The 144,179-nt window shown below is 38.8% G+C and overlaps 2 protein-coding genes across 3 annotated transcripts; both read left to right on the top strand.

Annotated features, from left to right (window-relative positions):
* The first annotated feature begins 26,005 nt into the window (after positions 1–26,005).
* On the top strand, positions 26,006–70,061 carry LOC116574970 (translation initiation factor IF-2-like). Its single transcript, XM_032316008.1, has 8 exons — positions 26,006–26,086; positions 26,713–27,285; positions 27,461–27,564; positions 35,682–35,705; positions 36,854–37,023; positions 56,414–56,475; positions 56,702–56,726; positions 69,927–70,061. Exons 1-8 carry the CDS (start codon positions 26,006–26,008, stop codon positions 69,935–69,937), a joined length of 1,050 nt encoding a protein of 349 aa, XP_032171899.1. The 3' UTR covers positions 69,938–70,061.
* Positions 70,062–90,359: 20,298 nt separating this feature from the next.
* Positions 90,360–119,066, top strand: RAD21 (RAD21 cohesin complex component). 2 transcript variants are annotated; one of them, XM_032316049.1, is made up of 14 exons: positions 90,360–90,578; positions 97,828–98,002; positions 102,903–103,032; positions 105,055–105,154; positions 106,681–106,787; positions 107,843–108,049; positions 108,460–108,585; positions 108,921–109,043; positions 110,642–110,865; positions 111,868–112,027; positions 112,449–112,597; positions 114,773–114,922; positions 116,622–116,705; positions 117,345–119,066. In XM_032316049.1, exons 2-14 carry the CDS (start codon positions 97,859–97,861, stop codon positions 117,534–117,536), a joined length of 1,896 nt encoding a protein of 631 aa, XP_032171940.1. In that variant the 5' UTR covers positions 90,360–90,578; positions 97,828–97,858; the 3' UTR covers positions 117,537–119,066. The 2 variants fall into 2 exon arrangements, with proteins under 2 accessions (XP_032171940.1, XP_032171941.1); XM_032316050.1 differs by lacking the exon at positions 90,360–90,578 and adding an exon at positions 90,801–90,997.
* The last annotated feature ends 25,113 nt before the right edge of the window (positions 119,067–144,179 follow it).

The following is a 144,179-nucleotide window of genomic DNA, read 5'->3' as shown; positions in this document are numbered from 1 at the left end:
ACCCCCACATCAAACTGTGGGTCATGGACACAGTCCTCATATGCCCAGTGCCCTAACCCTATGCCAACTAGACGGTGAATAAATAGTCCTTAAATAAACAAATGAGTGGATGGATAAGTAGGTGACTAAACCATGAGAAAAACTAAGAAGAAACTATTTATTGCATATTCCTCTGTTCGCAATCTTCCCTCACTCTGCAACTACTAGATGATACATTCAGACTTCTGGAACTATGCGGGGGATGGGATATTTCCTCTTGATGATGACTGACAAATCTCATCACCTCCCTCATAGCACAACAAAGTAGAAAGTTCCTGGCTCTCCAGAGTGTAAAACGCATCTCAGTTGGCTTTAGAAGTGAATCCTTTCCTTTATTTTTTAAGATCTTGGTCATCACATATTCCAAAGAATTTGAATTTTACAGAGTTACATATAAAAACTGTGTTCTTTAACAATCCTGTACACACATATACACACACACACACACACACGCACACGCACACACACCATCTCTTAAATCTATTTAGAAGTCAGGGGGGTGCCTGGGTGGCTCAGTGGGTTAAGCTACTGCCTTCGGCTCAAGTCATGATCTCAAGGTTCTGGGATTGAGTCCCACATCAGGCTCTCTGCTCAGCAGGGAGCCTGCTTCCCTCTCTCTCTCTTTCTCTCTCTGCCTGCCTCTCCATCTACTTGTGATCTCTCTCTGTCAAATAAATAAATAAAATCTTTAAAAAAAAAATCTATTTAGAAGTCAGAAAAACCAGAGAGCTTGGGGCACCTGGGTGGACTCAGTGGGTTAAGCCTCTGCCTTCAGCTCAGGTCATGATATCAGGGTCCTGGGATCCAGCCCCACATCGGGCTCTCTGCTCAGCAGGGAGCCTGCTTCCTCCTCTCTCTCTCTCTGCCTGCCTCTCTGCCTACTTGTGATCTCTCTCTCTGTCAAATAAATAAAATCTTTTAAAAAAGAAAAGAAAAGAAAAGAAAAAGAAAAACCAGAGAGCATTTCTTACATTTCAGATAGGCAGAGAAAAAAAATTGGGTAATTTCCAGAGTAGGTGGGGCTATTGGGAAATTAGCACTTCCATACATTGTTGGAGGGAATATTTTTTTTAAAAAGATTCTATTTACTTATTTGTCAGAGAGACAGAGAGAGCACTGGTAGGCAGAGAGGCAGGCAGAGGAAGAGGGAGAAGCAGGCTCCCCGCCGAGCAAGGAGCTCAATGTGGGACTCGATCCCAGGATGCTGAGATCATGACCCAAGCCGAAGGCAGCCGCTCAACTGACTGAACCACCCAGGCATCCCTACATTTTGATGATCCATTTTTATTTCTATTTTGGAAAGATTAAATTGTTTATTTGAGAGAGAGAGGGGGAGAGTGTAGGTGGGGGGAGGAACAGAGGGCGAGAACCTTCAGGCAGACTCCTGGATGAGCCTAGAGCCCAAACTCACAACCCAAGAGATCATGACCTGAGGCAAAACCAAGAGCAGAACACTTAACCGACTGAGCCACCCAGGTGCCCACCCAGATTTAAAGGACAATTTGCCAATACTATCAAAATTTTCAAGGCACATATCCTGTAATTTAAGAATTTTACATACACGAGTTTATTCTCCATAAATACTTATACAATTATATGTACAAGAAAATTTATTGCAGCATTATTTAGCATGGCAAATAAAACTCCCATAAACAACGTAATTGTCTGTTATTAGGAGAAAGATTATATAAATTATGGTTTATCCCTGCAGCTGCTAAAAATAATGAGAATGATCTTTATGTACTGGTGCAGAGAGATACATCAAGTGGAAAATAGTGTTATGAAATAGTACATACACTATAATCCCCTTTGAGTTTAAAAAAAAAAAAAAAGATAGTGTGTGTCTTTTATTTGTGTGTGTGTGCTTTTATGTGTTTAGGGAAATTCTAGAAAGATGTACAAGAAAAAATGACAATGGCGATCTTGGGAAATAAGATGGGCCATTTTTGTCTTCAAATTTTACCTTTTTATATCTGAAATTTTTTAAAAGATTTTATTTATTTATTTGAGAGAGAGAGAAAAGCACAGGTGGGGGGAGGAGCAGAGAGAGAGGGAGAAGAGAGTCCCTGCTGAGCAAGGAGCCCTGCGTTGCTGGTGGCTGGATGGCTGGGTCTCAGCACTCTGGGATCATGACCGGACCCAAAGGCAGACACTTAACAGACTGAGCCACCTAGGTGCCTACATTTGAAGTTTTTTAATGGGCGTGCATTACTTTTATAAATTAAGAACAAATGAGTTAAGAAAAACTTCTAAAACATGGGTTAATTGTATAATTTTGGGGTGGAGAAGGCTTTTCTAAGCAACCCATAAGCCCAGAAACCATAAATGAAAAGAAAACAGATTTGACCATGTAAATCTATTATAAAATTTTAAAACCAAGAGAAAAAAAAACATTAAAAGGTACTGTTTAGGGCTGGGTGAAGGGTTTTTATAGAGTTAATACCAAGAATATATTTCATAAAGCAAACAAAAAAAAAGATAAATTGAAGAGACTGATAAATGATAAAAAATGATAAATTATATCAAGACTAAAAACATCCTTTGTGAAAGACCCAATCAAGATTAGGTGTAAATTTGTATGAAAAGATCTAAAAACAAACAAACAAACAACACTTGCCACCTGCCAGGCTTCCCCACATTTTTATCTTTGGTTTGCAGCACTACTGATCATCTCATTTAGATCAGGAGCCCGCTAAGAAGATGCTTTGTAAAGCATCAGGCACAGTGCGTGCTCAAAACAAATGTTAGTACTTCGTGGCTGACACCCTTCTATTCATTTCTTTTACTTTTTTGTTAAATTATGCAAATGTTCAGAACTCTCTCCCACCCTCCCAAACAAATCCTTAATGATAATACAGATTTTAAGTACCTATTCCCCATTCGTCAGACAACAGGCACGTTTATTGTTAATAGCAGCGAACACTGACAACATAGAGAATGAAGCCACTGTGCCACCTTTACATATGTCACCAGTGTACCAAAAGACTTGGACTTCCATGTTGAGAGCTAGAGTATAGGTTCCACTGACATTAAAAAATGACCAAAATACAGTGGCTTAAATGAGAAGGTTATGTTTCTCATTCAGGACAGTGGAGAAGGAGATAGCCCAAAGCTGGGTAGCTCTGCCATTCTCAACTTACAGACTCCAAGGTTCTTCGAATAGAAGCCATTTCCTATCAAGCAGAAAGGAAGACAGAGAAGATTCATAGCAAGCAGCTTATCTTTCAGGATTGGCAGATTAAAAATAATACAACCAGGGTGCCTGGGTGGCTCAGTGGGTTAAGCCGCTGCCTTCGGCTCAGGTCATGATCTCAGAGTCCTGGGATCGAGTCCCACATCAGGCTCTCTGCTCAGCGGAGAGCCTGCTTCCCTTCCTCTCTCTCTGCCTGCCTCTCTGCCTACTTGTGATCTCTGTCAAATAAATAAATAAAATCTTTAAAAAAAAATAATAATAATACAACCAGCAGAGCTGAAAAAAACTAAGCTGAGTTAATTTCTTGCCAGGTCAAAGAGAGCCCAGGACTCAACAGAAAGGGTAGATCAAATATAAAAGGAGGACCTTTGCCTCTATGAGGCAAGATTTGGAAGGAATTATTTGATTGTTTAAGAAAAGGATCATTAGTGGGTGGCTCAGTGGGTTAAAGCCTCTGCCTTCAGCTCAGGCTGTAATCCCAGGGTCCTGGGATCGAGCCCCGCACTGGGCTCTCTGCTCAGCAGGGAGCTTGCTTCCCCCCCCCCCCCCCCCGCCTGCCTCTCTGCCTACTTGTGGTCTTTGTCAGATAAATGAATAAAATCTTTAAAAAAAAAAAAAAAGAGAAGAAAAGGATCATTAGTCTCCTTCAGGAGGGGTCATTTCTGATTTATGTCGCAAAAACATAGGGAGAATTCTCCGAAGTCCCAAATGGCACTGCGGGCCCATTGGCATGCACATCAGTCCACAGGTCCGACTGAACCCCAGGGGGGTTTATCACTAAGAGGAAGGCAGGGAGACTGGCTGCTGAGAAACAGTTATGGATGCCTTCCACATTCTGCTTTGCTGGCCACCAAAGTAGCTATGATCATCCTTCTTCCAAGTCACAGCATACCCTTTCTTTCTCCTAAGGAAACAAATCTAGATTCTCTCCAGTTACTGTAGCCAGCCCAATCCCCAGAATCTCTAGGTGATGTATAGGCATCTGCCTCGGGTCTGAGGTTGACTTCTGATGGTCCAGTGACTTGAACGCTAGTAGACAGGGGAGTTCGCACCTCCCCACTTGCCAGACCCAGTGGACAGTGTCAGAGCAGGAACGGTATGTTCCCAGTGGAAACTCCCATTTAGAAAAGGAAAGAATGGGGAGCACTGTGGAGTTGCTGTTGTCACTGTTGTTCTGCCCCTAGCACCGGTACCACATGGCTAAGCAGGAACTGTGAGGACCTCCTGCTCTGGCAGGGGAGGGGGTCGCTGGACTGTGCTCTCTGGAAATGGGTCCCCAGTCCACTGCTGTCCGTGACCCTAGCTTTACTCTCGGAAAGCGTCCTCCTTACCCATTACCTTCTGTGGTCCCGTCTGAAGATGCTGGAGAGGAGGCTCACCACGGTGATTCATCTCCCGCTTTTGCAGTTTGAGAGCCCAAATGACAATTTAGAGATCAGAAAATGCACAGGCCTTCGTAAGCCACTCTTGTGATTTTTCGGGTAACACAACTGCTTCCAAACCTCAGAAAGCTACCTGCCTCCCCCCGCCACTCCCAGTAAGTTCCATGCAAGGCTGTGCTGGGTCTGGCTCACACCAGCTTGCAAGGACATACTGTGCATATCTCTTCTTAACTCCACATCATCAGTGACATTGTAGGGATAACTTAAAATAGACCATGGAGGGGCGCCTGGGTGGCTCAGTGGGTTAAGTTTCTACCTTCAGCTCAGGTCATGATCTCAGGGTCCTGGGATCAAGCCCCGCATCGGGCTCTCTGCTCAGCAGAAAGCCTGCTTCCCCTCCCCTCTCTCTAACTGCCTCTCTGCCTACTTGTGATCTCTCTCACTCTGTCAAATAAATAAATAAAATCTTAAAAAAAAAAAAAAAGATCATGGCAGGAGTATTCACCCCATGAAAATCAGCAGACACTAAAAACCAAGGCTTTTCTAAACATAGAACCGGTTATTAAATATTTACCAGTTGGTTCCATGTAGAAGTCATCGCACCCAAATTTCTTCTGAAGAACCTTCCTAAGCCTGCCCCTGCCTGTTCTCTATAACTAGCTCAGCCCATCTTCCTCCCCTTTATTTCAACAACTCCCTGAAGGCTGGATTCCGGAGACCATAACTATCTCCCACTAGCTGAACGTTCTAAGGGGACACCCTGGAGAAAGGCTGTAAGTGAATCTTATCTCCTGCTCTTTTGGGCACAGATAAAGATGACTTTTCTAACCTTGCAGGCCCCGTATTTTGAGGCCTTCCGTCCGGATGACAGATGGAAGGCAGAGAGAGTTTGCAGTAGCCCAGCTCCTTTTCTTCTCTTCCGCACTAACAAATTGGCCAGTTCTTACCTGGGTTATTTTCTTTCTTTCAGAATCTTGCGAAAAGTAGCAAGAAGCAGTCCATACACAGAGTCAACCGTTTTCAAATCACGTCCCTAAATTGCAGGGGGCACTTTTACCAAACATATTCCCAAGGCATTAGAAAAGGGTCAAGAATCTTCCAGCCTTAGTTTGTTTCTCGGTCACTTTCTACCCGACCACCAAGATGGGTCACATATTTTAGGTTTTTGTTAGGGCAGCAGCATAGTTTCAGATACTCATTTCCCTAGTAAACAGGGTACAGCTAAAGCCTTACAGCAAAGATACCAAAATATACAATGTCTTAAATAAATATGGTTCGTTTTTCTTACAATATACTATCCCAGAGCTAAGCAGTCAAATGTTGGTAACCTACTTCTTCTATCCAAATTGTTTCATTCCTTGCCATTTCCTATCCATTAAGTAGGTTTAAATAAAACAGATTGTTTTTAAGACAGTGACTGAGAGGCTCCAGAAAGCCCTCACACCCACACTCATTTGTCCAAACTTAGTTATATAGCCATGCTGAATTATAATTACAGCAGGAGAATGCCACTAGTGGGCATCTGTGTGACCAGCTCAAAATCAGGGGGCTTATTACTAGTAAGAAAAACAGTTGGGATGGAAAAGCCTGTGAACAATGAGTGGTCCCTGTACAGGCCAAAATAGAAAACAAGGTATTGTTTACCCTATGCCAGCATCCTAATACCAGCTGTGGGGAGCACCTCTTCTCGGACCACATGGGTGACATCCAGGGGCCGTCCTATGATTTTTGTGGTCTCTAGCAAATATTGAAAAGTCTGCTGGTCAGTTGGGTCCTCCAAATAGTCTCAGTTCGCTAATTCCTATGTCTAGTGAAGCATAATAATGAAAACTCAAATATCTCAAATATCTATTAAAAGTTGAAGTGTCTTCTCCAGGGAGCTCAGGACTGCTGAAAGTGGGAAGTCTACACTGAGAAAAGAGTGCATGGTTGACTTCGTTTTCCTGGTAGTCCTGACCATCTTAACCAACTCTGAAACAGGAGCCCCTTAACCTTCCATGGCTGGGCTCATACCTGTTGATTCACTTCCCTGGCTCAGGTCAACAAGAGTTCACAGACTCCCCTTCACTTATTCGGTGGCAGGCCTGCAGAAATCAGGTCCTGGACCTCTAATTCAAGCCTGGTGCCTGGAGAGCCTTTGCGGCAAATTCATAAACTGTTCCCCCAGACACCTGAATCACATGCCACCAGGAGTAGGAAGAATGTTGCATAATATTTCTGATGAGTAGAAGATGAGGTATAAATGCATCATTAGGCATGTTTTGTGGGAAGGAGGAGAAATTAAAAACTTTTAGAAAAGGAATTGTGTAGGTGGTTCTTTTCTCATTCAACAGAGCTTTTGCTGTATCTGAAATGAGCAGTTAGGGGATTTGAGCTAGTTTTTCACTAGGCTGCAAGCCTTAAGGTAGGAAAGATTGTTTTAGTTTAAACATTTGTTTACATGAATATCTCAGCTTACAGATACATTTCCTTACCTAGTAAATTTCAGAGGTGCTATTTATTCAAAGGAAATCAAGGCTAAAATTTCCAGCAGAATCTGGGACACAGACGAAGTAAACCACACACAGTTTGCACTATAGAACTGCCATCGTTATGGTAGTGAGGCCATGTGCATATTACTATTGCATATACAAGTGCATCATACTATTTGGGAAATTGCCCATTTGATGATTCCTCAGAATGGAGTACAAAAATAGTGCAAGGATGCAACGCTCATTGTCTAAGGAAACAAGCCCATGGGGGAAAGAGAGACTAATGTTCATTACCAGAAACCAATATCTTTCTGAATTTCATGCTTTGAAAACATAGAAAAATACTCCAAAAAGACAAATTGCTTTGCCTGAAAGCTGTTGAAAATGGAAATATCATCCAAGGTCTCAAAACAAGGAAATGAAGTCAGTGGCTTGTGCTATAATGTGAGCCATTCTATCCTCCTCCTGCCTTACCTGCCAGCCCCTCTCCAAAGACTGATGATTGTAGGACAAGAGAAGGAGGTGATATGGAACCATGGAGAGAAGGTCAGTTGACGGAGAGAGTGGGGCGTTTAGATTCCATTCCCCCACCACAGCTCCTTTAATTTGATTTGTGTTTTCTACAGGGAACACCTCTACAAATTTACCATCCCCTCAATGTAACCAGGGACAGTAATAACAGCTAACAGAGCACTTATTATGTGTGTCAACTTTTGTTCTAAGTAAATATATATACACACACATGACCTCATTTCATTTCTTACTAATCCTGTGAGAAATGGTAGATAACATTATCCCAATTTTCCAACTGAGCAAACAATCACAGAAAGGTTAACTAACTTGTGTAAGTTCTTATAGCAAATAACACTGGAGGTAAGATAGGAACCCGGGCTTAGAGTCTATGCTTTTACCGACCATCCAGTGCAGCCTCTCTGACTATAGCAATAGTTATTACGGTAGATTATATTATTGTTCCCAACTATTCATTCCCTCACTCTACAAGAGAATTAAATGTACTCATTCATTGCCATGAGATTTCATGCCTTTGGGGGAGAAGTATACCTGCTTTCCCATTCCCCATTAATGGCAGTGTTGGTCACATGACTTTGGTCAATGGAATATCAGTCTGTCAAGTTCCCACAGAAGCTTAAAGAACCATCAGGTATTTCCTACAAACCTCAGTCCTCAACCTCTCTCTCTCTCTCTCTCTCAAGCTTTCTTCCCTCTCTCCCTCTTTCTCTCTCTCTCTGCTATAAATAAAACAGGTCCTACATAGATGTCACTCCATCTAAAGTTCAGCTGTTGACATGTAACAGGGACTAGAAAAAATGTTTGTTATCTTAATCCACTGAGATCTGGGGTTTACTTGTGACTGCGCCACAGCTGGTTAATACGGTAAGCATCTCCTTAGTGCTGATAGGAGCTGAAACAAATTCTCTGATCTTAAAGTATAACACATCGTTCTACAGAATTCACAAAGGTCGCTAGTGTGTAACTGGGTAAATCAAGAATCTTCACATTTTTTTAAGGAACATATCACGACTCTCATTCTGTAAAGGGAAAAACATCTCAGCTTAAGTGGCTTGACCAAAAATCAAAGCATTGGTATTGCAAAGCCATCTCCAACCCCCATCTATCTGTGTGATTTCAAAGCACAAGTCTTTCTTGATAGCACATCACATCCTCTTCCAGGAGACAGAAGACCACAGAAAACCTGTATTACCTAGGGAGAGTTTGTGACACTGGAGTTTGAAAACTCAGAATCCCCAGCCTGAGCTGGAAGGACCCCTAAATTGTGAATGCGTCACAGACTATGTTCTCCTTACCAACCTAGACAACTACAAATATAAGTTATGCTGTTTAGAAAGAACTATCGCTTCCAACTTTACCTGGTTATGCTTTATAAACCTATATGTCACCATGAGAAAACCACTGTATGTTTTATCAGTATTAATCATTTTCTTTTATGGGCTCTCACTTATTTGGGTCTATGTTCTTTCTCCCTCTGAATACTGAAAGACAAAGTATTACCCTTTGAAGATTATAAAACCCAATTGAACTCGATGGTTCAAAGTTATACAAGTGAAATGTTGCTTGACCAACATAGAAATCGGAAAGTATCACACTCTTGTTAACTATCAATGTCCCAAGTGGACAGTCTCCATGGCAACATGGAGAAAAAAATGTATGATTGGCCAACTTGCTTCATGGAGTATAGAGTAGTGCAAATTAAATTAATTTCCCAGACAATTTAAAAATAAAATGGAAAAGATACTTGGTTTTTCTTCCATTTTTTATGCTAACTTTTCATTACCTCTTCTCTTCTCTCCTGTCTCCTTTTTCAATATAAGCTAAATGGAGCCACCAAGGTTTTAGTGGGTTTGGTTGTGTTTTTAAATCAGACTACCATTTAAGACTGAGGAATCTTGAAAATGTATTCACTCTGCATTTTTAAAAGTCCATTCCTTGGCTCTGGGGATTTTTATTTGAGTCACGATAATGTCAGTTGTGTATATAAGGCACATCTTTACTTTTCTCTTATGACAACGGCAAGATACAACTAGTTATTACTTGTGAAGGTTTAAAAGTAGGAACTAAACTGTTAGAAACATTCAAGGAATGAAAATAGATTGCTGCAGATTATCCTGCATCTCCCTTTGGTGAATGGGTCAGACACTCATTTCATTCAAGTCTTTGGTCCTTGTATTTCGGCGCATTTGTTAGAGATGGGGAGCCAGCAACAGTGTCTTCTGGAACTCAGTTTCATTGCCTGCATGGCACTGACCGGACTTTGCTGCCAGTGTTTCATACCCGAGCAGCAATTTTCTTCCATAATCGGGCAAGTACTTTACAAGAATCTGATGTCACCCGGGAGTATTGATATTTTATCAAATAGGCTACCCAAGGGCAAATTTGTCAGAATCTGTATCTCCTGATATTTCATTGATCCTGGAGAACTTAAAATGTGACAGATTGAGAGGCTGCCTGTGACTACAAAAGCTGGAGAAGGAGGAAGAGGACATCATTAAAAGGACTCACAGATAGGACAGACTCATGGCATTGCCTTTAAGGTGAAGCCTATTCCAGGGTGATGGCCTTACCCGCTGCTGTGCCCCCAGCGCTGGATGAACTTGGGGGCGGGAGGGCTGGAAGCTCCAACTGCCACCTCAAGGAGGCCTAAGGAGGCAAACATAATCAAGGGGGAGTGGAGAGATGTCAACGGATAGCAAGGTGGAGTCCAGGAAAAAATTCATATATATTTAAGTAGCTATTGAACTGGAGCAAGCCAGAGGCCAGACCGATCCACAGTGGTCTTATCTGTAAAATAAAGGTGTTTAAGTCCAGACCTCAGACCTTTCTTCTCTGGCATGCACTCTCCCCATGGGCTCTGGGGGATTTGAATCAAGCCCTCAACGGCACCTTTAGTTCACTTCACCTTAATAAGAATTAAAAACATTCTTCAGGAAGAACCTCTCATAAGGAGACTTCATAATAGTAAAAAGAGCTGCTTAGTGACAAGAACTATTCAGGGATTTTTCTGCTCAAAGTTCACATTAAAAGAATAAAATGTTATTTAAGCCAAAATTGACTTCAGCCAGTGGGTGTTTTTTCTTTATTGAGGTAGCAGACACTGCTCGGGGCGGAGGGGGGCGGAGAGAAAGAGCCTGGGAAGGAAGGGAAGGAAAAGCTCCACAAACAGCTATTTTTAGAAGAAGCTGCTGCTTAGAGTTAAAAAGAGTTCGTGAATGGGGCGCATGGGTGGCTCAGTGGGTTAAAGCCTCTGCCTTAGGCTCAAGTCATGATCTCAGGGTCGTGGGATCGAGCCCCGCATCGGGTTCTCTGCTCAGCGGGGAGCCTGCTTCCTCCTCTCTCTCTGCCTGCCTCTGCCTACTTGTGATCTCTGTCTGTCAAATAAATAAGTAAAATCTTAAAAAAAAAAAAAAAAAAAAGAGTTAGCGAAAGGTAAGCCCCTCAAAATCCAGGAAGCTGTGGAACTCACAGTGACGGGGAATACAAACTCATTCAAATCCCAAAGAACAGAATGACTTCAGTTGACCTCTAGGTAGCGGGCAGCCAGGTGTAATACATCTTTTAAATAATCTGATGTATATCTTGGCTTGGAGGAGCGTATTTAAAAATTTTTAATATTCATTATTAGGTTTATTTTTTTTTCTTATTTGATTAGAAGATTACTGGCATGTTAGTGAGATCTCAGAGTTTGGAATAAGCTATTTTTTGGTTTGCATTTTAGTTTTACCAATCACGTATACTTCAGAGACCCTGTTTCTTCATTTCTAATATGAACATGAAAGAACTACCTACTTCACACGGCTGTTGTAAGGATCTACAATAAGAAATATAAAATGCATAACACATCGTAGGTACTAAAAAACGTCACATTTGGGGAATTCGTTCCGTGTTTGCTGGGTTAAAATACGTTAAGTCGGGGCGCTTAGGCTTGGGTCGTGCCTGCTTCTCCCTCTCCCACTCCCCCTGCTTGTGTTCCCTCTCTTGCTGTCTCTCTCTCCCTTTCAAATAAATAAAATCTTTTTTAAAAAGTTTGTAAAGTAGGTGAAGCACCTTACCCAACAAGGTGCCTGTGTAGGTTAGGGAAAGATGTTGTGTAGCATCAGGCAATTTTGAAATTGATGAAGTAGAACATAGAGCTATTGTTATCTTATTTCGGCCTCTGCGCCTGCTGTGAGCTTCCGCTGACACGTGGCCCATTACACACAATCCTGGGTCGATTCAAGTCTAGGAAAGGAGATTTTCCTCGGAGTCTGGCATCCAGGAACCCAGATGCTCTGGGGAGAGGTGCTATATATTTTGCTGAGTGGATGAGCTTCCTGAAAGCACTGTGTGAGCCAAATATGTAATAGGAGGTCTGTGTCCCCCTTCAGAGGAGTTTTTAAAACACTGTCTAGAGCCACAGAAATCGTTCCACTTTGTTTTTCGCTTGGTTGTGTCTCGGAAGCCATTATGAAAGTCTGCGAGAACAGCAGCAAACATCATCTTCTCAGCCATGCTTTTGCTTCTGCTTTGAATTAACAGCAATCTTGGGTTTCAGTTCATTAGAATGTTCTGAATAGAGATAAATTAATTAATGGATTTAACAACCGGAATCAGCGTGCCCATACTTCAAAAGGATTGCACTTTCTTTATGCCTCCCATATCTCATTAGGAAAAACAGGTCAAATGGAGACAAACTAATTCAACTCAATTTGTCGCCTTTCAGCTGCAGGTCTTCTAAGATTGTAAAAGCTTACACCTTATACCGATAGAATTTCATGTAAATTTATTGAACTATCAAATTCCTCACAAACTACACTGTAATGAATGCCTGAGTACATAATATGTTTAATTTATACAAAGGCTGCTTTCGGAAGGCCTTGAACAGTTTCACCAAGATTATTAGTCCTCAATACAATCTTTTGAAGTTGGGAGAGATAATAAATTACCAAGACAGAGGGTAGCCTTGAAAGAAATATTTTTCTCATTAAAAGTGAGTTAGGAAAATGGTGCCACTGCTATGGCAAGCAGTCTACAGTTCCATAATAAGCTAAATATAAAATTACCATGAGACTCAGCAAATCCATTCCCATATGCATACCCCAAGGACCTGAACACGGGTGTTGACACAAGAACTCACCACAGATGTTCATAGCAGAACCATTCTAATAGCCAAAAAGGAGACCCAAGTGTCCATCAACCTATGAATGGATACACAAAATGTGGTATATCCATACAATGGAATATTACTCAGCCATAAAAGGAACAAATATAGCACATGTTCATATATGCTATAATATGCAGGAAGTCATTATGAAACTTTGAAGTCATTATGCTAAGTGAAAGAAGCCACATATTATGTCATTCCACTGATGTGAAATACCCAGAACTGGCAAATCCACAGATACAGAAAACAGAATAATTGTTGTCAGGGCCTGTGGGGTAGGAGAAATGAGGTATGGCCTCTTAGTAGGTACAGGTTTCATTTTGAGGAGATGAAAATATCCTGTAACTGGATAGGATAACTGCACAACATTGTGAATGTACGAAACATCATTAATGGTCAATTTTATGTGTATTCTACCACGATTTTTTTAAAAAAAATGAAAATGAACCAATGACTGACTGAACTTCATAAACTCAAACCGCTCCCAGGCTATTGATCCTCATAAAATGTCATGAATTTCATGCCCTGACTAGAGCAGGGATCCCTAGGAACAGTTTTGTGATGGTTTGGAGAAAATAAGAGCTGTGATGGGTAAGACCTATGTTAATGTCTTGACATCAATGTAGAAATAAGAGGTTTACAGTGAAAGTAGGGAAAAGGGAGATTACTTAAAAGAGTTAAGATAACAATTTTTTTAAATACGGAGAAGGCATGGCTTTTACTGGTGTCACCAAAAATCGGCCTCAGCAAAAAATTGGTCCTTATTTTTAGTTACTGCTCTGTAAGGCCTACTGTTCAACTATTCTGAAGCCAAAAGTCATCATTTCCAGCAGCTTTCATTGGACCTAATTGCCTTATGGTTAACGAGCCAATAAAATGAGTTAACTTATTCAGTACCTAGACAGCTATATTGCAAACAATTTGTTTTCAGTGGTACACCAGGAATAGACTAGATTATCTTTTTGTTTTTATTGTTGTTAGTTGGTAGAAAGCTTGCAGCTCAATATTCAGCCCATTACTTACAAATAATGAAGACTTAGTATTTCAAGTACTGACCTTATCCTGGTGTCAACTGTTGGCCCTGTTTTATTTTTCTTCATCTCACTTTTTCATTTGAATCTCATTCTCCACCTTTACATCGGGTCTATTTCTGTAGGTTGACATTAAGTCTTTTTAAAACAAGTTATTTCTTATGCATAAATAGATGACACTCAACTATGTCTTAAATGAATAAGGGATTGAATAAACAACTATACTTTGTCATTTTTTACTTCCTTCCTTCCTCTCTTTCTCTCTCTCCCTTTCTTTCCCTCTACCCCTCCCTCATTCTTTCCTTTCTCCTTTCCTTTACTTTTTACTAAGGACATTGATGAAATCTTAGGGATATTCATTATTCAAGATAGGAAAGCCATAAAGAGCAAAAACATAAAACAACAAAATGCAAACATTCTTATCTTCCACATTCTTTAAGACAAAAATCAAAAAGCAGATTTTCTTAACTTTAAAATTTCATTAAAGAGGGGCGCCTGGGTAACTCATTGAGTTAGGCCTCTGCCTTCAGCTCAGGACATGATCCCAGGGTCCTGGGATCGAGCCCCGCATCGGGCTCTCTGCTCAGCAGGGAACCTGCTTCCTCCTCTTTCTCTGCCTGCTCTCTGCCTACTTGTGGTCTCCGTCTGTCAAATAAATAAATAAATAAAATCTTTAAAAAATAAAAAATAAAAATTCATTAAAGATGTGGAAACCTGCATTTCCCTCCATTCCTCAAATACGATTGCTTCAGTTTCTGTAGAACTCTTCCAGATTCTACCCACTGAGTTTCCTAAACAAGTGGGCAGAAATTATGAGCACGCATGTTCAAAGTATTTGGCCAATTATCTTCATGAACTTGTAGAGTTATAAAAACAACAACAACAACAGCAACTGATGTGTGACGAAATGCAACCACTCACTGCCCTTTACTGCTATGTCTGTTTACTTCTACAAAAAGAAGTCATTTTCCCCCATACTAAAATTGGGGAGAGTGAAGGGGTTCGAAGGAATGGTATAAGAGATTATCTTTTGAGGTCATTCACTCTATCTAAAATCAATAAAAGAAAGAAAGAAGTGCACTCACATTATTTAGAATGTGAAAGAACTGAAGTCGTTTCCTTTGAGGCAGTATCCAGCCGGGTCTGGATAGGGGTACCATTAGGGCACTGACAGTGCTCTTTTGCATAAGACTTTATTATTTTTTATGTATTACTTATGTCATGATTTTCAGCAGCTACTACTATCATAAAAGTTAAATTTTAGGGTATCTTTAATGGCTACCCTTGTTCCTAAAGATAAAGTCTGAAACCCTAAGAAGAGTGTGAAAGGCCTGTCATCACATAGTGCCCTCTTCTTACTGCTTCTGCCATGCGGATTAACAGCTTCCTCCTTCTTTCCAAGTTCCAATTACACTGAGCTTTTTTCACCTCACCTTAGTAGATGATGACTTGGCTCACTGCTGAGACTTTCCATGGGCAGTTGTTTCTACCTAAAACTGCTCCTTCTCGCCCTCTCCCAGCCTTCTTTTGGCTGTGCTTCTGGAAACTTTCCCATCTCACCACATCTGGATTAAATGTGCCTCCTAGCTGTTTACTCCCTTAGCACTCTGAATTTTCCCCTACCACAGCATGTATCATCTTGTATTATAATATTCTACTGACTTATCTGCCCCTTCATCTAGAGTGTAAGTACCCTGAGAAGGAGAAGCCCATCTTTCGTGTTCATTGTCCTATGTTCAGCACCCAGCGAGATGTTCATTTCAAAGTGGATACATGAGACCTACCTAAAATAGTGCTTAACAGCCGGTAGGCCCAATAAAGTTAAAGACAGGAAGAAAAGAAGAGAGGGAGGGAGAGGGAGAGAAAGAGAGAGAGAAACAAGGACGTTTGGACCATTAGATTCATGCTGTTCATTGAACTTAAGGCAAAATTATAAGGAACAGAGAATTTTTTTTTATTTCTTTTCAGCATAACAGAGTTCATTGTTTTTGCACCACACCCAGTGCTCCATGCAATCCATGCCGTCCTTAATACCCACCACTTGGCACCCCCAACCTCCCACCCCCCCCTTCTTCAAAACCTCAGATTGTTTTTCAGAGTCCACAGTCTCTCATGGTTCACCTCCCCTTCCAATTTACCCCAACTCCCTTCTCCTCTCCATCTCCCTATGTCTTCTATGTTATTTGTTATGCTCCACAAATAAGTGAAAACATATGATAATTGACTCTCTCTGCTTAACTTATTTCACTCAGCATAATCTCCTCCAGTCCCGTCCATGTTGCTACAAAAGTTGGGTATTCATCCTTTCTGATGGAGGCATAATACTCCATAGTGTATATGGACCACATCTTCCTTATCTATTCGTCCACTGAAGGGCATCTTGGTTCTTTCCACAGTTTGGTGACCATGGCCATTGCTGCTATAAACATTGGGGTACAGATAGCCCTTCCTTTCACTACATCTGTATCTTTGGGGTAAATATCTAGCAGCGCAATTAAGGCACAGAGAATTTAAGTTTAGTATCTTTTTTTTTTTTTTCTATTCCCTTCCCTTCTTCAACTGTTCACAATAGACACTCTAAAACTCAGTTTTTTCATATCACCACCTAAGCTAAGTCACATTTAGGAATCACAGACAACATTATATATTGAAAAGTGATTTTAAAAACATTAGCTTTAGATGATAATTAAACCAAAGAATCTTAAAGATCATTTTGATCTCAATTCCTCACTTTACAAATGAGTAAACTGAAGCCCAGAGACATCAGTAAGTCATAAGACATCACAGAGCAAGTTCAGCTCTGAGATGACCCACAGCAGAATCTCCTGATTTTTCAAATTGCACTTTTTCCAGGAGGTAACATGACCCACTTAGGGAGGGTGACATCATGGTAAACAGTGGGAGGGTGATACTTCCAAAATCAGCCAGACAAGCTTTCTTGCTGCCCTCTTGAATTTCAACAGCTTCAAACTACACCAACCTCAGAAGGTTCTTGTGGGTTTAACACCCAGATTATAAACTGCAAAGCACTTGGTTAGGTGGAAGGGCTTGGGGTAAATCAGAAACCATAAAGTCGGCACAAAAGCTGGTAGATTCCAAAGGACATTGGTCATGGTCCCAACAACCTGACAATCCCATCTCGAAACCCAGAGAAGTTCCATTGCATGACAATTCCTAGGAATCCTGTAGAAGTTTAGAGACACTAGCATCCTCAGTACCAACTGAGAAGCAACTTATGGAGAAACTCGGTTCCAGGCTGTTTTTTGCTTGCTTGCTAAACTTCCAAGATAAGTGTTGATGAACAGTTGGCTATGTTTTGCTGCCAGTTCACTCCCGAGACACTTTAAGAAATTATTTCGTCCCTACTTCTTTCAATTGCTGAAAACTAAAATGACTTCTCTGACAGAATTAGATAGGTAGTAGGTTCCTTAGGCATTGGGATATCCTTAATAGAGTTTTAAAAAATTTTTCAAGTTTATATGAGCAAAAATCGATTTGAATCGGGCAGAATCCAATCTAGCAGACAGAAAGGAGCTCCGAGGAGCTATAGGAAATGAAAGACTTTTATAGGCAGAAGGGAGTGTGAACAAGGAAATTACACTGGGCAGAAAAAGTGGGTTGATTATTGCAAACTTACTTTCCTTTCAGGGTTGGTAAGGGTCTATCAGGCTGATTACCTAATAGTGCTGATCAGGCGATTTCTGACTGACTGGTTTAAGATTGCATTTCTGGGAACACCGAAACTATAAGTCTCTGTAAGTCTCCATGATGTGGTGCTTAGCATAGTTTGGGGCTTGTCGTCTTGTTTTTAACAAGTGTGAGAATGAGAAGATTTTTTTCAACAGTCAGAAACTTTATTGTGGAATTCCAGAATCTCTTCCACGGGGTTCCACAAGGGGGTTCCTCTCAGATAAGTCTTCCCCAATATGCCTTAATTGGTCTCCTATTGCCCAAGATGGGCCTTCACTAAAGGCATGCGTGAGACACTTAAGCAGCTAGTTGGTGTCTTTGGAGTCCTTTGCTCATAGTTTCCGGTGATATCAGACTTGCAATCAAACAGTGCATCATGCTGAACCTTTATCCCAAGAGATTGTTAAGTGTGTCCGTTAGGATGCTCCAGAAGCAAGAAACTGAATCCCCAAATAAAAGAGGCTTAAGGGGCACCTGGGTGGCTCAGTGGGTTAAGCCTCTGCCTTCAGCTCAGGTCATGATCTTGGGGTCCTGGGATGGAGCCCTCCTCCTCGCTCTCTGCCTGCTTCTCTGCCTACTTGTGTTTTCTCTATCAAATAAATAAATAAAATTAAAAGAAAAATTTTTAAAAAGTGGCTTAAAAAATGGATCTTTTTCAAAAAGATTTATCTGAGAGAGAGAGAGAGCATGGGTGTGCATGAGTGGGGGGAGGGGCAGAGGGAGAGGAAGAAGCAGACTCCCTACTGAGCAGGGAGCCCAACACTGGGCTCTATCCCAGGACCCTGAGATCATGACCTGAGCCGAAAGCAGATGCCTTACCGACAGAGCCACCCAGGGGCCCCTAAACAATTGTATCTTGTTATTGTCACTGCGTCACAGGTAAAAAGCCCTAGGGAGGCAGTCTGAGGGTTGGCTCAGCCATTCAACGATGCCATCAGAGACACTGCTGCTTTTCATCTTCCTATCTTCCCATCTTCAAAGTGTCCGTATCCTCTCCCTCGTTGTTCACAAGGTGGCTGCAGCAGGTGCCGCTTCACCACCTCAAGTTGACAAGGTTCCTAAGCAAGAAAGGAAGAAGTAAGGAGCAAGAGAGCTTCCCTCCCATTTCTCCTTTTGTAAGGAAAGCACATGTTTCTCAGAAACCCCCCAGCAAGCTTCCCCTTATGTCTTTTTGGACAAAACTGGATTCTGTAGCCAGAGGGCCTATGAAAAGTGAAACTGTCATTCTCAGTCTCTGTTTTGGAATTGGGCTTTTCCAATAGGCAAGGACGAGCAAAATGTTTGTTGGGTAGGCTATTGGAACAGACACTACTTGAGAGCATTGAAGCCCTTCATGTCTATTAGTCCATCAGATCTTCACATGGGTAGGTGTGATCATTACCATTTTACAGAGAAGCAAAATCCACTTGGAGACAGGAACAGAGCAAAGCAGTGCAGAAGCCCAGATTCGATCTCCATCGCCTGACTCCAGAGGCTGCACTCCTAACTCCACGTTACACTGCTCTGGGCCTGTAGTGTCTGCCACAGCAGGTAATCTGCCAGGCTGCTTCTAGAATCTAACACATGAAAGGACTGAACAGTGCTTGCCTCCCTCTGAAGTGCAAATGTGACATTTCCCCTGGCTGCTGTCACGTATGGGTGAGAAGAGCAGAGAGGCTTCCCAGAGCGACAAGAATTGCTTCCTGTCATCATCAAGGCTGCAACAGCTGGGGCTGTGATCAGGGCAAGGGCTGGGGCCAGGAGAGTCCACTTCATGGCCGGGGCCACTGATGGAGTCCGTGACCCACTGGGCTTCCACAGGTAGCAGACAGTCTGGGCGAGTCAGGGTGAGTGATTGAAGAGTCCAGTTCCAACAGGCAGGGTTAGAATAGAACGGTTTCTAAGTTACAGGGATGTTACACAGGCCACTTCCACTCTCGCTTTTCAATGAGAAGAGTGAGTGAGTCCCGAAGAGGGCAGCGTAATTTGTCCAAGGTCCCCCAGCTAGTTTATGCTGGTGACGAAGTCCTCAAGGACACATTCTCTGGTGTCTCTTGCAAAAAGCATCCCTCCCACTTTATATGTGCTTCTGTTATCATTTCTGTTACACTGCTGCATTTATCCATGTGTGCCTGGGTCTCCCGCATCACTCTGGAAGGGTCTGGGTAGTGAGCCCACAGCCAACCCTGGGCCCTAATCTTGCCTGAGCCGCCTGCCAGCTGAGTGACCTAAAGTCGTATAACTTCTCAATACTCATTCTCCTTCCTCTCCAAAATGGCAGAAACAGTAATTCCGACTCACAGCGCTGTTGAGACAATTAAGTTTTAAGCTGCACGTAGCACTGTAGGCCGGGCAGATCTGGGGTTTGGAAAGGCGCGGTTATTATTAATTTTGTATCTCCGTGGTGCTCACGCCCAAGTTTGGCAAATCAGTGTATCAATCAGGAGAGGAGACGAAGAGTCGGTGTCCTCACAGAGGGCAGGCAGCGCAGCATACGAGAGACACAAAGGTGCGGTGAAGAGAGGGGCAGGCACAGGCAAGGTCTGAGTCCCCGAGGGTGGGAAGGTCACGTACAACAGGGTCGATGAAAGAAACTCACAGGAAACAGAAGAGCCTTCACTCACTCAGTCTCCCCAACCGGTCCCAGCACTCTTCCGTTTGGGCTCCTCGCGGTTTAAAGCAGACAGGTTCTCTTTCCACCGTCTTTTTCCAGATAGAGCTCAAGAATTCGGTTTAGCTCACAGAGCTGGTGCCAAAGCCAAGACTCACTCCCCAAGCCAAATGACTCCGAAGACGTGTTCTGTCTCCTACAGATCACACCGAGGATAACACGCAGCTCCTGGCCCGACGCTGGGCGCAGGAGTGGGGGCTCCTAACACTGCTGGTTTCGTTAGCATCCTTACACCGCAGGGCACCGCCTGCCCCGGCCGCGCGGGGAGGACGGTGGCCCTGATCCTCCTAAGGAAGCCGGGCCATGTCCTAACCCTCAGCCTTCCCCAGAGCCGGCCATCAGGAAGCAGCGAGAAGGACACGGCCCTCTGGGAGGCCGTCGGGATCCAGGCTGCTGCGAGGGTGTGCAGCCCTCTGGGTTACAGTGGCCCGCATGGGTACCCGGGAGACAAGAACAGGAGGCCGGACGCAGAGGTGGCTATTAGGTCCGTTACTAAACCAAATGAGACTGAGACAAAGTGAAAGTTATTTAAAGCTTTATTTTATGATAAGTATTAGAAATCAGATTGATCAGATTGAACGAGACTGAAACAAAGTTAAAGTTATGCAAAGCTCTATTCTATGCCAAGCATTAGAAGTCAGACTGACCGGTCAGGGCCACCTCCGAAGAGAGCGACCCCTCCCCGTCTTACAGACTACCTTTTATAAAGCAAAAGTCTGGCCACACATAGGTGGCCAATGAGATTGTAGTCATGTTAGGTCACACGCAGGTGGCCAATTGAATTACAATTTACCCTATAGTAGCTGTTTGACCTAACCTATTAGTCTGGTCAGAACTGGTGCTCAAGTTTGTCACCCAGACGGCAGGGTTTACATTCTTTCGTGGTTAGGGGAAAAGTATGTGTGTTTCTTACTGATTGGATGTCTCCACCTGGCCTCGTCCTTACATTCTGGGTTCTGTTATCAAGATCCGCCGACCTGGCCTTGTATTCTGGGCTCTGTTATTAGGAACTAGCTGACCATATTTCACTGGTTTCCCAGACTTGCTTCTAAGTAAGTTTCTCTGTTGGGAAGGGGGCAGGGTCAGTGTAAGTTTTACTGCACAAACAACAAAATGGCTTTTAACCAAGATGGAGTCGCTCTGGCTAAATAGGTCCTTACACGGGCAGGGAGGCAAAGGCTCGTCACTGACCTCTAATCCCCCATAATCCTCCTCGGTAATCACGTTGCCGAGAGGCAGGTGCAGTGGCGGCGGCGGCGATGGTGGTGGTGGCGGCGGCAGTAGCGGCATCGTTGAACGCATCAAGAGAGAAAGCAGCTGGCACTGAGGGCCTTGTGCCAGCCGGAGGCCAGGAGGGACTCCGGCAGTGATTATGTAGTGGTAAATAAAGATAGCTGATGGCTGCCCGGGGGCCCCAGACCCTGCCTGGAAAGGGACCAGGGGAGATGGGGTTCTTGTGATGACAGTAGTGTAGACTCAGCCATCATGGGTTCTCTCCGATCTGTCCCCAGACTGAGCGCTCCGGAAACACCTGTTCCGGCAGACATCCTCTGGCAAGCCAAACAAAACGTGGACTCGTCCAGGCCACCTGTAAAGGCATTTAATGCCTAACAACCTGTGCGAGGCTCGTAATTGTCATAATTAATTTGGCACCTCTTTGCCGTTAGGCGCTAACCAAGTATCATCCTCTATCGAGAGAAAGCCCAGTTCCTGCTAACATGGTTTTTCCCTCCATAATGAAGGCTGTGAGAAATTGTATCATTGGAAAGCAAAACAAAACCTTAATAAGGTATTTTCCTCGCTAAGCTGTTTAAGTTGCTCTTCTTTGGGGCCCTCTCTACCCACTGTCGATAGGAACGTCTTACTTTCTTTGGCTTATCCTGTTACTGCTTTCCTGTTGCATAATTGAGGTTATTATTTTCTCATTTTCCCCTCCACTGGCAACAGTTTGGTCCCTTCTTTGTCGTATTTCCTTAGGATGCCACACTGTTGTTCTAGCTTATTTAAACCCTCTGGAAAGCCAGGAAATGTAGCCATTTTAGGCACATCCCCACATCCCCCAGAAAAGTGTCCCTGCTGTTCTTCCATGTGCTACAGCAGGACCAGAATTTAGTAGGCGAACAACATATAACCGAGTGCCACTGTAACAGGCAAATAGTAAAACAATCTGGCTTCTGCTACTTGTAAAAAAAGAAAAAAAAAAAAAAGGAAGGCATGTCTTATGAGAACAGAATACACTTTATGTGAGGAAACAGGGCAAAAACATTGAATAACAGGGGCACCTGGGTGGCTCAGTGGGCTAAACCTCTGCCTTCAGCTCAGGTCATGATCTCACGGTCCTGGGATCGAGCCCCACATGGGGCTCTTTGCTCAGCGGAGCCTGTTTCCCTCTCTCTCTCTCTGCCTTTCTCTTTGCCTACTTGTGATCTCTGTCTGTCAAATAAATAAATAAAATTTAAAAAAATTGAATAACAGTAGTGTCCCGTGTATCAGGCTCTCATCGAATCTCAGTATTAACAGCGAAGATCAAGGCCAGTCCCACTGGTTAGGGCTTCCCCATAGTAGAGGCTTTTGAAACAAAGAGTTTCTTGTTCAGTTTCTGCATCTGTCACTCCCCAAAGATACAGGGATCCACAGCTTATCGCTAGAAGATAGGGAAGAAAAGTAACCACCGAAAACTTTACAATAAACTGATCAGCACTTTTATAGCTGAAAAAGGGAAAAACAGGGATCCATTTACAGAAGTTCTCCTTTAAGTTTCTTTTGAGTTCTGATAGAGCACATCATCACTACAATCGAATTATTCATATGAAAACTAATCAGTGTTGGCTTCTCTGTAGTCAAGGAACAGAGCTTATAAAATGATTTATCTTGAGTATTTTATAAACACAGAACCACAATTTATCAATATTAACTTTAAAAATGTACTTGAGAATGACTGCCCCAACATTTTTTTTTTAGCGAGAATATTTTTCAAATTTTCAAAGAACAGGTCACAAAGAATTCCACCAACTCTTCAGAATTTCTATAACTGTGAGGGAGAGACATATAGAAAATCTATTTTACAAATATAATTCAAGAAATCAGTCTGATATTTATAAGCCAAGAGCTCATATGCAGAATTTCTCAAGAAATCCAGAGGTCAGAGAGAATGCCAACCACGGCTTAATTGACAGTGTCCTGTAGGCTGAACATAGTAATACCTCAGTTTTACAGAGGAAAGAAAGTACCAAAAGCCTTGTATAATTCACTTTTAGTGGAAAAAAAGTAAGGATACATTAATTTTTTATTTTTACAGATAACGACCTTTATGAATATCACTTAGGTATGCAATTATTTTCTTATTAATTTTATTTTGTGCATTACAGAGGCAGTACTTTTAGGGTAAAGATAGATATTCTAATTCAACATGAATCACCTTAACTCCTAAAAACTGAACAAAGGAATTGTGTTAGGAATCTTTGGGGTACAAGGCATAAAAATTCAACTGAACTGCCTTAGGCAGAAAGAGATTTCTTCAGGAGGATATGAGAATATTTTCATGTATCCAGATGACAGCAAGCATTGGGATTTTATGCAGCTCAACCTCAAGACAAGGAAGATGATCTCTTCCCATGACTTTTGTGCACTCTGGGGCAGTTTCCACCTCCTCCACTGCAGCTGGCACTTTCTCACATGTTGGCCACCTGCAGCTTCCAAGCCCCTCATTGCAAGGCTTCTACCAATCTCAAGCCTTCTACCAACAGGGAATACTCATCCACTCCCTTAGTTCTACTTCAGAAATTTGTAGAACAAGCTGATCAGTCTGTCTTGATCTGCGAGATTCTATCTAAGGGAGGCAGGGCATACCTATTGGAAGACTCTTCCCTAAGGGTATGGTTAGAGTCTAGGTAGAAGTAATTCCTAAATAAAAACTGGGCCGGGGGGAAGGGGGGTGGAGAGGCGGAGACACTGAAAGCTAACTGGACAGACAAACCAAGAATAATCAAATAAAAACATGCACAGATTCTAAAAGTTCTGGTAATGCCAGGAAATTGAAGTAGCACAAGATAGAAGGCTAAAAACCAGACTTAGGCCTTCTTCATTGCATTTTTTTCACTTGAATTTCCCAGCCAAAACTATGACTATATAACTTTAAAACTTGATAATACACCATTTTCTCTCTCCCTTCTCTTAAATGCTTTCTGTCACTTCCCAGCAGCATCTAAGTTGTTGGCCTACAAACTGCCCCTAAAATCTTAGAGCATCCATAATGTTACAATCAGAATTGTTTTTGGAGTTGTCTGTGTTGTTTTTAGGGTCCAGATCTTCAAGTGTGCACTTCCTTATTCCAGATTCCCAACGTTATGTTCAGAGCTTTGAGATTTGGATGCAATTTCCAGTTCATACTCCTTTTTCAGTCGTTGCATTTTCTTGTTTAAATCCAGCAACGTTTTGGCCAGCTGGTGGTTTTGGAAACGCATTTCCAGCTAAAAATTAGAAAAAGAATAAGGATTTTTATTAGCCTGAGATAACAGATCAGATGAAACAGCTCTCTGCACAGGAAAAATAAGGACTTTGTGGGAAAGGAAAATAAGATATCAAAAAAGATGTATTTGTCATCTGATTCTCCATTTCTGACTGTTTGGCCTGGCCATAAAACTGACTTTCTATGAGACAAGGTAAAATCCAGATATACAAATCGTTTTTGAAATGGCCTTGAAACGAAAACAAAAATAGCTGACGCACAAAGCTGTCCATATGAGAAATTCCTGTGCATGGAAGGCTGTTTTCAAGCAATGGCATGTGATCTGCAATGAAATCATTTATCTTTATGAGCTTTCTGAGCTACAGGAGAACTAACTGCCCAGGGCCACCTGAGCTTTCAAGATCTGGGCCCATTTACTTGATTACTTGTCATTTCAAGTTTTTAGGATTTTAAATGGTCTCCCTGTCGAGCAAAAACACTTAATGACACCTTAGAGGCACATGTACAGTTATATGTACTTATATAATCTAACAATTTCACTCTAGAGTGAAATCTGTTATACAGCAAGGCTGATTTATACCCTCCTTTGGTGGGGGTTTATGAAGGTCTTCATGTATTAAAAAATAAATCTCTAGGGCAGTTTACCTAAAAGACTTCCCAACAAAGCTTAATGCAACATAATCTTTGTTATGCAGTTGAGAATAATTAAGTATTTGCAAATTTCTGTAATTAGGTCTTATTTAATACATGAGGACCCTGTTCTCTGCCTAAAACCCTTCATCACCTCATCAACAGAAACCACGCCAGGATGAACCAGGGTGTTCTGTGAGTGAAAAAGCAAATACTGGTCCTCCCTTCCCCCACTTTACAAAGTAAAGTCATTGGATAAAATTTTCTTTCCGTTCTCCTCTGCCACATTTGTCTTCATTCTTCAGCACCTGGAACCACCTTTCTGAGAGTAAGAATTTGCAAAGAATAAAGCAAATGAACATAGAGCAAATGAAGAGTAACAACACAACCACCAGCCCAGAAAGCCCCTGGCCCAGGCCTCCAGGGAGCTTCAGTCCTCCAGTGTGGCAAAGGTTCTCTATGTCCTGCCCTGCTCTTCCAGCTTCCTTTCCTGGCACTGTCTCCATGCCACCCTTACTGCCAGCTGCCCAATTGTTCTTTATGCACGTCTTACATACAATTTTTTATTCACATTTTACATACAATTTTAAGTATATGCAACTCCTGAAATTCACTCACCGACCCTAGAAATGATTGCATCCTATTAAGACCAATCCTCACAACAAATAACAGCATAAATGACATAAATAGCAACGTCTCTAAATTAACTGAACCTGTTCATCATTGTCCCTTACACGACGACGACCCTAACGCACAATACATGGACATACATGTATGGTTGTGGGCGGATTCCTACCGAAGTCTGGTTACAGCCTTTTATCAGACACTGCTTCTTCTAGCAGTCATGGTATTAAGGTAAAGAAAGCCTCCACACTCTTCTGCCTCTTCCTCATGACCAGTCATACACCATGGTGAAAATGTTGACCAAGATGTTGACCATGGCCTATAGCCCAGGAACAGAGCATCAGTGTATGTGTGAAATTCCCTGACTCCTTTCTGGAAAAAAAATTTTGATTTTTTTTTTTTTGTACAGTCTTTAGGTAATTTTAATTATCCTCATAATAAAAGCCATTGAATAGTATCTATGCTGTAGGTCCTTTATATAGTATTATTTCATGCAATCCTTGCAGCAATCCTATGAGGTTATTATCTGTATTTTACAGATGAGTAAACTGAATCCCGGAGTTACTCATTACCATTCCTAAAGTCATAGGGCCAGTAGGAATTAGAAGAGCGTGTGTGTCTTAACAAGGGAATTTGAACCTTTATCTGTTGGGAATTTTATTCTCCACCTGCTCCCCACCCCCACAGGCAACTTTCTATATGGTAGAAAAATACAGAACACGTCGGGGAGGGGTTGGTTACGGGGGTCTTGGGTGTGTCACGAGCAGACTCCGCCCCGGGCAGGTGTCAGCACCCCGGGTCCCGCGAGCCCCCTCCCCTCCCCACCCCACCCCTCCCAGATGGCGCTGGGGATGTAGGCGCGTCAGCACCGTGTGGGGACACGAGCCGGCGAGCGGCCCCGGAGACCGACGGCCGGGGCTCTGCTCACTCTCCTCTCTTCCTTCCCGGGAAAAGCTCCCCGAGGCCTCGAAAGCCCTCGAATGGCCCACGCGGCACTGGAGCCCCAGGGCGGGAGGGAGGCGACGCTGTGCCCGGGGTCCGCCGCCGGCGCGCGCGCTCACCAGCTCGGCGCGCAGCCCGGCCAGGGCGGTCCCGACGTGCTCGGTGCCCGGAGGGTCCCGCGGCGCCTCGGCCTCCGCCTCCGGCCCCGCCTCCGCTCGAGGGCGCCCGGAGCTCCCGCGCGGCACGGTCCGCGGCCAGGCGCGCGCCTGCCGTCGCCTGAGGTCTTCCAGCCGCGGGCCGGCGGCGTGGGCCTCCTCCTGGCGGTTCACGCTCTTGCTGCCCCCGGGGGAGCCGCGCGCGGGACGGGGGGCGGGGGGCCACGGCCCGTCACTGCCTGGGACCCCCGGGGGTCCGGGGGCCGTTGCCCGTCCGCGGCGGTGGGAGTCCTCGGGGCCCATCTCGGAGACGCCGGCTCCCATTCCAGGCACGTACGCTGGCCGTTGCCTTCCAAGAGCGAGAGTTAGAGCGGGGGAGGGAGGGCGGGGACGGGGGGAGCCGACAGGACCGGTGGGACCCCTGCCAAGTGGGACGCCGCTGGGGCCAGCCTCTCGCAAGGCGCTCCACTCCGCCCAGCCTCATGTGGGGCCTTCTTCCCATCCTTAGCAACAACCGAAGGAGCGGGCCCCCTTGACTCCGAGGAAAGATTTGCCCCGGATCACTTTTCTTGCTCCTTGGAGTGCTCCAAAGGAAGACTTGTGTCTATCCAGGTAGGTGGAAGTTGAGGTACACTTGGAAAGTTTGAGACCAAAGGTAGAATATTTTGTTGCAAAGGCTGCCCCGGTTGCCCTGATTATTTAATACTCTCTTCCTTTAAGATCTTTTTTTTTTCTGGCTTTCTTCTGGGTTAGGCACTGTGCCAGGCGTTGGGGATTTAAAGTCTAATTAGGCTCCTTACCTCTCTACAGGTGTTGCTCACAGTCAAGTGGGAGAAGCTTGTCTCTCTAAGCTAGAGAGAATCGTCTTTCCCCGTGCCCAGCGGTGCAGAAAGCATTCTGATAGTCAGAAACTCTGTGCTGCTTTTTATATTTGACTCCTTTCTGCCACTTTCGCGTTTACGAAGGGGTTAAAAATTCTCTTTTTTGTCTTGTAAAAGTGTGTTGTCTTATAATTCCCAATTCGGTGTAATCATCTGCCACTATTTCTTATATATCCTCTTTCTGTAAGTATAATCAGCTGCAGCTTCTTGATCTAACGGAGAATTTCTAAAAGGAATAAACAAATAAAACTTTTGTGTTTTCATGAATACAGTTCCCTACCCCTCCAAAAGGTGGCATAGATGTATCCACAATACTCCTATCTTAGTTACTCCTTTGTTTAGTAAAGAACTACGAGTCCCCTGCAACATTCTAGGTCCATGATAGGCATTGAAGGCAATAAGGACTAATTTTTATCAGAGCCTACTATGTGCCAGGTACTTCTCTTTCTTTACTTTTTTTAAAGATTGATTTATTAGAAGAGAGAGCAAGAGTGGGGGGGGGGGGGGCAAAGAGAGAAGTAGACTCCCCACTGAGCACAAAGCCTGTTGTGGGGCTCATTCTACAACCCTGAGATGACCTGAGCTGAAGTCAAGAGTAGTCCTTAACTCCTTGAGCCACCCAGGCACCCTGGCACTTTTCTTGTGATACTCATTTGATATTCACAACATTCTGTGAGGTAAGTACTATTCATTTCTGCATTTTACAGATGAGGCCAACTTAGGCAGAGGTTAAGCCATATGGCAAAGATCACAACACTGGTTAAGTGATCTAGTAAAGAGTTGCACCTAGGAAGTCTGGTTTGTGCAATAAACCACAGGAACACACCTAGGTATACACTACCTCTTCAAGAATCGAAAGTAGTTGCTCAATTTACATGTTGTGTGAGTGTTCAAACTCCCTATGCTCATAAAATTCAGCTCTACTAAAATGGCATAAGACTTGACTAGATAAGAAGGAATTCAGATTACCAGGCCTCTGTAGCTAACTTGCCTAATTCAACACTTTATATAATAGTTTACAACCTGAGCACAATCAAATGTGTATCATTATATACATTGTTTCATAAAGATTCTCTAGAAACACTTGAAGATTGGTTCTACTGGTGAAAATTATAAAAATCCATAAAATCTACAAGGAACCAACAGAGTATATAAATCTGGGAGCTTTTTTTGTTTGTTTGTTTGGGGTTTTTTGGTGATAGGGATTTCAAAATAAGCACGAGTCAATGTGCAGTATAAATGTTTAAAATGAGTCTTCTGCCATGATTTTTCACTTCTAGATTATTTATTTCAACAAGAACTTCTGTTAAGTTTGATTTAATTCAACAGTGAATGGGACCTATTCAGTGTCAAGCATTATACCATGTGAGGACAATAAAAAGGGTGAATAAGAAACAGTTTTTGCCCTCCAGAAGCTTAGTAAATTTATTCATTCATTCATTCAGCAATATTTATTTAATGTCTTCTTATATACCAAGTATGCTCAGGCTACAAAGGTAAACCAGAAAGACAAAATGGTGTTTTAAAATAGGCTGGTGTTACCAAAAATTAGTAATTTTCTTCCATAGATTGATTTTTTTCAGCTATAGTGCATCTTGAATTTTACATTTTTTTTTATAGAAATAAATTGAAGCATTGGTAAATTAGAGTGACTATAACATGTAGAGACATTTGAGTTAGGAAATGTACTTATCCATTGCTTTATAACAAAGTATCCCAAAATTTCTTGGCTTAAAACAACAATAAATGTTTATTATCTCTCACATTTTCTGTGAGCAAGAGTTTGAGAACAGCTAAGGTTATGACCTAGAACTTTCATAACATGGTAGTCAAATGTCACCAAAACTATGGTCCTCCGAAGCTGGATGTGATTGGAGCTGGAGGATCTACCTAGGTGTATCACTCACATTGTGGGCACTGGTGTTGGTGGTGGGCAGGAGACCTCAGTTCCTCTCCTTGGGAACTCTTTACCAGAACAGCTTGAGTGTCTACATGGTATAATGCCCACCCTCCCTTAGAACAGACAGAGCGGCAGATCAAGAGAAATCCAGATGAAGTCTCTTTATATGTATTCTAAACCACATTTTTATGACCTACTCTTAGACGTCACACAGCTTCACTTCTACCATATTCTGTTTATTAGAATCAAGTCTTAGTCTGGACTACATTCAAATGGAGGGGAATTAGGGTCCACCTTTTGAAGTATAGAATCTCAAAAACTTTGCAGATATATTTTACTTCCATGGGAATACTATGATATGTTACTTATGTGCAAACAATGATTCAAACAACTGCTAATTTCCTATTAGAAAAACTGAAAGCCAGGAGATACTAGGACAATATTTTTTAGATTCAGAAAGGAAAAATTTAACAGATATTTGTATATCTGGTAAAAATATCTTTCAAAGGCAAAATAAACATGCATTGATATAGCAGAAATTAAGAAAGTTTGTTATCAGCCTACTGGCATAACTAGAAATATTGAGGGAAACACCATAGGCTGAGGTAAAACAACAAGAGAGGAAAACTTAGATGTTTAGAAAGGAATGAGGGTTATAAGAAATTGTAAATGTCAGATATGTATATATTATATATTATATATATGCATATATATATATATATATATGATTCTCATTCCTCTTTAAAAAAAAAATGACTTTTAAGTAATCTCTATACCAACGTGGGGCTCAAACTCCTAACCCTGAGATCAAGAGTCACATGTTCCACCAATTGAGCCGGGCAGTTATGGAAACAGTCAAAGTGTCCATTGATTGATGAATGGATAAAGAAGATGCGGTCTATATACACAATGGAGTATTACACAGCCATAAAAAGGAATGAAATCTTGGACACCTGGGTGGCTTGGTCAGTTAAGCATCTGCCTTTGGCTCTGGTTATGATCTCATAGTCCTAGGCTTGGGTCTCTCAATGGGCTCCCTGCTTGGTGGGGAGCCTGCTTCTCCCTCTCCCACTCACCCTGATTGTGCTCGCTCGCTCTCTGTCTCGCTCTCTGTCTAATAAATAAAATCTTTAAAAAAAATGAAATCTTGCCATTTGCAATTACATGGAGGGAGCTAGAGAGTATTATACTAAATGAAATAAATCAGTCACAGAAAGTCAAATACCATATGATTTCACTCATATGTGGAAGTTAAGAAAACAAAACAAATGAGCAAAGGGAAAATGATAGAGGGGCAAACCAAGAAACAGACTTAACTGTAGAGAACAAACTCATGGTTATGAGGAGTCTTGGGAATAAATGGAGTTATATGTTTTATGTAAAGCGATTTGGTCTTCACCCTAAGTGCACTGTAAAACATTAAAGGCATATATTTTAAGGCCTAGCACAGTTACTGAAAAATAGTGCAAAGAGATAAAGCTAAAAAAAAACTATAGAATTAGTGTTTATGTAGAAAAATCTGAAAAAAAAAATCAAAAAACCTCCTAGAACTAAGAAGCAGTTACATCAAGGCTGCAGAATGCAAGGTGAATATATACAAAAGTTAATCACTTTCCTATATACCAGTCATGAACAACTGTAATTTGAAATGTAAAGCACACATTGCCAGTTACCTTAGTACAAAAAAGAGAGAGAGAGAGAGAGAGAGAGAGAGTATATTTAGGTATAAAGCTATAGGTGCAAGATCTATATAGGGAAAACTAGAAAACTGCTGAAAAAATCAAAACTTAGCTAAATAAATGGAGAGATATTCCATGTTCATAGATAGGAATACTCAGTATTATCAAGATAACAGTTCTTCCCAATTTGGTCTATAGAGTCAGTGCAATCCCAAACAGCAAGTTAGTTTGTGGATATAAACAAACTGATTCTAAAGTTTATACAGAAATTCAAAATACCCAGAAAAGCCAACATAATATTAAGGAGAAGAGCATAATTTGAAGACTGACACTCCATCTATAAAACTTAAATATAAAGCTACAGTAATCAAGAGGGTGCGGTATTGGCAAAAGAATGGATATATAGGTCAGCATGACAAAATAGCCCAAAAATATACCCACGTAAATATAGGCAACTGGTCTTTGACAGAAGAGCAAAGGCAACATAATGGAGAAAAAAAACAGCGTTTTCAATAAATAGTGCGGGAACTGAACATCCATATGCCAAAAGAATGAATCTAGACAGATTTACACCCTTTTTTCACAAAAATCAACTCAAATGGATCATAAGCCTAAATGTAAAGTGCAAAATTATAACAGTTTTAGAAGATAAGACAAAAGAAATTTTAGATGATTTTGGATATGGTGATGACTTTAAAAAAAAAAATACCAAAGATGCAATCCATAAAAGAAATAATAACCCAAACTTTATGTCAAAGTTAAAAAATGTCCGCTTTATAAAACATACTGTCAAGAAAGTGGAAAGACAAACCACAAGCTGGGAATAAATACTTAGAAAAAAATATACCTGATAAAACACTTATCCAAAATATACAAATTACTCTTAAAACACAACAATAAAATAAACAACCTGTTAAGAAGTGGGTGAAAGATCTGGACACCTCACCAAAGGTACACAGAAAACAAGCATATGGAAAGATATTCATCATAAGTCATTTTGGAATTGCAAACTAGAACAATAATGAAATGTCACCACACAACAATGAAAATGGCCAAAATCTAAAACACTGACAAAACCAAATGCTGGCAAGGATATGGAACAATGGGACTCTCCTATATTGATGCTAGGAATGCAAAATGGTGTAGCCATCTTGAAAGATAGTTGGTAGTTTCTTACAAAACTAAGTGCACTCTTAGCCAATGATCCAGCAATCATGCTCCTTGGTATTTATATATCCACACAGAAAACTGAATACAAATGTCTATAGCAGCATTCTTCGTAATTGCCAAAATTTGGAAACAACCATAACATCCTTCAGTAGGTGGGTGGATACACTGTGGCACATCCAAGCAATGGAATATTATTCAGCTGAAAAGATATGAGTTATGAAGCCATGAAAAGACATAAAGGAACCTTAAATGCATACTGCTACCTGAAAGAAGCCAGTCTAAAATGGGTGTATACTGTTATAATTCCAATTATATGACTTCCTGGAAAAGGAAAAATTGTGTAGACAGTGAAAAGATCAGCAGTTGCCAGGAGTTAGCGGGGAGGGATGAATAGGCAGAGCACAGGATGTTTAGGGCAGTGAAACTATTCTGTATGATACTTCAGTGGTAGATGCATGTCATTATACGTTTGTCAAAACTCAAAGAATATATAACACCGAGGGTGAACCCTAATGTAAACCATGGACTTTGGATGGTAATGATATCAATATAGGTTCATCAGTTGTAACAAATGTATCACTCTGGTGTAAGATGTTAAAGGTGGGGTGTTTATGTAGGTGGGGAGAGACAGGGGTCCTGGAAACTCCCTGTACTTACAGCTTAATTTTTCAGTGAGCCTAAAACTGCTCTAAAAATGAAGTATATTTTTAAAAAGCCAGTAGGAAACTAAAATGTTCTTCTAAAAACATTAATCCAAAATGAGACAAGAAAGGGGGTACAGAGGATCAAAACACCAAGGAGACAAACATAAAATAACTAGTAGAATGGTAGATCTAAATTAGATCATATCAAAATAACATTAAATAGGGTCGCTTGGGTGGCTCAGTGGGTTAAGCCTTGGGCTCAGGTCATGATCTTGGGGTCTTGGGATTGAGTCCCACATCAGGCTCTCTGCTCAGCAGGGAGCCTGCTTCCCCATTTCCCTCTTCCTGCTGCTCTGCCTACATGTGATCTCTCTCTCTCTCTCTCTGTGTCAAATAAATCTTTTTTAAAAAAATATTAAACATTAATGTACTAAGTTTTCCAACGAAAAAATAGAGATCTTCAAATAGATTAAACAAAACCAGGAACCAAATATATTCTTCCTAAAAAAGATCCACATTAGATACAAAGACACAGCTTCTGTGCCTTGTAAATACAGAGCAATGTGAACTAGATTTATCTTCTATTCTGAAACAAACAAGAAACAAAGTATATGATAGAACAGACTTTAAGACACTGGATAGAAAGCGATGAAGGGCAGTGGTTTCTGAAGGAATGTTTTTCCCAACATCCTTCTCAGCCTTGCTTACTGATTCCTCTCATCCTCGAATTTTTAATACTTAGAATACCTGTCTTGTTCTATGGCTTTTATTACTATCTATATGGTATACTGACATTTCAAAATTTCTTCTGGTCCAATCTCTCTTCTAACTCGGATTTTCAGCTTACTATATCTCATTCTTAAATCTTGATTCCCCACATCCCTTATTATATTCTAGTTTCAGTCCCACCCACCCCAACGGAATGGAAATTCCATTCTGGCAGCTACCCAGACTACAGAATTTGGAATCACCCACTCTTTGCTTCTCCGTCTTTCACTCTAAATGCAATTCATCAGTATGCCTCTAATTTGTGATATATCCAGATTCAAAGAACATCCAATTCCTACCATTCTAGACTAATCTTCGCACTCCCTTTTATCTCGACTATTGGCATAGGGTCCTACCAGATATCCCTCCTGCATAATCCCCCTATTTTCCTTCCCTACCTTGCTCTCCTTGAAGCAGATCATGTCACGTCTTCATTCAAAATCTCCAATGTGTTCCCATCTTAGAATAAAGTCCAATGTTCTGCCATAGCCTACAAGTTTCTTCCTAATTCACTGCATATGGAATTTCTTCCATTTCTCTGATCTCAACTCCTTCTTCCCTTTCCTTCCCTTCCTCCACCCCAGCCACCTTGTCTCTATGCTGTTCTCATCTCAGGGCTTTCGGATTTGTTCCTTTTGCCTAGATTCTCTAGATGGCTAGTTCCCCGTGTTCAGGTCTCTGCTCAAGTGTTGCCTCATCAGAGAGGCCTCCCTCATCTAATGTACACCCAGCTCTGTTTCTGTCATTCTCTTTATATTTATCCTGCTTTTTATTTCTTAACATACCAATTGTTGCATATTTGTTTGTTTCCTATCCTATTGTTTATTTTCTCCTAATAGAACATAATCTCCATGAGAACAGACACTTTCTTGTTAATTACTATATCCCCAATGCCTAAAGTGATGTCTAGCACTTAGTAGGTACCACATAGAATTTTGTTAAGTTAATGAAAAGAAGAGCAGGAAAGAGAAAGAAGGCAGAGGAACAATGGGAAAGGAAGAAGGGATAACAGAGAAGGAGGAAAGAGCTGACCAGGCAAGCACCTAAAACAAACATGAAATGTCATATAGGTTGAGGCAGTTCTCCACAGTGACTCCAAAGTGGTAAGTCAGGCTTGCTTGAAAAGAGTACAGAATCCTCTAATGAAAAAAAAAAAAAAGAAGAAGAAGAAGAAAAAAGAAAAAGAACTGTCCTTTGTAGCATATTTTATCAATGCATTTATACAAAGCGGATCACATCGTTCATTGACAGGACATGACATCAGCCCCAAATACAACAAGCTATCTATCAGTCCCTGAGACCAGCAGTCTCGCCAACTTTCTGAAACCGTGTCAGATCTGGAATCATGTGGTCTCTATGTCCCTTTCTCCCTTTCTTTTCTTATGTACAATGTCTGGATCTTCATCACCTTTCCATCGTCTCTAGAAACTAGCACAATGCTGGCATAAAACAAATACTTAACAAATACTGATAAAACTAGTTAATTGATACAGTGGGGGAGAAGGCAGTTAACATTCGTAGAGCATCTCTTCAACATTAGATAGATGTTGACATAGATACAAGTACAGAGTCAGATGTATATTTGGACATAGATATAGCATAGGCACAGATATGGCATAGATAGACATTGGTATACAACTTATTTAATCATCACAAAAACTCTGCATTCGATTTGTTTTGTTTTCAGATGGGAACCTGAGTTTCAACGAAGGTAAGAGATTTGCTAAGGTCATATAGTAGGCAGGGAAACAGCTGAGATAGGATTTGACACCAGATCTATGTGGCTCCAAGGGTTACAGTCTTTCCCTTATAGCACATCAAGCAATATACAGTTGCAGAATTCTTAAAACTCAGCTAAAGGGGATTAAAACTAAAAATTTTGTTTATTCCAGTTACCTAGACCAGATCTTTCCTAGCCCGAGTGCCATTCTGTTTCCACCCTTTCCTTTCACAAGGCTATGTTCTCATAGTCTTTTCAGCACCAGGAGATTGAATACACAGATGCTACTCCTGTTTCATGTAGAACATCAGTCAAATAAAAGCCTTAAATTCCTTATGCAAAGGCATAGTCTCTCTAAATCCCCTTATATACATTCATCAGTTAATATTTACCTTCATCGCAACTCATTCTACCTTTTTTCCTGCCTGTTCATCTTTCCTTAGGAAACCTGACTCCTAGTTCTTTTATGTGTTTTTTAGCTGTGCCCTGGGAACCTTAGATCTGCCTCCACTTCTTTGTTTTCTCTTCAACCATCCACTGACAATTACTCTTTTGAGCAATGGACACTGACTGTTCCCACTGCAACAGAATGTCCCTGAGTGCTCTGTGCAAAACGAAAGAAATACTTCTATGGGGTTCAGAGAGAGGAGATTCTCCTTATAAACCTTAAAACAAATACTTGTAATTTTTCAGTGAACAGTGTACTGTCTTGAGTCATTAAAAAGCCTGTGGAGGAATGTGGTCATCTTGTCTTCTGGCTAACAAATGACAGGGAAACATTCCTTATTGGTTGCGGAATGTCCAAACTCTCTAGTCATTGTCTCTCTAGCTCAATTTCCCAGAACTCTGTAGTCACAATTCTAGTTTCAAATCCCAGTTTCACTTGTTGCTGGCCATGTGACTTTGTGTCAGCTGTCCGGCTCCAAGGGTTTGTTCACAAGTAAAATGGGAGTAGTCTTCCTCACTTGGTTGCTGAGTAGATTAGCTAAAGCACCCAAGCGCACTGAACCAAGTAGGGCCTTCATCAATCTGATTCTAACATCTCACATAAGGGAGGTGATTGAGGTTCTTGACATAGGGATATATTTCTGTACTTTGCATCAGTGAATATCGCAATACTACATAATCTAAAAATCCAGGAGAACAGGTGCTAAGATTGCAAGGGCAACGGAATCAGCTCTGCGCTACGGCAGTGAAATCAAGCTTCACGAGGCCCATCCAGTGGGTTGGCTGATGATTTTAAATTGTCAGTGGTCATCTGGGACCCATTTAATCATCTCAGTCCCATCACATCTTCTAAGCGTATTTGGTGAGTTGTGTTATTGTTAAAGGATTCTCTTTCTTTTGTGGTAAGAAGATTGTATTTCTCCACTCTACCGACCTCTCCAGCTTGGCCTGAACCTGCTTAAGCCAGTAGTGAAGAGAAAGGACATATGTGGTTTCCCACTGACCTCTTCAGATGCCATCACACAGTCTGCCTTTTCTTTTCCATCACTGTCCCAAGGCAGGCAGTTCCTTCACCGTGGGTCCTGAAACAAAGATATCATCATGCAGAGAGGAAGCTGGCCTGTCCTGAGTATATAGTTTGAGTAGTAAATATATGTAGTGATTCAACGAGGCTAGTGTGTTTGTTTTCTGGAAAGCCCTGATAATCAGATTCTCCTTTTCATTTATTTCCTTTTCCGAAGTGTACAAAAGTAAGCATCCAGGGGACTGAGTTCTGGTAAATAGAAGTTTTACTGGATAATTGCTAAAGAGGTGTACAGAAGCCTATTTGCCCCAAATGAGAAAAATCTACTTGCTAAAAGGTGCAAATAATATCTAGTATCTCTCTAAATACTTTTGCTCCTTTGTTAGATGTTTTTAAATGACTTATGAAAGTCATCTATGAAATATACATAAGAGTAACTGGGTTTTATTGACAGAATATGTAAAAGCTCATATACAGGATACTGTATAGACTGTCAGTTTGTAGTCTGAGAAGAATATCACAACTCCATTTCTACCACGAGTAAAAAGGGTATGTTTCTTTTAATATAGCTTTGACTGTTTATCTTGTCTTTGTGCTCTGAATCTTGAAGACATTTCAATTACAGTCTTAAGATTCAACTAAACATGACACCAGAAAAGCGTAGAAACTAGAAAACTTACGGGAATTTTCTGTAGGACCTTTTATGTACTGTGACATTCAAGACTTTTGAGACATAGAATAAATGTCAAATTTGTCCAAACAACTTTAATAAATATATTTATATTTTAGCATAAGATACACAAGTTCACTGTTTTCTTTGGCAATGTCAATTCTAAGAATCGTTATAAGTACTTAAGAAGCAGTATCTGCTGGAAGACATTACTACCTTCTTAAACTTTCTTTTCAGTAAAAATCAAAATATCCAATCAGCATACATTTGTTGAACTGTACTTAGTGGAATGCACTGATGGAGACCACCCAAGCAAGGAAGTAAGTTAACAAATGCATTCCTTTTGTGACTGATGACACAATTTAAATTGAAATGGTGGTAATTGCCAGAAACAGTTTTAGCACCTGAAATAGGCAGCCTTTAAATTGGTCCCTTGTGGGGCACCTGGGTGGCTCAGTGGGTTAAGCCTCTGCCTCAGGGTCCTGGGATCAAGCCCTGCATCAGGCTCTCTGCTCAGCGGGAAGCCTGCTTCCCCTTCTCTCCCTTCCTGCCTCTCTGTCTACTTGTGATCTCTCTCTCTCTAATAAATAAATAAAACCTTAAAAAAAAAATAAAGTGGTCCCTTGGAATGGGATGTCATTTCTAAGATAATGTTACGGAAAGACTGAATTTCATCTTGCTGACTCCTTTCTTGCTTCTTCTGGAGAAAGCCAGCTGTTGTGCTGTGAACTGACCAGTGAGGAGGCCCATGTGGCAAAGAATAGTGGAAGGCCCCTGCTAGCAGCCACTGAGGAACGAAAGCCCTCAAGTGAACAGCCATATGGAACCAAATTTTGGCACAACCATGTAAAAGAGCTTGAATGTGAATCGTCCCTCAGTCAAGCCTTCAAATGACATTGCAGCCCACCCAACACCTTGATTGCATCCTTAAGAGAGACTACTAGATCACTGAACACAGACATTTTCAGATAATAAATATTTATTTTAAGTTCATAAGTTTTATTTTAACTTTTTTAAACAGCATATGAACTCTATTTTATTTATATATATTTTTTAAATTTTATTTTATTTTTTCAGTGATCCAAGATTCATTGTTTATGCACCACACTGAGTGCTCCATGCAATCCGTGCCCTCCTTAATACCCACCATCAGGCTCACCCAACCCCCACCCTCCTCCCCTCCAAAACCCTTCAACAGATGAATGAAGGACATCTCAGCTCCTTTCCACGGTTTGGCTATTGTGCACATTGCTGCTATGAACACTGGGGTGCATATGGCCCTTCTTTTCACTACATCTAGTGCAATTGCAGGGCTGTAGAGTAGCTTTATTTTAAAAATGTTCATCCTCATTATCTATCAGGGAAATTCAAATCAAAACCACATTGAGATACCACCTTACACCAATTAGAATGGCCAAATTAACAAGACAGAAAACAAATGTTGAAGAGGATGTGGAGAAAGGGGAACCCTCTTACACTGTTGGTGGGAATGCAAGTTGGTGCAGCCACTTTGGAAAACAGTGTGGAGATTCCTTAAGATATTTAAACTTTTTTTATTAAAAAAAACTTTATTGAGACGTGATTGACATGCAAAAAGCTGAACATATTTAATGTATACACCTCGATGAGTTTGGACTTAAGGATACACCCATGAGACATTCACCACAATCTATGCCATAAACATATACATGACCTCTCAAAATTTACTCCTTTCCTCTTTTATTATTATCATTATCATCATCATTATTATTTATGATAAGAACACTTAACATAAGATCTACTCTTTTAGCAAAATTTAAAGTGAATCATGCAAGATTGTTAACTATAAACTCTATGCTATAGATCTTAAAGACTTACTCATCTTATATAACTGAAACTTTATATACTTTAATACCTCCTCATTACCTCCTCCTCCAGCCCCAGAAAACCACCATTCTAATCTCAATTTTTATGAATTTGACTATTTTAGATTTAGGTAGAATATGTCCTTCTGTTTCTGGTTTACTTCACTTCGCATGATGTCCTCTAGGTTCATCTGTCTTGTCACAAATGGCAGAATTTTCCTCTCATGGCTGAATAATATTACAGTGACTGTGTGTGTGTGTGTGTGTGTGTGTGTGTGTACTACATTTTCTTTATTAATGGACATAAAGTTTGCTCCCATGTTTTAGCTATTATGGAAAATGCTGCTGTGAACATGGAGTGCATATACCACTTTGAGATCCTATTTTAAATGCCTTTGCATATATACCCAGAAGTGGGATTGCTGGATCCCATGGTAGTTCTATTTTTGAGGAACCTCCAATTTTTACATAATGGCTTTAACAATTTACATGGCCACCAATAGTTCAATGGTTCCCCTTTTTCAATGTTCTTGCTAACACTTGTTATCTTTGTTTAGTTTTGTTTAGATAATAGCCATTCTAACAGGTGTGAAGTGATATCTCATTGTGGTTTTAGTTTGTATTTTCCTGATGATTGGTGATGTTGAGCACCTTTTCATATATTTGGTCATTTGAATGTTGTCTTAAAAGAAATGTCTATTCAGTTCCTTTGTTTATTTTTAATTAGGCTATTTGGGTTTTTGCTACTGATTTGTAAGTTCCTTGTATTTTTTCAATATTAATCCTTTATGAGATGTATAGTTTGCAAATATTTTCTCCGATTCCGTAGGTTTTTACATACCATCTTTACACACTGTTGATTGTTTTCTTTGCTGTGTAGAAGCTTTTCACTTTGATGTAATATCACTTGTCTGTTTTTGGTTTTCTTGCTAGTGTTTCTGGTGTAATATCCAAGAAATCATTACCAAGACCAATGTCAAGAAGCTTTTCCCTATGTTTTCTTCTATAAGTTTTGTGGTTTCATGTCTAACACTGAAGTCTTTAATCTATTTTGAATTAATTCTTGTGTATGGTATCAGGGTCCAATTATGTTCTTTCACATGTGATCATCCAGTTTTCCCAAAACCATTTATTGAAGAAATTATCCTTTCTCCATTATGTATTCTTCACACCCTTGTTGAAGACAAGTTGATAATTATATACATGTTTATTTCTATCAAGGCTTTCTATCTATTCCATATATATATATATATATATATATATATATATATATATAATGCCAGCGCCATACTGCTTTGATTACTGTAACTTTATAATATGTTTCAGTATCAGAAAATATGATGCCTCCAGTTTTGTTGTTCTTGCTCAAAATTGCTTTGACTATTTTGGGTTTTCTGTGATTTCATATGAATGTTAGGAATTTTTTTCTTCTAAAAAATGCTATTGGGATTTTGGGGGGGTTGTGTGTTTTTTTAACTTTTTACTTAAATTTCAGTTAGCTAACATAGTGTAATAATAGTTTCAGGTGTACAATATAGTAATTCAACATTTCTGTACAACACCCTGTGCTCATCATAGCAAGTGCGCTCCTTAGTCCCCATCACCTGTTTAACCTATCCCCCCATCCCCTTCCATTCTGGTGACCATCAGTTTGTTCTCTATAGTCAAGAGTTTTTTCTTGTTTTGTCTTTGTCTCTCTCTCTTTCTCTCTTTTTGGTTGTTGTTGTTTCTTAAATTCATCAGTTTGTTCTCTGCAGTTAAGAGTCTTGATTTGCCTCCCTCTTTTTTCTTCCTTTGTTCATTTATTTCTTAAATTCCACATATGAGTAAAATCATATGGTATTTGTCTTTCTCTGACTTGTTTCACCCAACATAATAAACTCTAGCTCCATCCATGTCATTGCAAATAGAAAGATGACACGTTGGCTATTCAAGAGTGTGCTAATTTCTATGTGTTTGTGAATTTTATGTCTATAATATATACCACTCAGGTGTCTCATGATTTTCTCAATAACATTTTTTCTCTAGCTTACTTTATTGTAAGGATACACTCTGTTATACATAAAACATACAATATATGTGTTAGTTGACTAGTTAACAGTTAGTTGACTATGTTATCTGGTCAATAATAGACTAAGAGTAGTTAAGTTTTGGGGGAGGGGGTCAAAGTTATATGCAGATTTTCAACTGTGCAAGGCATTTGTATCCCTAACACTCATGTTGTTCAAGGGTCAACTATAGTATATTTAAGTATCAATAATTTTTCTTCTCTTTTTTTGGTGACAATTCAAATGCTGATTTAGGTGCTACAGTGTGCCAAGAGTTCAAAGGGTATATAAACATGTATGGCTCTAGTCCCTGCTCTAAAGGATTTCAGAGTCTAGTGATGAAGGTAGACATGTTAACAACTCACAGTTTACATCCAGTGTTCTACAGTCTGAGTTCATCAACCTCTTTCTGAAGATATCATTATACCATCTTCTTTGTCACTGTCACGCACTGGCTTTTAGGCTATTTCTCCACATTCATTGCAGACTTTGGCTCTTGGCCCACTGATATTTTCTTGTCTGTTTGTAGTGCCCTTGAGTAATTGTAAATCCCACTTCATATTTCATTCACAGTCAGTCCTCCACTCTGCAAAATGGTAAGTAAATTGAGGTTAAGAAGTGTGTTTATTTTATTCACAAGAACACAGAACACTTTCATTGGCATATACAAGGTGGCCATCAGTTGCCAATTTAATTAAACTGAGTGGAATCGTTGATTTTCCCTATTTCCCTGATGCGCATCCCTGGCATTTGTTTTACTTCACATAACCTGCTAGGAATTTATTATCACTCAGAATGATACCTTTAAAAGCCTGAATTCTGAATTTACTGAATTTATGGAATTTACTCAGTCCATATCCTTCTTTCTTTTTTTTTTTTTTTTATTTCCAGCATAACAGTATTCATTATTTTTGCACCACACCCCGTGCTACATGCAATCCGTGCCCTCTATAATACCCACCACCTGGTACCACAACCTCCCATCCCCCGTCCCTTCAAAACCCTCAGATTGTTTTTCAGAGTCCATAGTCTCTCATGGTTCACCTCCCCTTCCAATTTCCCCCAACTCCCTTCTCCACTCTAAGTCCCCATGTCCTCCATGCTATTTGTTATGCTCCACAAATAAGTGAAACCATATGATAATTGACTCTCTCTGCTTGACTTATTTCACTCAGCATAATCTCTTCCAGTCCCGTCCATGTTGCTACAAAAGTTGGGTATTCATCCTTTCTGATGGAGGCATAATACTCTATCCCCAGGGGTACAGGTCTGTGAATCACCAGGTTTACACACTTCACAGCACTCACCAAAGCACATACCCTCCCCAATGTCCATAATCCCACCCCTTTCTCCCAAACCCCCTCCCCCCAGCAACCCTCAGTTTGTTTTGTGAGATTAAAAGTCACTTATGGTTTGTCTCCCTCCCAATCCCATCTTGTTTCATTTATTCTTCTCCTACCCACTTAAGCCCCCATGTTGTATCACCACTTCCTCATATCAGGGAGATCATATGATAGTTGTCTTTCTCTGCTTGACTTATTTCGCTAAGCATGATACGCTCTAGTTCCATCCATGTTGTCGCAAATGGCAAGATTTCATTTCTTTTGATGGCATATCCTTCTTTCTATCCATCATTTACCCTACCTCTCAATTCAAGAGAAATCAATGTTTGAAATCAAGGAAGTCCCACTTTCATATTTCTCCTTTCCCAGCCAGAACTTCCTCTAATTCATATCAGCACCATCTATTCTATTGTTCCATACTTCTGGCCTTCTGCCAACCCTATCTAGTCAATCTCAACCCTAATTTTATCTATTTGTCCACTGTCTTCACTTCTGTTCCCAAGCAGTCAAGTACTACCATATGCCCATGTTCATCACAAGTACATGATTCCCGACCTCAGCTGTCTTTTCAATATTGCTCAACTCACTCAATTTTGGCCATCTCAAATCCCTTACAAAAACTCTTCCGGGCTCTGAACACCAGTCACCTTCTCTTTGTGCCTGCATTCCATCATTCTACATATAAACTATTTTTTTTTTTACTTCACTGAGACAGTAGTTGACAACCTTCAAGACACATAGCACTTACTTCATGCTAGCTACTATTCCAAGCACTTTACTTTCAATCTTCACACCAGCCCTGTGTCTTAAGTACCAAGGTTAACAATGTTTTACAGATATAAAGAATAAGGCACAAGGAAAATCAGAGAGTAAAAAGTTATACCCAGTCTGTGCTCTCAGCCATTGGACTGTCTTGTCAATTAACTAATAAAGGGCAGGTGGGACACTTTCAGTTTGTCATTCTTTCATGTACAAACATCAATACCTTAACCTATTATTCTGCTTTTACCAAAAAGGGGAAAAGTTAAATAGGGGGAAAAAGGGGGTAAAACTTAAAAGAGATTAGAATACTTGTGTTTTTGAACAACAACAAAAAAAAAAAAACAGAAAAATGGGTGACATTCTAACTAATGAAAGGCTATAACATAATGGAAGATAAGTAATAGAGTCAAAGTCAAAAACAGGAGTTGCAAGAGAAAAATGAAGCAAATACCATAAAAAGAAATATGCTTATGGATATTCTTTGCAGCTCCATTTTCCATAGCAAAAATTATAAACTTATAATGAATGTGGTAGAAATTGCTTAATTAAATACCCTCAACCTTCATTCTCCCCTTCTTCCTTAGTGAAAAAACCCTGATTGGTGGAGGTGTCCACGTGACCCCCTAAATACTACATTTCTCTTAAGTCCTTGTAGAAAGGGATGGCTGTGTGATAATATTTGAACAATGATATACCAGCAGAAATTGTTATAGAAACTTGTATAAGAGTTTTGTTTTTTTTTTAAATGGACTGACTTCCTGGCGTATAACTTCTGTTACTTGCCGTCCACTTCTTCTTCCTGCCTATAATAAAGGTCTGATTGCTAGAGCTCCAACAGATATTTTGGGACCATGATGTTCCTTTGGGGATGGGAGCCACACTCAGTATCAGAACACTGAAAGCATTCTATTCCTAAAGACATGGGTCATCACCTCTGCCCAGGACTGCTTAGCTCTTGCTATGAGAGAGATAAAATTTCTAGTGTTTCTGTAACAGGTTTTTTTTTTCTTTTTTGAGTCTCTGATACTAACAGCAGAAGTAATTCCTAAATAACACAATGGAGAGAAATATTTAATAAATTATAGTATTCCGATACAGTACGCTCAGAATTCCATAGACTTAAATTTTTAAAAGATAGATCTCTGTGCTGTCATGGTAAAAAGTATACAATATTATCAAAAGAGAAGTAATCTGTGGAATATGTGTCAGATGATATTTTTTTTAATAAATTATAAGTAGATGTGTTTTTATATGCATTTAAAAGGAAGTTTGAATAAATAAACACAAAACCATCAGCAGTGGTTCCTAGGGGGCTAGGAGCTGGAGTTACAAAGACAGGAGTCTTGTTCTTTAATTTGCATATCTCTTTATTTCAGTTTTAACAACAAATATGTGCTACATGTATTATAAAAATAATATGGATGAAGAAAAAGAGAGAGAAGTCAGTCAGAATCCTTTCTATTTTAACTCCCTGGGATTTCTTTACCAGCGATGTAGGAGGTAGCCTGTAACAAATGTTTGTGGAGTAGTTTAGACATATCAGTGCACCGCATCAAATAGCCTGAAAGTTCAGATTCATTGTTCTGACATTTAACTGATCATCGTTTCTCTTTGGAGTTTAAATACTATATATAGACATAAAATATAAATCTTTAAGCTTTTCATTATCCTGTATTTTTTTTCCTTGCTTCTTGAATGGGTCCCAAATTTACATCTCCTAAATAGATATGTTCCAGAATCTTGGCAGCAATATGCTGCAAGACCTCCTTTCCATTGAGTCACTCGCTCATCTTTGGCATAGATAACAATATAAACAATAGGAAAGGTTTACCTGACTTGGAAAACTCACCCAAAGTGCTGTGGGCTTGGTAGGATGTATGCAAATGATCCCTCTGTACTATTGGTAAATACAGGAAGCCAGCGGAAACCTTCAGATGCATAATGCCAAGCTCCATTGTTTAATTCAAAAACAGACACCTATAGTATTTATATGAGTTTATTTTTTTAAAGAATACCACATATACTGTATAAGTCTGTCTGCACAAGAACATTTTCATAATGCTCCTTCTCCATTTATCAGAAGGAGTTGGTGAACCCCAAGACCTGAGATCCTCTTCATAAACCTCTGACTAGAGAGGGAAACATAATTTCTTCATTTTCTTTATTATATTCTTTATAGAATCTATCCTGACAAGTAATAAGCAAATTCTACAACCCTAAACACATAAGAGTTTAACCAAAAAAAATTCCTTACACATTAAATTAAAATTAAATAGCATTAATATTAAATGTTAAACTTCATGTTAACATTAAGTTTCTAGTAGGAAAAAACAAGGCAACATTTAGCTACAACTTACCTAGCAATCCTCATATATCAACAGAACTAAGTGGGTTTTATTGGGAACACATAAGCGTTCTCCATTTCTCCATCAGGCAGAAAAAGACCATTTTCTTCCCCAGAAGACCACTTCCATCTGACCATATTGAGTTGATCAGAAAGAGAATCAGAATTTCTAAAAGAACTCTAATAGTCACTCTTTCCCCCCTTTTGAATGGGGAAATGAAGGGCATTTCTTCTTACCCTTGATTTACACATCCATATTACTTCTTATGGAATCCTTCTGTTGAAGGAAGACTTAAACAGAGTCTTAACCACATTGACCACTTCTGGCAAACACAGAATAAAAAAAGGCCTAAGAAATGGTGATGCATGTAACAGAGAAAAAGAGCCTGATATTTTAAATGGTCATGAAGGTAAGAAGAAACAAACAGTACTTCAACTTGCAATTTGTTGTTTTGAAAAAAAAAAGAAAAATCAAAAACCACCAGCGCTACCAAGCAGAGGCTTGGCTTTTATGCAACACTGAAACAGCCTCGCATCTGAAGTCATGTGGCCCCAGTCACACTGACTTTAATGTTTGTGCAGGTAAGGGGCTGAGAATCAATATTCATTTAACATTCATTTATTCAAGTATTTTTGGAGCACTTATTATCTGCACAGTGCTCTAGATGCTAGTGGGGACATTTTTTTTCTTGTCACTGTTGCTTTTTTATTATTACCATTATTAATTAGGTTGTCCTTACTAATATTTTATTTCTTTCCATCCCTTCAAATCCACACTCAGTGTAGAACAAATGAATTTCCCAGTCTTGAAAACCATCAATCCTCAAAATTAACATACATGCCTACAACGACTCCACTCATAAAAACAACAGCATCTCTTTTGCTTTAAACTCATCTTATGATTAGACTAAAGCTTTCACAAAGACCTGGCTTCTTAGATGACTTATTAATTTCTTTGGCTACAGGTACACTCACATTGCTTAGGACAGGTAAGTGCTAGATGTGAACAAAGAACATGAAGCTTGTGTGCCTGGAGTGGATACTACCTGTTTGCTATTTTAGGTTAGAGTAAGAATATATAGATACTCACTTTCTTAAAATTTCCTTTTTGGGGGGCACCTAGGTGGCTCAGTCAGTTAAGCATCTGCCTTCAGCTCAGGTCATGATCCCAGGGTCCTGTGATCGAGCCCCATGTCAGGTTCCGTGCTCAGCAGGGAGCCTGCTTCTCCCTCTCCTTCCCATCATGCTTTCTGTCACTATTTCTGCCACTCTCTCTTGCTCTCTCTCAAATAAATAAAATCTTTAAAAAAAAAAAAAAACCTTTGTTTAATTACAGAAAAAAATCTTAAAAAAATGTGACATCAAAGTTAGACGGTGAGAAAAAAGTGACTTCTCAGACACGACTCTTTGAATGAGGAAGAAAAGAATTAGTAACTGAAAAACACGCTGAGAAATACCATGTCTAGAATTACAGAATCAGTGATTTCGTGAACCATAGCTCTGTAACCCTAGTTTTCTACTAAATAGTGATGTGAAGGTCATAGGGAACTTGAAATATTCAGACATGAGCTCTTTATTCACTTGAAGCTTGACTTCTCTTTATCCTGTTTGTTCCTTTTCTACAAACTACATTTGCTGCTCCTGGAACATTTCTCACCCATTTTTTTTTTAAAGATTTTATTTATTTGACAGACAGAGATCACAAGTAAACAGAGAGGCAAGCAGAGGGTGGAGGGGTGGAAGCAGGCTCCCTGCTGAGCAGAGAGCCCAATGAGGGCCTCGATCCCAGGACCCTGAGATCACCACCTGAGCTGAAGGCAGAGGCTTAACCCACTGAGCCACCCAGGCGCCCCTCTCACACATTTTCATTCCTCCACACCTTTGCACATGTGCTGTTCCTCTGTGTGGAATGCCCTTCTCACTGGCCTTGCCCAGCTCTTATGATGAGCTGTCCTCAAATTCCCTATAGGCAGGAATACAACCTCCCCCCGTGTGTTCCCACTGCTGTATCTGTAACTCCAGCTCTTAATTCCGTTTTATGCTAGACTCTATTCCTTTGTTTTCCCTTTTAACCTGTGAGTTTCTGATACGGCATCTTGCCTTATTCATGGGGTTTAGCCCGCTATTCCATAAATGCTGTAGGGAAGATGGATGGATGGGTGGATGGATGGATGGATGGATGGACGGATAGAAGGAAGGAAGGAAGGACGGACGGACGTTAAACTCCTGGCTGAGATACACTCCAACTCTATAAGGTTCAGTGGGTGTCAGATACCTAATAGAGAAATTTGTGCATTTATGATTCTAGAGTTATACAACTTCTTTTTAACCATGCCATCAGATGAGGCCAGCTTACTTTTGCCAGCAGTAAGAAAGTTAACTGAGCCAAGTACAGAAAATAGACTTGCTTACTGCTTCCCAGTACCTGGGAGCCCCCTGCTGTCTGGAAAAATAAAAGATACTGCAACCTCCCACAGGTTACTAGGGCAATGTTAAGACACTTAATGTACAATCCTAAAAACTTACTTTCAGGGCGCCTGGGTGGTTCAGTGAGTTAAGCAACTGCCTTCGCTTAGGTCATGATCATGGAGTTCTGGAATCAAGACCCTCATTGGGCTGCCTGCTCAGTGGAGAGTCTGCATCTCCCTCTGCCCCTCATCCCACTCTCGTGCTCTTTCATATTCTCTATCTAAAAAAGAAAAAAAAAACTTACTTTCACCATTTTATATGCCAAGCATAATTATCAGCTGCTTTTATTAGACATCTTCCATCAGAATCACCCAAGTCCTCTTTATGAGTTTTCAGGTTTTCTTAATGGTACCACCGCCGTCCACATCATCCTGCATCAAACCCTCCTTTCTCCTGCATTCGGTCATATATTGAACTTTCACTACGTGCCAGGCGTTGTACTAAGCTCTTCACGTGCATTGCACATCACTTAATCTCTCAGCGGCCTTATAAGCAGCCTATTATGTTTTAGTGAGAGGAAAACTGAGGCTGAGGATGGCTAGGTTATACATATGGCAGGGCTCAAACCTGGGATTGGAACCAGGAATCCTGGCTGCAGAGCTCCTTCCAACCCACTGCTTCTGCGTCCAGCCTGAGCCCTCCTGTCAAAGCTTTCTGCTACTACAATTCCTTGTTCCATCCTCTCTGAACCATGATTACAGTCTTGTCTGTGTTCTTCACTGCCCGCCTCATTGTGCTGACATCTGGTATTTCACCGTTGGTGTTATTAATTTGGTTAACTAGTTTCCTAACGTTAGAGGGGTATCCACTCTTTCTAGAATGCTAGACTTAATACCTTTAAAGTCCTAAGGCTGTGTTTCAAGTCTAAGAGAGCTCCCTGATATCTTTTTCCCTTCACTGGTATGAGTCTGCTCGACAGACTTCTTGCCTCCTTCTGATGTGACAACACCACTCTAACCCCTTTATTCTTCTTTCACCAAGACCAGGGTACCCCTGCCAATAATAACTAGGAGAGTTGATTTTGGAGACACCTGGAGTTGAGCCCCTGCTTAGCTAGCTGCCTGGTAATTGCATGATGTTGAACAAGACTTACTTTCTAGCCTAATGTGACAATAGAACTGAATGTTTGAAATGTTTTCCCCCAAGTCATTGTACAAATAGTAAAAATGAATTTTAAGGATTCTATCTCTTTATACTTTTACCACTCTTTTTCCCCCCAAAAAAACTTTGAAATAGTAATACCTGTAATTAATTGACTACCTAATTTACAGCAATAGCATTCTCTGGGTGTTTTGTGAAGGGTAAGATATGAGCGTCCAAGACAATCATTAGATAAATGAATGCTGTAAGAGCAAATACAAATAACATTAATAATAATTTATGGTTCTGAATTATTAAAACATTTTACTGGTACAATGGATCAGTAAAGTATGCTGGTTGAGTATAAATTGAATAGTTGTTCACTTCGCTCATTTTTAACCTAACATCATTTAGCAGGTAATTTCAGACAAGTAAATAGCACACACACGTGAGCAATTTGATTTGATTTTTGTTATTTTGTGTAATTGTTTCTATAGCAGCTGCATTTCGATGCGCTTGACCCTGAAGGGCCTGTTCTCCCTCCTCCCCCAGCTGTGTCTTCCTTCCCAGCATCATATACACTAAGACGGCTCCAAATTTCTCACATCTAGCCAGACGCGGCCATGGGGCATAGCTAAGCCGAGCACAGGCAGTGGACAAAAATGGTCTGAGCCTTCCAGACTGCAGAGCCCTTCCCTGGCTGCCGATGAAGGTTTGCTTTAGAAGCAAACACCAACCTGAGAAGACCTCATTGGTTCTAAGGTTACTCAAACGTATTATAACGAAATGGCTAATAACGAATCTAGCTCTTCGTTCTCTGGATGTTTATTTTTAAAGTACCTTTGGTTAAAATTAATACCTAACTTTTGTTTTCTTACAGACTTACTCCAAAGAAAAAGGTATTGAGGGGCACTGGGGTGGCTCAGTCAGTTGAACATCTGCCTTGGGCTGAGGTCATGATCCCCGGCTCCTAGGATAGAGCTCCACACTGGGTTTCTTGCTCTGCCGGGAGCGTGCTTCTCCCTCTCCTTTTGCCTGCCACTCCCCCTGCTTGTGCTCACACACCCTCTCTCTCTGTCAATTAAATAAAACCTTAAGAAGGAAGGAAGGAAAGAAAGAAATCAATCAGTATGAAAGAAAGAAAGAGGGGTGCCTAGGTGGCTCAGTGGGTTAAGCCTCTGTCTTCACCTCGGATCATGATCCCAGGGTCCTGGGATGGAGCCCCGCATCGGGCTCTCTGCTCAGCGGGGAGCCTGCTTCCTCCTCTCTCTCTCTCTCTCTGCCTGCCTCTCTGCCTACCTGTTATCTCTATCTGTCAAATAAATAAATAAAATCTTAAAAAAAAAAAAAGAAAGAAAGAAAGATGTATTGAATGAAGAGAATATTGGGCAAAGATCCAATATGCATGTGAAAACTCTGTATGTTTATTGGTGATTATTTTGAGAAATATCTTCTTGGTGCATATGTTGTAGGAATGGGGATTAGAAAGTAGAATTGAACATTCCGTAATTGAAACTTGACTTGGAAGCTTAAAGTCAAATATCATTTGGTAATTTTTTATCAAACAAATGCATAAAAATAACGTGAGCTTCTGGTGATGTTTATGCTCAACACTGACACCTATTCATTCCTGATACCCCATCTGCTTCCAGAAAGAGGCAGCTGATGAAGTTGGACGCATTTCCACTGATGACAGTATAATAGATCTGTGACGCCCAGCCTGTTAGCATACTTCACCAAGGAGGGGGGAAATGGGCGATGTGTTTTCAAAAGATCTTCAACAGGGGCACCTGTGTGGCTCAGTCAGCTAAGCATCCAACTCTTGGTTATGGCTCAGGTCATGCTCTCAGGGTCCTGAAATCAAGGCCCATGGTGGGCTTTGCTCAGGGAGGAGCCTGCTTCTCTTCTTCTCCCTCTCCCCCTACCTTTCCCCTTGCTCACAGACTTTCTCACTCTCTCTCTCAAATAAAAACAAGTACATCTTTAAAAAAAAAAAAAAAGATCTTCAGCAGGGATTTTTGAGAGTTTTCTAGTTAATTCTAAGTTTTAAAAAAATGTTTCAAGGTTTCTGGGTACATTGTCTCTCAAGAAAGTTCATCAAGGTTTTATTTTAGTGATTCAAAGTATTAAGTTGAAACACTGAATATGCATCTGAGTGGGAAAAATGGGGAAGAAAAGCTGTAATGAAGGATCTTCCTTCATTACAGCTTTTAGTAATCAAATAATTAGGAAGAAATGTTACTCAGAAAAAAGTCAAGGCACAGCATGGTGCCTATAGTTAATGAAACTGTTCTGCATATTTGAAAGTTGTCAAGAGAGTAGATCTTAAAAGTTCTCATCAAAGAAAAAAATTGTAACTATGTATGGTAATAAATGTTAACTAGACTTATGGTGATCATGTAATATTTACAAATATTGAATCATGTATATATGAAACTAATATAATGTTATATGTCAATTATATCTCCATAAAGAAAATTTTTTAAAAGTTAAGGCATAATAAAAGGCTAAGAATATAATATTAGATGGAAACAATCAAAAAGCACTCAGTAAATTATGGTGTTTAAGAGAAAGATTTATGATTTTATAGGTCTTTTTAAAGTTTTCAGATAAAAGGTAATGTTTATTGAGGAAAGCTTGAAAAGTATAGAGATAAATACCACTCAATTTCACTACTTGGACATGACTGCCATTAATATTATGGTATTCCCAAGTTTCTTAATATCCATGAGCTTTAGTTTCCTTATTTGTTAAGTGAGGTTAACAATAGTACCAACCTCATAAGGTTATTCTCAGAATGAAGTAGATAAAACATGTGAAATCTTAACATTTGGTCAGACTGAGCACACACATAAAAGATAACCTTCATTATATTTCAATGTCTATCTCCACTTTTTTTAATTTTACAAATCAGGATCGTACTTACCTTTTGTCTCATTTTTTAATTAAAAACATTTTAAGGGGCTCCTGGGTGGCTCAGTCCGTTAAGCAACTGTCTTCGGCTCAGTTCGTGATTCCAGGGTCCTGGGATGGAGCCCCGTGTAGAACCCCAGATAGGGCTCCCTGCTCAGTGGGGAGCCTGCTTCTCTCTCTCCCTCTGCCACTCCCCGATTATGTTCATGCTCTCTCTGTCAAATACACAAATAAAATCTTAAAACAAAATTTTCCTAGGTCATGAACATTTTTTACAATATATTTCTAACAGCTTCATAGTATAGTATAGTATTTTATTCTGCAGACCTGCGGTTAACGTGGTGTGATTTTGCCCTCAGTGGACATTTTGCAATGTCTAGAGCCATTTTTGATTGGCACAGCTGGGGAAAGTGAGGTAGTACCGGCCTCTCGGTGCTGCTGGACATTCTACAATGCACAGTACAGTTTCCCACCAATCTCCAGCCATAAATTTTACATGTGCTGCAATGGAGAAACCTGAGAACATAGCATGATTTTTTTTTTAGACCAAGCCATTCTTATTAGACACTTAAATATATGTATTATTATATATACATTAGGATGGATATCCTAGTAATTATTACTTGCTGAGGCTGTTTTGTGGTATGCATGAAAATTTACTTTAAATTGTATCAGGATAGCATTTGTTGGTCAGGGAAGGGTGGTGGTTGCAACCTTGCACTTGGGAGTATAATGCAAATTATCCATAATCCACATTATGGAGGCAGTTAATTACCACTTCAACTATACTTAAAAAGGATCAGCATTTTAATAGATTATTTGGTACTTGAAGTACTCTTATTGATAGCTATACCAGAGGGAGAGTTAATTCACATAAGCAATATTAAAAATAATTTTTTGTTTGTGTAATGGTGATATTTGAAACAGGTGATTAAAAATTGGTTAATGTGTCCTTGAAATATGCTTATTGATATCTACACAAGAGGGTATGTTAATTAGCATAGGAGGTATTAAACATAATTTTCTCTGATGTAATGAATGATGTTTCCTATGGACTGAGAAGGAATAAGTTACAAGACACACTGTTCTTGGATGCCAGAGATATAGGAATAGGACAAGCTCTGAAACTTTACTAAAGTATATAAAAGCATGTAGAAGAAGACAAATAATGCCACTTTTGGAAATCGATCCACAAAGTCAACCTAATCCAATTAAAATACGCAAGTAGATTGAGTTTAACTGAACCAGTTTTCAAGTTCAAATGTAATCATAAATTTGTGAAAATATCTAGAAAAAATTAAAATGAACATAAAGATAAGACTAGCCTTACCAAATCATTAACTGTATGCTGTATTTCTTTTTTTTTTTTTTTAAAGACTGAAGCCAGCTGGACAGCCACATGGATTCAGGCATAGTATGATTTCCAGATGAAAAATATGCCTCTCTCCTCCTCTTCTAGCTCCTCCTCCTCCCCCTCTTCCTCCTCCTCTTCCTCCTTTCCCCCTGCGTCTCTCTCTCCTTCGCTCCTCCTCTGCCTTCTTCTCCTTCTAATGTAGAACTATTATTTTGCACTTGGGCGTGTTATCCAGCAGATCAGTTTGAGGCTCTGGAAACTGACCACCAAAGATAAACGTACTCCATTTGAAGACTACGAAGTCGTTTGAATGAGGGACTGATGTGCCAAGCAAAGGGGTTTTCAATTTATTTCATAGCCAGGGTTGCTCAACTTCCACACTATGGACACTTTGGAAAAATTGGGGGAAACTTGTTGCAGGGGAGGTTGTCCCCTGTAGTGCATTGACGAGTGTGCAGCGGCATCCCTGGCCTTTAGCCACTAGATGCCAGTAGCAGCACTGTCCTCCCAAAGGCAACAGCCAAAATGCCTCCAAATATCGTCACTTTTTCCTGGGGGATAAAATCACCCTTAGTGAAGCACCATTGCCCTAAAAAAAGGTAAGTCATTGAGGAATTGAAGACTTTAAAGCAATAAAACACAGTAAAAGTACAAGATTGTTTTTACTGGGTTTAGAAACAATTGCAATGTTATCATGGGGGAAAGCCTAATATACTTTTTATTTAAAGAACTGGTGAAAAAGGAGGAATCTTCAGGGACATTTGCCTGTCCCAAATCAAAACAGACTCTAAAGCTTTGCTATTTAAACTGTGATACTGACATAGGAATTGATAAAGAAATCTAAGGAATGGAAGAAACCATCCAGAAACAGATTAATGTTAAAAAAAAAAAAAGAAGAAGAATAGTGAAATAAGGACTCCCACACAATATGATGCTATTTGTGTAAATTGATATAGTGCTTGGAAAGCTGTTGGTCTATATGTATAAAGTTGGTAATATACTCATCTTCTGGGACTTTATAGTTGTCAGAATATTGTAAAATTGTTATGATTATCTTAATGAGGAGTATGTTATAACATGAAAACATGTTGGGGCGCCTGGGTGGCTCAGTGGGTTAAGCCTCTGCCTTCGGCTCAGGTCATGATTCAGGATCCTGGGATCGAGCCCCACATCAGGCTCTCTGCTCAGCGGGGAATCTGCTTCCCTCTCTCTCTGCCTGCCTCTCTGCCTACTTGTGATCTCTCCATGTGTGAAATAAAAACAAAACGTGGAAACATGCTTACGATACCTTGATAAATGAATAAATATGAATGATAAATGAATAAAATACAAAATGTAATATGTATGTACATATTGAATACAGAATGCAACATACATTTTGAATGTATATATGAATATGATTGTTAAGACAGTTTAGCAAAGTGTACAATAATATTGAGTGTTTTTCTTTAAGTAATAAACATTTCACGGGACCTTTTCCTGCTTTTGATTTCTCTTAACTTTAAAATTTTTGTTATATGCAAATAATGAATCATGAATACTATATCAAAAATTAATGATGACTAACATATGGTGACTAACAACATCATAGAAAATAAAGTAAGATAAATAAAATACATTTAACTTATTCAAAAAATCAAATTTTTTATAATGAATATGTTTCAATTAAGGGGAAATTCTGCAAAAAATTAGACATTATAATTTAAAATCGAATGAAAAATTGACCAAACAACATCATAGAAAATAAAGTAAGATAAATAAAATACATCTAACTTATTCAAAAAAATCAAATTTTTTTATAATGAATATGTTTCAATTAAGGGGAAATTCTGCAAAAAATTAGACATTATAATTTAAAATTGAATGAAAAATTGACCATATAAGCATACATTTATTTCTGGGCTCCCTATCCTCTTCCATTGATCTATGTGTCTATTTTGTGCCAGTATCCTACTATCATATTATTTTAATTGCTACAGCTTTGTCGTGGGACTTATCATGAGCACTGAGTAATGTATAGAACTGTTGAATCATTATACACCTGAAACTAATGTAACACTTATGTTAATGGTCCTTCAGTTTAAAAAATGAATAGAAAAAAACTAAATAGAGACAACCTAGTGTGTATGTGTTTTCTTTTTTTTTTTTTTTTTTAACCTATGTTGAATATTTCTTTTGACAACTTACCAGTATAGCCATAACTTTTTGGAGAGACATTTGTTTGCATTGGAAAAATCCCATATTTACTGACTTATCCAGGAAACACACTGAAAATTGAAAAACATATAGTAAATGCTTTGGCCTGATTATGAGTCAGTGTTGTGAGGATGCTGGTGATATGTATTAATTTGACTTTTTAATTTGTCTGATTGACCCTCACAGGGTCGGCATTTTATTCTAGGAGATCTTCATGATGGTTTGACTCCTTCCTCCATTGTCATTCTCGACAGTCTTCATCAAGAAATGGAGACCTGGGGCGCCTGGGTGGCTCAGTGGTTTGGGCTGCTGCCTTTGGCTCGGGTCATGATCTCAGGGTCCTGGGATCGAGCCCCGCATCGGGCTCCCTGCTCCGCAGGAAGCCTGCTTCCCTCTCTCTCTCTGCCTGCCTCTCTGCCTACTTGTGATCTCCGTCTGTCAAATAAATAAATAAAATCTTAAAAAAAAAAAAAAAAAAAGAAAAAAAAAAGAAATGGAGACCTACCGCCACAGTTCAGGGTAAGAAAGAAACTAAACTGAAATGTGTTAGTTTGAAGTCAGGTCTGGTTATAGTTATGAACTTAAATCTTTTTCTGGAAGTCAGCTCTACCCATCCACCTTGCCTTAGGTTGAGAAAGCTTTTCCCCTTTTTTATTTGATGTTCATGTTTTTTCTTCAACCTGTGTAATTTATTTTTATGATTGGCATCTTGGTAAGACTAATTTTCACCGTTTACTCTCAGTATGTTAATACTTACACATAACTTTGTTAGTTCCTGCCTTGATGAAATAAAATTTATACTTAATTAAGAAATATCCTACCTAGGCTAAACGATATTCATAGAGAATCGTAATAAACATATTGGAGAAATGAAGTATGTTGAATTATTTTTAGAAAGTGAATCAAGATAAGTTTTACTCAGGAATAGCATTTTTTATATATTCACCCCGTCATTAATAATACTAATTCCTATTACCATTAAACATGTTCCTACAATGTCTCTTAATTAATATAATAAAATAGTTCTACTGAATTTCATAAACTTAAGCAAGACGAAATTTGATGCCACAGTCTAAGAATCATAAATATCTATTGAGAAGTGTTTAAAATTTTAAACAACTCCTGAAGTAATATCTTTGGCTTATAGTTTTTCTATTTAAGTAGAAATGTTCCCATTCTGATGAAAATGTTTAAGGTATAAGACCTACCAATTTATAATGCTGGCATTGGAAGAAAAGCTCACACTTAATTAGTAAGCTTTCTGTATTATATTTAGAGGAAGAAATAGTGCTGAAGGAAGTTTGTTTGATCCTCAAGCTGTTTACATGAAATATGAGCCATTTTTTGCTTTCTGATTTGCTAAACCAAAAGAGCCACCTCTTATATTACCATAAGAAATAGAATTATCAAACCAATCAGAATGTTCTTATTTTTGGTGTCATCTTCCAAGAAGAAAAATATCTAATTAGGAAATGAAATTATTAGATTTTTTTCTCCTTCCAACTTGGCAATCCTTTGAGTGAGGTCTTAAGCGTCTAACATATAACACTACTTTCTTCCACTTGTTAAACATCGTACCCTCTAATAGACAAGATTACAACCAAAGACTTTTTGGAGGATGAGCCTGGAAATGCAGCCATAGTGATCTTTCTTTATTTCCTTTTTATTCAAATATATTTAATATGCAGTCTACAATATAAGGAGTCAGCAACACTATACATTACTCAGCGCTCGTTATGGTAGGTGGACTCATGACCCCCTTTATCTGTTTCACCCCTCTGGCAACCACCAATTTGTTCTTTATATCTAAGAGTCTGTTTTTTCTGTTTGTTCTTTTGCTTTGTTTCTTAAATTCCATGTGTGAGTGAAATCATATGGGATTTACCTTCCTCTGACTGGCTTACTTCATTTAGCACCATGTTCTCTAGTTCAATCCATGGTGTTGCAAATGGTGAGATCTCATTCTTTTGTATGGCCGAGTAGTATTCCAGTATGTGTGTACACCGCATCTTCTCTATCCATTCCTCTATCGATGGACACTTGGGTTTCTTCCATATATTGGCTATTATAAATAATGCTGCAATAAATGTAGGTGTGCATATAACTTTTCAAATTAGTGTTTTTATTTTCTTTGGGTAAATACCCAGTAGTGGAATTCCTGGATTATATGGTAATTCTTATTTAATTTTTTGAGGCACCTCCATACTGTTTTCCATAGTTGTTGCACCAGTGTGCATCCCTACCAAAAATGCACAAGGGTTCCTTTTTTTCCACATCCTCATCAACACTTGCTATTTCTTTGTTTTTGATTTTAGCCACTCTGACAGGTGTGAGGCGATATCCCATTATGGTTTTGATTTGCATTTACCTGATGATTAGTGATGTGGAACATCTTTTCATGTGTCTGTTGGTCATCCATTTATTTGTATGTTTCCTATGGCAAAGTGCCTATTCCAGTCCTCTGCCCATTTTTTATTTCATGTTTTTAGTGTTGAGTTGTATAAGTTCTTTAGATATTTTGGATATTAACCCCTTGTTGATTATATCATTTGCTGTATCTCCTCCCATTCAATAGGTTGCCTTCTTGTTTTGTTGACAGTTTCCTTCACTCTGCAGAACCTTCTTATTCTGACATTGTCTCATTTGTTTATTTTTGCTTTTGTTTTCCTTGCCTGAGAAGACATTTCTAGAAGAATGTTTCTATGCCTTGTGTTAAAAGTGTTACTGCCTATGTTTTCTTCTAGAAGTTTTATGGTTTAAGTTCTCTAGTCCTTTTGAGTTAATTTTTGTGGATAGTGTAAGAAAGTGATCCAGTTGTATTCTTTTGCATGTAGCCGTCTGGTTTTCCCAACACCATTTGTTGAAAAGATGGTCTTTTCCCCATTGTATATTTTTGCCTCCTTTATCATATCTCAACAAAGGTCATATATGGAAAAACCCACAGCTTATATCATACTCAATGGCAAAAAACTGGGAGCTTTCCCCCTAAGATCGGGAAAAAGACAAGGATGTCCACTCTCACCATTTTTATTCAACATAATACTGGAAGTCCTAGCCACATCAGTCATACAAGAAAAAAGAAATAAAAGGCATCCAAGTTGGTGAAGAGAAAGTAAAACTTTCACCATTTTCAGGTGATGTGATACCCTAAAGACTTCACAAAGAAAAACTTTTAGAAGTGAAAACTGAATTTGGTAAAATCACAGTATACGAAATTAATGTGTGGAAATCTGTCGCATTTCTATCCACTAATAATGAAGTAGCAGAAAAAGAAGTTAGGGAAACCACCCACTTACAATTGCACCAAAAAGAATAAAATACCTAGGAATAGACTTAATCAAGGAGGTGAAAGACCTGTACTCTGAGAACAATAAAACATTAATAAGAGAAGTTGACAACAACACAAACAAATGGAAAGATATTTCCATGCTCATGGACTGGAGGAACCAATATTAATACAATGTCCATACCACCCTAAGCAGACAACAGATTCAATGCAGTCCCTATCAAAATACCAACAACATTTTTTATAAAATAAGAACAAATAATCCTAAAATATGTATGGAACCACAAAAGACCCCAAGTAGCCAAAGTAAGTTTGAAAAGGAAGAACAAAGCTAGAGGTATCACAACCCCAGATTTCAAGATATGTGGCAAAGCTGTAGTAATTCAAATAGTATGGTAGTAGGATACAGGCACAGAAATAGACACAGATCAATGGAAGAGAATAGAGCCCAGAAATAAACCCTCAGTGATCATCTTTTAAAAGATTTTATTTATTTATTTGTCAGAGAGAGTGAGAGAGTGCACAAGCAGGGGGAGCAGCAGCTGAGGGAGAAGCAGCTCCCCATTGAGCAGGGAGCCCAATGCGGGACTTGATCCTAGGGCCCTGGGATTATGACCTGAGCAAAAGGCAGACGCTTAACCGAATAAGCCACCCAGGTGTCCCTCACAGTGATCTTTCTTGCACTGCATTTTTCAGTGTTCACAAGCAACTTGTGAAATAGGTACCCATTCTACAGAGGAGGATAGTGAAACAGAGAGAAGTCATCTTCTACTGATGCTGGAAGAAAAACATGATGGTGGGGCTGGAAATGTGCAGCCAGGCAATCTGAAGAACCTGCACATAAAAACTCTGTCTGCCTCACTTCACCATCTTTTTTTGATGTCAAGGGGATTCTAATACCTTGAGAACAAAGGTATAAGCTCTTCTATTACACTACGAGTTTCAGTCATTTTGACAACTGTGGATCTCTCTGGGTCACTTCCATTTGGTGGCAACAACTCAAGTGAAGCCAGAAATTGTGAGGGCCACCAACTCTAAGCTAACCACATCTCTACCCTGGCCATCTCTGACACTGGCTACATGTTTGTACATGGACTAAACTCCCTAGTCTACCTCACAAGTCTCAACCCTTCAACACTCAGGTTAAAAGGAGTCAGTTGCCTACTTTCGAAAGTGTGCTCTGATCCTTCTAGGATGTGCAGTGAGTCATGCCATCCTCTTGACTCCAGAGCCCCCTGGACTCCTACTCATCTATCACTCACTACACGAATTGTAGACAATACGTGTACTTGCCTGCGTACAAGCTTCATGGAGATAGGAGTGGCATCTTATTTATCTTGGTCTTCCTGCATCCTAACACACGGACTACGTGTTTTTAAAAAATGTAGGCTGTTTAACGAGTGTTGTGGAAACATAAAATTTAATACAATCTTACCCTTGCTGTTTGAATTCTTTGTACAACTCTACAGTTCTTCTAGTACATCTACTGAGGGTTACGGGGGTGTGAGCAAAGGGTCTGGTTGTTATGTGAGTATTTAGCTCTGGGTATGAGGAAACTCAGGAATTGAGAATAAATCAAGTAAACTTTAGGTTTGAGGTATTTTTATACATTTTTATATAAAAGCTATGTATATTAGTTGTAGAAAAATATAAAAATGATAAAACACAACTCTAATGACTTCACCTTACTTTAACACCTATGTATTCCATCTAAGCTTTCTAATAGCTGTTGTTAAGCCATTAAAAAATAGGAAATGGAGGGGCACCTGAGTGGCTCCGCCCTGCAATCAAGAACGCTCATCCCACAGTTTGCTTGTTCCTATCCCTCTGCTCCTCCCCAACTCGTTCTCCTCTCTCAAATAAATAAATAAAATCTTTTGAAAAAATAGAAAGGAGGTGTAAAAAAAGCCTCTTGAAAAAGTAAAATATTTTAGGGGCACCTGGGTGGTTCAGTGGGTTAAGCCTCTGTCTTCAGCTCAGATCATGATCTCAGGGTCCTGGGATGAGCCCCGCATTGGGCTCTCTGCTTGGTGGGGAGCCTGCTTCCCCCCCTCTCTCTCTGCCTGCCTCTCTGCCTACTTGTGATCTCTGTGTCAAATAAATAAATAAAATATTTTTTAAGTGAAATATTTTAGTTAAAACGATGTGTTAAAAAGAGTAAAGTGAATGAGTGGTTACTAAAGACAAGACAAATATGGTGACAATAATGAAACCACCTTTGTGACCTCAGAACCCTCAGTTCCCAGGTGATTATCAAGAGACATTTCCATTCATTCATTCATTCATTCATTCATTCATTCATTTATTAAGTTAGTGTGACTTGGCACAGTATCATATAATGGTTAACCCCTAATAGATTAAACAGAACTGCAAAAAACATTCTCTCCCTTATCCAGTAAGTTCACTCAAAAAATTTCCAACCACCCACTGAGAAGAAACAAATTCAAGATAATCCCTGCCCTAGGCCAATCTATATAGTAATCTCTTGTCAACCTCTGGGCTCTCTCTTCCTGGGGAATCTTACTTTTGTCAAACTCCAGGTTGGCACAAATGAAGGTCTCATATAAAATAGGGAATTAAAAATGACTGACATGGCATTAAATATATTTTTAGAAGAACATACAAATATTTCAAAAAGTAGTTTCCAAAACAAGTCAGATCCATCGTATTAAAACCCAGTCATATTAGATAACATTTTTCATGAATCACCTTCTGTCATTCAGGATACATTGCTGTGGCATCATTTTGCTAAGGCAAAATTGATTTCCCCACAATTTCAATATCTTGCAAGTCTTTTGGGTCTTCCTATGTTTGAACTAGCCCTTACTGGCTTGAAATGTAATTTCGTTAACACTTGCATTCTTGCTGTTTTGTTTCAACATGCTCTGTAACACCTGCCTTATCCCACTTGCTTGAGGGCAAGGTTTTCCCGATCTGTAGGGAGGATGGAACTTACACACACATATTTTCTCTCTGTAATATCCTCATTAATTATACACCTGTGATCTCCAAGAGTGAGGAGCTAAATTTGGGTTCATTAACAAGACTGAACTAAACGACATATATTTTTTTCATCAGTGTTGTTTATATATACAAGACCTCATTATCTTTGTTAAAAAAAAAAAAAAAAAAAAAAAACCTGTCCAAAACCTAGTATGAGACAGAACCCTATTTTATAATGTTATTCCAGACTTCCTTCTGGGAAGAAATTAGCCCTCCTGAGAAAAAAATGGATAAGCATTTCCTCATGAGGTTTAATAGGTTTAAGACTTGTTCTGAGAAAGCAGTCATCCACCCGTCCAGCTGACTCACTCAATGACGATTACAAAATATTATTTTCTTTTTTTTTAAGATTTTATTTATTTATTTATTTGACAGAGAGAGAGACACAGAAAGAGCAGGAACACAGGCAGGGGGAGTGGGAGAGGGTGACGCAGGCTTCCTGCAAGCAGGGAGCCTGATGTGGGGCTTGATCCCAGGACCTGAGGATCATGACCTGAGCCGAAGGCAGACCCTTAACAACTGAGGCACCCAGGTGCCCCCCAAATATTATTTCTTACATTTAAACAAAGATTAGATAATCATTTCCTTTACCTATAGTTGTTTTTACCCAGAGTGAATCTTTGAACTAAACTTGTGATGCCTTTTTGCTTGTGTCATGCTCCTAATTAGTTCCTCCAAAAACTTTTTTAACATTAGCATCATGGTTTACAAGAGATTCTTATAATAAAGAAGACAGCAAAGTCAGCTTATAATTACAGTGCAGTGTAATAAACACCACTTTATTTTTTTTTAACTTACCTTTTTTAAAAGATTCATTTATTTATTTATTTATTTATTTATTTATTTATTTATTTGACTGAGAGAGAGAACACAAGCGGAAGGAGCAGCAGGCAGAGGAAGAGGCAGAAACGGGACCCCTGCTGAGCGGAGAGCCCAACGCAGGGTTCGATCCCAGGACCTGAGATCATGACCTAAGCCAAAGGCAGATGCTTCACCAACTGAGCCACCCAAGTACCCTAAATGCCTCTTTATAAATCTCTCCAGTGTGCCATGAAAATACAGGAAAATTGTTGAAAATAGACTGGAGCCAGGTTAACATAAAAATTGAAGGTTGGAGAATTTTTGTGAATATTTTGTGGACCACTTTTCATTCAATGCGTTTGTTTTGTTTAAGTATTAGTTGTAATACAGCTACCACTTCAACCGATTTTTGCTAAAAGTACATTGTTTTACCTAGGTTACAGCTCAAAAAAGCCCTTTGGGAATAACTTGCAATTTAACCACCATGGTTATATAATTACTTAGGGGAAAATGTTCCAAATTCTAACCAAGAAAATCCCAAGTCGACGTTTGAAACACAGCCAGTTAGTAAATCAAAACTTCTTGCTATTTGTATAGGACAATACAAAATGATGGAAGTAATACTTAGATGAATTCAACTGGATTTTGCTCTGCAAGGTCATTCTCAAAAAAGCAATTTTCTGACTAACTGAGTTAAAGTCCCAGTTATTTGATAATACGAAGGGTAATTTCAGCTGGTGGACACGATGATAACATTAGTCACAGCATATAAATCTTTTGTTATAACAACCCATTGGCATTCTGGTATATGATGGATTAGACTTTTTTTTAATTTTTTAATTGTTTTTATTTATTTATAAACATATAATGTATTATTAGCCCCAGGGGTACAGGTCTGTGAATTGCCAGGTTTACACACTTCACAGCACTCACCACAGCACATACCCTCCCCAATGTCCATAACCCCACCGCCCTCTTCCTACCCCCCTCCCCCCGGTCACCCTCAGTTTCTTTTGTGAGATTAAGAGTCACTTATGGTTTGTCTCCCTCCCGATCCCATCTTGTTTCATTTATTCTTTTCCTACCCCCCAAACCCCCCCACGTTGCATCTCCACTTCCTCATATCAGGGAGATCATATGATAGTTGTCTTTCTCTGACTGACTTATTTTGCTAAGCATAATACCCTCTAGTTCCATCCACGTCATTACAAATAGCAAGATTTCATTTCTTTGGATGGCTACATAGTGTTCCATTGTATATATACCACATCTTCTTTAATGGATTAGACTTTTGTAAGTCAGAAAAGGCTGTGTTAATGCTAAAGTCGAGTCCATGTATATATACACATGGTAACAGAATCAATCCAACTGCTTGAACTAAATATTGACTCTGTCCTTGGTGCTGTCTAGTTAACATTTCTTATTTGCTTCACTGTTTATTGTTAATGACTTGGATAAAGTGATAGCCAAAAAATTTCCAGATGATAGTTTTAATGAGATTTTTTTTAAAAAGACCTACATGAACTAAGATGAACCAAAAATTCACCAATAAGAAGTTAACTACAGACAGGGGCACCTGGGTGGCTCAATGGGTTAAAGCCTCTGCCTTCGGCTCAGGCCATGATCCCAGGGTTCTGGGATCAAGCCCCGCATCGGATTTTCTGCTCAGCGGGAGCCTGCTTCCCCCCACCCCTGCTTTGCCTGTGTCTCTGCCTATTTGTGATCTCTGTCAGATAAATAAATAAAATCTTAAAAAAGAAAGTCTGCATAGAAAATGTCTACCAGAGTATTTATTATAGAAAGTGTTTAATACAGAATTTCATGTTTACCATTTGTTTTGAATTCTAAAAGGCAAAATGATTAATATAAAAGGATGAACTTGCATGGAATGTTTAATTTTTACCATCTGAACAGCGCTCCTGAAAATACCTCAATCTCAGGTCACTTCAGCCTGGCAGTCTAATGACTGAATCAACAATTTCTGATATTGGCTGGGAACTGATTTTTGTCTGTATCGTGTGTGTTAAAAAAAATTTCACTTACTCCCATACAGACATCTTCTTAAAGTAAAATAGAATGAGAATCACCTAATTAAATCAATGAACAAACTGTGGTCTTTGGCAAAACCAATCTCAGCATAGCAGCAAAGGTTTTTTCCATCAGGGAAAAGGACTTTCCTTCAACCCTGAATTTAGGACAAACTCTACAGAACTAGAGTTCCATGAACTATTAATTTAACAGATAAGAACTAACTCCAAGATGTTTCATGCTACTTAGAGTGAAAGATTCATTTGCCTCTGAGCTACACTCAGAAAACTTCAGACAGTAAAAGGCTTCCCAAAAATGAACTAAGAAAATTACATGAAAGTCAATTCGCTCTCCTACTTGGAAACTTTCAACTTCTGAGATGAAAAAAATGAGTATAATTTTCTATAAATTTATGGATTCAACCACATGAATGCAAGCACCAGTAATATGTATGGGAACATGGGAAGTTATCGCTGGCTCCTCTACTTTCCCATTAGAAAACCCAAAGACTCCCGCTGTCCTGTATTTCATAAGTGGACTACTTGGTCTCTATGGTCTGTATTTGGAACAAGAATAATAAATGTCATCGGGGATGAGTTGTAAAACCATATTAGATGTGCTGGAATTGCACAATTTAAAGGAGACACTGGATTCTTGATCCTATCTTAGACTTCAGGCAGAATTTTTATTTCCTTTTATTGGGAAAGACCTGCAGGATGGAGCAGAGACCACTGGTAAAATTAAATTTCCAAAAGTCAAGTAAGTATTACCTAACAGTTGAGCACATGGTTATGGAGTCAGACAGACCTCAGTTCAAAGAGTGTGCCTGCTACTTATAGCAAATACTTAAACCTCCTTAAGTCTCAGTTTCTCTTATCTGTTATATGGGATAAAAATATTAACTATAGCAAAATAAATATATGTATATAGATAAATATAAATATATAAATATAGATAAAATGTGTGGAGATAACATAATACATGCATAAAATAGTTTATTTCTTTCGAGAAACTAAATGGTGTCATGTCTTTCACTCACCACCGATCAAAGCTCCTCTAATAAAATAGAAAATACTCAAGAATAGCAGTGATTATCAATCTCATGATTACAACTACTGACAAGAATTAACAACATTAGCCCAGTAGTTAAAATTGCAGTCTACGAACCTAGATTTTCAAGATTTAAATACAACCTCCACCCTATTCTAGTAACCTTGGATAAGTTACTAAACCTCTCTGCTATCAGTAAAAGGGGGATGATGAGGGGACTTAATTCATAAGGTTTTCAAAAGTATTAAATAAATTAACACCTAAAATGTGCTTGGGTTTTCAACAAAAGGGTCTGAAATGAGTAGATAGCCACATACAAAAAATAAAAATAAAAAATAAAAGGGAGAGAGAGAGAAAGGAAAGAGAGAGGGGAGGGGGAGGAGGGGGAAGAGGAGGTGGAACTTAAACTCTTCACAAAAATTAACTTAACATGGTTTAAAGACCTAAATGTAAACCACAAAACTATAAGAAAATGATCTTCAGTTCGTTGATGGCTTTTTAGATAAACCAACAAAGGCACAATCCATGAAAGAAATAATTGAGAAGCTGCACTTTATTAAAGTTAACCTTTAATGTTCTGCAAGACATTATCAAGACAATAAAAAGATAAACATGACAGGGAATATTTGCAAAATACATATCTGATAAAGGAGTGTTACCCAAAATACACAAAGAACTCTTTAACTCAACAATAAGAAAAGTACCTGATTAAAAAATGAGCCAAGGATTTTAATACACACCTCACCAAAGAAAATTCGCAATGACAAATAAACATATGAAAAGATGCTCCACATCATATGTCATCAGGGAAATGCAAATTAAAATGAGATACCACTGTGCACATATTAAAATGGTCAAAATCCATTGACAAGCCAAATGGTGGTGAGGATGTGGAACAACTTTCACTGCTGGTAGGAATGCAAAGTGGCACAGACATTTTGGAGGACGGTGTGGTGGCTTCTTAAAAAACTAAACATAGTCTTACCATCAATCCAGCTGTCATGCTCCTTGGTACCTACCCAGCGAATTTAAAAACTTATGCCCACACAAAAACCTGTACACAAATGTGTTTATAGCAGCTTTATATTTAATTGCCAAAATTTGGAAGCAGCCAAAATTTGCTTCAGTAGGTGAAGGGATAAATACGCCGGTACATCCAGATAGTGGAATATTTTTCAGCGCTTTAGAAAAAAGAGCTGTCAAGCCACAATGAAAAGACACAGAGGAACCTTAAATATATTACTAAGTGAAAGAGGCCACTCTGTAAAGGTTCTATACTGGATGATTCCAGCTATCTGGCATTCTGGAAAAGGCAAAACTATGGACACAGTAAAAACATCAGGCATTACCAGGGGTTGAAGGGAGAGGAGGGATGGATAGATACAGCACAGGATTTGGGGGGCAGTGAAAATACTGTGTGCGATGCTGTAATGGTGGGTACAAGAGAAAAGACTTTTGTGCTCCTCTAGCTCATTGTCCCACTGGACATGTTTCAAGAACATTATTATGATCCATGTTGGATCCCATTGTCCATTGAGCATGTGAGTCTTTGTCCTTCTACACTCACCCTTTTACAGCCATTCCTTTTATTAATTGAATTGTTTTCCTATAAAGATTGTTACCAAGTGTAACCCGCCCATGCTGTAGCCACGAAGAGAAATATGAGCTACAGAGTAACTGAATCGCTCTCATGACATTTTGGAGCCTTGAGAACTGCTTGGCCAAGTTTGAGCCAAGTTTGAGTTCCTCCTCTTCCTGACAACATTACTCAGGCCTGATGACTTCAGGGGTTCCCCAAACTGGCTTGGACTCCTTTGTATTTCACAGAGTAATAGGAAATCCTAAGGATTACACATCCTTCACTTTCTAAACATGCTTTGACCCTGTATTTTCTTGGTTCTCCTCCTTCCTTTTTGATTTCTTCTTCTCTGACCCAGAGAAGAAGAAATGGAAAAGTGTCAAATACTACACCTGCCTTTCTTTTGCTGCCTTTTTTTTTTTTTTTCCATTGTCTTATGCTGCAATGCCTAGTGTCTTTCAGGCTCCAAAAGTATGTCTTTACCTGTATCTTCTCATGAGGATTCTGGTGTCATATACATAGAGGATACCTCCTTTTAGTTGTCTGTCTGTTAGACTTATATGTGGCAGCAAAGACCCCTTTTTAGCTTTACAGTGCCCAAAACAAAGTCATATTGTGATAATACAAACTCCTGTTACCCATAAACATTGGCCACCATTGGTGGAACTTTGCTTATGCTGTTCACCATATCTGGCTCTCTCATTCCTGTTTTTGGTTTTTTGGTTTTTTTTTTCCTTCCACCCACCTATGCGTTCATCAAGTGGCAGCTCAGTCCTTCTCCCTCCCTGAAAGTCTAGTTCATATTCTTTTCTCTCTTTTAACAAGAGTCCCTAGTACAATCGAGCTCATGGCTTTTTTTTTTTAATGATTTTATATATTCATTTGACAGAGAGAGACACAGCAAAAGAGGAAACACAAGCAGTAGGAGTGGGAGAGGGAGAAGCAGGCTTCCCGCTGAGCAGGGAGCCCACGGCAGGGCTTGATCCCAGGACCCTAGGATCATGACCCGAGCCAGAGGCAGATGCTTACTTAACAACTGAGCCACCCAGATGCACCAAGTTCATGGCTTCTTATTGCTTCATACACAATAGTTCTTTTCTGTGCAATTATGTAATAATCTATTCTAAGGACTCAAGCCTAAATCCTCACTTTTATTTCAAAAGTGCAGTAGCCTATTGCTAAACCTATAATAGCAATGCAATAAATACCTGGTGACTGACTGACTTTAGGATTGTGATGTGAGTCTGACAGTGAGAGACACAGTCCCTGCCTTCCGGTATCTTACAGTCTAGTCTGAGAAACACATACTAAAATAGCAATTATGACCAATAATTATTTAACTAGAGTTGTAGTTAATACTAAAACTGTCTCTGAGATCCAGTTTTTAATCACTACGTCTCTCTTCTGTGAGTTCTCGTGCTCCCAATAACCATAAGTTGTCTCTTCCAGATTTCAAGCTCAGATCAACTTTAAAAAATTGTATCACTCCTCTGACTAACTCTGTGGTCCTCAACCTGGGGTATTTTTGCCCCCAGGAGATATTTGGCTATGCCTAGAGACATTTGGGGATGCCATTTAGGGAGGGGAAGGGAGAAGTTACTGGCACTAGTAGGTAGAGCCCAGAGATACTGCTATAAAGGTCCTAGGCACTGGAAGGCTGCCATGACAAAGAATTATCCAGCCCAAAATGACAATAATGCCAAGGCTGAGAACTCCTGCTCAAATGCTTACTCTCTCACGTGTCTTCTGAGTAGTCTTCTTCCCAGCCCACCTTCCACATGTCTCTTTTAATCCCTAGACCTGTACACAATTAAAATGACAGTGGTTTTTACAGTAAGATCTCTTCTGTCTCGGACAGAAACTAATATTCATAGAATATGTATACTCTTTGTGAGGGCAGAGTATTTGTCATAAAAAGATAAATGTAAGCTGCTGTCTCCTACAGAAATGAATTTATTTTCTCCCTTTTAGCTTTCCATTGAAAAGAGGTAGTGTGTCAAACCTACCTACTATTCTCCACCATTAAGACATGTTTCTATGATGCATCTGACAACTTATATGCAGATTTTCTTTAGATGTAATAGCTGTACTGTAATAAAGATGAAGTCTATTCACATGAAAAACTGCTCCACATCACTTGGCATCAGGGAAATACAAATCAAAACCACAATGAGATACCACCTCACACCAGTCAGAATGGCTAAAATTAACAAGTCAGGAAATGACAGATGCTGGCGAGGATGCAGAGAAAGAGGAGCCCTCCTACACTGCTGGTGGGAATGCAAGCTGGTGCAACCACTCTGGAAAACAGCATGGAGGGTCCTCAAAAAGTTGAAAATAGAGCTACCCTACAACTCAGCAATCACACTACTGGGAATTTACTCCAAAGATACAGATGTAGTGATCCAAAGGGGCACGTGCACCCGAATGTTTATAGCAGCAATGTCCACAATAGCCAAACTATGGAAAGAACCTAGATGTCCATCAACAGATGAATGGATAAAGAAGATGTGGTATATATACACAAAGAAATACTATGCAGCCATCAAAAGAAATGAAATCTTGCCATTTGCAATGATGTGAATGGAACTAGAGGGTATAATGTTGAGTGAAATAAGTCAATCAGAGAAAGATAATTATCATATGATCTCCCTGATATGAGGAATTTGAGAGGCAAAGTGGGAGGTTTCAGGGGTAGGGAAGGAGAAAATGAAACAAGATGGGATCAGGAGGGAGAAAAAATATAAGAGACTCTTAATCTCCCAAAACAAACTGAGGGCTGCTGGGGTAATAGGGGTAGGGAGAGGGTGGTGGGGTTATGGACCTTGGGAAGGTATGTGCTATGGTGAGTGCTGTGAAGTGTGTAAGCCTGATGATTCACAGAACTGTCCCCTGGGGCAAATAATACATTGTATGCTAATAAAAAAAAAAGATGAAGTCTGTTGTAAGAAGCCCCTAAATGATAGATTTAATAATGTAACTCATTAATTCTTCGCACAAAAATGTTACATCAAAGACATGTATTTTAAAATTTTTCATTGATCACATCTAAAACAAATAAGGAAACAAGTACCAAACTACATATGACGTCTTTAATAGCACACTGTGTTATTTGAAAGCGCAGTGGCTTGAAATATATTGGTATGAGTAGATCTGTTCTTTCATCTCAAGAAACATATTAATTTGAATACTATTAAAATCTTTGAACATCCCGACTTAAAATACATGCAATTAATATAGCAAGCCAAGTGATTAATTACACAGGAAATCTCTGAAGAAATTTCTACTCTGGAATAAGTGTGAATCTCTGACAAAGGGCTCATCTCTTCACTTTATCCAGCCATCTGGATACTGGATACATCTCCTTACTGCTCCTTGGAACTTTAGGGAAGCTTCTGACTCAGAGCCTTCTCACCTTGTCCCCTCTCCCTGAACACCCACAAGGCTCATCCTCTTACTTCCTTCAAATCTTCACTATCACTTTCTTGGGGCGGGGGAGAGGGACCTTCCCTCACCCACTCAATACTCTCTACATTTCTTGCACTATTTTTCTCCCCTGTGCTTATCCCTCTCTAACATGACAAATATTTTACTCATTTATTGTAGTCAGTATTCAATCAATGTGTGTTACATTCATTTAGTAAATAAAAAAGAAAGAAGATGAGGATGCCACCAGCAACATCCGTTGTGCTGGAATGGATTTAGTTGGTGTGGTCTGGCTCTGGAGTACTAATGCTTGTGGCAGCTTCCAACTCCAGTCCAAAGCCAAGGCGGTGTGATTACGGAACCAAGTGTCCCAACAATGCTTTTCTGAATTGTCAGCTTCCTCATAGTGGCAGAGATGATTTTTTCTTAGAGAATGGTTCTCAGCTGATATTCTGAGAGCCACACTTGGAGACCCAGCTAGAGTTAGCCCTTCTCCACAATCTGTCTCATTTGCCTTAGATTATCTGGATGTTTCCGATTATACACAACTTAACCCTGACTAGTAGTATGTCCCCATTTTATGACAAGAAAGCTGAACATCAGGAACACTAAAGGATAGCAATAAGTCAAGCTCAAGTTATGTGATCCAACAAACAAAATGAACATTTCTAGATTCTTCTTTCAATGACTCAGAATAGTTAAAACTTACTCAGTCCCAGCAATTCCTCCTACTAATCCCTCAGAAACATCAATTTCTGGAACCGATGAATACGTAAATTCTTTCCAGCCCAGCCCTCTGCCTGGAATAGCTTATTCCTGCTACTGATGCCTGTTAAGACCGCTCCCAAGAGGCAAAAAATTTTGCATCTCAGTATCTGAGTGTTTTACATAATGTATCCTGTATGATATTATTGTGGAATTTTCAATATATGTTGAACTGGGAAACTCAAATTGAGTCACAAAAATCAGCTTGGTTTGGTTATGAAACATCTGTGTGGGTTCACAGTGCATATTATGGATTCAGATCTTCTTACAACTAAAATGGCTTGTTTTTCTTTTCTGATTACTCAGTTGATGACTTGTGTGATTTGGGACAATGAAAGACAGAATCTAGCTGTTGCTTCCTGTCTTTTGCACATTCTGTTGAACCAGCTAAACTGTTTTGGTGTCTAGTTATTTTTCATGGATCTGTAAAGTTTGCTTTTGAAACTGAAAACATTTTTAGAGAGAAAACCATCTCAGAAAAAACATCATGGGGGGAAATCCTCTCCATAATTTATATAGTGTTATTCAGAAAGCCAAGGAGGGGCTACTCCTCTGAAGAAACAAACTTATTAAGAGGGGATTCCATAATAAAGTAAACAAATGAAGTGGAAGGTATCAGAGGATGAATAAAAGCAACATTTTTTCAGGGATACTTGAAGCTCAGTAACACAAGGTTGTCAAATACCATGTGTTAACTATATTGCACTTTTAACATACTGATTTTTCTGTTTCCTTGAAGAGTATTCCATGAGTTTTTAAGAATTGGTCCAAGAAATTACAGAAGAACAGCCCTTCTAAAATCATAAAATAGATAATAAGAAATAGTCATTAGTAAATGTTATTAAGAGATATTCTGGTTTTGCCATAAAAACCAACCATAAATATCCCATTGCTTACATTGAAATTAGACTCTAACAACAAAGAAAATACCTCTGAAAAATGGCACTTTCATATTATTTAGCATAATAACTTATTAGGTTTAAAAGGAGGAATACAGGGACGCTTGGGTGGCTCAGTTGGTTAAGCAGCTGCCTTCGGCTCAGGTCATGATCCCAGCGTCCTGGGATCAAGTCCCACATCGGGCTCCTTGCTCAGCGGGGAGCCTGCTTCTCCCTCTGCCTCTGCCTGCCATTCTGTCTGCCTGTGCTCACTCTCTCCCACTCTCTCTCTGATAAATAAATAAAATCTTTAAAAAAAAAAAAAGGAATACAGAGGAGGGTGAGAATAAAATCTTTCCTACCATCAATAGAAATTATACATATATACATATAATTATAAATATAATTTATATAAATATATCATATAAATAAATATATAAAACCATATTTATATTATATAAATTATATAAATAAATATATAAATTAATGTTTATTTGTAAATGAATCTTTAAATATATATAAATTATACATATAAATAGATATATATAAAGATTTATTTGATAGAGAGACAGAGTGTGTGAGTGGGGGAGGGGCAGAGGGAGAGAAACTTAAAGCAGACTCCCCACTGAGCATGGTCAGACCCGGGGCTCAATCTTACAACCCAGGAGATCATGACTTGAGCCAAAACCAAGAGTCAGACACTTAACCAACTGAGCAACCCAGGCTTCCCAATAGAAATTATATTAAAAAAAAAAGATTTTGTAGTAGTAAACTATATCATGAAAACCCATTACAAAAAAGTCATCCTTGGGGTGCCTGGGTGGCTAAGTTGGTTAAACTTCTCTGCCTTTGGCTCAGGTCATGATCTCAGGGTCCTGGGATTGAGCCCCGAGTTAGGCTCCTTGCTCAATGGGGAGTCTGCATGTCTCCCTCTCCCTCTGCCCCTCCTTTTCCCTCCCCCTGTTCTCTCTCTCTCTCTCTCCCTTTTATTTATTTATTTATTTGACAGAGAGAGAGACAGAGAGGGAACACAAGCAGGGGGAGTGGAAGAGGGAGAAGCAAGCCCCCTGCAGAGCAGGGAGCCAAGGCAGGGCTCAATCTCAGGACCCTGGGATCAGGACCTGGGCCGAAGGCAGACGCTTAACGACTGAGCCACCCTGGTGGCTCTTTCAAATACATAAAATCTAATACAAAACAAAAAGTTATCCTAAAAACATTATATAATAAGAATAAATAAATAAGATAACTGCTAGGATGTACCAGTTAGACTCAAGGCAGAGGAATTGCCTGAAAGTGTGTCGGGGTTGGAGAAAGACTCTGCTATGCAAAGTCAAGCGTGTATAGGGTAGAAACGGAAACCCTAGGAAGGACAAGTCTCATATCTGGATCTGTAGGAAGGGCCCACAATGTACATTTTATAAAATCATTAAATTCCACAGGCTGACACATTGCCACACACACAATGGTTCAATAAACTTTTTGTCCCAACAGTCTGATGGCAATAATGTCTACTGAGCACAAGTGGACATAGTAACTCCTTTCTTCCTTCTTCTTGTCTTAAATGCTGAAGTGATACCAGGGGCAACAGATGCTATGTTCCAACCATGAAGCCACAAGCCAATATTTTAAGGATGAAAGAGCAGAAAGATTAAAAGATGTGGGTCTTTGAGGTCATCAAGGAGATTCCTCCTCCAGATGTTTCATTATATGAAATAATTAGATGTCTTATTCTTTATTCCTGCAACCACTGTTATTTATTACTCACAGGGAAAAAAAGGTCATTTATTAATTTCAGGGGATAAAAATGTATTCTTAATTGATACACACCTAAAAGGAAAAATTTATCTTTTATCCTCATAAACAGGCCTGGTCTAATTTCAAGTCCTCTTTGCCACAGCACTCCCAGACAAAACAAAAAAACAAAAAAGTCTTCTGCTTGCTGATATCTGCAGTTCTTCATTTAATACAACACTTTATCTTGAACATGTGCTATTGATTCATTCTTCATTGTATCGCACCTGCTTTTGGCATTGCTTTTGGGTCTGCTGCAAAAGAGAATTTCCTGTTTGGGGAACTTTTGGCTCACAAATTCAGATAATCCTCAACATATCTATTTTTTAATTATTACACATTTCCTGGTTCAGCTACGGCTAAACTTCAGTACTCAAATTAATCACCGTGCCATCATGTATTGCACAAATAACTACCTTTGAGTTTTTTCCCGCATCAACCATATTTTTTCCTGGATTCTTCTCTCAAACAGTCTCAAAACACCATGTGTGCCAGTTATCAGTCCAAATCCACCTTTCCTGGTCTTGCTCTGTGACACAGGAGCTGAACTATGTGAACATCTCCCCTTCAGCAGCTGGTGCAATGTCACGCTTTGTCAGCAGGGAGCGTAGAAGGGACATTCTTGGAGAATGTCCAGGTGGCGGGGAAGAGGGGGGTTGCTGGTTTGCTCCCACAACCCCTTTTTTTCAATGATTCATTTATTTGAGAGAGAGAGAGAGCACGAGAGGGTGGAAGAGCAGAGGGAGAGCAAGAAGCAGACTCTCTGCTGAGCCGGGAGCCAGGTGCAGGACTGGATCCCAGGACCCTGGGATCATGACCTGAGCTGAAAGCTGAAATTCAACCAACTGGCCACCCAGGCACTCTGCTCCCACAACTCTTAAAAGCAAGCAACTTGTGGGACACCTAGAAGTGTTCATGCTCCAGCAAGTTTTGCCAGGACCACTGCCAAGTCTCACTAGCACCTAAGAAGGGAGCTTCCCAATGAGTTTCCTCAATGTCCCAGAATCCTGATTACCAGCTAGTTTCATTGGTGCCCCAACTGGCGGTTTCTAGTCAGCCATGACTGGTCACACTGCAGTAGACTTCTCTGCCATTAAGTAGGCCACAGCCACACCCTCTCCACCATGGTCTGGGTATCAGTGTTGGCCTCCTTTCTTTTCATTCCATGGCTACTGGCCCTCAGCTGTAGAGGTAGCAGCTGTTCCCTGTGTCTACTGTTCTTGTATTCTGAGTTCTCTTTATTGCTTAGTCATTAATCCTCTGTTATTAGTTAACTATTAACTATTAAATCCTTTAGTAGTTAATTCCATGCTATAAATTCATTATTAGTTCATTATGAAACTAATTCTTTATATTAAAATGTACCACTCAAATTACTAAGTGATTTCTATCTCCTGGTTAGACCCTGATCGACAGGTCATCTCTAGGACATTTATAAGACTTCTGCATGTGGTATCTTTATTTCACAAAATGTCAAGAGTCTGTTGACTTCCAAATATCAGTTGTAATGTCAGGCTAAATTTCCAAGCCTGGTAATCCAGTACATTAAATTTAATCAATATATATTATTTCACCAAGGTCCAGCAACAGGAAAGACTCAAAAACATTGAATTTCAGTTGTGGTGTTCTTCCTTAAACCCATTAACATTCATTTTAATTGTAGTCCAAGACAATATTTCCAGTATCAGTCTGAGAATCAAATTGCTTATCTAAATATTTCAATATTCGGGGAAGTATTGGGTATTAGAAATAGATCCTACTATGGCTTACAACTGAATAATTTGAAATACTTTTTATTTCTGCTAATAATGAGACTATAGGCAAACTACAGTTTTTAATCTATACTTTAAGCCCATGCTATTGAATATCAGAACATTAGAGATCCTTAGGCTCTGCACTGTCCTAGAATGACCAATCATAGAGAAACTATTTGCAAATCATGTATCTGATAAGGATCTATTATTCATAATATGTTAAGAATTCATACAGCTCATCAAAAAGACAACCCAATTAAAAATGGACAAAGTATTAGAATAGACATCCTTCAAAGAAGATATATAAATGGCCAACAAGCACATGAAAAAAATGACTAATGTCATTAGGAAACTACAAATTAAAATCATAATGAGATATCACTTCATATCCACTCAGAAATTTTTTTTAAATGAAACATAAAATAACTAGTGTTGGTAAAGATATAGAGATACTGGAACTCTGGTACATCGCTGGTAAGAATCTAAAATAGCGCAGACACTGGAACAGAGACTCACTGGGCCTCAGTAATTATCATGTGACTTAGCAATTCTACTCCTCAGCATATATCCAAAAGAATTGAAAACAAGTATTCAAACAAATATTTGTACACAAATGTTCATAGCAACATTATTCACAATCGACAGAAGGTGGTATCAATCCAAAAGTTCATCAACTTATGAATGGATAAACAAAATCTGGTAAATCTGGAACATTGTTCAGTCATAGAAAGGAGTGAAGTAAGTACACAACGACAATGTGGATAAATCTAGAAAACATTCTGCTAAGTTAGAGAATAAGACAAGAGGGGCACCTGGGTGGCTCAGTGGATTAAGCCTCTGCCTTCGGCTCAAGTCACGATCTCAGGGTCCTGGGATCAAGCCCGACATTGGGCTTTCTGCTTAGTGGGGAGCCTGCTTCACCCCTTTCGCTTCCTGCCTCTCTGCCAACATGTGATCTCTCTCTCTGTCAAATAAATAAAATCTTTTTAAAAAAGAGAGAGAATAAGGCAAGAAAAATGTCATATATTGTATAATTCCTTTTATATGAAATATCCAGAATAAGAAAATCCTTGGATTAGTGTTTTCTGGGGGCTGGAGGGAAGAGAAAATAGGAAATGACTGTTGAATGGGTATGGGGTTCTCTTTTGGGGTGATGAAAATATTCTAGATAGTAGTGATGGTTGTACAACATTGTGAATGCACTAATGCCACTGAATTATACACCACAAAATGGCCAAAATGGTGAATTTTATATGTATTTTACCACAATAAAAAGATAAATTGTGGAAGGGAAGGAATTGAAGGTGGAAAACATAACCAATTCTTTCAAGATGTTTTGTTCTAAAGGGAAACTGAGTAGAGTAGCTGTAAGGGGATATGAAGGGAAGAATGAGTTTTTAAAATATGGGAAATCTTGCCTTCACATAACATTTTATCAAAAAGATACTTGTTGAATGGATGATTGGATGTATGGTTACCAGACAGACACAAAGGCTGGCGGAGCTCACCTCAGGATGAAAAAATTAAGATCACCATTGATGGGCTAGATCCTTAACAGATGAAATCATGAACCACCATTGCCTCTGGTAGTCATGGTCTCACTATGATTAAAAAAAAAAAAATGATGACAGTAGGGAAGCAACATAAGGCATGAAAGACCATCAGACTAACTAATGCATTGCTTAAAATATCAGATAGATTTCACCTCAGTTCTCCTTCCCATAGTGAGAGAATAGATAAAGGGTCTGTGCTAACAGCAAGGTGTGTGAATGAGAAATCCCATTTCTAATTGATTGTTGATGAATGAAAGAGATGAATAACTTTTCAAATTGGGTAGATATATATGTATATATGAATGTACTTTAATAAATTCCAAATGGCTGACAGTAAATGCTGTTTGAAAACCATTCTGTAAATCTTTGGAAATTTGTTTATTTAAGGTTAAAATTATTCATGTCTCAATCTTTTTAAAATTTAAAAAATTTTTACTTTTTTAAAATTTTCAGTATTTTAAGCATATGCAAAGGTAAAGGGATAAAGTGATCCTTTATATACACTTCACATATTCAACAACTATCAACTCACAGCCAGTCCTGTTTTATTTATAATCCTACCCACTCCTCTACCTACTTTTTGGGGATTATTCTGAAATACCTGCCAAACATCCTGTCATTTAACATGTAAATATTTTATTATGGATCTCTAAAGGATAATGGCGCTCTTTAAAAATATAGCCACAAATGGAATAACAAGATGGCAGCAGAATAGAAGCACCCTAGACTCATCTTGTCCCATGAACACAACTAAATAACTATCAAATCATCCTAAATACCCCATAAATTGGCCTGAAGACAGACAGAACAACAAATAAAGGGAGAAAAGAGGCCACATCAAAGAAGGAAGTACAGAGATGCGGTTTATGGGAGAAACAGATGGTGAGTGCTGTGGAGGAGAGAGAGCCATGGTTACAGAAGAGGGCAAGAGAGAGGAGAATGCACAGGGAGGACATTTTCTCAGTCATTGGCTCGGAAAGTGAGAGGGGCTGAATTTCATGAGTTCTTAAAACCAACAGGGCTTAAAGCTGGGAGCTTTAAAGGTCAGTGAGCTTGGCTGGTATAGAGCCTGGAGGGCACTGTCTTGTTCCTAAAGAGAAGGCAGGCAATCAGTCCAGGGGCAGACAGCATGGAAACCACAATCTGAAGAATGCCTGGGGCACACAGTGGGGAGATTATTCACTAGTCAAGGAGCACTTTCCTGAGAGGCATAATTCATGGAGATGCCTCTCTGGAAACAAAGGACCTGACTGGTGCCATTTCCCTCACCCCTCTCTCAGCATAAACACAGAGCCACCTGCAAGAAGCAGTGCAGCTCTGACACTGGCTGCCTAACTTGCTTACACCAAGCCCCACCTTTCTGCACTGTGGAGGGACTGCCCTTTTCAGTCAAGCTTGCTTCAGTCCCAGTGTGGTGGTCCCCTACCCGGAAGACCAGTACAAAGCCCTGCTCACATCATATCTTCTGACCAGAGTTCTAGAGGGTCTCAGTACTGGTAGAGTTGGTGTCAGGTGTCATTTCACAAGCCTACCAGAGCACACCTGGTTAAAAATCACCACATTTAGGCCAGGGACCAAACACTGCCCACAGCAGGCAAGGAGAACCTCTGAAAATGATTGTCCTAAAGGATAGAGCAGCCAAAACGGGGAGCACATACAGCACACACTGGAGACTCCCTGAAGTACCAGAGCCTGAGCACTACATTACCTTGTCTTTTTCATAAGGCCATTACTTTCAGGAGCAGGAGACATAACTAGGTCTTCTAACACAGAGAAGAAGGCAGAGATTTAGACAAAATTCCAAGATGGAGGAATTTATCCCAAATGAGAGAACAACATAAGGCCATAGCCAGAGATCTAAGCAAAATAGGTAAAAGTTAACATGACTAATGGAGAATTTAAACCAACAATCATAAGGCTATTCATTGGCTTGAGAGAAGAAGATATCAGTGAGACCCTTACAAGAGATAAAAGAGTTAAAAAAGAATCAATCATAGATGAGGAATGGAATAAGTGAGATTGGAAACAGGCTTCATGCAATGAACAGCAGGCTGGAAAAAGCAGAGGGATAAATTAGTGACCTAGAAGATAAAATAATGAAGCTGAACAAAAGAGAGAAGAATTATGCAACACAAGAATAGATTTAGGGAACTCAGTGACTCCATCAAATAATATATTATTGGAGTCACAGAAGAAGAGAGAGAAGAGAAGGCAGAAAATTTATTTCAAGAAATAATAGCAGAAAACTTCCCTAATCTGGGGAAGGACACAGACATCCAGACCCAGGAGGCACAGAGAACTCACACCAAAATCAACAAAAGCGACCAACCCCAAGACATACTGTAATTAAATTTATAAAATATAGGGATAAAAAATCTTAAAAGCAGCAACACCAAAGAAATCCTTATCTTACAAAAGGAAATCCATACAGCTAGCTAGAGATTTCTCAACAGATACTTGGTGAGCTAGAAGGGAGTGACGTGATATGTTGAGAGCGGTGAGTGTGAAAATCTATAGCTAAGTAGTGAATAGTAGTGAAAATCTACAGCGAAGTATACTCTATCCAGCAAGGCTCTCATTCAGAACAGTAAAGAGTTTCCCTGGCAAACAAAAACTAAAGAAGCTTGTGACCACTAAACCAGCCCTGCAAGAAATATTAAAAGGGATCTTTGATGGGCGCCTGGGTGGCTCAGTGGGTTAAGCCGCTGCCTTCGGCTCAGGTCATGATCTCAGGGTCCTGGGATCGAGTCCCACATCGGGCTCTCTGCTCAGCAGGGAGTCTGCTTCCTCCTCTCTCTCTCTGCCTGCCTCTCTGCCTACTTGTAATCTCTCTGTGTCAAATAAATAAATAAAATCTTTAAAAAAAAAAAGGGAGCTTTGAATGCAAAGGAGACCAAAAGCAACAAAGACAAGAAATGATCAGAGAAAATCTCCAGAAACAGCAACAAAACAAGTAATAAAATGGCAATAAATAATTTCTATCAATAATTACTTTAAATGTAAATGGACTAAATGCTCCAATCAAAAGACATTGTCAAAATGGATTTTTAAAAAAAAAGATGCATCTATACGCTGTCTAAAAGAGACTCGTTTTAGACCACAAGACACCTGCAGGTTGAAAGTGACAGGATGGAGAAACATTTATCACACAAAGGGGTGTCAAAAGAAACTCAAGGTAGCAATACTTATATTGGACAAACTAGACTTTTTTGTTCTTGTATTGTTTTTATCCTGCTTTGGTATCAGTATTATTACTGTCCTGATGGAGCGTTTTTGAATGTGTTCCTTCTATTCCCTTATTTGTAAGACTTTTATAAAGCTTGTCATTTTTTTAAATGTTTGGTAGAATTCACCAGTGAAACCATGTGATTTGGGCTTTTCTGTGCTGGGAATTTTTTTTTTTAATTTAAATTCAATTCACCAACTTTCAGTAATCATTAGTTTCAGATGTAGTTTCAGATGTAGTACTTTATCAGTTTTGTATAACACCCTGTGTCCAGTGCTCAGTGCTGAGAGATTTTTGATTCCCAATTCAATTTTAATTCTTATTATTGGTCTAAGAAGATTTCCTACTTCTTGGATTCAAGATGCATGATTCAGTCTTGGTAATTGTGCATTTTTAGGAATTATCTGGGTTTTTCCTCTGAGTTATCTGACATGTCCATATATAATTGTTTATAGTAATATGTTATCACACTATGTATTGCTGTGGTTATCTGTTGTATTGTTTTCTCTTCCATTTCTCATTTTGGTTTTCGAGTCTTCCCTCTTTTTTCCTTAGTTAATGTAGTTAAATCATTGCCAATTTTATCTTTTTGGAAAAAACTGTCATTACTTTCAATGTTATGTTATTGTTTATTCTGGTCTCTATTTTATTTATTTCTGATTTTCCGTTGTTATTTCCTTCCTCTACTAAATTTCAACTAAGTTTCTTCTTTTTCTAATTCCTTGTAATGTTGTTTATTTAAACCTTTTTCTTAGTATGAGCATTTACAGCATAAATTTCACTGTAATATTTGCTTTTGCTGCATCCCCTAGGTTTGGGAATATTTGTGGTTTTTTTTTTTGAGACATATTTTGATTTGCCATTTGACTTCTGATTTGGTCCATTGTTTTTGCAGTAGTGTGTTATTTAATATTTATAAATTAAATATTTAATATTTACACTGTAGATTTTCCAGCTGTGTTTTATTGTTGATCTTTAGTTTTGTACCATTGTGGTTGGAAAACATACTTGTTATATTTCAGTCTTCTTAAATTTGTAGTATTTGCTGTCTCTTTTTACTTGATTTAAGCAGGGGGTTCTTCTGTTTGTATTTGAAGAAAATGTACATTCTATTTTTCTTGGATAGGATGTTTTATATGTATCTTTGAGAAACTTGTATTCTGAAGTATGCTTCAAGTAAAAAATGTTGAAAAAGAAACTTTAACTGAGGGTACTCACTTAAAATAAATAAAGCATATCAGAGGGAAAGTGGGTGGATGGATGGCTGAAATAAGTGAAGGGGATTAAGAGTACACTCACCATGATAAGCATGAATAAAGATGTATAGAATTGTGGAATTATCATATTGTACATCTGAAACTAATATAACAATGCATGTTAACTATACTAGAATTAAAAGATTTTAAAAGCTTAATAAAAACTTTTTTCAGTTTTTTTTTAACTTTTTTCAGTTTTTTAAAAGATTTTATTTATTTATTTGACAGAGATCACAGGTAAGCAGAGAGGCAGGCAGAGAGGCAGGCAGAGCAGAGAGCCTGATGTGGGGCTTGATCCCCGGATGTGAGGGATCATGACATGAGCTGAAGGCAGAGGCTTTAATCTAATCCACTGAGCCACCCAGGCGCCCCAAAACTTTTTTTAGTTTTTTAAAATGCAAATGACAGGGGGCATCTAGGTGGCTCAGTCATTAAGCATCTGCCTTTGGCTCATGTCATGATCCCAGGGTCCTGGGATGAGCCCAGCATCAGACTCCCTGCTCAGAGGGAAGCCTGCTTCTCCCTCTCCCACTCCCCCTGCTTGTGTTCCCTTTCTTGCTGTCTCTGTCTCTGTCAAATAAATAAAATCTTTTGAAAAAAAAGTAAATGGACAGAAAAATACATACCATGTGAATAGTAACAATAAGAAGAGTGTGGTGAAATTAATAGCAGATAAAACAGAATTCAAGACAAAGATTATTATTAATGATAGAGACATTTTTATAATAATAAAAGGAATCTTTATTAGGAAGTGATAACAGTCATAAATGTATGTAAGCCTAATAACAGAGTTTTAAAATACATTAAGAATTGATAGAAATAAAGGGAGCGATAGTCAATTCCATAATTATAATTTGAGATTTTAATGTCTTCCTTAGAAACTACTAGAACTAGATAAAAACAATAAAGATGTAAAGTATCAGAACATTAAAAAATAAATAAAACCATATACTATTTCACACATAAACTAAGTAATTTTTTACTATCATCCTTTTTTAAAAGGATTTCATTTTAGAAAGAGAGTGAGCATGCCTGTATGAGCGGAGGAAGGGGCAGAGGGGGCGGAACAAGACAAGCAGACTCTGCCGTGCTGAGCTTGGAACCCAAGGTGGCCCTCAGACTCATGACCCTGAGATCATGACCTGAGACAAAATCAAACGCCAGACGCTTAACCGACTGAGCCACCCAGGGCGCCTACTATCCTCTTTTTGAACCTGACCTTCCTGAGCTAGTAGACAAAGAATCTGCCCTGTTTTAAAAATTTTATTCTGTAACTTAAGATCCTGTCAACAGTTGAAGCAAAACATTAACATAAATTAAATCCAACAGATTCCATAGAGAAAAAGTAGTGCATAAGAAAAGTTTTATACCAGATGCACCTTTGCTAATAAAGGATGATTGATTCTGGATCATCCTGAGAAGCAGCTATAGTTACCTACATTCAATATAATCCTAAGAAAGAAAAGATGTTAGTGAGAAAACTCTGTCCCAGGAATAATCCATGACTGTTGCACCTTGATAATTTTCCAACATTTACAGAGACTCTCCTATATGGGCTTGACATGGGCAAAGAGAAATGCTGTTTGGTTTAGGAGACAGCATCTTGGAGAGAAATGTAATAAAAAGCTTTCCGGGCTCAACATATTCATCATCTCGTAACAATTTCAGATAACATGAAATGCTGCCTTCAAAGGAAACTTGTGAAGTATTGCCAGTGAACCTAAAATCTAGAATAGGGAACTGCCAAATCTTGGGATTAAACATGTAAATTTATTTCTTTACCATGAAGCTAGGGACTGTGAAAGCTAAAGAAAAATGCTGGAGAAACTGACCATGACTATTGATTCACATCCTGGTTTTCTCCTCTATGATTTAAAAGTGGTTTTAAAAGAAGAAATGGAATGTATGACAAAGATTTGAAAGAACACATTTAGTCGGGGGCACCTGGGTGGCTCAGTGGGTTAAAGCCTCTGCCTTTGGCTCAGGTCATGATCCCAGGGTCCTGGGATTGAGCCCTGCATAGGGCTCTCTGCTCAGCGGGGAGTCTACGTCCCTTCCTCTCTACCTCTGCCTGCCTGTCTGCCTACTTGTGATCTCTGTCTGTCAAATAAATAATATCTTAAAAACACACACACATACACATTTAGTGGGAAACTCATCTGCATCATCAAAAAATAATAATGAGACAGGGTGCTTGAAAGTGACGTTTATAGGTGACAAAATTCTTTCAATGAAATTATAAAATACAAAATATAAATATATAAAATATATAAATATATAAAATTAAAAAACATATTAAAAATATAAAATACTCTATGAAAGACCACTAAATGATATAACATAGAAGACTGAGGTACTTGAAGGTAGAGACTAGACATTCATTTTTATATCCCTTGAATCTTATAAAGCACTTGAACCAGGTAAGTGTTTGTATCAGTGGAGGACTGAATACAGCTGCAAATAATAGAAGAAACAAAAATATCAAGCAAGGCATGACTTTATTTCTCTTATTTTATAAGAAAGAAGTCTGAAGGTGGGCACTCGAGAGGTCACATGAGAGCTCCACAAAGTTATCATGGATCCAAACATGTCCATCTCACTGCTCTACTACCCTTAGCATAACCCTTGTGGCTTATGGTTCTGACTGGCTGCTGGAGCACCAGCCATCACATCCACATTCCACATTCCTTCATCCAGCAAGATGAAGGAAAAATAAGTCTGGGCTGCTCCTTCTTAAATCTTTTATGAACACTCACATATCACTGAATAGAACATAGTTACTTCACCACCTCTATATGCAAGAGAGATTGGGAAATGTAATGTTTTACCTGGAGCCATATGCCAAACCAGAGGAAAAGAAGAAAATGTTGGGAAGCAAATCTCAGATTTTGTCATGGAACTCAATATAGATCTTTATTCTATGGGAATAGTGAAGGAGAAAATTATCAGATCCAACTACAATGATATTAGAATAGTACCTGTTATATATTGGGTTTAAATAATGTGCCAAGCACTATGCTAGATACTTTAGATTATCTTGAGTAGTGAACACCACAACCAAGAGGGTATAGATATAATTAGCCTGATTTTACAGATGAGAAAACTGAGTCTCAGAGAAGTTGAGCAACTTGTTGAAGGTCACACAGCTACTAAATGAAAGAGCCATGATATAAACTCAGGTCTACTTCGTTCCAAAGTCTGTTCTGTAAAAAATCTTTGTTGCTTGATGTGGTCCATGTACTAGCATGGGGAAGCTTGTCCCCCCCACCACCAAAAAAAAAAAAAGTATTTGGGGCCCCACCCCAAACTGCCAAATGCAAATTAACAATTTCACAAGTTCCCAAGTTATAAGCCTATTAAAGTTGGCCAAGCATCATTCTCTGCCATTCTACCATGAATATATCAGACCTTATTGATAATAAAGTTTGCCTTTAGTCTTAGGGAAATAATTTTGGTCCATTCTTTTTCATTGTGAGTTTATTTAATAGTGTTAATTCCTCACACAGGATTAGCAGATAGGGAAATAATTTCCAAATTACATGCAAGTTACAATAGTTCAGGTATGATTCCTTTCCCCAGCCCATTAACATTTTGTCCCCATCAAGTTAAAGCAAAGCACATTAACACAGCTGAGGCCACGGAGGACAGAGGACTGTACATGATGCCTATTCACTTCAAGTCAGCTCTTGGCTCGGTTTAGCCACAAGCTGTGTCTCTGAAGTGCTTACTGCTAGAGTTTCATCTATCTCTGCCCCTGTCTCATAACTCGGCAGCTTCTACCTTCCTTTCCACCTCTTCCAACAAACCACCGTCACCTTCTACTTACGAAAAGTACTATATTTACCACATGACTTCTTTATTAATGGTAATTTAACGTGTCTTTTTTAAGTTGGCAAGGACTTTTCATTAAGATGTTAGCTTGTTAGTCATACAGGATTTAAGAGATCTACCCAACCTTATTTGCTTCCAAATTGTCCTACTATTTTTAGTAAGCAGTTTCGCAGAATGAAAGGAACAGAGTGAATCATGTTACAACAATAAAAATGTCTGCATTCTGCAATGGCTGGACGGGTTCGGAGGAAACACTATCCATCTGCTTTTGAATAAACACCCCGTCTCAAAGGTGCTGTAGGACGCACAGGAGAGATGATGGGCTTGAAAACAGAAGGAATGAATCCAAACGGTCACAGACAAAAACTCCCAGCTTAAGAGTTAAAACTGATCTTAGTGTTGAAATGCAGTTAGCAGGAAGATATTTTCTGAGAGAAGTCTAGGTAATTAGCATAGACCCTGACCCTGCTTCTGCGTCTGCAGCATTCCCTGGTCTCAACCTTAACCTTGACAAACCCCCAGTCGCACCTGTCCCATGCACCTGCAGATCCCAGGGCCTGCTCTGGCCCTTTGCGATTCTTTGCTGAAACCTATTTGCCCAAGCAGACCTTTAGTAAACCCAGACAGAGATATTTGCAGCCACCCTAGAGAGCACAATACTGACTCAAACCCCTGTGCCCCATGCTGAGCATGTGGCTATGAATAGGGTCTACCATTTCTTACAAAACCTTCCCTCACACCCCATTACCAATCATTTTCTTAATATCTAAGCATAGTAAGAATTGATATTTCAATGTTTTGTCCTTAATCTGTCTGCTTCTTATATAACTTCTTTGTCTGATTATAACATTTTTGACTAGGATTGTTGTCCTTAAAATGCATTTCCTTTTTGATAAAAAATAGTACATTCTCTTTTAGAGATAAAAAGAATATTGACAAGAAAAGCCAGAATCTACTATTGTTTTTTCAGTTACTTTCTATCCATTTCTCTGCCTAGCCCCAAATCTGAAAGAAGTTATTCAGTCTTTCTGGATTTTCTTTAATGAGGTTTAAGAGTCTCATGCAACAAATATTTTATACTTTGATTTTTCTTTGTTTAAAGAAGACTTAAAATTCTGGGGCACAATGTTCACTACTCACCCATTACTATCATTGAAATACTCCTGAAAATCTCTCCATTTTCCTTATTTCTCTTCTAATGCTATACCTCCTACTTAATATATATACAAACAATATATAATTAATTCTGTTTTTGAAATTTGGCAATTCAGAGGAATAAGTCTACAGAATGGTGCCTAATTCTTAAATAACTCTGCTATCAGTTGGTTGTCTTTTTCTGTAACATGTCTTTTTCTGTAACAGTTTTTATTTCCCACTAAGTCTCAGGTAAGGGTGTGTATGTCATTGTGAAGTAAGACAGAAAGAGCACAGTTGCTTTCATAAACATATGATGATGTTTATGTATATGATGATTGGGTTGATGGCATCATCATTCAGTGATTGTCCCAAATCAGACAAGTCATCAACTAAGTAATCAGAAAGGAAAAGCTGACTGTTTTCAACTAAAGGAAGATTAAAGCTGTAAGTTAAATCAGCCCCATCATGGTTTCAGTCAAACAAATTCACAATTATTAAAATGAACTTATGCAGATTCATCAAATAAGTCTTTCCAGGTAAGTCTTTTCCAGGTAAAGGAGATGCTGACTGCAGCGAACTTCTGTAACAAGAAAAGTTAACTTGACATTTTAATACACAGAAATGAATGAATATGTTGATAGGATGGGACTCTGCGCCAAAACAGAACATACACCTGGTTCAAAAGAATTAAATCAAGCAGATTTAGGGGACTAGGGATGTATATGAAGAAATTATATAAAATCCACGAAGGGGAAGAAGGTGGGCTTGGATGGAGATCTAATGGATAAGAATAAAAAATAGTTCCAGAGAGAAGAAGTGATAGTACCTTGAGAAGTCTCCCTCCTTGGAGGGAGAGAGGAAGGGGGAGGAGAAACAGTGGGGAAGAGAGAGAGGGGGAGAGAGAAAAGGAGGGGAAAGTGGAGAGGGAGATAAATTTTCAAATAAGGATTACAAATGGGCCTAGAGCAAGTATAGTTAAGAGGGACATTTAGAGTATCCAAGTATTTTCAATGTTCTTAAAAGTTGGGTATCTGATAAAGATTTACCCTACCTTGCTGGCTATTTAATTGTTCAGAAAATAGAAGGAACAAGAATAATAGCCACAATTTACTGAGTAATTACTCAGTTTCCAGCATTATGCCATGTACTTTGTACATATGATCTCATTTAATTCTTTCAGAAATCATGAAAATTATTATTCCCATACAGGTAGTAAATGGCAGGGCCATCTTGCAGAGCCCTGAAATTTGGGGTAAGGAGGGGATCTATTTTATAGTAATAGCATTACCCTCAATAATACGGAGGATCAGGGAAGACTCTCTTGAGGAAGTGACTGTGGAATTAAGATGTGGAAGATGAAGAATTAGACCAAGGGGAAGGGATTGAAATGCAAGACTGTTTTAAGCACAGCAAACAGCCAGTGCAAAAATCTTGAGGCAGAAGTGCTCATAGAGCATTTAATGATTTAGAAAGTGGAGTGTCTGGAGTAGTGAGAAAGGGGGAGAGCAAGCAGCAGAGGAAGCTAGAGCAGGAGGCAGGGGCTACATTAAGTATTCTGGCTAATAACCTGAAAGCTATGAAAGAGTTTTTAGAAGGGGAGGGGAGTGATTAGACATGTGTTTTGCAAAGGTTCTTTAGGTTGAGAAAGGTTCTTTAGGCTGCAAAGGTTCTTTGCAGGGAAGTGATTAATTGAGGGAAAACAAGAATGGAAGTGGAGAGACCAGTTAAGGAGGCCACGGAGAGAATGGAGACTTGATGGTGGATAGACAACAAACTGAACAAAACAAAACTAATCTTCATATAACCCTCCTCCATCTGTTCTGTCTCGGTGTATGGCTTCCCAGTCCAGTCCATTTCATCCTTGCAAGTAAGTCCCAAACTAGAGGAATCATCTTTGGAACTCCCTCTACTACAACACCATAAGGAATCTGTTGACCAATTCCTGCTGGTTTTATTGCCTTTAAAAAAACTCCACAAACGAACATAAATTACACCTAGACATTTACTCTAGTCCTCTCCAATATGCTTGAATGGTCTTTCTAAAATGAAGAAGCCTCCATTAGTGCCCAGACGCTGAAATTCTGCCATGAGACTTTTGCACATGATGACAGGATGTTCTCTCTTCTTGGGAACTCAACCTCCACATCCCAGCTCCTCCTCAATTGCTCAAGGAAGACCTTCTCTTCCATTCCCAAATTCCCCACTTTGGGGTCTCCTTGTACATTTGGTTTTTTGTGGCACAAGTATTTCTAAAAATTCCTCCCTAGCTATACCGGAACCTTCATGAAGGCACGTACTATCTCCTTCAATTTCATGATTAGGCCCTAGACCCTATCTGTCACAATACATGGTTCGGAGACCATCTATAAATATAGATTGACTCAATGAATCCCCCAGATTTGTGGATCTTAAGGGTTTTATGTTATCTTCGTCACTATGGAACCATTAAAATTAATTTTTGTGTCCTGGCAAATCTGTACAACAGATACTCCCTCTAAAACAAGCGTAGGAATAAAGGTAAACCCTTTATTCCTACCTTGCCAGTGGATATTCACTCTACTGGCAAGCACTGCGCGTGCGCTACCTGCCAGGTCCGCAACACTTGAAGACCCTCTGGCGAGAGAATCACTTTTGCGCTTGCTCAGTTTGGGGCCGCACAACCAGAGGGCGGGGAGGGGGAAATCCGACGAAAAGGAAATGGTCACTGCGCCTGCGTCGCTCCTTCTAGGGCTCAGGCTGGCTGCGCAGGCGCATAGAAACCATTTTGACCGTAAACATCCTGCCGATTTGAACCGAGGATTTGGGCGGCAGGAAGAGCCGCGGCGTAACGGCAGCCATCTTGTTTGTTTGAGTGAATCGGAAAGGAGGCGGTGGCTGTTGCCGCGGCGGGAGCTGCTCCGAAGCTACACCTCACAGGGGCTTCCCCCCCCTTTCCCCGCCCCCTCCCCCGACCCTTTTCCCCTCCCCAGGCCACCCAGCCCGCCCAGCTCCCCGGCGGAGAGCAAGGTAAGATACTGGGCCAGCCCCTCTTATCCTAGGGCTCCCTCCGCCTACCCCTTCCCTGCCGCCTTGCTGTCTAGGAGCTGGACTGGGGAGGCCGGGGGGCAAACGGAGGGAGAAGAGCACTCGCCGCGCCCCAGGACGGTGGCCGTGCTGCCACCCTCCGGGCTCCGGAACGGCAGCGCCTCCCGCCCAGGCCTCTTCCCCTGGGCCCGCCCTCGCCCGGGACCCGCGCAGCCTGGGCCCGCATTCTCGCTTGCTGGGTAACAAATGGTTCTGGTCCGTTCCAAGGCGGAAAAAGCCGTTACTCCACCAGTTCCCCCCGGGAGCCGCATCTCCTGGAGGAGGTGGAGGAAACCCCGGGCCGCGGAGGGAGAGGCGGAGGTTTGAACGAGCCCGCTCTGGGGACTGGGCCGCCTACTCCGGTAAAAATGGCTGTCTGGGAAGACGCGGGGCGGGAGGCGGCGGCGGGTCGGCGCCCGCGTTGGCAGCTCCAGGGGGGCAGCAACCGTGCGCCGAGCTTGGGTTCGGGGGTCGGAGATGTGCGGGCGCAGCCTTCGCGGGCGCTGTGGGGCCTCAACACCGCCGCGGGCCCCTCTCCAGGGACTGCTGCTGCTCCCCCTCCCCCTTTTTAAAGGAAGATTTTGTTGGGAATACTGCGTATTGGACAGACCTATAGAAAACCCGACCAGGGGAAGTTGCTTTTGATTCCTAGGGAATTAGCCTAATTGGTCCCCACCCCCCGACTTTTTTTAATGATTAGGATATGGAGTGTTTTGATGCTGATACAGGGGACGCTTTGGGAAGGTGTGTGTTTCTGACAAATACTTGACGTCTTTTTGCTCGCCGGGAAAGATGGATCTGCGGGGTGACACTGTCTAGTTGTGCTGCCAGCCCTAGCAGCCTCCTTCAAATTTGAAAGAAGAAAACGCTGGGGGGCTTGTCTGCCCACCCTGTGATTCGTTAGGCTGTCTTAAGCGTTCAGAAACGCGCTGGTGTTTTTTTAAGGTTTTCTGGTAAAGGCTTGTGTTGATCGGCTCTCTTTGCAAGCGAAGATTCATATTTGCTCTCATAATGCTGTTTAGAATCATCGCTGAATTCCAGAAAAAAAAAATTCTTATTTTCATAAAATGAATGCAAATGCCAGTGACTTGTGTGAGTCGGCAGAATCTTGGAGACGGGGACTGGAGAAGCTTTCCTAAGTTGTAGTCATTAAATTTCCTTTTTTTAATGTTGGAGGCAACTCATAATTATTTTTTAAAAAGACACTGATGACATATACCATATCCAGTGATTAAATTATTAACAGTTCGTAAATGGTTGAGGTGACAGCAGTGCATAACTAATGAACATCGTGCGTTTTATACAAAGTCAGAATTACATTGGTGAAGTGTAACCTAATTTAATTTTTGTGTTGTTTATAAAGATAGTACATTAGAACACTCAAGAATTAAGTTTTCCACTTAGAGTGGCATATGTTTAAAGTCTTTTTAAAGTTGATTATTTCTTTCCTGATGAATTTCTATTTACTGGGACACATATTCTGAGAAATTTTATCTTTTTATAGTTTTGTACAGAAGGGAAATTTCTGATTTTTGAGAAATAAAGGTTTTGTGTTATTTGTTTAAATGTGATGTCAGGTTGTTAGGCATGATCATGCTGACCTGTATATGCTCTGCTGTGTGATTTTTTTTTTTTCAAAGTTACTGTTTACTTACATCTAGTGGATTGTGTTTGCTGTTCCGTTTCGTTCACATAACCCTGCTTGGTAAATAGCTTCAATTTATAGATGTGTAAGCTAAGACTCAAATGTTAAGTAACTTTTAACCCTTACTGAAGAACTAAGGAGGGAGCCGAATTTGAATCTAGGACCTTCTGATTATAAAAACTCTTGTTCAAAGAACGTTAGTACCAGTGTTAGTGTGCAGTGTTGGAAATAACTTCTGTTCCTGAGACACTCCCCAATCCCTCAGAGGTAATTACATTCTTACATGAGTTAGGTATAGTTCTCCGAAGTTAGTAAATCCCTGAATTTCAGTCTTCAAGGTGTTTATGGTTTGTGAAAATGAACCACACAGACTAAGGAGCTTAACTTTCCAGTTAATGGCAAAGCAGGATTGTGTCTTGACATTCAGTATATCAGTATTTACTTTGAGTGCATGGTATTTGTGTATGTTCTCAGTTAACAGTAAAAAAGGTTCCCAGTGGACTCACCTTCCAAAGGTAACCACTGTCATCAGTTTTCATTTGTATGCCACAGAGACTTTATGCAAGAGCATTAAATATATATTAGAGCCCTCCTTTAAAAAAATACAAAAACATATATGTATATCATTGTTTAAGGCCACACAAAATTCTGTTATATGGCTGTATTTTGTTAAAAGTCGCTAAGTAGCAGCTAGGTAAGTTATTTCTAATATTTTGCTGTTAAAATTCATGCTGGCAGGGCAACACAGTATTGCAGTTAGAGATGTGGGCTCTGAAATTTAAGTTCCCACTTGAATTCTATGCTAGCGACCTTTGGCACATTGTCCTCTCCTTTACTCCGTTTTCCGGTCTGGGTGAGATTTTTAAGATTTTTTTGTTCTTATAAATATTTTACACCTCCCAAGTATATCTTTGGCATTGTACTTGAAGTACATTTTCTGGTTTAAAGGTATCAGTGTTTGAGGTTTTCATAAGATGTTGGCAAATTGTCCTTCAAAGAGGTCATACCAATTTATACAACCATTGTCCTGCCTTGTTTTCTAACAGTGAAATATCATAATTCATACTGTAAAAACATGAAATTACTTTTAGGGATATTGAAAAAAGTTTGCTGCTTTAGGGGAAAAAAAAGAGAAATCATGAAATTGCTCAACTATGCTCTGGTACCAAATGCAGGCGTTATGCTAAGATCTTTTGCAAAGGATTAACAGAGATATACAGAAATTCAAAATCTACAGAGATTAATCAACTTCTTTTCCTAAGATTGGTTAAAGGATAGTGATACTAAGGAAAAAGATTGTTTTGAAGCAATGATTACACTTTCTCCATATTCAGATATAAGGCAGTACTTGAGCCACCACTGTTCTTCAGGCTTCCTTTAGTTATTAGGGTGATTTCCTCTTGCTAATTGTTTCCCAGAATAATTTTAGCACCACTCTACTTTAGTTACCCCCATCCCATGCCAAGAAAGCATCTATTTAGGAATCTCTGCCTCCACATAGCTGGGATATTTTAGGCATGGTACTTTGACTAGGAGCTTAAGTCCTGGCCATGAGCTACTAACACCTGTTGAAAAGAGCCAGTATTAATTTCTAAAATCTCTAGAATTTTTTACATGTGTCAATTATGAGATCACTTGGTGTATCTCATTTCCTTATTCATTAAGTACGTATTTAGTAGTTGACATGCAGTGGGCAATATTCTAAGAGCTAAATATTAAGGAGATTTTTTTTTTTAATACAGCTATCTTCTGCAGTGAAACTTAGGACATCTTGTGTATGACAGTGGCCGTGTTTCTAAGAACAGACTGCCATTTTGAATTTCTACAAAATCCTGTAGACTTTATAGGGCTGTAGATGGAGCTTAATTTTCATACTAATAAATGTTTAGGCTTAAAGTAAAAGCACTGCTTTGCAACATAGATTCTTTGGTTATGGGAAGCATATTTTGAACTATAAAATACTGCTGAGCAGGATATAAGATACACTTGAAATGTTATTTAATTCTTCTACCTTAGGTAGAGTATTTGATATGAATTCTTCCTAGTTTCATATTCCTTAGTTCTTTTCTTCACTTCACATTTGAGAGAAAGAGTTCACAACATTGAACAATTGATGAAGTCTGGTTTTTTTTCCCCCCCTTTGGAGACAATTTTTCTTGTGTAAATTAGAGATCTCCTGGGAGCATCTGGTTCAGCAAATGAGAATTTCAGGACCCTTTGCCATTAAGGGAGAGGAGACAAACCTGATTGAATTACTTTTGCACCACCACCCTCCACCCTTTCAGACTTTTTTGACAGACAGAAGTCTCTTGCCTATGATATGTTTAACTAATAAATATTTTCTATATACATCACTGGAAAGAATGGACACAGTTCTTAATTCACAGTAAAGTAAGCAAAGTCTCATTTTAAAATTTACAGTCTCTCTATAAAAACATGAAAATTAACGTTTATTTACTTTGGATTTTTTTTAAGCTAATTCAAAAAGGAATTTTTATTCTAACTAGCAGTGTATAAAGGTTGATACTTCTGTATATCCTCATTGGGCTTTGGTGTTGCCATTACTTTTTATTTTAGGTCTTATGATAGATGTGCAGTGATTTCTCATGGGTCTAAATTTGCATTTTCTTAATGACTGGTGATGATGAGCATCTTTTCTTGTTCTTATTTGCCATTGTTAAATCCTTTTCTGTGAAATTTCTTTTGCCTGTTTCCTAATTAGACTTTTTTACTTGAGTTTTTAGAATTCTTTGTTCTGGATCCAAGTCCCTGTCAGATACATCATTTTTAATTTTTCCCCCATTTTGTACCTTATCTTTACATTTTCAGCTCTTTCCTATAACAAAATTTCCTTATTTGGGTGTTTTTTTTCCTTTATGGGACATGTTTTTAGTGCTCATCTGAAAAAACTTACTGGGATGCCTGGCTAGCTCAGTCAGTTAAGCCTCCGCCTAGGTCTTGATGGAGGGGGAGGCTACCCAGCAAGGAGTCTGCTCCCCTCCCTGTTCGAGCACATGTGCTCGCTCTGGTGCTCTCACTCTCTAATTCTCTCTCTCTCAAAAAAAAGTGTGTGTGTATATATATACACCAAGCTTTAGGTATACCAAAGGTTTTTCCCTCTGGTTTTTTCTGAAAATTATAAACTTTTACATTTAAGTCTGTGATTTATTTTGAGTTACTTTTTATATAATGTGTGAGGTTTGGATCAGGATTCCTTTTTTTTTTCCCCCCACCTGTGGATGATGTCCAGTCATCCAAGCATTATTTGTTGAAAAAACTATCCTTTCCCCTTTGTCAAGCTTCTTCATCTTCGTGAAAAATTAGTTGGACTTAAGTGGATTTCTGGGTTCCCTATCCTATTGTATTGATCTGTTTCTTTTTCTGTCTGCCATACAGTGTTGGCTATTGTAGCTATGTAAATCTTGAAATTGGTTAGATAAATTGATCCCAATTCTTTAAAAAAAAAAAAAAAGCTATTCTTATTCCTTTGCTTTTGCATATAAATTTTAGAAACATCTTGTGAATAGCTGTAAGAAAACTCACTAGGATTTTGATACGTGTTAAAGTTTCTTTTAAAACTAAACATACACTTATCATACTACCCAGCAGTAAAGGTCAGGACATTCGTCCCAGAGAAATGAAAACTCTGTTCACTAAAATTCTGTATACACAGATATTTATAGCAGCTTTATTTGAAACCTCCTCAAACTAGAAGTGACCAAATATCCTTTAGTAAATGATTGACAAAGCAAATGGTGGTATACCCATCTCATGGAATGCTACTCTGTGATAAAAAGGAACATACTACTGATGCTTGAAATCATTTGGGTGGATCTCAAAGAGTGTTAGATGGTCGGATCCAAAAGGTCACATACTCTATGATTCCATTTATATAACATTTTCAAAATGACAAAATTAGAGATAAAAACAGAGTGTTGGTTGGTGAGGCTTAGGAATGGTAGAGAGGAAGGAATGGGTGTGGCAATTTAAAAGGATGGGAGAGGGAGAGCTTTGTATTGATAAATTAGTTTTGCATTTTATTTGCTTACGATGTTGGTTACACAAATAAGCACATGTGATAAAATGGCATAGAATTATGTATACACATTGTACCAACGTCACTGGCCTGGTTTTGATACTGTATGTAAGATGTCACCATCGGGGGGAAAGTAGTTAAAGGGTAAGTGGGACCTCTCTGTACTATTTCTGGGACTCCTGCAAATCTATAATTATATCAAGGTCAAAAATGTTTTTAAAATGTTTAAGTACTTCTCATGTGGTATGGATGTGCTTGAGTTTATTTATGTAAAAACATGACATACATCTTCTAGTTCTGGGCATTTTAGAAAGAAATTCATCTGGCAGAATAGATTTTTTTAATCTTCTGTGAAAGAGGGAAAATAAATAATATAAGGGAACTGTTGGGGCGCCTGGGTGGCTCAGTGGGTTAAAGCCTCTGCCTTCTACTGGGGTCATATTCTCAGGGTCCTGGAATCGAGCCCCGCATTGGGGGCTCTGCTCGGCGGGGAGCCTGCTTCCTTCTCTCTGTCTGCTTGTCTCTCTGCCTGCTTGTGATCTCTGTCTGTCAAGTAAATAAATAAAATCTTAAATAATAATAATAATAATAATGACATGAGGGAATTATCAACACGGGAAATATAGGAAACATGCACAGTTAATGTACTCTCCAAGCTGGAGTTTTTAAGCTGCTTTTTTTTTTCTTTATGTATTTATAACATAGCTTACTGAAAGAAAAATAATATGTGAATAACAATTACATTTCTACTAAGGCTATTTTAGTCATAAGATAAATATTACAGCGTGTCATTGTCCTGAATATAGTATTTAAATTATAACTGGACAAGTGCTTTTCAAGTTTCTGAGTTGGGAAAACTATATATAAAATAGCTTTTAAGCTTCAGTTTTTCTAACTAGTCACCTGTAAAATGGAGGCGACCCACCTTCTTATCTTTATTTGGTACAATATGAATGTGTATTATCACAGTGCTTGTCATGAGATAGTAGTTACTGTATAAAGCATCTAGGTGAGTATCAGTTGTTAATGGGGTTCTTAAAAAAATGGAAATTTACACATTAATATCTGTTCCTGAGTGTTTTTCTTCTTTGACATAGTTTTCTTGCCATGAACAATGTATTATCTAGCTTTTGGCCACAGTCAGACTCCACAGTCAGTAATCAAGATAGGAATGGAATGAACACTTGATGGAACTTCAGAATGAACAAGAGTTGTCTGGTGACAATTTTTACTAAAAAACGAAACAAAATCCTGGCACTTTTATTTGGAGTATAGAAATGGTTTGGCTCCTGTGCCCCTTTTCCCTTCAGCTCTTTATATTTTGAGGGTTTTTTTCCTTCCCCTCTCAAAACTAAGCAGTAGGTTCTTTTAAATGTGTATTGTACTTTACTCAAACCTTTCAAAGTTCTTATATTTAAAAGAATTGGAAACTTCTATTTTCAGATTTCTTACATGTCTTGATAAATCTTTGTTTTCACGTGGTATTTATATTAACTCTTTTTCCCTTTCAGGTTTCCTCCTGTTTCATAATCAGCCGGAACAATGTTCTACGCACATTTTGTCCTCAGTAAGAGAGGGCCTCTGGCCAAAATTTGGCTAGCGGCCCATTGGGATAAGAAGCTAACCAAAGCCCATGTGTTTGAGTGTAATTTAGAGAGCAGTGTGGAGAGTATCATCTCACCAAAGGTATGTTTGATATTGATACTTTTTATTCAGTTTGTTGATTGTTTACTGATATGTAAAGTAGAATTCTGTAAAATTAGGTTAACATCTGTGTATATTGGAGGCAAAGAAAAATTTGTAGATTATCCATAGTTTCAGTTTGATGCTCTGTTCCCTTTAAAAATTCTGTAAGTGCACTGATACTTTCATTTGCCAGTTTTCATGGTAGCTAAGTATGAGGTCAGGCAGTACCCAGATATTTTATATTTGTCTTTCTAGATGTTTTCGTACTAAAATATGTATGTAAGTTTTTCTAATTTGGGAATTTAAAAAATATTCAAAGAAAGGATCCATTAATTGGGAAAGGTTGTAGGGATCAAGATCTAATTATCTTATCCAGCTGGTAAATAGTGTCCATAATGCTTGTTCTTCCTCAGCAACATAGGCCTGCTTGCTCAAAAATACCCAGATTTTTTCTGTTTCTTGAAGATAATCCAACTTTTTCCCTGTCTCAGAACTTTTATACTTGCTGTGCTCTTCTCCTAAATATTTAATTACTGTCTCCCACTAGAATGGAGGCCTCATGAACGACCTTACCTTATCTACCTTGCTTACTGCTTTGTACCTAGAGGAGCTTTTACTGACATCCTCTGAAACTCTTCTGAAGCAGTGGTTTTTCACCCTTGAATTTCACAAATAGTGTAACTAAGTAAACCAGGGTTTTTGTATTGCCAAGAAGGGACTTTAGAACACACAATTACATCTATTAACATCATTAGCACTTCATTGAAAAGCAGATAAATTGACTTCAAAAATGTGTAAGGACTAATCTCAAAGGAAAAGTCCTTAAATATGATTTTATAGAAATATCTGTGTTTTAATGGTCCTTTCTTGGACTTTGTATTAACACACAATCACACCCATTGTCCTTTTGAGAAAATGTTCCAGATCACAGCTGTCTGGACCAGCATTGTGAGCTACTCTTAGATTTGGCAGTTTGGATGCTGCCGGTTGCCATAGTGTGTTAAATAAGAGTAATTCTTGATTGCTGAAAGAGCAAGAGGATCTCAAAGGAATAAAGCTGGGATCTAGACGAGACTTTTTCAGAAAGTCGTATGGGAAAGGAGATGTTTTAAGTGAAAAAGTGAAAGTTTGTATTTTTAATTAGAGCTGAATTATAAAATTTCCATCTCTCTGGAATTTTGGCTGGTTTTAGAGTTAGAGTTGGTGGAATTTGTTACTAAAGACATTTCTATCATGTTAAAATTTCTAAAACAATATTAAAATAAAAACTTTACAAACCAGAAAATAGGTGATCTCTACTCCTACAACTTAGAGAAACCTTTAGGATTTTGGTATGGCTTCTAAAACGTGTCCATGTTTTTTACACGTAATTTTTCTCCTTATTCTATGTGTACACAACTCCATTATACGTTTTATAACAAGTCTCTGTTCAGGAAAACCTCTGCTCATAGCTTTATCATCATTTTTGATATTGCATTATACAGTGTCCTCGTCTCTTATCCACAGAATTTAAATGTAGAAAACAAAACGGGAACAGACTTGACAAAAATTGAAGTGAGGTCACTTGTATATTCATATATTCAGTATAGAACCACTAGTGGATATGATTATTAGAAACTGCTTTAAATAGATGCTACCTGGAGTGTCTTAATATATATTATATGTGCTGCGTTATCTTTATGACCAAGAGACTCTGAATTCCAAAACACCTAAGATTTAAGATAAAGGATTATGGATCTGTAATTCATTGTTCTGATTGTACATGATTTATTTTACCAGTCTCTTCTTTGGATAATCTTTTTTTTTTTTTTTCATAATTTCTTGAATTTTCATTCCTCTGACCCTGTACAGTGTATTAAAATATACAAAAGATTTCTTTAGGTAGTAGAACAACAGGTTTATTTTCGTCTTCTTAAAAAATAACCATTGAGTAAATACTGCTTGCAAATATTTTGTTCACATCTGTGTCTTTCTTGACTTAATCTTTATGTGAGATTAGAATACATCAAAACCAGTATTGCATAGAGAAGCTTCATGTTCAGTGATCTTTTGTTCATATCTGTAAGTTTTCCCTTAATGTTGATGTTTAGGAACATAATCAATGGGCCAGGTGATACACTTAATAGACTTCTGGTAGACATTCGTAGTTTGCTGCATAGGGAGATAGTGCCAGTTTGCACTGCTCGTCAAATTGTATGAGAGTATGAGGTTTTCTACTTTTTATAGGTATGCTTACTGAGGTAAGTGAATGGAAAAAGGAGAGGTTGAGCTGTTTTCTTGAAATTAATATGTGCAACTAATCTTTAACATCTATAAACATATTGAGGGTGATTTGGCTTAAAAGGATTACAGATTTTTTTAGTATGTGCAGAGTATTTTGTACTCTGTCAGGGAGGCTACAAAAGAGTACAAGACAATCTGATAATAAGGTATGTATGAATAGCCACAAAGCACGGCACGCAGTTCTGGAACAATGTAAAAGACTGGACTGTGTGAGAGAGAAAGAATAACTTAACTTTTTAAAAACCATTTCTAGGGGCACCTGGGTGGCTCAGTGGGTTAAGCCGCTGCCTTCGGCTCAGGTCATGATCTCAGGGTCTTGGGATCGAGTCCCGCATCGGGCTCTCTGCTCGGCAGGGAGCCTGCTTCCCTCTCTCTCTCTGCCTGCCTCTCCATCTACTTGTGATTTCTCTCTCTCAAATAAATAAATAAAATCTTTAAAAAAAAAAAACCCATTTCTAAGTGGGTTATTTGATTGATCTTGTTTTATTTTAGTAGACTATAAAGATACCTCCACAGAGTGAACAGACTTGAAAATTTCTAATGTTTGTTCTTGATATGCAGTTCTTGTTGTGGGTGAATGTCGGTTTAGTTGTTTCCAGCAAGTGTCAGATACATAGCTCAGTTGCAGCTGCTTGTGTTCTGCCCCTTCTACCCCCACCCCTCTGCTGGAACAGCCACTGGTTACCTCTGTAGAGCTTTCTCTGCATATATAGCCCGTGTTCCTTATTACATCTACACTCTTAACATGAGCTAGCTCAACAGATATGGCATACTTCATTTTACCTACTCAATTCTGAACCAAACTAATATACAGGGTAAGTTTTTACCCATACTCCACCTTTTCTCATAGTTGTTAATCCTTTACAAGATAATTGCACGCAAAGGGTTTTGAACCACCCCCATCCTTTCTTAAGTGAAGGTGTCAGTATTTTAAATTTCCTAAGACCACATCATAAAAGTAGATTCTCTTTTTCCGTGCGGTGCAATATTTTAATTGGGCATTTTCATATCAAGGATTTTTCATATGATAAGTCCTAGATTTGGTCACAAGTTTTGTAATTTTAGATACCTAAGAATTTATAGCAGTAAATTTCATAATTTGTTTTTTAAGTCATGTGAATTTTTCCATAAACGTAGAACCTGAGAGTCATTACAGATAGAATCCTAGGCTGCTGTAGACAGTAGACATATAACTTAAAAATATACTGTTTCATTTTTTAAGTAACATAATGTATTAATCATAACTTAAGCAAATGATTAACAGCTTTATTTGCTACTTCAGAAATTGAGGACTCTGTGGTAAATGATCTAGGGAAGTTTGAGTTCATGTTGTCTTGCTCTCAAAAAATTTTTTGAATTATATTTTGGATATATAATTTTGAATCATTCTGAACTTTGAATTCATTCTGTTGAGGAGTGAATCATTCTGTTTATTGATTTTTGAATCATTCTGTTTAGATTCTGTATTTACTTTTCTTTCTTTTTCCAACTACTGTATCTCATCCCACACAGTGGCTCTCACATAAGTGCTGAATGAAATCTACCTTAAAAAAAAAAAAAAAAAAAGGAAAAAACAGGCTGAAGAGTATATTTTCTTGTGAAAAAAGATGGGCTACCATTACCCCTTATTAGTTTGCCTTCCAGTCAACTAATAAAACTCGGTGAAAAATGGCTTAAACAATAAGGAAATTAACAGTCTTATTTAACTAGAAGTGTAGAAATAGGGAGATTTAGGATTATTCGAGCAGTTCAATGATGTCATTCATCTAAGGACTCAACCAGTTTTTTTTTTTTTCTTTTTAAAGATTCATTTATTTATTTTGCTCAGGAGGTGGGGGCAGAGGAAGAGGGAGAGAGTGCCAAGCAGACTCCACACTGAGCACAGAGCCCAATGCAGGGCTCAGTCTCATGACTGAGATCGTGACTTGAGCTGAAACCAGAAGTTGGGTACCCAGCTGACTGAGCCACCCAGGCACCCTCAGACTCACTAATCTTATGTTGGTTTCTTGTCCTTGTACTTCGGCCTCACGACTACAAGCGGCTCCAAACCCCACCTGCTCACAACACAGAAAGGGAGAAGAAAGAGGCAGGCATTCTTTTATTGGGAAAATCTTTCCCAGAAACTGACCTACTTCGCTCTTCTTTCTCATTGGTTGAGAACTGGGCTTTGTGCCCGCTCAAGAAGCATTAGCAAAGAAGAATGAGTCAGTTCTTCAATGCTGGGGACAATCATTTCCCAACAAAATCAGAGTTCAGTTAGCCAGCAAGGAGCAACAGTTATGGGGTAGCAACCAGAGTGTTCCATGTTCCTTCATGTGCTTATGACAGCAGTCTGTGGAGTACCTTACAACCTGCTTCATAGCTGCCTTCATATCTGTGTTAACTGGTGAATTACTACCAGTCTGTTCTTTGTCGATATTGAAGATTTACTGGTGAAGGCATAAATAAAATAAAATACAAGTGATTATAAGGAAATGTCAAATAAATGATTAAAAGTATAAAGAGAGAAAGTAAAAGCTACCTATAAATGCTCAGAGTACAAGCTTTTGAAGTATGATATCTATAAAACCAAGAAAAAACTTTATAAATTAGATTAATATTAATGTTTTACTCATAGGTGAAGATGGCACTCCGAACATCAGGACATCTCTTACTGGGAGTAGTTCGAATCTATCACAGAAAAGCCAAATACCTCCTCGCAGACTGTAATGAAGCATTCATTAAAATAAAAATGGCTTTTCGGCCAGGTATTGTTGACTTTTTTTTTTTTTTTTAACTTTGGAGTTTTATGTAGTGTGAAAACCTGCAAAGCGTATGTTCTAGATACATTCATTTTAATTGTAGAACAAGGAACCCTTCAAAAATAGGGCAAGGCTTAGAGAGGCAGTGGGTCAAGGGAAGAAGTGCACATTTTTCATGCATTTGGAATTATGACACTCTACTCTTTTTTAACCCCTTTTCGTTAGTTTTTGCAGAACAGAGTTGAAATATTGAAAACTAATTGTTACATGATTTTTTAAAAATGTGGCTCCAAGAAGAAAAATCTTGGGATTTAAATTTTTTTCCTGGATAATTTTAGCATATTCTTAAAATTCACTTTCAACCTGAGAGTTTTATTAAATGTTCTCTGTAGTTTTTTGCTGTTTTATCGTAGGTCATGATTGATTCTAAAGCTGAACTCTAAGAACCAGATTTCCATAGATAGTAACTACGGTTTTTATTTGAATTCATGTTTCACTTCATAATTTTTTAATAAGCACTGATGAGATTTTATTGTAATTAATCAGTGTATAGGAGAGATGCCTTTTAAGGTAGTTCCTGCTGCGGTTGTATTTTAGTACTATAATATGTGAACAGTGAATCTTTTGAGATCTAAGATCTTATTTAAAATAATAGTTGTACAGATGGCTAACAGACACATGAAAAGATGGTCAGTATCACTCATCAGGGAAATACAGATCAAAACTACAATGAGATATCACTTCACACATGTCAGAATGGCTAGAATTAACAACATGGGAAATAACAGATGTTGGTGAGGATGTGGAGAAAGGGGAACCCTCATACACTGTTGGTGGGAATGCAAACTGGTGCAGCCACTTTGAAGAACAGTGTGGAGGTTCCTCAAAAAAATTAAAACTAGAACTACCTTATGATCCAGCAATTGCACTACTAGGAATTTACCAAAAGGATACTAAAACACTAATTCAGAGGGGCACATGCGCCCCAGTATTTATAGCGGCATCATCTATAATAGCCAATTATGGAAAGAGCCCAAGTCCACTGACTGATGAATGGATGAGGATGACGTGAGGTGTGTGTATACGTACACACATATACATATGTGTACATACACGATGAAGTATTACTCAGCCATCAAAAAGAATGAAATCTTGCCATTTGCAGTGACGTGGATGGTGCTAGAGTGTTAGCTTACGCTCAGCAAAGTAAGTCAGAGAAGGGCAAATACCGTATGATGTCACTCATGTGAAATTTAAATAAAACAGATGAACAGAGGGGAAAGGGAAAAAAAGAGGGAGGCAAACCGTAAGAGACTCTTAATTATAGAGAACGAAGTGAGGCTTGCTGGATGGGAGGTGGGGGTGGGGGTAGGCTAAATGGGTGATGATTATTAAGGTGGGCACTCGTTTAGATGTAAGTGTTAAATATAAGTGATGAATCACTAAATTCTACTCCTAAAACTAATACTAAACTATATATTAACTAACCAGAATTTAAATAAAAACTTGAAACAAAATAAAAACCAAAGATGTTTAGGCAGCTGTGATACTCCAATGATTTCTGACCTGTGGCTACTAACTCCATTTTGCTTAAATAACCATGCTTTTTGTCTTTTAAAGCAAAGCATTTTTAGTATAGACCACTTGAAGAATATAGAGAAATAAAACAGTGCAGTCCTGCTTATCCTAAAGTAAACAACTCCTCTTTAACATGGAGAGTGCTCCTTTGCAGTCATTTGTCTTCTTACAGATTTCATGTTATTGAGAAAACGGTCATTAACCTTTTTTTGTTGATACATCCTTTTAAAGACATCACTTTAATGCCTAGGTAGTGCTTTGACTTTTTTGTTGAAAAGCAGATAGTTTGGCTTATGATTATAGAAAAACAGAAGTACTTGTCTTCCAGTGGTACGTTGTGTATATTATCAGTCTTTCTAGACTATAAATGTACTGTCTTTACCTTCCTTTGATCTCTGGATAATCTCTGCTCTAACTGCTAGACCTTCAAGCTTACCATTTCTTTTCCAGGTGTTGTTGACCTGCCTGAGGAAAATCGAGAAGCTGCTTACAATGCTATTACCTTACCTGAAGAATTTCATGACTTTGATCAGCCACTGCCTGACTTAGAGTATGTCCCTCCTCCCTCTTTTAATTGTTGACTTGGTCTACAAATAACGTTACTTGCATCAAACATATAGTTTTCTTTGAAATATTTTAGCATCAAGTTAACAGGTTAAAATGCATAAACTTTCAAATAGGATAGTGTATTCATATGGAACATATAACTTAGAATTGTTTTTTCTGTAAGAAAGTTGTGTAGATAGCAACTTTAACAAAGCTAAGATAGGAGAATTCTGATATTCTTAGGCCAAAGCTTGTATAAACTAAACAGTTTTCCAGGTATGTGCTTTATATAATGAAATCAGCAAACATGAACTAACTACTGGTTATCATTTTCCCAGGTTATACTCAGCCATAATTTCTCGTTTTTTGTTTTTTGTTTTTTAAGTAAACATAAGAGATAACTCTTTGAAGAGCAAGAAAAGGTCATTGTCACCACATAAATTTAAGAGGGGAAAGTTGTAGAGAGAAGGCCATTATAGCAGAATACTGTAGTGTGTTTCCCTTTTCTTAAGTCTTCAAAACTCAGCTGTCTTTGTATGACAGGGAATGTGCCTGTAATTTCCTGTGATTTAGTAGCACATCTGACAACTAAGAAACCCTCTATACCAGGCCCCCCCCTTTTTTTTTTTTTTTTTTTGAGAAATTTCTCTGCTTCTTAAAATGATCTATGACTCCTATTTATTATTTATTTTGATATGTGTGTGTGTTATTGTAGGTGCTATCTAGCTGCATCCCCCCCCCAATACAGTTTTTAAAAGTTTTCATCATGGAAATTTAACAGCTAAAAAGTAGATTAGTGTTAGGAACCCCATGTACTGATCACCCAATTTGTTTAATTACCAATATGTTGCCAGTTTTATTTCATACATATTTCCACAACTCACCTTCCAACTCCCACTGGATTATTTTAAAGAATAGATATCTTACTTTCTTTGTAAATACTTCGGTATCTATTTTGAAGGAATTTTCTAAATCTATCCATAATAACAGCCCACCTTTAAAATAAGTTACAATAATTCCTTAATGTAATATTCAGTCAGCATTCAGATATCCCCAGTTGACACACAAGCCTTTTTTTCTTCAGTTTGTTTAAATTAGAATCTCTATAAATTCTCCAAACTGTATTTGGTTGATATGTCTCAGAAGTCTCTCATACTTTCACTTGCCATTTATGTTCTCAATTGGGCCAATGGTAATTCCACATTGTTGCTTAATATTACATGTCTTGTATTTAATATTTTTAAACAGTATGAGATTAATTTGTTAGAGGAAGAAACTGTCTCAGAAAAGCTGGGTAACCAGCGTTTACACCACGACCCTGATGAAAACCCATACCTACCTAGACAGTGCATTTTTAAGTTTTTCCTGTGTATACCATATTACCTAGGTAGTGATTTCAAATATTAAGGCTTATAAACCATGATGACTTTTGTATGTATATTTTTTCCTTGTAGAGAGAATTAGGATTTTTTTTTCTATATACATTGCAGTGAAATTTGAGATGAAAATGTATTTGAAATTCTTTTAAAGTGACATCGATGTGGCCCAGCAGTTCAGCCTGAACCAGAGTAGAGTGGAAGAAATAACCATGCGAGAAGAAGTTGGGAACATCAGTATTCTACAAGAAAATGATTTTGGTAATAGAGAAACAGATTACTAGCCACTAGCTAGTAATGTTAGAATTATGTTGCAGCACAACTAGTGATTTGAAAAAGAAAACCCAGACATATGTTACATTCATTGATGACAGAAGGACAAAATTTCATCTCATGCTTTTTCATCAAGAAAAGAATTTGCCTTCCTACCAGTATATTAAGCATCAGTCATTTCCGTTGATGCACCAAACTTGAGTTTATTCTTTGCCTATTCCTGCTTCCCGTATAGTGATAGATCCTATATACGGATCTGTGTGAAAAGTCCCAAGTCTGAAGTAATGCCCCCTTTTTTTTTTTTAAAGATTTTATTTATTTGACACAAAGAGATCACAAGTAGGCAGAGAGGCAGACACAGAGAGAGGGGAAAGCAGGCTCCCCGCTGAGCAGAGAGCCCGACGTGGGGCTCGATCCCAGGACCCTGAGATCATGACCTGAGCCGAAGGCAGTGGCTTAACCCATTGAGCCACTCAGGCGCCCCAGTAATGCCCATTTTTAAACTAATCACTTGGCAACAATTTTAGTATGTACCTACCTTTTTTTGTTTTTTTAAGATTTTATTTGTGAGAGTGGGCTGGGATGAGGTGGGGTGGGTTGGGGTGCAGAGGGTGCCCCACACAGGGCTGATCCCAGGACTCTGGGATCACGACCTGAGCCGAAGGCAGATGCTTGACTGAGCTACCCAAGTGCCCCATCTACTTCTTGAACAGTGTTTAAAACAGGTAGCCAAATTGTTTTCTTGATGAAAACACATAACGAGGTTTAAGTCTGAATGTTTATGCAGTGTAACTTATAGACATATTTAAATGTACTTAATATATTTAGGATAGCCTAAATTTTAGTCCTATGTTTGAATGGGCTAGTCATGCCCCAGAATCAGTTTATAAAATAGAGATGCCATGGGTTTAAAGTTTTGAACTGGATGTTTTAATACTCAAAGGTAAATAAGGTTTCATTTAGCAAATGTGACATTCCAATTATAATCATTAGCTGTTTTCTTTCATGACATGTTTTTTCACTAACAACTAAAATTTGTTCAGGTGACTTTGGAATGGATGATCGTGAGATCATGAGAGAAGGAAGTGCTTTTGAGGATGATGACATGTTAGTGAGCACTAGCGCTTCTAACCTTCTGTTAGAGCCTGAGCAGAGCACCAGCAATCTGAACGAGAAAATTAATCATTTAGAATATGAAGACCAATATAAAGATGACAATTTTGGAGAAGGAAATGATGGTGGTATATTAGGTAGGTGACAACAAGGTGATTATTCTAACATTTCTTTGTTCATTTGTGGTGTTTAAGAGAAGTCATGAATTCTGGGTTGTAAGCAGCTCTTCAGGTATACACGTGTGGATTGTGACTGGTTGATTTCATTCAAGTTCTCATGCAGCTGGAGCTTAAAATTGTTACGACATTATTGCCTTTTGGTAAAGGTGCTTGTCTCGGAGTTTTAAGTTTTACTAGTTCTTAAACTGCTCCATTTGTGTTTGATACCATATATTAAATATTTAAATAGAGATGTGAGCTAGAAAATAGAATTTTTTTTTCCTATACCATTATACTTTTGTATGCTACCTTGAAGGAAAACACAAGCTGAATACAAATTTTTAGCATTTCTTCTTCAAGTTCTAACTAAATTTTATTCCCTATTTCAGATGACAAGCTTATAAGTAATAATGATGGTGGTATCTTTGACGATCCCCCTGCCCTGTCTGAGGCAGGTGTGATGTTGCCAGAACAGCCGGCGCATGATGATATGGACGAGGATGATAACGTATCAAGTAAGCGCCTCCTTGTTCGGTGATGTAAGCATGTTTGTGTGCAGCTAGAAAGGTACTGAGTGTAGAAGACCAAAACTGAAAGTTCAGCTCTTAGTGAATTATAAATCTCCTTAAATACAGCGCTTAGGAACATTCTGATTCTTTTCAATGTTTAACCCTGCACCGCTCCCCCTTTTTTAGCCAATAGGTTCACCTTTTAAGGGCCTCCTTCATAATTAGAAAATGTTTGTTACTGGTACCACTGTGTTTTCTTTATTTCTCAGAGGGTTTTTCTCCATTTGTAGGATATGTATTAAGTATGCATGCCTTTTTTAACCAAATTTCTGTTTTTATAGTGGGTGGGCCTGATAGTCCTGATTCAGTGGATCCTGTTGAACCGATGCCAACTATGACTGATCAGACAACACTTGTTCCAAATGAGGAAGAAGCCTTTGCTCTGGAACCTATTGATATCACTGGTGAGCAAGCATACTTTTTGACTTGTAAAATTCAGAACATAAGGTCTTAATTCTGGCTCTTCTCTATTCTCTACTCTTGTTTTAGATAGATCGCCGCCAAGCTTCTTTCTCCTTTGTCAGTCATATGTTATAGAGTCTTCAGTTACAATCTAAGTATCTTAGAGAATACCTGTAGAAGTTGCTCTGAAATACAGAAGTATAGAACTAGGTTTTTTGCTGACCTTTATCTTAGTCTTTTGGAGTTCCCAAAATAACAGGTCCCATGTGTAAAAATTAGAAAACATTACAGAACATTTTACAGTGAAGTACGAGATGGACTATTTGTTCCGAAGTTCTAGATTTTGTCTAATAGTTGGGCTACAATCTGGGAAAGCCTAAGAATATTTTTCTAACTGGAAATTTGATAGATTTTAAAATCAATGTTATAATTCTTTTAGACATAGCAAAACATACTGGGGTGCTGCTTCTCAGTGAAAGAAGCAAGATGTGTAATTTAGATGTGAAACAAATTTCTAGATGGTTTATGGGTACAGAATACTTCTATTTCAGTTATATTTGAAATTAGAGTGTAATTCAAGATATAGTTAATACTTTTAAGTAGAACAAGACTGCCTACCCTATTTAGAAACTAAATAACAATGAACAAGTCTTTACCCTCCTGGAACTTAAGTACTAATTAGTGGAGCATGGATAAGTAAATATGTACCATATTATGTAACAGATATTACAAAGAACGGTAAATGAGGCAGGATGGTGGATACATTGCACTGTTTAAAATAGGATGATCAGACTTTGGTGGCCATTTTAAGAACGTTGACTTTCAGAGAAGGATGGGAACTCAGAAGCTGGAGGATAGAGGTTGGGCAGAGGCTGTCACTGAATAACGTCTTTACCTGAATATTTTATTCTAGAAAAATCTTTGGGCGTAACATTTCTGACAGGATGAAATCTTGAGGAACTCTCTTGTATCTGAAGAAATTGAGATAATGCTACCTACTTAGCAGTTTTAGTAAGGATTAGAAATGAGTATACAGGAAGTAACTCGGATGGAGTTCCCCATCTGTCTAAGGGGCTGTGGACTTTTTTTCTTTTCACTTAATCTGCTTGTCCATCTGTCATATATGAATTGTAACTTTTCCACTAAAAATCATGGTAACTCCAGCCGTTTATGGAGAACTTAGTAAGTATTTTACAACTTCTTTGTAAAGAGGAAATAAAGAATTAAGCAAGATGAAGTTAATTTTTCTCAGTGGTCACTCAGGTGTAAGAAGTCATAAAACCCAGGACTTACGCCCAAATCTGAATCAAGTGTGACATGTTTTGTATTTACAGTATAAACTTACATGGGCAAAACATACTGGCTTTTACATTATTTTACTCATTTTTGCCCAAAGTTTGTATATATTCATTAATTCGGCAGATTTTTATATGCCAGCCTGTAGTCTACATGGAACTGCAGAAACATTAGTTAAAACGGACTCTCCCCTCTTAAAGCTTTTCTACCAGGTATACAGAAAAGCAGGGATACAATGAGACCAGGTCTCTAGATTTCATGATGGCCCACGGGAAAATGACCTTACTTTCTTCTGTCATTCCAGTCAAAGAAACAAAAGCCAAGAGGAAGAGGAAGCTGATTGTTGACAGTGTCAAAGAGTTGGATAGTAAGACAATTAGAGCTCAACTTAGTGATTATTCTGATATTGTTACTACTTTGGATCTGGCACCACCCACCAAGAAACTGATGATGTGGAAAGAGACGGGGGGAGTGGAAAAACTCTTCTCCTTACCTGCTCAGCCTTTGTGGAATAACAGACTACTGAAGGTAATACAGTTGGCAGATTTTTTTTTTTTTCTATATACATTTGGCCATTTTTTAAAACTAAACCTTTAAGACATATTTGACATTTTTGATCAGGTATTCTCAACTATGTGTGGCACATTTTTTAAATTAAATCACAGTATAAGATCCTGCTGATACTTGTATTTTTAAATGATGTAGAAGGATTTTTTTTCTATACTAAAAAACCATTGAAGTTTTTAATACTTACTCTCCCTTTTCAGCTTCTCTATAATGATTTACTCTACCATTGCCTTAGTGTATACTGTGCTTCAGGTCTGCAGTCTTTAGATCTTGCTTTCTAGAATGCTAAACTGTGAAGTGGTTCTCCTTTTTTCCACAATAAAGAATTCTCTGGCTTTATGAGAATCATTTTTCACCCATAAGCCCTTTTCTGCTCACTTTAAGTTCCAGACTATTTCAAAACAAGGTTCTGAAGTGAAAAACTGAGCGAAGCAGTCTATGAGACTTTTATTCTGAAGTTGAAATATGCATAGAAACAGGATTCTGCTGTCGACTTTATATGATTGTTCTTCTAATAAATAGTAATCATTTGGAAGAAATTCCTAAACTATTTCTTTGACTCACTGATCTCATTGGAAGTAAATCAAAATGTGGAAAAAACCATTTCTGTGAAGACTTTCATTACATTGCTTGCAATTAAAGAAAAAAATTGAAAAATGTTTCAAATGTGAAATATACACCCATATAGATAAGTGGATCTCCACTCTGGAATATTATGCAGTCATTAATTATTAAAAGTGATAGTTAACAAGATTTCCATACTATTAAGTGAAAAAACATGTAAAACTATTTCATACGATTCCATTAGATGGAGTTTTAAGTGTGTGAAGATGAAAATAAACTGCAAGAAAATTTAAAATTTTCATGTTCTCTTCAGGTTACAAGACAGTGGATAATTTCTTTTACTTTTGACTTCAGTGTGATTTACTTTTATAATTGAGGTTTTTTTTTTTTTTTTAATAGCTCTTTACACGCTGTCTTACACCACTAGTACCAGAAGATCTTAGAAAAAGGAGGAAAGGAGGAGAGGCTGATAATTTGGATGAATTTCTCAAAGAATTTGAAAATCCAGAGGTTCCCAGAGAGGACCAGCAGCAGCAGCACCAGCAGCGTGATGTTATCGGTGTGTTCTATTGGAAGAGTTCCCCGAGGAAGTTTAAATGAGCATTTGGCTAAGATTTACCTGTATATTGCCAGAGTAAGAGAAATCAGGAACAAAGGAGTATATTCAAATTTTCAGACAAGGAAGTAATTTGACTGCTTTGTTAAATAGAAAGCTTTCTGTTTTTGGAAAGATTTAAAGATTAGGACTGGCTGAGTAATCTGCTAAGAGGATTATCCTGCGTTAGATTACAGGTGGTAGAATTTTGCCCTTTTCCATCTTTTATGTGTTTTATTACAAATTGAGTAATCTTTGCAGAGGTAAAATTTTTATTTGGCCTCCTTCATTAGAGAAAGTACTTTTGTCTTAATGCATTAGTATTAAATTCTGAAATACTGTTAAAGACCATATAATTCACATCTCTTCATATGACTAATTGCAGATGAGCCCATTTTGGAAGAGCCAAGCCGCCTCCAGGAGTCCGTGATGGAGACCAGTAGGACCAACGTGGATGAGTCAGCCATGCCTCCACCACCTCCTCAGGGAGTCAAGCGAAAAGCAGGACAAATTGATCCAGAGCCTGTGATCCCTGTAAGTAAGCACATCAGTCATCAAGAATTTTACATCCCTTGTACCAGTATTATCTTAAGGAGCCTTTCTGAAATATTTTGGTTGAGGAAAAAATTGACAAGGAATAGGTCCGGAGAGAAAGAATGTCAGCCAAGGATGTGAACACAGTTGTGCCCTGAGGGAGAAAAGATATTCCAGGAGTTTGAGACTTCTTAGTCTTGTTTCAGGGTGGCCTCATAATGTGACCATCCTTGTCTAATTTGGAATCTTTGAGTCTAAACTTGGTTCCATTTTAGCGCAAGGTGAATCTGACAATTTTAGATAAAGATGAAAAACAATATAAGGAACCTGTTAATTTCTTCAAGCATGTCATGAGTTAAATATGAACATAGATTATCAAACTTTCTAATTAACACCTAGTTCTTTTTTTTTTTTTTTTTTTTTAAGATTTTATTTATTTATTTGACAGACAAGGGACTACAAGTAGGCAGAGAGAGAGGAGAGAGGAAGGGAAGCAGGCTCCCTGCCGAGCAGAGAGCCTGATGCGGGGCTCCGTCCCAGGACCTGGGATCATGACCTGAGCTGAAGGCAGAGGCTTTAACCCACAGAGCCACCCAGGCACCCCCACCTAGTTCCTTTTTTAAAAAATACTGGTTTTCCTTGTCAGCAAGATTGAACATTTTTTCTCCGGTCTTAATGAGATAAAATTGAAATATAACATCATACTAGTTTATGGTGTACAACATAGTGATGTGATATTGTGGCATCATTTCACATCATGTGTATGTGTATAACATCTATCGCTTTACACATTACATTTTTTTTCTTGTGTTGAGAACTTTCAAGATCTATTCTTAGCAACTTTCAAGTATATGATACAGTATTAACTATAATCACCGTACCATGTATTAGATCCCCAGAATTTAGAAATGGAAGTATCTTTCTAACCCCTAGTAACCACTTCTGCACTCTGCTTTTGTGAGTTTTGCTTTTTTCTTTTTAGATTCTGTGTAAGTGGTACCATATATATTTGTCTCCTGTTTCACCTGTACTGCCTTCCAAGTCTATCTGTGTTGTCCCACTTGCTTATTATTTTTTACTCTTCTTGCCTTCGCTGTCAAATCCAAAAATCATTACCAACACTTATTTTGAGGAGCTTACCTGTCCTAGTTGTTTTATGCTTTCAGGTCTTACATTTAAGTTTTTAATCCTTTTTGGGTTGATTCTCATGTGTGGTGTAAGATAGTGGTCCAGTTTTCCCAGAACCATTATTGAAATAAGATTTCCCCATTGCATGGGTCGATTCCCCAGCTCTCTATTCTGTTGCAGGTTCCTGCAATATGAGACAGTTTTAGGCTACCTTACTGACTAAGCAGAATATACTTGTCAAATTGCTTAAAAAAAAAAAAGTAAAGCAACATCTGGCTACTTCATGCAGACTTTCTACCATGAAGTTCATTTAGGATCGGAAAACTAAACTACAAAGGAAGTAAGGTCTAGTGTAAGGCTTCCCAAATCCTAAATTTCTAGAATAACCTTGGGTTCTCGGTTCAGCCTCCATCAAGAGGTATAGGCTGAAGATTCCTCTGTAATTTTAAGAACTATTTTTTCTGTGCCCTCGGGTGGTAGAATTGTCCAAAAGAGCATCTTTTTGTATGCGCTCAGGAATGGGGGTGGGGAGAGGTAACGAGTAGGTTACTCCAGTATCACAGTCCTGGAAGAACTTGTTTTTTAACATTCTCAGCTGTTTATATTAAGCCTGAGAGGAAGAATTCAAGAAATGGACTCAGAAAAATGGTCTCCTCATTCCTATTATTTGCTGCCATAAGAACTCCGAGGCTCTGATTTAGAGCCCAAGCTTAGTTGTGATAGCCTTAAGACAGTTTCATGCAGTAATGGTTGACAGTACAAGCTATTTAATGTTAAAGCCTTTTTGCATTGTGTTAGTGGTTGGTTCTGTTCTGTGGTTTTTCCTAAAATGCTGCTACAGAAAGTTTGGGTGTTTTTTTTCTGTTTGTACTTTGTCTTGTCATTTACAAATTTCTCACATACACTTTATAACCCTTTGGTTTCTTCAAGGATAAGAACAAAACACTTCTGTTAATTAAATTCTTCTGTAAGAACAAGATATAATCAAGTTTTGATTGTGAGAAGGTACAGCAGCATGACCCCAGCATTTCTTCCCCTTGTTTTAAGCCCCAGCAGGTAGAGCAGGTGGAAATGCCCCCTGTAGAGCTGCCCCCTGAGGAGCCTCCAAACATCTGTCAGTTAATTCCGGAGTTAGAACTTCTGCCAGAGAAAGAGAAGGAGAAAGAGAAGGAGAAAGAAGATGATGAAGAGGAGGAGGTAAGGAGACACTATCAAGGAGACTTGAGGAATAAATGCCATCCCAGATTTAATGCTGATCTTCAGCCTGTTCTCTTTTACGTTCATAGTGGAGCCAACGTAATTGATGTTGAGCATCACAGTGATAAAAGATGTTCAAACAGAAAATGTAACCAAATTCTTAATAATCTAGATCATTATTAACATCAAATTTTCTGCTGTGCTGTAACTCATTGGCTTCCTTCTGGGCTTTTGAAGGACATAGGACTGACTGCCCTTTTAACTGATTTCTTAGTTGACTTCTTGACTGTAGCTGACTTTATTATTTGGTGGCCAATTTTTACTGCTTTTTTAGCATCTGCCTCTGGTCTGACATCTCACTGTGTGCCTGGAAATCTGATCACCATTTTCCATTGGTAGGAGGTTTGTTTTCATTAGACTGGGGTGAGATGTGACTTGGCTAAAATAGATTGAGTAAAGGTTTGAATGACTTTTATTTTTTTTTTTTTAAATAAAGGCACTTTTCCAATGGATTTCCTTTTCAGGGCCCTTATTTCGCTGTTCAAGGTCTTCCCCCACCCTCCTTTTTTCAAGATCTTTATTTAAATGTAAAATAAAACATTAAAATATTTTCCAGGAAGCATTGAATCTATTTAAAATTCTTCTAAGAATTTTAAGTTGCGGACTGGGTACATATTTTCATTAGTATCCATTTGTATTTGTAATTTATTATGGCAGCCATAGATTTTACAGCCATTTAGTACTGGAATACTGTGGGTTTTTTTAAAGTCAAAATTTAGCCCCAGAGCTACTCTAGTCTAAGGTATGCCATTATCTCAGACTTCGTGTTGAATCAGTATTTAAAGTTGTTAAGCTTTCTATTATGTATGAATCCCTTAACTCCTGGCTCTTTGAAATACAGCATGTAGTGCCAGCACGGTATGGAAACATCTCAGCTCTTGCTCTATGCCAGCTTCAGAGTTTAGAAAGTCATTTAGAAGGCAAGTCCTGTAGGGCACTGGGAGCTGGGCAGCTCAGTAAAATCAAGTATTATGGATTATAGCCCCCCCCTTTAAAAGATTTTATTTATTTGACAGAGAAAGAGGTGGAGGGAACAACAGAGAGTGAGGGAGAAGACAACAGTCTGCTGAGCAGGGAGCCCCAGTGGGACTCGATCCCAGAACTCTGGGACCATGACCAGGGCCAAAGGCAGGTGCTTAACCAGCTGAGTTACCCTATACCCCATTTCTCTTAATACTTGTCTGCTAATCTGTGCTCTTCAGTGATTGGGATCTGCCAGAATATAAATCATCTAGAAAATCATGCTCCTGGAAAAAATAAAAATACATACAGTGGAAATAAGTAGTGTGCTTAGTGACATAAGTTGATTTATATCCAACATAATTACCTTAACGGGGGCCAGTCAGTAACCAATAGCTCACCACCCAGCAGTAGTCCAGGGCCCACGTGGTATAGACCACACACATCCTTTATAGAACAGTATAGAATCCTATATTCATCCAAATGTTTGCTTGCCGATACAGAAGACTTTCTTCTGTAATTTAAAAAAGACAAGCTTCAGAGTTAGTACTGGGGGCTAAGAGATTTACAGTTTTCTGTTATTCAGAGTACACAATTTAAGTTTTAGGACGTATGGCAATAGTTCGTGTTGCAGTAGACCACTTTTGTCAGCTTTTTTATGTGTTGGGGCCATTTTCAGGATGAAGATGCTTCCGGAGGTGATCAGGATCAAGAAGAAAGAAGATGGAACAAAAGGACTCAGCAGATGCTTCATGGGCTTCAGGTAGGTGTACCAGTCCTGCCTGAGACTTCGGCAAGGACTTAGCATTGCTCCCTTAAAAAAAACAGCGACATGCTGAGACCAGAAAGCCTACTTTCCCAGCACTGGGTATTTTAATACATAAATTGGTAGGCCCAGAGTAAGCCTGGAGAGCATCCAGGTGAATGCTTTGCTGTGGTTATGCTGCAAAGGGAAGTTGTGGTGGTGGTTTATAGGACACCTTTGTGTGTCTACATCTTGGTTTTCACTGAACATACTATTAATACGTTGAATCATTAAATTTGTCAAGTCAGATACAGATGAAATATTTTGAGCATCTGATATACCAGGCAAATTGTTCAGGGTTTCCCAAAATAGAGTCAAAGGATAGTTGGATTTTTAAAATAAGTTGAAATTTTAGGAACTGTATGTGTTCAGTTTTACTATTATTATCACTTTCGTAGGAATGTTGTTCTTGGATCTTTGATTTTAGATAAGCCATAATATACTTTGCCCCATTACCTTCAGACTGTTCAAAAAGTCCACTCCCAGCAGAATATACAGTGTACTTTTTCTGGTATACAAAATTGGCACCTTTTTAAAATTACCACTTTACTACTGTGAGATTACTTTGATTTCATTCTTCCTTTGGTTTTATTTCAGCGAGCTCTTGCTAAAACTGGAGCTGAATCCATCAGTTTGCTTGAGTTATGTCGAAACACAAACAGAAAGCAAGCTGCAGCGAAGTTCTACAGCTTCTTGGTTCTTAAAAAGCAGCAAGCTATTGAGCTGACGCAGGAAGAACCATACAGTGACATCATCGCAACCCCTGGACCAAGGTTCCACATTATTTGAGCAGCTAGAAGCATTATAGCTAGTGTGCATTTCACTAGTGTATACGAATCGCCCCCATGTGTAGGGCACACAAAACCCTTTGAGGAGATTTAGATTTTTGTCTGTACAAAGTCTCTGCCTTTTTCTTCCATTTTTTTCCAGTATTTTATCAATTTCATCTTTGAGGGAAACTGCTTATATGGATGTGTTTGTGTTCTGATGGAGAAAACAGGCACACCCAAGGACCCGGAAGATCATTGTAACAGTTGAGAACAGATGTGTGCAATATTGGCGCAGGTAAATGTCGAGTAGCAGTTGAAAATCAGGATTTTTATCATAGTTCCCCATCACCGCATTGGAAAGGAAAACATGTCAGGGAAGAAAGTCTGACAATTAAGTGTGAGTCTTTGAGAGAAGTAAGTCGTCTCTTCCCAATAGTAACACTGGCGGTCTTGTTAGCAGCTGTTTGGGGGGCGGTGCCCAAAACAGACTGTCCTCTGGAGGTACTATTTTAAAGTGTCATTCCGTAATGACCAAGAGGGTGTGTGAAACTGTGCTGTCAACTAAACCCCTTCAGCTACAGAATGATAGGCCTCGGTTTAAAATATTCTTTGGTAAGTCATTCCATTTGAAACTTTTTAATGAACCTGACTATCCTAAAATCTGTTGTTTTGTTTTAGGAGGCTCTAAAATGAGCAGAAGTAGACTTTTTAGAGTAGAATATAAAAATGTTTATAACTTTTCAGAAGCTCTAAATCAAAGTTTTAAAAAGATGTTTGGATATATTTGAGTACTTGGATCATGAAAATGGAAATTGCTATGCCAACTAAAAGGACAGACTGATGGGAAATGAGACACCTGGTTGACTTAACCCTTAAGCAGACAATGCTGTTAATAACTAATGGCTTCTCTGATATTTATTATAAGTTTTAGTACTGATCTTTTCCCAGTGCTGCACACTCCTGTGTTTGAAACTTTATTTTAATGGCTTTGCAACAGCAATCCTATATCCAGTTTCCTATAATTTAAGAAAAGCATCCAAATAAAGGCTTTATTATTAACAGACCAGGTAGCACCAGAAATTATGTGACTGTTATGATTATCAGAACATGTCTTAACTTTTTAGGGCAAAATTACTCACACACTGAAAGTTCTAGCTTAAGTGTTGGCACTTTTGTGGGAAAAAAAAAATCACTTTTGAAACTCAGACTTCAGTGTATACCCAGTAATTTTAAATTATGTGAAATGTTTTAAATTAGTGAACTCGTAATTACTGTTTTGGTGATTCAGTTTCTTGAGAATGGTAAGTGTATAAAATTACTATTGCAGCTTTATTTTCAATATGTGCCTGTAAACCATGGATTTTTCTCCCTTTGTAAAAAGTTATTTGTAGATAATTGAATGTTTGATTATAGAAAGGTCATTAGTTTCTTGTTAACACATTTTGTTAGTCTGGTTTTGTTGCTTATCGGGTTTAATATTGTTCTTGAAAATAGTTGATGCTATGTTATGTATAACTTTTCTAATAAAAGTTGTGGTATAAGCTGTAAATTTTGCACTGTTGAGTAGTTGGTTGATGGTGTTCCCCCAGGAAAATGTTAACTAGGCGTCATCTGTTGTTTGCCATATCTAGAGTAATTGTCCATACAGATAGTAAGTGAATTTTTCAAGAAGTCTTAGGTTAAAAAAAAGACTGGTATGTCTTTTAAAGAAAAGCCACGTGATCTGAAACTTTGATAGACTGTTCTAATAACACATCATCAAAGTTACATATCTAATATTAAAATGGAAGTAACAAATGGCTGGTCCTGAGGAATCTTGGGGGTACAGATCTATCCCTGTAACTGCCAAGTACCCACAAATTATGACGTGCCTGTCAGTGTAGCCAGTGAGCATGTACTGGAAATTCTGGGTCTGTGAAGCCTACTGCAAGCTGGGGCATTGAGCAACTGAGAATGTACCTTCCTGGGCCTTTAAGCCTTATCCTTCTCCAAACCATGAGCCTTAAGACCCTAAGACTTTATGCTTACAATATAATAAATATCTGGGTCACTCATTTGGTTAAGCCTCTGCCTTTAGCTCAGGTCGTGATCCTGGTGTCCTGGGGTCAAGTCCCGCATCCTGCTCCCTGCTCAGCAGGAAGTCTGCTTCTCCTGTTTACTCTCTCAAATAAATCAATCTTAAAAAAAAAAAAAAAAAAAGAACAAAACAAAAAACAGCTCTAAAACTCCACTGAACAGCAGGGGAGCTGCTGTAACTGAAGTCAGATTGGCAAGCACCATGGTTCCATGGTTTACATTTGCCCTACACTTTGATAGGGTGGTTAGGAGGTAGGGTAGCCAGCTCAGCCACCTCCGTGAGTGGAGCCCCCTAGTCTATACCAACCCCAGCCATCTCACCAACACACCCAGGGTGGCACACATGAGGATACTCCTGATCACGACTTTGGATTCAGGCCCCTTCTCGGGAAGCCCCAGCAAAGAGCACTCTGGGACCTCCCAGTCACTGCAGCTGCCTTACCAGATTACCCTCTGTGCAGAGCACCTCAGGAACTCCCAGCCCATGCCCACCTTGATTCCAGCCACCCTGCCAGGGTGCTCCCTGTGCAGAACATCCCAGGAAACCTGGGCCCATAACAGCCTCAGCTCAGCGGCCCCACCATGGCACTCGTTGCACTGAGGATCCCAGGAGGGTCCCAGGACATGCCAGCATGCACCCACTTCAGCTTCAGCTGTCTTTCCAAGACATCCTCTACACAGACTCCCATGATCACCATTACTCATGCCCATTTTAGCTACATCATGCCAGGGTGCCCCCTCTACAGATGACCCCAAAACCCCTTCCAGCTACACTGCAAAGGCACCCTCTGCACGGAGAGCCCCAGAACACTCTGGTTTACACCCACTTAAGTTACAGCTAGCCTGCCTTCCGCACATAGAGCCTTGGGCCCCTCGGCTAGTACCCACTTTTCAGCTTTACCTGTCCTGACCAGGGAACTTTTGTGCAGAGAGCCCTAGAACTCCCTAACTTAAACACATTTAAGCCTCAGCTGTCCTGCCAGAGAGTGTCAGGAGCAGTTCATCCCATGCCCACTTCAGCTCCAGCCATCCCCCTAGGGAAGCCCCAGCACAGAGTGCTCCAAGGCTCATCCACACCAGCCACAGCTCTAGCCAGCCAGTAAAAGCCTTCGGGCGCACACAGTCTACGGACGACCATACACAAGAATGTTCTTTGAAGTTTAGGGGACCTGTTGCACTTAATTCACAGAGACGAACACAGAAAGCTCAAATGGAGAGACAGAAAAATACGCTCCAAACAACAGAACAAAACCTCACAAAAAAAGCTATTCAACATAGTACTAGAAGTCCTAGCCTCAGCAATCAGACAACAAAAGGAAATTAAAGGCATCCAAATCGGCAAAGAAGAAGTCAAATTATCACTCTTCGCAGATGACATGATACTATATGTGGAAAACCCAAAAGACTCCACTCCAAAACTGCTAGAACTTGTACAGGAATTCAGTAAAGTGTCAGGATATAAAATCAATGCACAGAAATCAGTTGCATTTCTCTACACCAACAACAAGACAGAAGAAAGAGAAATTAAGGAGTCCATCCCATTTACAATTGCACCCGAAACCATAAGATACGATACCTAGGAATAAACCTAACCAAAGAGGCTAAAAATCTATACTCAGGAAACTATAAAGTACTCATGAAAGAAACTGAGGAAGACACAAAGAAATGGAAAAATGTTCCATGCTCATGGATTGGAAGAATAAATATTGTGAAAATGTCTATGCTACCTAAAGCAATCTACACATTTAATGCAATTCCTATCAAAGTACCATCCATCTTTTTCAAAGAAATGGAACAAATAATTCTAAAATTTATATGGAACCAGAAAAGACCTCGAATAGCCAAAAGGATATGGAAAAAGAAAGCCAAAGTTGGTGGCATCACAATTCCGGACTTCAAGCTCTATTAAAAAGCTGTCATCATCAAGACAGCATCAAGACTGGCACAAAAACAGACACATAGGTCAATGGCACAGAATAGAGAGCCCAGAAATAGACCTTCAACTCTATGGTCAACTAATCTTCGACAAAGCAGGAAAGAATGTCCAATGGAAAAAAGACAGCCTCTTCAATAAATGGTGTTGGGAAAATTGGACAGCCACATGCAGAAAAATGAAATTGGACCATTTCCTTACACCACACACAAAAATAGACTCAAAATGGATGAAGGACCTCAATGTGCGAAAGGAATCCATCAAAATCCTTGAGGAGAACACAGGCGGCAACCTCTTCGACCTCAGCCGCAGCAACATCTTCCTAGGAACATCGCCAAAGGCAAGGGAAGCAAGGGCAAAAATGAACTATTGGGATTTCATCAAGATCAAAAGCTTTTGCACAGCAACGGAAACAGTTAACGAAATCAAAAGACAACTGACAGAATGGGAGAAGATATTTGCAAACGACATATCAGATAAAGGACTAGTGTCCAAGATCTATAAAGAACTTAGCAAACTCAACACCCAAAGAACAAATAATCCAATCAAGAAATGGGCAGAGGACATGAACAGACATTTCTGCAAAGAAGACATCCAGATGGCCAACAGACACATGAAAAAGTGCTCCATATCACTCGGTATCAGGGAAATACAAATCAAAACCACAATGAGATATCACCTCACACCAGTCAGAATGGCTAAAATCAACAAGTCAGGAAATGACAGATGCTGGTGAGGATGCAGAGAAAGGGGAACCCTCCTACACTGTTGGTGGGAATGCAAGCTTGTGCAACCACTCTGGAAAACAGCATGGAGTTTCCTCAAAATGTTGAAAATAGAACTGCCCTATGACCCAGCAATTGCACTACTGGGTATTTACCCTAAAGATACAAACGTAGTGATCCGAAGGGGCACGTGCACCCGAATGTTTATAGCAGCAATGTCCACAATAGTCAAACTATGGAAAGAACCTAGATGTCCATCAACAGATGAATGGATCAAGAAGATGTGGTATATATACACAATGGAATACTATGCAGCCATCAAAAGAAATGAAATCTTGCCATTTGCGACAACATGGATGGAACTAGAGTGTATCATGCTTAGCGAAATAAGTCAAGCGGAGAAAGACAACTATCATATGATCTCCCTGATATGAGGAAGTGGTGATGCAACATGGGGGCTTAAGTGGGTAGGAGAAGAATCAATGAAACAAGATGGGATTGGGAGGGAGACAAACCATAAGTGACTCTTAATCTCACAAAACAAACTGAGGGTTGCTGGGCGGAGGGGGGTTGGGAGAAGGGAGGTGGGGTTATGGACATTGGGGAGGGTATCTGCTAAGGTGAGTGCTGTGAAGTGTGTAAACCTGGCGATTCACAGACCTGTACCCCTGGGGATAAAAATATATGTTTATAAAAAATTAAAAATTAAAAAAAAAAAAAGATGCTTGCTGGACTGGAGAAAAGAGTGGTAGAATTCAGCAGGAGTTTCAACAAGGAGAAAATCTAGAAAAGAATCGGAGCTGAAGAATACAAAAACTGCATGAAAAGTACACTGGAGGGAATCAACAGTAGATTAACAGATGCATAACAGATACGTTAAGTGATTTCTTGGACAACACTGAGAGAACAAACATTCACATGTTTGTGATCCCAGGAACAGAAGAAAGAGATCCCAGAAACAGAAGAAAGAGAAAAAGGAGGAAACTAACTTAATTATAGCTGCAAATTTCACTGACCAAACAAGATGAATCCAAGGAGATCCACACTACAACACATAATAATTAAAATGTCAGTGATTAAAGAGAAAGAGAAATTTTAAAGCAGTAAGAAGGAAAATGTTACATGCAAAGGAAACCCTGTAAAACTATCTGCTAATCTTTCAGCAGAAACTTTTCAGGCCAAAAGGGAGTAGAATGATACATTCAAAGTGCTGGGAGGAAAAAACCTATAACCAAGAATATTTGACCTGACAAGATTCAGAACTGAAGGGTTGAGATAGAGTTTTTCAGGCAAACAAAAGTCAAAAGAGTTCATCACCACTAAATTGGCTTTATAAGAAATGTCAAAGGGACTCTCCATACTTAGACATAATAAAAATATGAATAAAAAGAAAATATGACAACATACATATAAAATGTGGAGAGGTGAGTAAAAAAAATTTTAGAGTATGTTTAAATTTAAATAGCTATGAACTTACTGAAGACTGCTATGTACTTAAAATGTTATATATGAACCTTATGATAACCCAAAACCCAAAACCAATAATAGACAAAAGTTATACATACACACGCGCGCGCACACAGAAAAGCCAGGCATGACCCTGCAGAAAGCCATCAATTACAAAGGGGTGGGGGGGAAGGAAGAGAGAGAACTACAAAAGCAACCAGAAGATGTCAACAAAAGACCAATAAATATATATGCAGTAATAATCACTTTAAATGTAATTGGTCTAAATGTTTAATTCAAAAGACATAGAGTGGAGAGTGGATTTTAAAAAGCAGGACCCATCTATATGCTACCTACAAAAGACCCACTGTAGACCTAAAGACACCTACATATGGAAAGTGAAAGGATGAAAAAAGATACCCATACAGGTGAAAGCAGGGGGGGAAAAAAATAGGCCAAGGTAGCAATACGTCTATCAGAGAAAATACATTACATAATGCATTACATAATGATAAAGGGACCAAAGTCATTACATAATGATAAAGGGACAATCCCAACAAGAGGACATAACAAAAAATATCTATCCACCCATCATGGGAGAACCTAAATACATAAAGCAAAAGTTAACAGACGTAAAGAGAGAAATTGATGGTAATAAAATAGTAGTACAGGATTTTAACACTCCACAAAACAATGGAGAGATTTGCCAGGAAGAAAATAAGGAAATGGTCTTTGAGTGACACATTAGACCAAATGGACATAACATATATATATATATATATATATATATATAGAGAGAGAGAGAGAGAGAGAGAGAGAGAGAGAGAACATTCCATCCCAAAACAATACAATATACATTCTTTTCAAGTACATATGGACAGTTTCCTGGATAGATCATGTTAGGCCACAAAATAAGTCTCAAAAAATTTATATGTGAGCCACACTAATACCACCTGAGACAAATCTACCACAGGGAACTTTCTGTGACCAGAATCCCAAATACAGCTCTCTCCACCCTGATTCTTTTTGTTTCACCACCACCCTGCTATTTTTTGTTTCACCACACCCAGATCAAGGCATAATGTCCTTGATCAGCTCTAGAGATAAGACTATGATACACATCTATTCTTAAACATTCTCTGGTGTGGTGTTTCCCCAGCATGTACTCCCAGACTCTAGGGCTGTTAAGGGAGGTGAGGTTACAGAGATCTACTTGTCTTGCAGCCATCAAAGACATGCTCCTGCCCATAAGTCCCCTTAATAAACCATATTTCATCACTCTGGATTTGCCAGACTTCTTCAGTCTTCATCTCCTTTAGCCTTTAGAGGTCATTTTACATATACTTCCCTTTCACGGAACACCGTAAGGAGACTGAAATCCTATCATTCATCTTTTCCAAAGACAACAGTATAAAACTAGAAATCAATTTAAGAAAAAAACCTGGAAAAAACACAAACACATGCCATCTAAGCAAGGTGCTACTAAACAATAAATTGATCAACCAAGAAATCAAAGGGGAGACCAAAAAATACGTGGAGACAAATGAGAATGAAAATACAACAGTCCAAAAGTTTGAGGATGCAGCTAGAACAGTTCTAAGAGGAATATTTATAGTAATACAGGTCTACCTCAAGAAACAAAAATCTCAAAGCAATTTAACCTTACTCCTGAAAAAACTAGAAAAAGAAAACAAAGCCCAAGGGGAGTACAAGAAAGGAAGTGATATAGATCAAAACAGGAATAAATGAAATAGAGACTAAACAACCAAGAGCTAATTTGAAAAGATAAAATTAGTAAACATAGAGATAGTTACATTGAGAAAAAAAAGAACACAACTAAACTCAGAAATGAAGGAGAAGTAACAATCAATACCACAGAAGTACAAAGAATTGTAAAAGATTTTTAAAAAAGAAAAAGATTTTTATGAAAGATTCTTACAAAAAAATATTCTTATGAAAAATCATATGCCAACAAACTGGACAACCTAGAAGAAATTAATAAATTCCTAGAAACATACAGTCTTCCATCTGAATGAGAAAGAAATAGAAAATCTGAACAGAATGATTCCTAGTAACAAAATGAATCAGTCATCAAACTACTAACAAACAAGTCCAGGGCAGATGGGTTCACAGGTGAATTCTACTAAACATTTAAAGAAGAGTTAGGGGTGCCTGAGAGGCTCAGATCATGATCCCAGGGTCCTGGAATTGAGCCCTGCCTGCCTTGAGCCCCCTGCTCAGCAAGCCTCCCTCTCCCTCTCCCTCTCCCTGCTGCTCTCCCTGCTGTACCCTCTCCATCAAATAAATAAATAAACAGAATCTTTTAAAAATAGAGTTCATAGCTATAAACTATAAACTCAGACTATTCCAGAAAATAGAAGAAGGAAAGCTTCCAAATACATTCTATGAGACCAGCATTACCCCGATACCAAAACCAGACAAAGACAGTACATAAATAGAAAACTACAATATCCCTGATGAACTGAAATGCAAAAATCTTCAAAAGAATATTAACAAACCAAATTCAACAATACATTCAAAGGATCATTTATTCCAAGGATGCAAGGATAGTTCAATATTCACAAATCAACCAACTTAACATAACACAGTAACAAAATGAAGGATAAAAACCATAGGATCATCTCACCAGATGCAAAAAAAAAAATCTGACAAAATTAAAAATCTGTTCATGATAAAAATTCTCAACAAAGTGGGTTTGTAGAGAACATACCTCAACATAATAAAGGTCATATATGAAAAACTTATAGCTAACATCATACTCAATGGTGAAAAACAGAGCTTTCTAAGATCAGGAATAAGATAGGGATATTCACTCTCACCACTTTTATTCAGCATGGTACTGGAAGTCCTAGCTGCAGTAATCAGAAAAAGAAAAAGGAAAGGCATCTAAATTGGTAAGGAAGAAGTAAAACTTGTACTATTTGCCAATGACATGATATTATATATAGAAAATCCCAGGGGTGCCTGGGTGGCTCATCAGTTAAGCATCTGCCTTCCACTCAGGTCATGATCCTGGAGCCCTGGGATCGAGCCCCATATTGGGCTCCCTTGTCAGGAGGAGAGTCTGCTTCTCCTCCCCCTCTGCTACTCCCTCCTACTCATGCTTCCTCTCTTTCACTCTCTCAAAATCTTTCAAAAAAAGAAAAAGAGGGGTGCCTGGGTGGCTCAGTGAGTTAAAGCCTCTGCCTTCAGCTCGGGTCATGATCCCAGAGTTCTGGGATTGAGCCCCACATGGGGCTCTCTGCTTGGAGGGGAGCCTGCTTCCCTTCCTCTCTCTCTGCCTGCCTCTCTGCCTACTTGTGGATCTCTGTCAAATAAATAAATAAAATCTTAAAAAAGAAAAAGAAAGAAAAGAAAGAAAGAAAGAGAAAAGAAAATTCTAACACACCCACCAGAAATTATTAGGATGGACAGATGACTTTCCATAAAGCTGCAGGAAACAAAATAGAGAAATCTATTGCATTTCTATACACTATAATCATGCCACAGAAAGAGAAATTAAGAAAACTAACCCATTTGCAATAGCACAAATAAAAACAAAAACAAAAACACCCAGGAATAAATTCAACCAAGGAGGAGAAAGCCCTATACTCTGAAAACCTGTAGAACATTGATGAGAGAAATTGAGAATGACACAAACAAAAGGAAAAATATTCTGTTCTAATGGACTGGAAAAATATTGTTACAATGGATTAAATGAATCAATGTCATTACAATGTCTCTACTATCCAAGCAATCTACAGATTCAATGCATGCTCTATCAAAATACCAACATTTTTTCACAGAACTGAATCCTAAAATTTGTATGGAACCATAAAAGACCTCAAACAGTCAAAGCAATTTTGAGAAAGTAGAACAAAACTAGAGATATCACAATTCCTGATTTCAAGATATAAAACAAAGCTGTAGTAATCAAAATAGTATGGTACTGACACAAAAATATGCACATAGATCAACAATACAGAATAGTGATCCAAGAAATAACCCTGCCATTATATGGTCAATTAATCTGTGGCAAAAGAGTCAAGAATATGCAATGGGAAAGATAATCTCTTCAATAAATGGTGCCAGGAAAACTGGACAGCTATATGCAAAAAAATTGAAACTGGACCACTTTCTTTACTGTACACAAAAATAAACTCAAAATGGATAAAGACCTGTGAAACCTGAAACTATAAAATTCCTAGAAAAAAACAGGTGGTAATCTCTTTGATATCAGCTTTAGCAACATTTTTATAAATATGCCTATTCAAGCAAGGGAAACAAAATTAAAAATAAACTATTGGCACTCCATCAAAATAAAAGACTTTTGCACAGCCAAGGGAACCATCAACAAAACAAAAAGTCAACCTTCTAAATGGGAGAAGATACTTATAAATGACATATCCAATAAAGGGTTAGTAACCAAACTCTATAAAGAACCTACACAACTCAACACCAAAAACCCAAATAATCTAATTTAAAAATGGGCAGAGGACCTGAATATAGATTTTCCAAAAGAGACATACAGATGGGGGGGAAAAAAAAAAAAGACATTCAGATGGCCAACAGACAAATCTCTCAGATGTTCAACATCACTAATCATTAGGGAAATGCAAATCCCAACCACCATGAGATATCACCTCACACCTGTCAGAATGGCTTAAATCAAAAAGACAAGAAACAACAAGTGTTGGCAAGGATCTGAAAGAAAAGCAACCCTCATGCACTATTGGTGGAGATGTAAATTGGTATCGCCACTGTGAAAAACAATATGGAACTTCCTCAAAAAATTAAAAATTGAAATACCATATGAACCAGTAATTCCACTACTGGGTATTTACCCAAAGAAAATGAAAATATTTACTCAGAAAGATATATGCACCCCTAAGATGATTGCAGCATTATTTACAATAGCTGAGATATGGAGACAACCCAAGTATTCAACAATAAGAGGAATGGATAAAGATGTGTTCTATACATACAATAGAATATTACTCAGAGATCTTGCTATTTGTGACAATATAGATGAAACTAGAAGATGTTATGTCAACAAATAAGTCAGAGAGAGACAAATACCATAATGATTTGACTTATATGTGGAATCTAAAAAACACACGAATAAGCAAACAACCAGAAAGCAAAAATAGGCCTCTAAATAGAGAACTGGTGGTTGCCAGAGGTGAGTGGGTAGGGATGTGGGCAAAAATGGGTGAAGGCGAGTGGGAGATGCATGCTTCCAGTTATAGATGGAATAACTCATGGGGATAAAAGCTACAGCATAGGGAATATGGTCAATGGCATTGTAAAAACATTACATGGTGATACATGGTAGCTACATTTGCAGTGAGGGTAACATAACACATAAGCTTGTAAGCTTGTCAAATCATTATGTGGTACACCTGAAATTAATGTAACATGTGTCAACTACAGTTCAGTAAGAAATAAAAATGTAAAAGTAATAATAAAATAAACATTTAAAAGTTGGCTCAACCATAGTAGGTAAATGAAGTGGTTTGTTTTAGGTATAGCAGAACCATGAGTATTTGAAGTGGTACTAAAATGTCTAGGTGGGGACTTTGAGGTACAATCCTGTCTTGGCTTCTGTCCTCAAGCTTAGAGCTACCAAAGGGGTATAGTTGAAAGACCAATGCTCAGGGATCTTGAAACCCAGCTTCTAAAATTATTTTGATTATGGAGCCTAAAACTCCATGAAGAAACACATCACACTCCTTCCAAATGTTGTAAAAATCCTATGAGCTAATTAAAAGCAATCTGAGGAATTTCAGAGGCAAGGTGGGGGGTCATGGAGGGTAGGGAGGGGGAAAATGAGACAAGAAGTGACCGGGGAGGGAGATAAACCATAAGAGACTCTTAATCTCAGGAAACAAACTGAGGGCTATTAGGGGGTGGGGAAGGAGGGATAGGATGGCTGGATTATGGACACTGGGGAGGGTATGTGCTATGGTGAGTGCTGTGAAATGTGTAAGAATGGTGATTCACAGACCTGTACCCCTTGGGCAAATAATACATTATCTATTAATAAAAAAATTTTTTAAACCCACATACTAATATGTTAACAAAGTAAAAAATAAATAAATACATGAATAAATGCAATCTGAAAAGTTCCTAACCTTTATTGTAAAGAGGATACCCTGACTTTAATTCAGGCCATGCATTTGTGCAAAGTTTTTAATATTTCTGATCACAGGGAAACTTGTGAGAGGAACATCTTCACTTGGAGAAATCACAAGAATCTCAATTCACATTTGGCATCTCCAATTCCTGCTGATTCATTCATTCTTTCTTTCTTTCTCTCTTTCTCTCTCTTCCTTTCTTCCTTCCTTTCTTTCTTTCTTTCTTTCTTTCTTTCTTTTTTTCTTTCTTTCGTAGGCTCCACACCCAGCATAGAGCCCAGCATAGGGCTTGAACTCAAGACCCGAGCAGAAATCAAGAGTTGGACACTTAACCAACTGAGCTACCCAAGCACCCCTATCTGGTGATATTTTCACATTTTCAATACATTCCTCTGTTATCCCTACTTAAAGACTTGCAGAGATTACTGCAATGGCCTCATTCACTCAAGATGTATGTAATGAATTCTATCAATTCTCAAAATGTTAATATACTCCTATAACTAGCACATACAGAAAGCTCCACTTAGCTCATTAATAAGATAACCAGCAGAATAATAATTAAATAAGAATTTTTTAAATGATACTTTTTAATGTTGTCAATGAAAAGGAGAATGCTGAAATAAGATAGGTGATTCGAATGCAAAGCTAGCTAATATTGACAAGGCGAAGCAAAAAACAGTTGTAAGGCATCTGAGCCCTAATCAATTATGAATCGGTGCTGTCAAATATAAACCCCCTTATGTAATTTTCATTTTTCTAGAAGTCACATTGAAAAGGTGAAGTTAATAACATATTCAATCTAATATATCCAAAATACTTCAAAATGTAATCAGTCTTTAAAAAAAATATATATTTTTTTACTAAATCTTAAAAATCTATCATGTGTTTTAGAACTCATCTCAATTTATACTAACCACAATTCAAATGTTCAGTAGCCATATATGTCTAATGGTGTCATTTTGGCACAGCTCAACATAACATTAAGAGTTTGCAAAGTCTAGGGGTGCCTGAGTAACTTAGTTAAGTCTCTGACTTCAGCTCAGGTCATGATCTCAGGGTACTGGGATGGAGCCATGTTGGACTCCATGTTCAGTGGGGAGTCTGCTTCTCCCTCTCCCTCTGCCCCTACCCCTGCTTGTGCTTGCTCGCTCTAAAATAAATAAAATCTAAGAAAAAAGAAAAAGTTTGCACGGACTTAAGATAATTCTCCCAAATTGATTCTAGGTGCTTATAGTTCCAAAATGCACGAAACAGAGCTTACATTCCAGTATGGAGACAAATAATCAACGATAAACTTAAATTTAAAATCTAATATGCTGGGGTACCTGGGTGATTCAGTAGGTTAAAGCGTCTGCCTTTGGCTCAGGTCATGACCTCTGGGTCCTGCAATCAAGCCCCACATTGGATTCCCTGTTCAGTGGGAAATCTGCCTCTTCCTCTCCCTCTGCCCCCCAACTCATGCTTGCTTGCTCTCTCTCTCAAATAAGTAAATAAGTAAATCTTAAAAAAAAAAAAAAAAAAAAAAAAACTAATATGCTAGGGAAAATACAGGTCGCATACCAAGTAGTCAGAGTCAGCCTCATTTAAAAGGTGAAGTTCTGAGCAAAGGCTTGAAGGAAGTAAGAAAGATAAGGGGTTGTAGAGGGGAAAAATGTTTCAGAAGGAATGAACAGCTACAACAAAGACTCTGAGGCGTAAGTATGCCTGATATGTTCAAGATGAAGCAAGACCAGACAATGACTAGAACAGAGTGAGTGGGAGGAAAATAATAGGAGTGAAGGTGGGAGACAAAAGAGGGGCCATATCATGTCCAGCTGAGGTTCTCAATCTTTCTGCCCTTGGCTATCAATCAGGGATCTTTAAAAAGTACAGATGTCTGGATCTCAGTGCCTACAGAATGTGTCTCCAGATTCCTATTTCCCAGTGGACACAAAATAGTTGAATGGATTTATGGATGGAAGGATTTATTAAGTAATGGATCTCCCATATAGTCTTTGAGTAAATTGATGCTCCTGGAAGGTATACCTTCTTTACTACATGAATGAGAGTAACCCATGACATTTCGCCCCCAGTACCCAAGTTTGAGAATGACAGGTCAAGTGAGACAAAATCTGGTATTTGCTGTTAAATGCAGCGGGGTTGCCATGAGACTCCACTTACTCAACTACAGATTTGGACCATCAGTGCAGAACTGAAAAAGTCTTGTGAAGATTACATGAAGTAAAGAATACCTACAATAGTGAACACTCAATAAGTAGTGGCTACTGTAAACATGTTTAAAACAAAAGATCCATATTAGAAAATGGAGTTTTCAGAATACGAATTTAATGGAGTAGAATGCAAAATAGGAGAATGAGGCGACTAAAGTTCACTGTCAATGCTAGGGGATCTGTGTGAGATGTCAGAGGAACCTGGAGGGTGGGTGCTCTCTGAACACTCCCTCCTTTTCAGCATATTATCCTTTTTCTGCCTGCAATGCCCTTGGAGATGAACAATCCTCAAACAGCTGCAAAGATGGTGACACAGGAGGCTCCTGAACTCCCTTCTTCCCAAAACACACCAAATGTACTGTTAGACATGGACCAATTTCCTCTCAAAGAAATCCAGAAACTAGCCAAACAACTCCTACACACTGGGTGAACAAAAAATCCTACATCAAAATAGATAAGAAAGGGAGTCAAACCTCACCATAAACCTCACTCCTAGTAGGAGATACATAAAACCATGAGGAAACTCAACTCCCACCTTCTTTTTGAGGAGAAATGGGCTTGGACCCCCACATCTACAGCCAAAAGTTTTAGGACTCCCCCTTGAGAGTCAGGCCCCAAAATGCCTAACTCTGAGAGCCAGTGGGGGTTCACATCCATGAGACCCAGCAGACTACATCAAACAAAGCAGAAATTTTTTTTTAAGGTTTTATTTATTTATCTGAGAGAGAGAGAGCATGAGAAGAGAGAGGTCAGCAGGAGAAGCAGCTGAGCCACCCAGGTGCCCAAAGAAGAGATTTTTTTTTTTTCAAAGTTTTTTTTTTTTTTTAATTTATTTGACACAGAGAGACAGAGAGAGAGGTCACAAGTAGGCAGAGAGAGAGAGGAAGAGGAACCGGCTCCCTGCTGAGCAGAGAGCCCGAGGCAGTCTTGATCCCAGGACCCTGGGATCATGACCTGAGGCAAAGGCAGAGGCTTTAACCCACTGAGCAACCCAGGTGCCCCAAAGAAGAGATTCTTAACAGGTACATGAGTACTCACGCAGCTATCCCCCAGGCCTTAGCACAAAGCCAAGCAACCCATCACTCATCACCCAGTCTTTCTCTGAAAGGGATCTATTTGCATACTTTAAAAGCTGCTACAGGGGCACCTGGGAGGCTCAGTGGGTTAAAGCCTCTGCCTTCGGCTCAGGTCATGATCCTGGGGTCCTGGGATCAAGCCCCAAGTTGGGCTCTCTCTCTGCCTGCTTCTCTGCATACTTATGATATCTATTTCTCTGTCAAATAAATAAATAAATCTTTTAAAAATGATAAAAGCTGCTACTAAGGGACAGGCTTCTCCCCCCCCCTTTCAGGCTTTTAATTTAGCGCATATATAGGAGTTACTGTGATTCTCCCCAGAGGCTAGGGAAATCAGCAGACCCCTCCTTTCCCCCTCTCCCTGTAGCTCACTAGAAGCCAGTATCTTCCCGAAATGAGCTTTTATATAGGTCAGTTAGGTCCAGTACCTCCCCAAATGGTTCTGGTAGTGTCACAGCCAGTAACCAATCTAGCTGGGTCTGGTGCCCCCAAAAAGCAGCACCATTCCTTCCATACCTAATGGGCAGCCTTGGCTGGGACAGGCACCCCAACATTTCCCCAAAGAGGCTCTCACCTGGGGGGGTTGGGTGAGGCAAACCACATATCACTAGTGTCTCCATAACAGTCATGGCTAAGTCTTGCAGTTAGCCACCTAGCGATCATGGCCCAGCCGCAACAGGAGGGCACGTGCAGCCCACACAAGGGACACCCCTGGAGATCCTGGCCTTGGTGAGTAGGAGAGATTTTGCGTCTGGACCCCAAAAGATGCCATTTATCTAAGCCCACAACTTCAAGACCAGGAGACATGGTTGATCTACCCTGTACAGTAAAACAAACACAGAAAGTCAGGCAAAATGAGGAAACAAAGGAATGTGTTCAAAATGAACAGGACAAAACCACAGAAAAAGAAGTAAATGAAATGGAAATAAGCAATCTACATGACAGATTTCCAATTAATAGTCATATATATGCTTAGCACACTTGGGAGAAGAATGAAAGAACACAGAACTTCAACAAAGAGAAAATATAAAAAAGAAGCAATCAGAGTTGAATAGTACAACTACTGAAATGAAGAATATAAAAGAGGGTAATAAAACAGAGTAATAGAAATCAAACAAGCTGAACAGCAAGAAGAAGAAAAAAAGATACAAAAGACTTAATAAGGTAGCAGTTGGTTTTTCAGCAGAAACTTTGCAGACCAAAAGAGAAAGACAGGATATATTCAAAGAACTGAAAGGAAAAAAACTCTACAAACAAGAATATTCTACCTGGCAAGTTTATCTTTCAGAACTCAAGAAGATATAAAGAATTTTTCAGGCAAACAATAGTTAAAGTTCATTACCACTAAATTGGTCAAAAAAAAGTTACAGAGATGATCTTTTCAAGAGGAAAGGAAAGGCTATAACTTAGAAGAAAATTATGAAAGGAAAAAATTTCACAGATAAAAATAAACAAATAAAACGAATGGCTAGTTGGCTCAGTGGGAAGAACACATGATTCTCGATCTCAAGGTCATGAGTTCAAGCCCTACATTGGGTGTAGAGATTACAAAATTAATAAAACTAAATAAATAAACACATAGCAAAGGTAGTAGATCAGTCACTTACAAAGCTAGTATAAGGTCAAAAGACAAAAGTAGTAAATTTGATTATATCTAAAAAATTAGTTAAGGCATTCACAAAATAAACAGATGTAAAAATATGACATTATATACATAATAAAACATGGAAGGGAGAGCAAAAACATACTGCTTTTAGAATTTTTTTTAATGTAAGAGGTCATTAACTTATTATAGATGGCTATATATTTAGGATGTTATATATGAACCTCATAGTAACCACAAACCAAAAAGTTATAATAGATATGCAAAAAAAAGAAAAGAAAAGAAAGAAGTCTAAGAACACCAAAGGAGTCATCAATCATAAGGGAAGAGAGCAAGAGAATAGGAAAGGAAAAGACAAGAACTGCATAATCAATCAAAACAACAAAATGGCAAAAAGTACATACCTACTAATAATTACTTTAAATGTAAATGGTCTAAATCCTCCCATCAAAAACATAGGGGAGTGGAATGATTAAAAAATACAAGACTCGGGGCACCTGGGTGGCTCAGTAGGTTAAAACCTCTGCCTTCGGCTCAGGTCATGATCCCAGGGTCCTGGGATCGAGCCCCACATTGGGCTCTCTGCTCAGCAGGGAGCCTGCTTTCCCCTCTCTCTCTCTGACTGCCTCTCTGCCTACTTGTGATCTCTGTCTGTCAAATAAATAAATAAAATATAAAAAAAAAATAAAGACTCATCTATATGTTACCTACAAAAGACTCACTTCAGACTTAAAGATACATACACACTGGAAATGAAGGGATGGAAAAAGATATTCCATGCAAATAGAAGGAAAAGGCTGATAGCAATATTAATATCAGATATAATAGACTTCAAACACAAGACTGTAGCAAGAGACAAAGAAGGGCATTATATAATGATGAAGGAATCAACCCAACAAGAGGATATAACAATTATAAATATCTGTGCACCATATATAGGACTACCTACATATATAAAGCAAATATTAACAGTCATAAAAGGAAAGACTTAGAGTAATACAATAATGGTACTTTAACACCATACTTACATCAATGGATAGGTCATCCAGACAGGAAATAAGGAAACAGTAGCCTTGAACAACACACTAGACCAGATGGACTTGAGACTAGACCAGATGGACTCAAAACATTTTGGCCAAAAATAGCAGACTACATATTCTCTTCAAGTGCACCTGGAACATTCTCCAAGATAGATCACATGTCAGGTTCCAAGCTCAGTGGGGAGTCTGCTTTTCCCTCTCCCTCTGCCTCTTCCCCTCGCCCACCCCCTGCTCATGCTCGCATGTGCTCTCTCTCTCAAATAAATAAAATCTTAAAAAAAAAAAAAGAGGGAATTCTATAATTATAAACACCTACATTAGGAAAAAAAAGTCATAACCTAACTTTGCCTCTCATGGAACTAGAAAAAGAGAAAAAAAAACTAAGTCTACAGTTAGTAGAAGAAAGGAAATATCAACTATGAATGGAAATCAATGAAATGTAGATTCAAAAAGCAATAAAGAAGGACAACGAATCTCAGAGATATCTTTTTCAAAAAAGTTTTTATTTAAATTCCAGTAATATTGTACATACAGTGCAATATTAGTTTCAGGTGTACAATATAGTGATTCAACACTTTGATACAATACCTAGTGCTCATCACAAAAACTACACTCCTTAACCCCATCACTCATTTAACCCATCCCCATACTGACCTCCCTTCTGATAGCCATCAGTTTGTTCTTTATAGTTGAGTCCATTTCTTGGTTTTCCTCCCTCTCTTTCTCTTTTTTTTCCCCCTTTGCTCATTTGTTTTGTTTCTTATATTCCACATTTGAATGAAATCATGTGGTTTCAGTTTTTTTGACTGACTTATAAGTTTGCTTAAGAGCTGGTTTTAAAAAAAAGATAGACTTGGAGTGCCTGGGTGGCTCAGTGGGTTAAGCCTCTGCCTTTGGCTCAGGTCATGATCCCAGGGTCCTGGGATCGAGCCCCACATTGGGCTCTCCGCTCAGCAGGGAGCCTGCTTCCCTTCCTCTCTCTCTGCCTGCCTCTCTGCCTACTTGTGATCTCTGTCAAATAAATAAACTCTTTAAAAAAATTTTAAAAAGATAGACTTTAGTTTTTTTTAGATTAAATAATGAAGAAGAGAAAACTAAGAAAAATATATTAGAAATAAAAGAAGAGACAATACAATTGATAATGCAGAAATACAAAGGATCTTTAGAGACTACTATGATCCACTGGGAGTGGATAAATTCCTACAACCTACCAAGATTGAATCATGAAGAAATAGAAAATATAAACTGATAAAGGGTTTGAATCAGTAATCAAAACCACCCAGGAAAGAAAGAAAAGCCCAGGGCCAGATGGATTCACTGGTGAATTCCACCAAACATTCAAAGAAGAGCTGGTATCAATCCTTCTCAACCTTTCCAAGCGTAGAAGAGAAGAGCACTTCCAAATGCAGTTTATGAGGCCAGTATTACCTTGATACCAAAAACAGACAAGTACATTACAAGAAAAAGAATTTATAGGACAATATCTATGATGAATTTAGATGCAAAGATCCCCAACAAAATATTAGCAAACCAAATACAATGACACATGAAGAGGATCATACATCATGACCAAGTGAGGTTTATTCCAAGGGATTATTCCAAAGGATGCTTCAAACTCTGCAAATCAATCAATGTGATATGTTACATTTACAAAAGGATAAAAATCACATAATCTTCTCAGTGGATACAGAAACATCATTTAACAAAATTCAATATCCTTTCATGGTAAAAACTCCCAATGAAATGGGTATAGAAGGAATATACCTCAACATAATATAGGCCATATATGACAAGCCCATAGCTAACAAACTTGGTGGTGAAAAGGTTAAAGCATTGCTTCTAAAATCAGGAAGGATACACAATGTTCATTATTGACACCTTTATAGAAAATAGAATTGGAAGTCCTAGCCAGAGTAATCAGGAAAAAAAATAAAAGGCATCCAAATCAGAAAGGAAGACATAAAACTGTCTCTATTTGCAAATGAGATTATATATAGGAAACCTTAAAGACTCCACCAAAAAACTGTTAGAATAAATTCAGTAAAGTTGAAGGATATAAAATCAATATGCAAAAATCAGTTTCTATACACTATTGAGCTATCACAAAGAGAAATAGATAAAACAATCCTAAGTAACTTGTAGCATCCAAAAGAATAAAATGCTTAGCACTAAGGTTAGTGGAGGAGGGGTGTCTGGCTGGCTCAGTTAGTACAGCATGCAACTCTTTGCCTTAGGGTTGAGAGTTTGAGCCCCATGTTGGGTGTAGAGATTACTTAAAAAATAAAATAAGATCTTAAGAAAATAAAAATAAATCTAACCAAGGAAGTGAAAGATGTGTACACTGAAAATTATAAGATGCTGATGAAAGAAATTGAAGGCAAATACATGGAAAGCTATTCAATGCTCATAAATTAGAAGAATTAGTATTGTTAAAATGTCTCTAATACCCAAAGCCATCCAAAGATTCAACGTAGACCTTATTGAAATTTCCATGGACGGTGTCTGGGTGGCTCAGTCAGTTAAGTGTCTGACTTCGGCTCAGGTCATGATCTCAGGGTCCTGGGGTCCTGGGTTAGAGCCCAAGTTGGACTCTGTGTTCATGGGGAGTCTTCTCCCTCTACTCCCCCCCGGCTTGTGCTCGCATGCTATGTCTCTCTGATACATACATAAATAATCTTAAAAACAATAAAGTTCCTATGGCATTTTTCACAGAAATAGAGCAAATAAATCTAAAAAGTATAGCATGAAGAACCAAATAGCCAAAGCAATCTTGAGGAAAAAGAACAAAGCTGGAGGCATCATCCTTCCTGATATGAAACTATATTAAAAAGCTATAGTAATTAAAGCAGTATGGTACTGGCATATTAAAATAAAACATAGATTAATGAAACAGAATAGAGCCCAGAAATAAATCTACGTATATGTGGTCAGTTAATTTATAACCAAGGAGCCAAGAACATACAATGGGAAAAGAATGGTCTCTTCAATAAATGGTTTTGGTTAAGTGGGTAGCCACATGCAAAAGAACAAAAATAAACCCCTATCTTATGCCGTACACAAAAATGAACTCAAACTGGATCAACTCAAAAGACATGAAGAAAAACTTCTAGAAGAAAACACAGAGGATAATTTCCTTGACAACTGTCTTGGCTATGACTTTTTAAGTTTTTATTTTTATTTGAGATAGGGAAAGAGAGAGAGAGAGCATGAGAAGAGCAAGGGTCAGAGGGAGAAGCAGACTCTCTGCCGAGCAGGGAGCCCCATGCAGAACTCAACCCCGGGACTCCAGGATCATGACCTGAGCCGAAGGCAGTTGCTTAACCAACTGAGCCACCCATGTGCCCCAATGCCAGACTTTTTAAATTTGATACCAAAAACAAAGGTAGCAAAGAGAAAACAAACAAGTAGACTATGACAAACTAAAAAGCTTTTGCACAACAAAGGAAACCATCAATAAAATGAAAAGGTCATATAAAGAATGGGAGAATATATTTGGAAATCCATATATCTGATAAAGGATTAATATCCAAAATATACAAATAAGTTCTACCTCAATAGCAAAACAAATAATCCAGTTTAAAAAAAAGAACAGAGAAACTGAATAGACGTTTTCTCAAAGGCAACATCCAAAGGCCAACAGGTACATAAATAGGTACTCAACATCTCTACTTACCAGAGAAATGAAAATCAGAACCACAGTGCGATATCCCCTCACACCTGTTACAATGGCTGTCATAAAAAAGACAACAGATAACAAGCACGATGAGGATGCGGAGGCAAGAGAATTCCTGTGCACAGCGGGTAGGATTGTAAATCCATAATGGAAAACATTATAGAGGATCCTCAAGAAATTAAAAATAGAATTATAATATGATTTGGTAATCCCACTTCTGGGTAGACAAACAAAGGAAGAGATAGCTGTATGCTTAACGTTTATTGCAGTAGTCACAATAGGCAAGATATGGAAACAACCTCCGCATCCATCGATGAGTGAATAAAGAAAATATGGTCTCTTTCTCTCTTCCCCCTTCTCCCTCTCCACCTCCACCCCACCCATACACTGGAATATTATTTCATCATGAGAAAGAAGGAAATCCTGCCTTTTGTGACAATATGGATGGAACTTAAGAGAATAATGCTGAGATAAATCAGAGAAAGACAAATACTGTATGGTAACACTTAGATGTAGAATCTAAAAAGCTAAACTCACCAAAATATAGAAAAAAGTTAGAGTAAAATGTTGGTTACCAGTGGCTGGGGGATGGTGGGAATGGGGAGATGTTGGTCAGAGTATTAACTTCCAGTTACAGTGAATAAGTTCTGGGGATCTAATGTACAGCATGATTATTCAAATAGTTAATAATACCAAATTATACACTCGGAAATTGTTAAGAGCTTATATGTATTCACTACAAAAAAAGAAATGGTCATTATGTGATGAGATGGAGTTGTTAGCTTATCCTATTGTGGTAATCATTTTGCAACACATAAGTGTAACAAATTAACAAATGTACAACTTAAAGATATAATGTTATATGTCAATTATATCTCAAACCTTGGGGGGGGTAAAGGAAATGAAATGGATGAATATTATAATTGTATCCCTTTTCCACCATCTTAGAAAGGAATTCCAGTTTCAAGACATCTATTAAGGATCTTCTTCTAGACAATTAAAGCATATAGTGCCAAATAACTGGAAATAATCACAAACCCTTAGAAGTCAGAAGGGCTCCTCAATAGTCATCAGTGAGGGTCCTAACTGAAAAGCAGATGAACACCTGCACCATTTAGAAACATTCCACCTGTTAAAATTCTAAGGTGGTATGACCTATTGGTTATTATAATACAATTAACTAAGAAGCATTTTTACAAGTCTCTTATCACAACATTATGTCTTATGAAACCACATAAAATTAGACCCACTGCTAAAGACCCCTGACTTCACAATCAGGCACACCTGGGTTTAAAGCCCAGTTCTGTCACTCATGTCCCGGGAAAACCTTTTCTCTTTTCTGAATCTCAATTTCTTAATCTATAAAGTTGGGTCGCAATACCTATATCTCATGAGTTTGTGAGACTACGCTATGAAAGCAACAGGCATCAGGCCAGGCCAACAACTGGTACCTAGAAAGTATTAGTAAGTATGTAATTATATCCTTCTATACATTTCTCCTTTTTTTCATTATTTTTATATTATCAGAACAAGCAATTAAATTTTTAGAAGTCTTTTAAGTCTCTCCCATAAAAACAAGATTTTTATTTATTTATTTGATAGACAGAGATCACAGTAGGCAGAGAGAGAGAGGAGGAAGCAGGCTCCCTGCTGAGCAGAGAACCTGATGTGGGGCCCGATCCCAGGACCCTGAGATCATGACCTGAGCCAAAGGCAGAGGCTTTAAGCCACTGAGCCATCCAGGCGCCCCTATAAAAACAATTTTAAAAATTTCGCTCTTGGGCGCATGGGTGGCTCAGTCATTAAGCGTCTGCCTTTGGCTTGGGTCATGATCCCAGGGTCCTGGGATCAAGCCCCACATCAGGCTCTCTGCTCAGCAGGGAGCCTGCTTCTCCCACTTCTACTCCCCCTGCTTATGTTCCCCCTCTCTCTGTCAAATAAATAAATAAAATATTTTTAAAAATTTTCGCTCTTATAAAATTTGGAAGCCAAGAGGCAAACACAGACAAGCAGCCACATTCCATAAACATGGGAAGCAAGCCCTGTACATGACCCCCCACCCCACCCCACCACCAAAAGGTAGAGTTAGGATCCCAGGGCAGTAGTATATGAATGGTCCATTTTGAAAATAAAGAACTACTTTTGACTATTTTTCTTGCCCTATCGTCTTACTTTGATGTTGTTTCCTCTAAATATTCTTACACTATGGTCAACCAACAATTCAACATAGGAACTTTTAAAGTTGTGGGGGGGACAGGGTGGTTTGTGTTTCAAGAACATACTCCCAGGAGCACCTGTTTCCTGTTCTGCATTCCGCCTGCTTTTCTCCCAGTTGTGCTTCTGCCCCCATGCCCATGTTCAGGCCAGCTAGGCAGCTAATGGAAAGGAGTGCAATGTTCAGGCATATAGCAGGACAGGGCGAGAATGGACAATGGTGGACTGGATAAATGGAGGGGGATGGGAGGACATGTGTGCTAAAATCTCATCAACTGCTGGTTCAGAAAAGAAGATCTGACATGGGCGCCTGGGTGACTCCGTCATTAAGCATCTGCCTTCAGCTCTGGTCATGATCCCAGGGTCCCGGGGTTGAGCCCCACATTGAGAGGCCTTCTTCTCCTTCTCTCACTCCCCCTGCTTATGTTCCCTCTTTGGCTGCTTCTCTATCAGATAAATAAATAAAATCTGAAGAAAAAAAAAAAAAGACCTGGCATGGCTGGGGTTTATCAAGAAAAGTAGGGAATCCCTATTCTTATGGGGACACTAGGATTTTTAAATGCAATATAGGATTCAAAATTGTTTTTGATATTATACTGGCCACACATCTGCAGAGAGATGTAGCCCATTAGCCTCACGTTGGTGGATTTTTGGAGCCAAGTATGAAGACTAGAAGGGAAGCAATTTTGTATGACTAAAGCAAGTCTCCCTCAGCTTTTCTTTCACTCACTGTTTCAAAGACCAGAGCCTGGCTGCTTCCTCTTTAAAGAGCATGGTCTTAATTTTTCCCAGAGTTTGTATTTGATTCTCCAGGTCCACAAGGAGAATTTTTCCTTGACTCAATGCTTCAGGTTATATCCCCCTGATACCTTGTGTGGTAGCTGTTGTACAGGCATTGTAGAAGCATACAGCCTAATGGAAACCTCTTCTTAGAAGTAGGGCTAGTAACATTTCAGTCAAGAGACAAAAGTCTCATCCCTTCAAATCCACAAAAACCCAACAATGCAGTGATCCTTAAATGTTATGAATGTAAGAGTTATATGAGAGGCTACGAATCTGTAGGCCTGAAATTTGGCCCGAAAATTGGCCTTTTCAACAAGAATTCCTGTGGTTCTGAGGCTTGCAATTCCCTGATGACATTTTCCGATGCCACAATTTAGCCTTATCCTTGGAGTTGCCACTTCGAACACTTGGCCAGCATCTGGAACCCCAATGGGTGGGAGGAAGAGCCCTCTATGATCAGCTATTATTTATGCTCTAGGACTAATTAATTCTCTATTGGCCAACAGCTGTTCAGCAGGAAGTTCTCATACAATTCAAGGATGAAATGAAGCTCTCTAAGTTGAGCAAACTGGTACAGTGTTATTTCCACAGCGCATCTGGTCAAAGGCATTTTCATGTCACATTCTAATTATTCCAGCTGCTGAAAGTCTCCTCTGTGCTAGGAAAATGAGTGAGAGCCAGTGATAATCATATCTCTGATAATCATATCAAGGGTGATAATTAAAACACCAATGGATTCTCTTTATAAAGTGAGTTTTGACCTAGTGGTTGAGGGCATAGCGTTTGAATAAGGGAAAGGTGGATTCAGTATGAGCTCTACTTCTAACTAGGAATCATGATGAATGTCTTAACTTCTCCAAGTCTTGGCTCTCTCCTATAGAAACTAGTAAGTCTTGTGGGAGGATTGAGTAACAGAGCAAGCAAGACACTGAGCATAGTTACTGGCCCACGGTAGCTGGTGTGTATCTATTAGCTGTTACTCAGGCCAGAAATATTTAGGTTCTTGACCCTGAGCAAGATAGGATTCCAGCTGCCAGGTATATGGACATGAAAAAACAGACATGGTACCTGCTCTCATAGAGCTACTTTTCTGGTGAGTGCAAGGCAATCACGATGGTTTCTCCAAAGAAATAAAACTTCCCTTGGTTTCCCCAGAGAAATGGATCCTCTTCTCTGTTTCCACAATATTTTATTTATACCTCTTCTAGGAAACTTATCACAATATACAGTGATTTGCCTGCTTATATGTCATTCTTTTGACTACTTGACTATGAACTTTTAGAGGACTTGTCTGTGATTTTAGAACTCTTTAGCCCAGTGAGTGACTAAGAGGTGGGGTGTGTTAACTTTTTATTGGATTTAGATTCACTGATGGTAAGTAAAGGATGAAAAGGAAAAAACTCATCAAGCCAATGTCTATAGATTTTTTTTTAGAGTGGAGTATGAATTCTTATGGTTTTAAAAATCTCATTAGTTTTCCTAATGAAAAACAAAGAAGGGAGAATATTTTATCTGCCAGCTTCTGTCTCCCAGTTGGCAAAGGTTTAATCCATGGGACATTGATGACCCATCCCTTCTGGCACCATAACCAGGTTCTCCTGCCTCACCTGCTTTAAAGAAGTCCCAAGGCACAAGACTAGAGGCTCTGGTAAGACTTGTTCTTATAAAGTTGTTCAGAAACCAGAGGTGGTGAGATTGGAACAAATAGCCAGAAGTCCCAGATTCAGGTGATACACTGAATGTTTG

The sequence above is a fragment of the Mustela erminea genome, chromosome 16 (genome assembly GCF_009829155.1).
Source record: "Mustela erminea isolate mMusErm1 chromosome 16, mMusErm1.Pri, whole genome shotgun sequence".
Lineage (NCBI taxonomy): Eukaryota > Metazoa > Chordata > Mammalia > Carnivora > Mustelidae > Mustela > Mustela erminea.
Note: the sequence above shows the minus strand (reverse complement) of the source record. Positions and strands in the feature narration are given on the sequence as shown.

Excerpts from the sequence above, each read along its gene's own strand:
- LOC116574970 (XM_032316008.1), top strand. The coding sequence starts at position 26,006 with ATGGTTGTGGGCGGATTCCTACCGAAGTCTGGTTACAGCCTTTTATCA. Across the intron at positions 26,087-26,712 it reads CTAGCAGTCATGGTATTAAG|GCGCGTCAGCACCGTGTGGG; the intron begins GTAAAGAAAGCC and ends CTGGGGATGTAG. Across the intron at positions 35,706-36,853 it reads GAACCTGAGTTTCAACGAAG|GAGAACAGGTGCTAAGATTG; the intron begins GTAAGAGATTTG and ends CTAAAAATCCAG.
- RAD21 (XM_032316049.1), top strand. The coding sequence starts at position 97,859 with ATGTTCTACGCACATTTTGTCCTCAGTAAGAGAGGGCCTCTGGCCAAA. Across the intron at positions 105,155-106,680 it reads CAGCCACTGCCTGACTTAGA|TGACATCGATGTGGCCCAGC; the intron begins GTATGTCCCTCC and ends ATTCTTTTAAAG. Across the intron at positions 108,586-108,920 it reads CGAGGATGATAACGTATCAA|TGGGTGGGCCTGATAGTCCT; the intron begins GTAAGCGCCTCC and ends CTGTTTTTATAG.